The sequence below is a fragment of the Eublepharis macularius genome, chromosome 5 (genome assembly GCF_028583425.1).
Source record: "Eublepharis macularius isolate TG4126 chromosome 5, MPM_Emac_v1.0, whole genome shotgun sequence".
In the NCBI taxonomy this organism is placed as follows: Eukaryota; Metazoa; Chordata; class Lepidosauria; order Squamata; family Eublepharidae; genus Eublepharis; species Eublepharis macularius.
Window position 1 is genome coordinate 21,019,943 of NC_072794.1, and position 144,179 is coordinate 21,164,121.

General features: G+C 45.5%; 4 protein-coding genes across 5 annotated transcripts in view; 1 reads left to right on the forward strand and 3 right to left on the reverse strand.

The window, feature by feature from the left end:
- Positions 1 to 15,370: 15,370 nt before the first annotated feature.
- LOC129330169 (4-trimethylaminobutyraldehyde dehydrogenase-like) lies at positions 15,371 to 40,889 on the reverse strand. 2 transcript variants are annotated; one of them, XM_054980134.1, is made up of 12 exons: positions 40,785 to 40,889; positions 36,309 to 36,515; positions 34,891 to 35,036; positions 26,190 to 26,319; positions 25,238 to 25,372; positions 24,005 to 24,201; positions 22,799 to 22,939; positions 20,629 to 20,817; positions 18,686 to 18,773; positions 17,301 to 17,442; positions 16,665 to 16,777; positions 15,371 to 15,922 (listed from the first exon to the last, which is right to left on the reverse strand). In XM_054980134.1, the coding sequence occupies exons 2-12, from the start codon at positions 36,487 to 36,489 to the stop codon at positions 15,828 to 15,830; spliced, it is 1,557 nt and encodes a 518-aa protein (XP_054836109.1). In that variant the 5' UTR covers positions 36,490 to 36,515; positions 40,785 to 40,889; the 3' UTR covers positions 15,371 to 15,827. The 2 variants fall into 2 exon arrangements, with proteins under 2 accessions (XP_054836109.1, XP_054836110.1); XM_054980135.1 differs by having other exon boundaries at positions 40,820 to 40,874.
- Positions 40,890 to 46,448: 5,559 nt separating this feature from the next.
- On the reverse strand, positions 46,449 to 67,149 carry TMCO1 (transmembrane and coiled-coil domains 1). Its single transcript, XM_054981927.1, has 7 exons — positions 67,027 to 67,149; positions 63,961 to 64,038; positions 61,503 to 61,562; positions 60,538 to 60,584; positions 58,186 to 58,253; positions 51,599 to 51,743; positions 46,449 to 46,606 (listed from the first exon to the last, which is right to left on the reverse strand). The coding sequence occupies exons 1-7, from the start codon at positions 67,094 to 67,096 to the stop codon at positions 46,508 to 46,510; spliced, it is 567 nt and encodes a 188-aa protein (XP_054837902.1). The 5' UTR covers positions 67,097 to 67,149; the 3' UTR covers positions 46,449 to 46,507.
- A 3,975-nt stretch (positions 67,150 to 71,124) lies between these two features.
- Positions 71,125 to 101,092, forward strand: LOC129331396 (uridine-cytidine kinase 2). The gene is made up of 7 exons (XM_054981932.1): positions 71,125 to 71,317; positions 86,462 to 86,621; positions 87,352 to 87,448; positions 91,659 to 91,801; positions 94,641 to 94,738; positions 95,780 to 95,828; positions 99,184 to 101,092. Exons 1-7 carry the CDS (start codon positions 71,213 to 71,215, stop codon positions 99,321 to 99,323), a joined length of 792 nt encoding a protein of 263 aa, XP_054837907.1. The 5' UTR covers positions 71,125 to 71,212; the 3' UTR covers positions 99,324 to 101,092.
- A 27,700-nt stretch (positions 101,093 to 128,792) lies between these two features.
- LOC129331259 (protein FAM78B) overlaps positions 128,793 to 144,179 on the reverse strand; it is a 23,607-nt gene continuing 8,220 nt past the window's right edge. The window contains exon 2 of the mRNA XM_054981706.1: positions 128,793 to 129,315. Within this exon, the coding sequence (XP_054837681.1) occupies positions 128,793 to 129,315 (523 nt within the window). The remainder of the gene's footprint in view (positions 129,316 to 144,179) is intronic.

Consider the following 144,179-nt stretch of genomic DNA (forward strand, 5'->3'; position numbering starts at 1 on the left):
AGCTTATACACCTGTATTCTTTGCATTTAAATGTATGAATGCCTTAGTTTTATACAAGCAAACTATAGATACACTCAATATCATATGGGTGGGAGGTGGGGGGCTACAAACGGCTGTACTCTATACTACTTTGGCACATGCCTTAGTTTTTTGTCATCTGAGAACTGGAAAGAAAGTTTAAGACAGAACACAAATTTTGTAGCAAACAGGAAGTGTTTTATTTGGAGAGAAATGGTTTCATGAGTCAGAAAAGGAGTAACAGCAGATCTGAATGTCAAGTTAAACTTTATAACTGAAAACACTGAATTTTTCAATTGTGTAATATCATATAGGAATTGTAGGCTATTATTTGTGGGGGGAAATAGTCACTAGTCGCACTTAAATAATAAATACATTCTTAAATTATGTTGTATAGGTCTACAGTGCAAACAGAAATGTTCGTTATCTAATGCTGAAGATATATTACATGAAAGGTGTTTGTACTCCAACTCCACACATTTTGAGTGAATAACACTTTGTTTTAAAAAGTATCTCACTCATTCCAGAAGAAAATAAGTATTTTGTATGATTGTTTTTTCAGTGCTCTTGTAAATCTCCAGTTTATCCATTGGGAAATTTTTTTGTGAAGTCCTTGGGAGCAAACAAACAAACAACAATAATTTATTTGTTTTTCCACAGGTCTTCTAGTCTCTAATCAGATATTTATTTATTTACTTACTTTATAAGCACCCTTTCTTAAAGAGGCTTGAGGGAGCTTGCGCAGTGTAAAACAATGTAATCAAATAGCATGAGATATCTAAACAATGCAACAGGACCGGGATTACAAAAATTAGAAACAATACAAAAAAACCCACACCCCACCATATGAATGATATTAATGCATTAAAGCAGGGGTGGGCAAATTGTGGCCCGCGGGCCACATGCGGCCCGCTACAGAGTTTTTTGTGGCCCGCCAAGACAGTCAGAAAAATCCACCTTGAACCGAGATTTCCTTCCCGTGCGCGACCGAAGATTCGTCTCGTATTTTCCACTAGGACGGCTACGTCAATACGCATGCGCAGTGTAGATACGCGCTTTTCTGGTTGATCTGGTTAATTTCAGTTTTGTCTTTGCAACAGTAAAACAGTAAACAAATTGAATAAAACTACCAGTATTTTATTTAATTTATATTTATTGATTTTTATGATACAATTTATACCATTTCTGAAATGCAAAGTTAACTAATGAATGCAGTCATTTTAAAAGGTGTGGCCCTCCGCTAACCTCCACTCCCACAGAGTGGCCCCCGAGCCAAAACAATTGCCCACCCCTGCATTAAAGGATTCGAAAGAACACTCAAATGTGAGCAGGTTTTACTTTCACACTAAGGAAATTATTTGCTACCATTTAAGCCCCCTATATGTGAAAATAACCATAGCCACTACAAAACACCAACGGGTTGGTCTAAAGGAAAGGAAAGGCTTGGCCAAGTCTCCTCCCAGATTCAAGTTCAACCATTGTCTGTGGGTCCCACTTCATTACGGCCACAAGACGAAGTCAGTTGCCCAAGCAAAAGGCCATCACGGAACCCAATAAGGATGGAAGAGAATCTATTCCGGAACTGGAATTAATGCTCTTCCATGGATTAGGTAGGGAGGGTTGACTTTGTTGTTTGTCTGTCCTATGGTTTGCCTCAGAGCACTACTTCCGCAATAGCATCTTCATTTCTTCATCTACTTTTTTTGGATAGTGGTGTTATAAGGGTAGCCACTCAGACTGCATACTGAAAGGAAGTCAAACAGTTTGCTTTATGACAATGCCTATGTAGCCGAGAAAGCAAAAAATTTAGCATTTATGGGAAACTACGCTGTTGCATCAGCACGTACTGGGTCTGTCTACCTTGACTTGACTTGGAAATGGAAGAACAAACCTAGAAAGGAGGGATTTTTTTTTGGTATTGTTTCTTTCTGCTGATAGTTGGAAATTGTCTTAGTACAAGGTCGAAGATTTTTTTGTCTGGAAAGAAAGCATCAGTTTTTACCAAGCTTCTTCTGAGTGGAGACCTTTGTTGTTATTTTATTGCTAAATGATTACCATTGGCTGATATTGGTAGTAAATGAAGCGTGTCCACTCTATTTTTTCCTCACACCTTAGTCAAAATAACTCCTGAAAAGGAAAAACCTTCAGAGTGTTGCTCATCGGCTCCTACTGGCTGCTACACACTTTCCCCAGTGACTATGACCAGTATGTTTCATCTCCAACTACAGACTATCAGAAAGTTACCACCGCAGCCATCTGTTTTAGCTTCCCTTCAGACACTAGCATGAGCAACAGATGTGTTTGAACATGGAAAGTTTTACCCAATCTTCTGAGTCTCACCAAGCTGTGCCAGCAGTTAGCATGACTATAATTTATGTGGAGTGCTCAACCGAAGGAGTGGGAAAAGGTGGAATATGCAGTGGTGTCTCAGTGTTGCCAACCTCCAAGCGGAGCCTAGAGATGTCCAACTCATCACCAGGCTACAGAGATCACTTCCTGTAGAGAAAATGGCTACTTTGGAGGGTGGACTCTATGGCATGATGCTCTGCTGAGGTTTCTTCCATCCTCAAACTCTGCCCTCTCTAGTCTCCACCCCCAAATCTCCAGGAATTTCACAACCCAGAATTGGCAACCATCTCACCAGTCTCAGAAATATCTCTAGGTTGCTTACTGACTAGTTGTGGTACCAGAACTTGCTAATTTTAAAATTCTGTAAATTTAGAATGGAGGGAGCCTACGCTGTTGTAAGGGTCACCTTAACCTAAGTTTTTGTATAGTAATTCTGCATTGGAACAAAATGTTAAACAGCCTTTCTTTGAGGTTTTCAAGAGGAAGTCTTACCAGAGGTGTTTCAAGTTAAACCTGTCTTGAGGCAGATCAGGTAACCTATACGGGTCCCTTCCCAGTTTAGGATTCTGACAGCCCCGTTTTTTAAAAAAGGGCTGACTTCTTCTGTGCTGTCTTTGTCTTATTCGTCTTTCTTTCTTTTGCTAAAACCACTGTTCTGCTTGCCTTGTTTGATTCAAGCAAGCAAAGTATACAGATGGCACCTAAACATTAACATCTGCCCTTATAGAAAAGGGGCCAACAAGGTTGGCTATTTCCTCCAAGACAACCAAGGCAGAGCACATTCCATTAATATCTTGGATATTTTTTTAGCAAGCAGAAGAAAATTAACTGCTGATATTTTTACGCTGACATTGAGAGGCCTGGGAAAACGAGCACATCATCATAAACATGTCACAAAGCTTCAGGAGAAACTGCGGAAACTCGTCGAGACCGTGGCCAATGATACCCAAAGGCCTGTGTTCTGCGTGATCCTCTGCCTCTCAGTTCCTATGGAGTTCTCTCCCAGTCCCTAGTGAATGTCAGAACAGATGTTTGGCTGCTATTGGAAGCACTGGCTCCAGTTCATGTCTGCAGCCTTTTGAGATACTAATGCAGAAAGGCCCTCACAGACCGAAGTGGCCCTCCAATGGTTTCTGTTGCATTGCTAAACTATTCAGCTGCAAGGGAGATGCACGTCTCCCGCTCTTCTGGAAAGTAAGCAGGTAGGGCTCCATGGACTCTGTAGAGCTGGACTTTTCCACTTCCCCCTCTTGTTGCAACTTACTGAGACCCCTGAAATTTTGTTTCTGTGGTCAGGGAAATTCCTGGAGCTTTGGGGGTAGAGCCTGGGTAGAGGGTAGGGTTTGGGGAGAGGAGGGACTTTGACGGGGTATAAGGCCACAGAGTTCACCCTCCAAAGCTGCCATTTTACCCAGGGAACCTGATCTTTTCATCTGAAGATTAATTGTAATTCCAGGGGATCTCTAGTCACCACCTGGAGGTTGGCAAGCCAAATTTCCAGCTGCAGTTTCATCAGAGGAACTATGTGGTTGGAAATCAGGCCAACTGATTGAGCAGGAACAAGATACATATATGTAGTCTAAGCAGTATTTACACAGCAGCACCAAACACTAAAATGCCTGCAGTAGGTGTAAATAGCTCCAACATCCATACACAAACATTTTTGCAATGTGTAACAAGAAAAGGAAAGGAGAGGAAGGAGAACGCTAGGTGGGCACTGGTGCCATGTGGGGCCCCTGATCTATGTAGGGAAATCTTCTGAGAAGGCAAGAGTTCAGGTATCTTACAATCCAAGTGGATCTCAGACCAACACAAATCAGTTATTTGAATTTCAGGACGAAGTACTTGGCAAACATGCCAAATGGCTATCCAGGTGGTAGTTCAGGGCATAATCCAAAGCTGAAGAGGAAGCAAGACTGGGTATAGCAAGTATGCCAGAGATCCAGGGTACACAACAGGCTAAGCATGAGTTTGAATGATGATAGCGGCTCGTGATAACATGGGTTGGTGAAATAATAGTATTTGGTTTTCCAGAGTATGGAGAGAAAGGTGGAAATTCAGTGGCCTGTGGAAGTGTTCCTGGCCCCTGGGACCTTTTGCCATCAAGGGAGAGGGGAAGGCTTTGGGGAAGGGAGGGGGCAGTCTTGGTGGCTTCACCAAAAGCCAGGTAAAGAATACAAATATAGGCCTCTGTCATTAAAAAATATGAACCCACTAAAACTTTGGCACCAGCAACTGATATGACTAGAACCTCTCTTGTTAGGAATCTAGTGAAAAGACAACGGAATACTACTGGACCTAAGAACTTGTTGATGGAACCAAAATATATTGCACAATAGTCCGTGAGTTGTCTATGAGTGCTTGGGTCACTCTCTCTGAGAGTTTGTTATAAGAGCGGGCTTCACCTTTCAGGGTTTTCCCGCCTCTGGTAAGCTAACTATCATGAGTTCAGCAGATGGCCTTGAAGAAGCCACCCCTCTCTGTCTCAGTGTCCCGGCTACATTGTGGGAATAATTATAACACTGACCGTTTTCACCACTCTGAGTGGGGTACTAATCTGTCTAGAAGAGTGGTATGTAAGCACAGTTATAACAACATTTGATTTATATACCACCCTTCAGGACAACTTAACCCCCACTCAGAGCGGTTTACCAAAGTGTGTTATCATTATCCCCACATCAACAATCACTCTGTGAGGTGGGTGGGGCTGAGAGTGTCAGGTTCAGAATGTTTTTCTCTATGTATAACCAAAGAGACTCCATTTTAATTCTGTTAGTATTCTGAGTGCTTCTTTCACAGGTGCCAAGACGCTCCCTCGCAGTTATCTCACAGAAGAAGGTTTTGACTTCAGCTTCTCCAGCCTTGGGAAACTTTCACTTTCTCAGCTTCAAGCGGCTTGTTTTGAGAACTATGGGGGGAGGCTGGGCCTGCTGGGGTTTGATACTCTGTACCTTGTTCTTTGCCTATCATTCGTAACAATACACGTGTACCAGCCCAGATATTGCATTTGGGCCAGTGGACTATAATGGTTGCCTTTTTCAGTAAATCTTTTGAAAACAACGGACTCTTGTCTGATTGCAGAAGGTAGTCTGGATTACAACTATTATTTAGCCACAGATCTGACAGAGAGAGCTCTGAAAGAGCTGTGACTGACCCAAGGTCACCCAGCTGGCTTCAAGAGGAGGGCTGGGGAATCAAACCTGCACCAAACTGGCAGCCCACTTCCACGTATCCCCCTGCCTCACTTGCCTCCTTTCTCCTGTAAGTGGCCCTAGAGGAGCCGCTTACAGAAGAAATAACCTTCCCTATACACAGGCTTCATCTGGTGGTTTCCCCGATCCTACATTTGGCAGAAAAGGTGTGTAGAAACTTATGCCAACAAAATGGAAGCCGAAGGGTCATGGCAATTGGTACCAGTTTGGTGTAGTGGTTAAGAGCGTGGGACTCTGATCTGGAGAACCGGGTTTGATTCCCCACTCCTCCACTTGTAGCCAGCTGAGTGACCTTGGGTCAGTCACAGCTTCTTAGAGCTCTCTCAGCCCCACCCACCTCACAGGGTGATTGTTGTTGTGGGGATAATAATAACATACTTTGTAAACCGCTCGGGATAAGTCATCCTGAAGGGCAGCATATAAATCAAATGTTATTGTTATATTATTATTACCATCACCAGATGGTACCAATGGAGGTGGCGTTTCTCCTCCTGGTTGGCTAAACTGCTGTGTGCAAGGGGAAAAGGAGAGAATGCATGCTCTCTCTCTCTCCCAGAGCCCCAGCTGTTGATCTGTTTAAAAGCTCCGAGCGCAGAATACATAAACAAAATGACTCTGGAGTGGTTCAAGTTCACCGATGTTACTTGACCTTAAGGGGTCTCAGATGTTTATTTTTCCAGCAGAGGAAATCTGGATGGAAAGCATCGTGGTTCATGTACTTCCACACATCAGCGCTCGACATGAAAAATGTTGACTCTTCCTTGAAAGGGCAGAGCCTAGCAATGGCTGCTATATATAGGAGCAGAACTACACATTCCACTTCCACGGCGCACAGTATGATGCCCTCAAGTTGTGTCTGGGCCCACCGCAGGGATTTTCAGTTGAGATGTGGGTCGCAGGTTCCACGCTGGGTTCTCCGTTTCCAGGAGCATTGGGCCTGATTCAGGGTGGGACCGTGGTGGGTCAGGAAAGGGTGCTTAAGTCTACCTCCCACTCCTTTCCCCCCAAGTTGAAAAAGCTCCATAGGGATGCTATTTGAAACCTGTGTGAAACCCATCTATATGGGTGGAACAGGGCAAATAGCAGCATTCTGGGACCATTTCAGGTCAGGGAAACATGGAATAAATGCCTAAAAAACCTCTCTCTGCATGTCAGTCCTGATCCAAACATCCTCTCTATGCATGCCAGTCCTGATTCAAATCAAGCGCCAGTGTGTAGCTGAGACCAGAGTTTCTATTTGCAATGCACATCTGATTGAAAGTCCTCATGGCAGACCCAGAATAAAACTGAGGTCCAGATGTTGTACTGTATAGTTGTGTGTGTAAAGTGCCATCAAGTCAAAGCTGGCTTATAGCGACCCCTGCTGGGGTTTTCAAGGCAAGAGACTATCAGGGACAGTTTGCCACTGCCTGCTTCTGCATAGCGACCTTAGACTTTCTTGAAGGTGTCCCATCCAACATGGGGGCTGGAGTGTGCAAATTCTGATAGAGGTGGAGTTTTATCCTGTTCCTGACTTGTAGAACCCAAGCATAATTTCTCTTGGCCCAGTATACACCATGCAGAGAATGAATGAAATCCTGCTCTCAATCGGAGTGATTCTGCACATGTTGGATAATGCACTTCCAATCCTCTTTATAGATCATTTGGAACGGATTTTTTTTGTGTGCGGAACAAAAAATCCACCTCAAACGATTGATTGAGTGCATTGAAACTGCATTATCCAACGTGTGCGGAATCAGCCTTATGGCAACCCCTGGTGGGGTTTTCATGGCAAGAGACTAATAGAGGTGGTTTGCCATTGCCTGCCTCTGCAGCTCTGGTCTTCATTGGAGGTCTCCCATCCAATTACTAACCCAGGCTGACCTTGCTTAGCTTCTGAGATTAGGCTCTCCTGGGCTATACAGGTCAGAGTACTTTGGATACTGTCCTATCCCATATATACAATCTCATGTGTCATAAAAGAAATATTTATTTCTGAAACAAGATACATTCTATGACAATAATAGGTTTGCAGCTTGCCCCAGCCCTATAGTCTAAGCCCCTGGTAAAATATACCTATTTCTTCCCACACACACACATTTTTGGGACCTGCTCATTGCCCATTTTCCCCTTCCATCTTTCCGCAGATACTTTTCACTCTGCCAAGTTTTATGTGATTTATTTAGTGTTTTATACCTTGTTTTTCTCCATAATGGGATCTCGAAGCAGCTTATAAGATCATTAGCTCTCCTCCATTTCCCAACAACAACCCTGTGAAGAAGGTTAAACCAAGACTGATTCAAGGTCACCCACAAGCTTTTACGGCAGACTGTGGCTTTGAATCTAAAAGTTCCAAATCCCTCTAACCACTACACTACGGTGCCTCTCTCGACCTGTGTTTGCAATGAAGACAAGTCTGAAATCTTCACTGGAGAAACAGCACTGAGTGGGTGGAGGGGGGGGGGAATCAGTGAAGCAGAGAAATAGTTATCACTTCCTTTCACACACCCTTCTGTTCTGGCTACGCCTTGCAAAAGAGACCAGCTTAGAAGCCTTGATGGTGGAATTGTATTTACTTCATTTCCACCCTGCCTTTCTCTCCAGTGGGGACCCAAAGCAGCTTACATTGATTCTCTCCATTTTATCTACACAACCACCTTGAGAGGTAGGTCTGGCAGAGAGGCAGTGACTGACCTGAGGCCACCCAGTGACCTTCTATGACAGAGTGGGGATTCAAACCCAGATCTCCAGGTCACAGTCTGGAACTCTAACCACTACACCACTGGAACGTGCATAAAGAAATTAATTGCCCTGTTGCCTTTCTGGCCAGTGGGACAGTTGGAGGTGTTTGCCCTTGGATTCCCTGCTGTGTTTCAAACCCCACAAACCCCGTTTTGAGAAATTCAGGATGCTTAATCCAATAGATTGTAATTATTATAAAATGGAGGCAAGAACAACTTAAGCCGGAGCATGGTGCGATATAAATGAAATAAATGAACAATATTATTTCTTGAAAACTCTCAGGCTGTGTAGTTCCACAGTGGCAAAAGGCCCTCAAGAAACTTCCTATGTGCATGTTTCTTGCCATTCTTTTGAAGCATTCCGGCTTCAACAGTCAAAAACACTATCTTTTCTTTATTTTGTGGCAACAAAAAGTGTATTGTTGCTGTTGACAGGTTGCCTGGCATGAAACGGCACAGCCTTGGCATGCGTGCAAATCTAAATCTACCCTTTGGGCTTGGCACAATGGTATAGAGCGGGCGGGGGTTTAAAAGCAATTATACTGCTCCAGGTTAAGGCTTCAATTATTGTAAGTGAACCTTACCTCATGCAACAACTATTTTCGGTAATCAGGTGAAAAGAAGTACACAGCAACCTTGAGAACAGCATGATAGTGTGCCTTTTTTAGGCTAAAAAACCACACACAGAGTATCTGCACATATAGACATAGCTGGAGTGCCCAAACTTCTATTTCCTCCCTCAGGTTAATGGCGGTGCTGTGTGAGGTAAGGATGGAAGCAAGGCAAACAGTAAGTAATCGTGTCGTTCCATAAACCGAATAGTTTCGAGTCACTTTTTAAATTCACCTGACCCAGACATGTCGATGCATACTTTTGTAACCTCACTGTTGGACTACTGTAACATGCCGTCTACAGAGCTGCCCTTGAAGATAACCCAGTAACCACCTGAAAATGCAGCAGCATAGAGCCAAACTACAAGTGACGTCTGACACAGGTTGGACACTTGTCAGCTTCCCTCAAGTTTTGATGGGAAATGTAGGCAGCTTGGCGGAATGTTGGACAAGTGACAGTTGAAAAGTCCATTGGACAGCAGTCGGAGAGCCGAGCTGCAAGACCAGGATGCCTACATTTCCCATCAAAACTTGAGGGAAGCTGACAAGTGTCCAACCTGTGTCAGGCGTTACTTGTAGTTTGGCTTTCAGTTATTGTCAGGAGCTTGCCGATGAGAACTTTTCTTGCCAATTTAAAACAGCGACATTGATGGCTGGTTTATTTCTGAATTCAGTTCATGGTGCTGGTTAACATCTTAATGGCCTGGGATGAACCTCTTTGAAGGACTGGCTGCCTCTCTACTGGTTGTTGTCCCCCTCCCCCTCCTGCCCTGGCTTGGCATCTAGTAGAGCCTGTTCCTTTTCAACAATAGCTGTCCACTTAATTGAACTGGCTTCTTGAGATGGTAAGAAGGGAAGCAAGCCTCTTTGGTGTGTTGCAGAAGTGCTGCAAAGCTGTGCTGCTTGTGAGGGACAACTCCCTGTCTGCGCTGTGTGTGCACTACCCCCAGGTGGTTTGTTCCTTTTGGATAGTAGAAAGGTGACCCAGGGCAAAATGCAATCATTTTGCATCAGCCCCCCTGGTGCTGTCCATTGGTAGCATAGCATATTTAAGAACGTAAGAGGGATGGGCCAAATGCAAGCTCTTGAGTGCCACATAATGCTGCCTGTCTTTCAGAGCCACCCTAAGTGCTTATTGTGTCTCCCAATTCACATGAGATCAGCATGCATTATGAGAAAACTGATCCTCCAGGTAGAGCCAGAAGAGCTCCCAAAATTACAACCAATTTCCAGATTACAGAGATCAGTTTACCTAGAGAAAATGGCTGCTTTGGAGGGCAAGCCCCCACCCCCCAGGCTCCACCTCCAAATCTCCAGGAATTTCAAAACTCAACGTTGGCAACCCTATTAATAACCGTGAACGCCAGTTCACTAGGTAGGCAATAGTCTTCTTATCTTAGTGTTAAGTCACAGCCTGGAAGACCAAAGGCTGGATGGACTTGGCCTTGTTTGCCCACTAACCTTTGGCAATATGAACCAATAAGCGGGGCGTGGTGACGGCTCGGTGCAGATTACCTCCCCACCAGTACCTCAGGCTATTTCTAGTTGCTTTTAAACCTGCCTGCTTGACATATTTGGGTTAACTTGTTAGCAATTGTGAACGTCTGTGCTGAGCCTCTGAACAGCCACTCTGCTACTCTTTTCTTTAGACTACTCCGGTAAGGAGCATGCTCAGATTTGATGGGGCATGGGGCTGAAGCAGTCTTACGGCTGCTAAGCTTCTGGTTTCTTCTAGAGGTGCAGGTGAAGCCAGAATAAGGAACAAAGAGTCAACATCCTCCTCTCTAAGCTCAGACCATCTCGAACCATGAGTCCTGCAAAGGAACCCCAGGACCAGCTTTCTCATAATGCATGCAGAGCTCATGTGCGTTGTGAACTGGGAGACCCAGCAAGCACATAGGGTGGCTCTAAAAGACAGCATTACGTGGCACTCAAGAGCCTGCATGTAGCCCATCCCTCTTGAAGGCAGGTTGCATGACAGAACCATCGGTTTGCATAGTTCAGACACTGTGTGCGCAAGTACGCGATGGAGAGCAAACATTGGCATAATACTGTTTGGTAAAATAAAATCACTTTAAGTGTATATGCAAGGCCATGGAGTCACAGATGATCAGAAAACTATTCACATGTGCATGCGCTCAGCAACACAAGAACTGAGGCCTGGATGCTGATCGCCCTTTTTGTTCCCTGTAGGCGCTTGTAGGAGGGAAGAGAGGCAGATCCCCACAGATCCACCCCCCAGTGCAGCCCCTCCCACTTAGTGCTCCTGGAGGGACCCTGCCCCATAAAGACATCATGTGGGTGTATAAAGACTGCATGCGACTGGAAGGGAGAAGCTGAGGGGCGCTGCCTATTTGTGCACATGGAAATAATCAATATGCTATACACTCCTAAAAATAGTTAATAACAGCATATCCTAACAAGAAAAAGCCTCAACTGCTAGATTCAGTCCTCTTTTGCTTTTCTGAATTCTCAGGGACGTCTTATTTAGTTCATTCACACCCTGCTCACATCTTTCTCTCCTCCATTTTATCCTCACAACAAGCTTGTGAGGTAGGTTAAGTTGAGAGGGTGTGACTGGCCCAAGATCACCCAGCAGGCTTCCGTGGCAGAAAAGGGAGTCACAATGGAGTCTCCCAAATCCTCATCTGATACTCTAAGCACTACATCGTGCCAGCTCTGGATCTTAACCTATGTGATTAATTACAGGTTGGTACTGGGCAGGCCCTTGCCAGAAGCCCTTGCAATTCTTCCCTGGCAGCTTCAGCCCCGGCCTAGCTCATCACACGATTGGTTGTGAGGAAACCACCTTTCAGAGGCCAGAGAAAGAACTGGAGAAAAGGATTTGTTCTATTGCCTGGGGCTCCCTCATAATGAGTAAGTCCTCAGCAACCTTGACTGCCGCCTGTTCGAGGCCACCTTTGCTTGCTTGGCAGCCAGCAATGTGGTTCACAGGCATCAAGCACTTTCACATTGTTTGCTCTGCCAGGGCCTATTGTGGGACAAGCACAAAGTGTACCTGACAGCGCATTAGAGCTGCCTTACACATTTGCTTTACTGCATGGCCCATCTCCCCTGTGCCTCAGTTCCCTGCGGATCTGCCAAAGATGTTTTTCTCTATTCCTCTGGGTGGTGGAGGAAAGTGCCAACACAGCCGATCCCACGGGGCTTTCATTTCAAGAGACATTCAGAGGTGGTTTGCTATTGCCTTTGCATGGTGATTCCCTGGTGGTCTTCCATTTAAGTGCCAACACGGTTTAGCTTCTGAGATCCGATGAGATTGGGCTAGCCTGGGCATTTAACTGCTTCTGACCGTGCTAGATCAGGAGCAGAAGACTCTACGTGTAGATGCAACTTCAGAAAATACTGAAGTAGTCACATTACCAACTGTCAGGGCTTGTCGCTGCCACTGCTGGGCGGGGCCCCAGCTGGGCCAGCCCTGACATCAGAGGGGCACCAGGGATGCTGCAGGACCCTGCTCTGTGGAAGGAGGGGCGGTATACATCACCCTGGCTCCCTCTCAAGCCACTCGCTGGCCTGCTCAACCTGGTCCGCTTACCCTCTGCGTCCTCCATCATCTCCTCCTCCCAGAACTCTCCTCCAAGCCTCCACTCTCGCACCGCTCTGCTCTCACTCCACACCATCACTCCTTACTCACACCCACCACCTCAGAGCTCTTCCTAGCCACCTTATATAGGGTTTCCTTTCCCCGCCCCGCCCTCCTTCTAGGCTTGTTCCCTCTCCTGACTTGGCCCAGCTGTGCCTTCCCTCAGGTGTTTCCCTCCTACCACTAATCCCTTCTTGGCTTCCTTGCCTTGCTGGCAGGGTGGGGTTGAATGCGAGCCATCCCCAGCTGAGGTCTCCTTGGCCTTGCTCACGAGGAGCTGCCCTGGCCAGCTTCTGGGCTGCCTGCTCATTAATGCTGGGCGGGGCTACCCATCTCCTCCCCAGAATGCCTGTGGCAGCTCCACCTGGAGTGGCTTGGCTCCTAGCACCTCCTGAACCAGGCTGCTGTCCTCTCGCCGGGGCGTGGCTCTGGGCTGTAGTGGCTGCTTCTCCTCCTTGGCTGGTAAGGGCTCTGTTTGGGCTGTTGCTGGGTCCTTATTCCCCCTGCCTTGGCCCTTTTCCTCTAGCCTGTTTAGCCCCCTCTCTTCCCCCTGGAGGGTAGGACTAGCTGGCCTCTCCCTGCTCCCCCCAGCCTTCTGAGGCTTTGGCCTTTCGCCCCTTCCCCCTGGAGTAGGCAGGTTCTGGCTCTGTTTGCCAGTCAGAATGGTTGAACTGCTGTCTCCCGGCTGCCCCCCACTGCTGCCTGCCAGCAAGTCCGGGGGCTGGGCTGTTGACCCCGGACACCAACCACCCTCACCTCTCCTCTGTTCCAATGAGAACAGGCATCTGTGGAAAATAACAGCTCATTTTGATGAGTCACTCATGTCTGTCATAAAACTTACTAGTAGAAAAGAGCAAGAGTCCAGCAGCATCTATAAGACTAACAAAATTTGTGGGAGAGTATGAGCTTTAGCGAGTCACAACTCACTTCATCAGATACAGCTAGAATGTGAGTTCATTTGTCCTTATATCTTGGAGAGATATAAGATGGACTCACATTCTAGCTGTATCTGAAGGTCATAACCTACCACAAATTGTGTTAGTCTTATCATTGCTACTGGACTCTTGCTCTTTTCTACTGCTACAGACAGACTAACACAGCTACCCAACTTGATCATAAACCTTATTAGAAACTTTCTTAAGAGTTATCCCCACCTTACTTAGCATTCATTTAAGAAAGCATATTTGAAAGGCTTTGCTTCTGAGGCCTCATTATAGTATATTTTGTTACTCTTTTTCCCCTTCCACCATAAAAACAGGAATCAGGGTCTGATGAAGGGAGCTTTGGCCCTCAAAAGCTTATACCCTGGAAATCTTGTTGGTCTTTAAAGCACTGTTAGGCTTGAGTCTTGTTCATCCAGGTGGTTAATGGAATTTTATTTCCTCATCCTGCTCTCTACCCACAATTATGCTGCTTGCTTTTATACTACTAGTTTTACTGGCAGCTATGTTAAAATATTGATGACAGATTTTATTACCGCTATTTTAAGCTTGTTTAGCTAGCAAGGTGTTTTGGTTGTTTTAATTTTAAAGCATATTTTTGTTTCGTGTTGTTTGCTATCTTGGGCAGATGGTAGAAAGTGCAAGATAGACATCTTTGAAATAATGCCATAAATAACCTTTCCAAAGCGGCCTTCCCAGGCTGGTTGAGAATAAGCCACTATCACTACAGATCAGCACAAATCTTATCAATAAGCATAGCGGTAATTGCAACATAGAGGTGAACAGTCCAAACAGTTGATTGGACTGTTTAGGTTCAGCTGTTTTGCAGTTAACATATTGCAGCGTATTAACTGCTCCTGACTAGAATGAGGCTGGCGTTTTTCTACCAGCCTGGCTATCAGTATAACAAGCAGCAGATCTTTTAAAAGGGGTCCAGAGAGGATCCGGGGACTTACAGGACACTTAGCCTAATATCTATCTTAGGTAAGTGAGTAGAAACTATTAAAGAGAGAATTATAAAGCACCTTGAAGAAAAAGCCTGCTGAGGGAGATTCAGCATGGCTTCCGCAAAGGAAAGTCCAACTCACGAACCCTTCTGCAGCTCTTTGAGAAGGCTAAAAAACATGCGGATAAGGGTGATCTGGTAGATATTATTTACTTGGACTTTCAAAAGGCTTTTGTCAAAGTACCTCACCAAAGGCTCCTCAGTAAAGCTTAGCAGTCATGGGATAAGGAGATTGTGGGAATGACAGTTTGTGCAATGGAGGGAAGTGTGCAGGCGGGGTTCAACAAGGATCAGTATTGGGACCAGTGATACTTAACTTATTCATGAATGATTTGGTGAGCAGTATAGTGGCCAAGTCTGCTTCTTGGCAAATTATCTGGGGATGGTAAAAACATGACAGATTGTGAAGAGCTCCAGGAGGATCTATCAAAATGGGTTGGAGTGGGCGATAATGTGGAAAATGAAGTTCAAAATTAAATATGAGGTGGAGAAAACAGAGAGGGTGAAAAAGCTGTTTCCAATAACACTAGAGGTAAGAGCATCCAGTGAAACTGATGGGCAATAGGCTCAGGACAGACGAAGGGAACTATCTCTTTACTTAATATAGCTTTACTTAAAAGGGAAGTTAGATTCAGGGAGGTGAGAACCATCAATAGCTGGTAGACACGGTGAGTAAACAGAGCCTCCATATACAGAGGCAGCAAACCTCTGACGACCACTACTAAAAGGCTGTGGCATCTATGGCCTGTTTGCTGGCCTTCCAGGGTTTGGCTGCCGTACAGAACATGATGACGGACTAGGTGGACCGCTAGTCTGGACCTGCAGGGCTGCTTTTATATTCTTATACAGGGCAATTCCAACGGAGGCTTGGACCCACCCGGGTGACATTATTATCCAAACACCCACTCAAGGCCAGCTCCTTTGTTTGTTCAGAAAACAGTGTACAAAAGTTTTTGCATAGAAAAGGTAGTGGTCCTGCTTCAGGCCTGACATCAATTACTGCAGCAGGAGGAAGGGGTCTGGGGTGGCAGCTGAATAGAGGATCAGCAGGAAGATGGGCAGCCCCAGCTTCAGCGAAGGGGAACAGCTTTGGCCTAGGCTGCCAATACTTTCCCCTTCTGCTCGCCAGACCTGACAATTAGGGGGGGAAGCATAACGGGAGACCTGTGAGATCAAGCTGCTGAAGGCCATACATCTGGTGAGTCGTTTCGTTCTCTGCTACAAAAGAAAAGAGCAGAAGAAAACAAAGGAAACTCAAAGAAGTAGGGGGACAGCAACACAACGACCCTGTCTGGGCCATACTCTGTGGCACTGAGCACTTCCATTGACTGCTAACAGGAAACTGTTGGCTGAACCAGAGACATTAGAACACTGATTCCACATCGCCCATCTCCACGCAGACAGTCTTCAGCTGGGAGTAATAATCAATTGCCGCTTCGCCATTCTCTCGGCCAAACCCTGAAAAAAGAAGAGATCTGTGAGGGTGATGTTGAGTATTTGGATCCTCTCTGGGAGGGGCTCTTGAAAGCTTTTCTTGATGGAATGCGGAATGGGGCATCGAGTTCTGAAGCCAGCCACACAAAAGTCTAAGTTGTTAAGAGGCGGGGCTTCTTTGCATAAGAGTGTCTTACAGATGCACCAAAAAGCAGGAGTCTGCAAGGGATGTTCCCTATGGGCAAGCCTGGCTTCCCATCTTCCAAGTGCAGATGTACTCATTGCTGAATCAAATGCCTATTTTCAGGGATGGCAGGTGAATTTATCATATCACAGGGGTCAACAAAGCAGCTCTGTAACCAGCAAGCTTCTGCTGCCAAGCGTCAGCGTTGCTTTCCCTGGACCTGATCTTTGTACATCTGAATAAAAGTGACTTCACTTCCACCATGATCCCAATCATTCAAACTATGTATATCTGTATGCATTCTAACAAATATCAGTTCTATCTAATTTTCACCAGCCTTTGGACAAGCTGATTTCTGATCACATGTTTTAACCAAGCTGGTAGTATTTTATTTATATATCCCGTTAGTCAGCCAAAAACTGGCTCCAAAACTGGCTTACAGCAATTAATCACCAAAACGAAATATTATGAACAAAGGATGTTCCAAGGGGTAATGAGCGAGAGCTTCCACTCTCTTTGCCAGTCTCTACATTAAGGGGCTGAGATTCAACAAACAAAAAACAGAGTGGCTGAGTGAGTCACCTGACATCTTGTAGCCTCCAAAAGGCAGCTCCACCGGGCTGATGTTGTAGTTGTTGATAAAACACATCCCAGCTTGGAGCCCAGCCACGACTCTGTGAGCCCGCTGGATGTTACTGTGGAGCAAAGTGGGCAGGGTTACGCGCAGCTTTTTGTTCCCCAGCAAAAAAAATCCCACAACATCCCCTAGACTTCATGCCCTGTAAGGGATGGCAGAGTATTATTTACTTACTTCATTCATACCCTATCTTTCTCTCCCCAGTATGGATCCAAAGCGGCTTACAGTGTTCTCCTTGCCTCCATTTTATTCTTACAACCAGAAAGCCTCCATGGAGAGTGGAGATTTGAATGTGGGTCTCCTAGATCCTCATCCGATGCTCTGACTGCTACACCACACTGGGCTTCCTACACCCACTTCTGCAAGGCACATCTGCTGCTTTAAGGAGGTGCCACTAGATCAGGACAGCACTTGATTCTATTCAGCAAAAGCACTGGGGTGCAGCACGCAGCTCACCAGGTCCAAGGTTGACTTGCAGCTCTTATACACTGCAGAACACTCTGTTGCCTGCACAGTCTGGCTCCTTAATTGCCTCCCAGTCCCCCTTCCCCCCAGAAACCAGCTCCTTTTATTCATCGTACCTGGTGAAGACACCCCCTGCTAGGCCAAAACGGGTGCTGTTGGCTCTTTCCAGGACCTCCTTCTCTGTATCAAAGGGCAGGACGGACATGACGGGCCCAAAAATCTCCTCCTTAACACAGGTCATGTTGTCTTCACAGTTCCCTGAGGGCAACATAGGGAAGTAGCTCACCAGCTATGCAATAGTCAAGAAACAGCCAATATTTGTTCCAAAACACAGCTGGGAAAGGGGGCGGGGTTTAAAATCTGCCTGATTAAAAGCCCCACCGCTGCCCAGGGTGAGGAAATCAGCCACTGAACTAGCAGCCCAATCCTATATATGCTTACTGGGAAGTAAGTCCCACTTTGTTAGGACTTATTTGGAAGGGTGCACAGGTTAACAGCCAGTTCTGAAAGAATTCTAAGTACAAGTAAGTAAATTTATCAGCCCTGACAGGAATAGCCCAGGTAAGCCTGATCCTGACAAATCTCAGAAGCTAAGCAGGGTCAGCCTTGGTTATTAATTGGATGGGAGACCTCCACTGAAGACCAGGGTTGCTGCGGCAGGCAATGGCAAACCACCTCTCGTTAGTCTCTTGCCCTGAAAACCCCACCGGGGGCGGGGCGGTCACTATAAGTCAGCTATGACTTGAGCTCCCTTTCTATCACAAGTTAATTCATTATCTACAGCCAAAGGCCATCACAAGTTTACAAAACCTTACATCATGTCAGTTAAAAATAGTTACATCTAGTATCACAGTTAAAATGAATTAAATGAAACAGTACAATGAACCAAGCTATCCCTGAAATCATGAGGCTGCTTCATTCAATACCACAGATCTAATCTTGGCTGCAAGTGCAAACTGCGAGACTCTCTAAGATACATGGTTTGAAGGAATTATGCCGAGTCCCTTTTAAGAGCCAAGCTGCACGGATCAGGAAAACCCGTCCCACTCCAAAGCACCCCTCTCTCACCCACGGTCTAAAGGTTTGCTCAAAGGAGAGGAAAAATTAGCACGCCGCAAGGAGGAATCTGGGACATGGCATACTACTACTCCGTGGAAGTCTTTATTTAGAGGACTATTCAAATATGTGACCTGTTCCCTAAAATCTAAAGTGATTTTCCTGATCATGTAACTCACACTAGAATTGGCCGTTCTGGGAAATATTCCCCTCCCTCTCGTAATCTCAGAAAGGAAGAGGAAGGAAGCAGACTTCTTCCCTTAGAAAACCCGATTCTCGTTTTTCTTTCCAATGCTGAAAAATGACATTGCCTCCTCACTGATATCTACAAGATTTGAGCATGGCCTATACCAGGCAGCCTTCAACCCTGCTCCCAACCCCCCCGCTCCCGCACGATAAGGGCTCTGACAAGTTTGAGAGTTAAGGGTCCGACTGAACAGCTTACCTAAGACGCAGGGAGACATGTAAAAGCCCTCGCTCAGTTTGGGGTCGTCTGGTACATACGGCTCCCCTCCGCACAGCACCTCTGCACCCTGAGAAAGAAACACCAGAAGGAGAAGCACCGCAAAAGTCCTGTTAACATGAGAATCATCAGCCAATAGGCAAACTCTATGGGGATCACCAGGGGGCAAAACGCGAACTGGCCTCACCAGAATATCACACTAGATACAGGCCCAATCACAAGCAAATGGTGATGGAGCAAGCTGTGCGAGGATATTTAGCGGGGTACACCTAAATATACTCAGTGGATATTTAGGAGCACAGTCTTCTCTGACCACGCTCCATTCCACAGCATGGGTCCAACTAGACATCTGGAACCACAAGTGCTTTACTGGATAAGTAGCAGCTATGTGGGAGCCTGATTTAGATCAAAACCATGGTGAAAAGGTGCATGTTAACCCTTCCCAATCTGAAACTGCCTCATGGAGTGGTTTGCTTTATTTGGGGAAACATGTAAGTGCTTAGCACGTAGTTTGCATGCTGGAAGGACAAACAGCAGTTACACAAGACCATTTCAATGGTGTGTGGGAAGGGTTAGACCTGGGCTCCCACACAGACATTTAACCAAAAAAAAAATGTTTGGAAGCTTGGACCATGCAACTCCCAACATCTTATCGGATTTTCTGGTTTTGAATCTTCATTCCCGGGAAAGAAGTTTACAATCTGGAGCCTAGCCTATGCAGTGACGCCCACATGACCGCTAAAGGGAAACAAAAGCAAGAGAGCAGTGAGACCAGGTGTCTACACACACTGGCCCCAGGGGAAGGGTGTGATTTTTCCCCACCAATAAAATGAACATTTGTTGATGTCAGGTTCTGGCATTAAGTACTTCTCCGTCTCACAGAATGGAGTATATAAAACTGTTGTGTGCCCGCTGCAAGAGCTTCTTAATAATCAGCTCAGAGGAAAACTGACTGCTAGACCCTTGCCCAGCCTAGCCTTCCCTTGTAATCCATAGCAGTGCTCGTGGTCAAGAACAGCCAGCCAGAACATGAGGCAAGCAGGCTGCAACCCTTGGCACAGTGCCATGTGAACTTTAACTGAAGCTTGTAATGGATAGTGCAGGCAAAGTGCAGTTAAGGGGCAAAGGCCCTGTATGGGTGGGGCAAACTACCTCTGTATGGGTGGGGCTGGTCTGTCACTTTGTATGCTGCAGGGGGGTGCACTTAGGAGCTCGGGAAAAGCACAGGGCGCAGGATCAGGAGCCGCGTGTTAGATCCTGAAGTGGTCGACTGGCAGCATTCCACCACTTGTACTTTTGAACCTCTGCTTATCTCTACTCCCGTCAAGCCGTCTGGTACCGCATCACACTTTCCTACTCCCTCAGAACGCCAGTCCTTGCTGCTCACTGTCCATGCCTCAGAGAAGGGTGCAAATGGACAAGAGCATCAGCCTTTGCGCCATTTAAACATGCACTCCTTTTTATTTAGTGAAGAAAAAAAAAATCAGATTCGCCCAAGCTGGCACGGCTCAAATGGTAAAGACAGCCAAATCCCATACCAATTCAAACTGCATGAGCGGAATTATGCAGGCGAAGAAACTCCGCACAGGTTTGCGCTTAATTTGCATGACTGGCTACTAACAGCCAGCGTGGTATAGTGGTTAAAGTGTCCAACCAGGATCTGGGCAACCAAGATTCAAATCCCCCCTCTGCTATGGAAGTCTGCTGGGTGACCTTGGGCCAGCCGCACTCCTTTAGCCTAACCTGTCTCACAAGACATTGGGGAGAAAGGTGGGGGAGGCACCTGGTGCCACACCCCTTGACCCCAGGAAATCAACTCAATTCTGATATGATGGTTGGAAAGGAACAGCACGGGCAGAGGGGCACACACAGCCCCTCCCTCCACAGACAAGCCTCTCCTGCCAGACGCAGCCTATTGCTCTCACCTGTTCCTTTGCTTGTCTGACAAAGCTCAGCACCTTCTCCAAGTGGGGGCGGTTGATAAGGGGCCCCATCCTCGTGTCTTCCAGCAGGGGGTCTCCAATTTTGATGTTCTGGGTCTGCCTCACAACTTCCTTGATAAAGGCTGGAAGGATCTCGCGTTGGACGAACACCCGAGTGCCATTGCAGCAAACCTGTGGTGAAGGCAGAGGGTCTAGGAGTGAGCCCATCCATCAGACCTCCCCAGCTCTGGAAGCATCAACATGCTGCCTGCTCGCTGTATCGTCTGCATGGGCTCCAGCTTGAGGGAGTGGGATTTAGCAACCCGTTCCCAACGGTCAGTCTCTCTAACACAAACACATGCGAGTGATTAGAGGGTTCCCACTCAACCGCAGTAGGGCTACTCTTTGGAAGGCTGTCAAATAAGGGCAGTCCTAACAGGTATCCCTCTTTGCATGCTCTCCTAGTGCACGAACACACGGCAAGCTTGGTCTGCTGGAGATAAGGAACACAGTTTGCCATAGAGCAAAACAAACGAGATTCTTAGAGCTCTTGGTGCCACCATCTGGGGAAAATGGGAAACAGTAACCAAGAGTAAAACAGAACAAGAATCCGTTATCACTTTAGAGAGTAAGTAGCAAACTAACTAATGTCATTTGTATCTAATGTGCCACTGGACCTCGGTTTTATTTTGCTCCTACGGACCTATATGGCACCCCATTATATTTATTTACATTATTTATAGGGTGCTTCCTCACTGAGACATAGTATAAGTCAACATGAACATTGGCTGGGACATGCAGTAAACAATGCAATAGGATGGCAGACATTTGAAAACAAGCAGAAATCCAATCCCGAGCTGAAAAACATCAAAAAAGGAATGTCGAAACATAAAGCGGCATGGAACGATCCAGGAGGAGTATATTTACAGCAACAGACAGTACACGGGAATATAGTGACCCAGAGTGCTTCCTACAGCAGACCATGGCACGAGACAAGGTAGAAATGGCTCATGACATTCGGCCATTCAAGGCCAAAATTCCAAGCGGCATCCTCTCCCCGTGGTGATCAAAAATACAACCATAATCTATATAATTAACATTTTGCTTCCCTTCATGGTATCCACAAGATTGCCCATGGTAACTTTACCACAAGATGCCCTGCCTGGCTCTTCAGTGAACACCAGGCACAAGGGCAGGCTGGGTGATGCACACTATGCCATCTTTTTACAGATGGGCAAGCAATTTCAGGAAAGCCTAGAAAGGGCAAGTGAGCCATTAGGTGCAAACTGGCATGGCTGTAATCGCTGCCAGAGCCACGGCAACTTGTTCCACATTGCCGGAAGATATCTGCAACCAGTTCTACCTTTGTGCCACGATCAGCTTCTGGTTTGTTTAAGAAAAAGAGGACCTGCTGCACTTCAATAGGACAGAGGAACACGGGGCACTGTCCACTACAGAGGACAAACAAGTGTGATAAGAACATAAGAGAAGCCATGTTGGATCAGGCCAATGGCCCATCCAGTCCAACACTCTGTGTCACACAGTGGCCAAAAACCAGGTGTCCTCAGGAGGTCTGCCAGTGGGGAAGGGACACTAGAAGCCCTCCCACTGATTGCCCCCCCAAACACCAAGAATACAGAGCATCACTGCCCCAGACAGAGAGTTCCATCTATACCTTGTGGCTAATAGCCACTGAGGGACCTCTGCTCCAGATGTTTATCCAATCCCTTCTTGAAGCTGTCTATGCTTGAAGCTGCCACCATCTCTTGAGGCAGTGAATTCCATGTGTTAATCACCCTTTGGGTGAAGAAGTACTTTCTTTTATCCGTTCTAACCTGACTGCTCAGCAATTTCATTGAGTGACCACGAGTTCTTGTATTGTGAGAAAGGGAGAAAAATACTTCTTTCTCTACCTTCTCTATCCCATGAATAATCTTGTAAACCTCTATCATGTCACCCCTCAGTCGTCGTTTCTCCAAGCTGAAGAGCCCCAAGTGCTTTAACCTTTCTTCATAGGGGAGGTGTTCCATCCCTTTAATAACTCTAGTTGCCCTTTTCTGCACCTTTTCCAGTGCCATAATATCTTTTTTGAGGTGTGGTGTCCTCCTCCAGCCTCAGGGGACGTTGCTGTCAAGTCCTAAAGTGGACTTCCCAGAGCTCCAGCTCTCCATACCTCGCCTTGGGTGAGGAAATTGGCCATGAGGGCTCCTTTCACAGCATTCTCCAGGACACAGTCAGAGAAGATGATGAGAGGGGATTTGCCCCCCAGCTCCAGAGTAACTGGTTTGATGCCTTTGGCTGCCATCTCCATGATCTAGTGAAGAAGAACAAAACCAGGACAAGGGATTAGGAGAAACGTGGGCTAACTTGTCCCAGCCGAAAAAAATCAAAAGCCCACCCCAACTTGAGCGTACAAGTCTACCCTTTGCTTGTGAGTGTCTTTCCGCAGATTGAGCAGAACGCTGCATGGTAGGAAGGTAAGCATTAGACCAACACAGCCCCTCTGCCTTCCATGCATAAAGGTGTTATGTAATATATAAGCAAGATCGGTTGAGAGGACAGAAATGTCATCCTGTTTTCTGTGACACTGCAAATCCAACCCAGGGTAAAAAAATTACCGTTTTTCTTCTCCAGAGAAAGCTAGGCTCAAGAACTGGGTCGGAACAGCAATGGTCCGGGGATGTGAGGATTGCAGATTTTTCCTGCCTTCCCCTGCCTTTAGCAGTCCTTTCTAAACCTGGTGTGGACGACTTGCCACAGGTGAGGAGACTGCAGTGCAGAGTGGGAAAAATCATTCTTTTTCCTCGTTTGTCAGTGAAGTGCTGATGACAGAAGATGCAAATAGGGCAATATCACCCCCATCCCCCTTCCTGCTGCGGCCTCTTGATCCATGTAGCTGTTGGTCAACATGGGGCCCATGACCCTGGGAATAAGCTGTCCTGGGGTCCGAAAGACTGCTAGGGGGAGTGGAACGTGAGAAAGATCCACAATGCCGAGGGATCACCTGCTGGATCCAACCCACTGTGTATTCAGCTGTGTGGACGAAGTGTTCAGGCATTTGGCTCTCCTGTGCTGTAGCTCACTTGAAACCACTTTCCTTTAATATGCCATGAGGTTTCAGTTCCATCAAGATGCTCAAAGAGTAGGTCGCAGTAAGTGAGAAAGGCAAGAACTTTGCAAAGTCTGACCTCTAGAACATTCCTATCCGGGACACAAAAATAGTTTCTGGGCTACTCTCTTGTATTCCTGAAGTGGCCTTATATAGCATGCACATCCCTTTATGGAGGACTGATCACATCGCAGGCAGCATGCTCTGTTACAGACACCTCGGAAGACAGGAGGCTATGTTGGCTGTAATCCTAGCGCTAACGCTTTGTACCTTGATGCCAGTTGGCACACTTCCGGTGAAAGAAATTTTGGCCACATCTGGGTGATGGCACAGGAACTGGCCCGTGGCAGCCCCACCTTGTACCACGTTGAAAAGGCCCTTGGGTACACCAGCTTCACTGTAAATCTCAGCAAGCATCACGACAGATATGGGAGTGAAGGGAGAAGGCTTGAAGATCATGGCATTTCCTAGGTGATCCATATGGACAAGGAAGCGTGGGGGGGAAGTGAGAAAAGGTATGCATTAGCCTCCTGTAGGCAGAAATAAGTACACAAAAGAAATAGAGGGGGCTAGGAAAATACCCTCATGCAGCCAGCTCAAGATGATGGACTTTTGGGACTTTTCATGCAAATGCTTTATTACTTACTCATTAGTTGCTTTGCTTGGATTACCTGTTTCTATAAAAGGCTTGATTTGTCCTCCATTTTTTGCTGGTTTGCTATTAGGCGTGTTGGTTGCAGGTTTATCCCCCCTCCCTTTGCTTGTATTCTACTATGTTTTGATGGCCAAAACCACATTCTCCTACTGTTTCACTGTCCACTCTTAGTTGTTTGGGGTTCTTCAACAGGCATAATAGAGTCTAAATCTGTGGCTGCCTAGTAAAATTTGAGGCTGGAAAATCCAAGCCTCCCTTTATATTTAGGTTTACATACAATGCGAGACTTGAATCTTCCCCCTGCCTCACTGTCACTCATTTATTGATAATTAATTGATACTGACTGAAAGAAATCAAAATAAAATTATCTTGCTTCTGAAATTTTTAGCTGTTATAGTACTATGAAGGCTAAGGGATTTCCCCTGATCTACACTCATCTTCATTTTCATCATTAGTTTCAAACATTTTTTCTTTAGTAGGCCTGCTCGATTGGTTGTGATCTGGTCCAGGAAAAAAGTCATCCAGCTATAAGAGAATCTACTGACAAGAGATTCTCTGGTTTAAATAGGGGACAACCTCTTATTTTAGTCATTTCTACCCCACACTCTTATTGAAGCTTCATAATGTGGCCTTTGTGTTTGTTCACCCCCTCCTCAATCTGGCATGTGATTTCTACCCTCTTGGGCTCCACACTGAGTAGAGGAGAGAGTACAGGATTTTGTTCCCCGTCCCTTCCAGCTCTTTTCCTTCCACCCACCCGTAGCCAGAATGACTGCACGATTGCTTGACTATTTGCTCTTGGGGAAGATACCTGCCCTCTCATCCCTGAAACAGAGCATCTCCTTTACCACAGGCCAAAGCAGGGGCTGATTTCCAACAGGCAATCTGGAAAGGGTAGTTCCAGGCCCCAATCCCAACACACACCCCGAGAGGTTCTCTTCTGGTGTAAGCAAAGGATCCTCCCGGGAGCTGGATGTGCTGACCTGAGCAGGAAAGAGAAGGTGAGAAGAGAACGTGTATTATTTCAAGCAGCCAGAATGGAAGACTTTTTTTTACAGGTGGGACCCCAGGTGAGTACAGGGCTGGGGAGGCATAAGGGGTTAATGTTGACTTGCTCCATACAAGGCTGCCTGCTGATGTGCAGCCCACTTGCTTGTGATGGAGATGTTTTCTACAGTCCTGCAGGCATGGGCGAAAAACACCAGACATACAGTATGGGAAAAGGCTCCACTTCCCAAGGCTACAGTTAAGTTCAGCCAGTCTGCACACTGGGAAATCTTTAAGGGTAATTTACTATGTAACCTGTTTTAATGGGTGTAATATCATAAATGCCTTTTGCAGTGCCCACAACTGTTATCTGAAGTGCGTTAAAAAAAGGTCATATGAACAGCACAGACACATTCAGCGTGGGGGAAAGGACCAGCTCTGGGTTTCTTGCAAGATTCTTCTGCAGCAGATTAAGATTTAAGGAAAAAAGGGACGACGTGTGTATGCATTTCAAATGTCACAAGCCAGTTCTGTAAACAAGTGCCCTACTGTGGTAGAAAGGCAAATGATAACAATAAAAAATAAGTAAGTTGTTACCTGCATTCCCCCAAGTACATAAAAAGGACTGTACAAGAACTACGAAGGAGAGCTATACTATTTAAATAATTTCTCCTGTCTGAGCCTCCTGCCCTTCCTAGATCTTATGATATTCAACCACATATTTGATATCTGGCTCTTCACACAGAAATGAATAAATGTACTGGGGAGAACAGAAGAGTCCAGCAAAGCACAACTGACAGCACAGACACTCACCTGCCAGGGAGCCGCCTAAACCAGCATAATACTGCAGACATTGCCAGGATACATCAATGTCCACCAAGGCTTCAAAGATGGACTTCCCATTATTGATGGTTTCCATTTTAGCAATTTCTTCCCTCCGTTCCTGGAATTCAAACAGACAAACGGTATTTTGCCGACTGCCATAGTTCAGAATGCTCTAGCAGCGAAGAGAACCAACACACAACACTTGAGACAAAAGGAAGTTGTGCCAGATCAATTCAAACCATCAAAGCAGGGGACAGTTGTTTGTGCAACGTGGCCCCTCAGTCACAGAAATGCTCTATCAGAGCTGAATCCTGAAACAGTCAAACAATAAAAAAGAGGTTTCCATGGCATATGCAGAGTGACTCTCCCTGGCCTAGATCTGTTCCCACACATTTGTGAAACGGGACATGTGATGATGCAGTGACAAAACTGCACGAACCCACTGTTGTATACAGGAGTAGCTGCAAATCTGGAGGGGCCTGGTTTCCTGAGCACATGGCATGAAAGAAAGGCTTTTCCCTTTTGCCAAGTTGAGTGCTAGAACTGGAGGAAGCAGGAACAGAAGCTATTGAGAAGAGATCAGCTGATGCCTGCGGGGTATTAAAACCCTAACCCTCCTCTGCTACGCGCCATGCCCACCACTGCCTTTACCTTCCCACATGGCTATGGTCTTTTATTAGACAGGGTGGCATCCCACCCCCTACAGAGGAGGTCCTGAAGGCATTTTTGTCTCTCAATAGCCCTGTGAAAGATTTAGGACAAAATACTGCAGGAGTGTAAATCTCTATATAAGATAAGTATCCTGACTGCCTCATCAATGCCCAGCCTAAATCCCTGGACCTAGAAACATGAAATCTGGGGAGAACATTCCTTTCATGATACAAACACTCACTAAGAAGTGATTTTAATAAATTCACCCCCTAAGGGGGTAAAAAGGGGTAAAATGTGTTTTTCCAAAGGGACACAGCTTCCCTGTGTGGCTGGCAGGCTGCAGCCTGCTTGCGCCTCTGCCCAATGCTAGCTCAGCCTCTCTTCCCTGATTGGGCCAGCCTTTCAAGGTCATTTGCATATGCGGGCTGATTGGGGCTCACAACATTTCACACACAGTCCTCAAGACAGTTGGAACACAGAGGTCATTCGCATATGCGGCCTGACTGGTTCTCACCCCCCACATTCTAAAAAGTATGCAATTGCTATTGGGAGTCATTGATTGTGTCCTGAGGTAAAATGCAGTTCCAGTCTTCCCCTAAAAGTTCACTAGGGTTGCCGACTCAAAAACACACACACACACACACACACAAAACAAAAAATGTTACAGTATTATAACTGGATTTAAAGTACTTAAATACCGTGGTGAAGCACGGGTATCAAGCTAGTCTACTATAAATCCATTACTATAGCACTGTTACCAGAACTCCTTTATATGAAGCTTTCCAGCATGGCTGGGTACAGTAAGCAGACGATGAAGCAGGTTTCAAACGTATGTGGAGGGGAAAAGGCTACATAATTAAATTGAATGATGGTATTTCTTTTGATCATGTACTGTTCAGATGGGTTGCTGTTCTCTTTTTCTTTTTAAAGAATAAACTAGAGGTCACCATGATATGGTTGGAAGGCCCGTGATCTGGCAGTCTTACTGCAGTGGAGCAAATCTGGATATGATCAGTGCCTGGATGAGCTATTTTCTGAGAACCATCAGATAAACCTAATGAAACGGAATTCTGCTTTTGCAAAACAAGCCCCACAAGGCACGGATTAGCATAACACATTGATGCACACCTCCTGACCAAATGTCTTCAGCTTGTAACCCATTTCAAAACTAAGCCTGAGGGACTTCTTGAACAATGGGAGAAGCAGGAGGGTCAGCCAGAGGCCTGTTCTGATAAATGTTTTTGTTCAGACGGAACTCACCAAGAGGCTTTAGAAGTGGGATTAAAAACAAATGTCAGTGAAATTCACAGAGCAAGAATCGCAGGAAACTCAAACACAAGCTCAAAAATTTAAGGCGGCCTAGAAAAGGGATTCTGTTTCAAAAATCTCTTCAGCGGATGCCAACTAATCAATACCCACGCATGCTGCAAAACCAAAAAGACAGGCTTGGGTCTTCAAGTTTCTTTGTGGTGTGAGGTAACTGTCGTTTAACCAACGAAAGCTACCTCATGTTGCTAGGCAGAAGGCAACAATTACTGTTTCCTTTTGTTTTTAGTAAAGGAAAAGAGGGGACGCCGCAGAAACACAGAAAGAAAGAGAGATCAAGAGATCTCCCGTGGTGGAGACGCACTCATTTTGATAACGTTAAAGGGCACCGTGCAAGAACCATATACTATTCAATAATTTATATTTCAATGTAAAGTGCAAGATGCACAATTTCAATAAACAACAATTAAATAGGTACTCTATTAGCCGTGTTAGTCTGTAGTAGCAAAGTAGAAAAGAGTCCAGTAGCACCTTTAAGACTAACCAACTTTACTGTAGCATAAGCTTTCAAGAACCACAGTTCTCTTCGTCAGATGTATGTAAGTGACAAAGAGAACTGTGGTTCTCGAAAGCTTATGCTACAGTAAAGTTGGTTAGTCTTAAAGGTGCTACTGGACTCTCTTCTATAAGTACAAGCGAATAATATACACAGTTCACACAGTTCACATCCAATAATAGGTACATTTAACAATTAATAAGTTACAAAACAGATCACGTAGCCAAGGAGTACTCTTCTACTACCCAACTATAAGTACGAGCAGTATTAATTAGAAGACTTGATGTCGTGAGCTAAGTCCTTTAGTAATATGTAGAGTTCCTGGAATAGTAAATTGTTCTTTCTTCTTCCTTTGCAGATGCTCATTCACCCACCAGGAGAACTCCGATTAACTCCCAGTTGGGAGAGTACAAAAGGACCGTCAAGTCTATGAAAAGACCACCATAATAGGCACCCAGATACAGAGTTTATAGCAGAATGTGGTAACTTTGATCAATTGGTGACGGAGAATATCGCTGTCTTTCAACGCTCTTGAAAAAGCTTGCCGAAACAGGAGAACAGCTAGCCCCCTGTTGAGCAGTCCTCAGCAGCTTTCGGTCCTGTCTTTTAGAACGTAATGGCTTCATAAAGACAAGACTTGAAAAATAGGGTCTTATCGATTCTTTACTTCCTCAAAATCTACTCCTTCCTACAATGGCACAAGACAAGACAGTGTGATGTAGAGGTTAAAGCACCTGAGTAGGATCTGGAAGATCCAAGTTTGAATCATCACTCTGCCTTAGAAACCTAACCTGCCTCATAGGGTTGCTGCGAGATTAAAATGGAGCTTTGTGAGTTTTTTCCAAAAAGTAAGATTCTTGAAAAAGTTGCCTTTAATCAATAAATAATGAATGTAAAATATAACATTTTGTGTAAATCTGTGGATTTATTTAGACATTAACATGTACATGTATTTGTTTACTGTATGGGATTAGCCAGTTGCTTCAAGGGCAAGCAGGAACTTTTTGGGACTGACTAACCGGCCAAGAGCGAGTCTTTTTTTCACCTGCTTCATTTTGGAAGTGGAGGCTTATTTAAATAGGTCTGGTTAGAGCAGATTCGTACCAAAGGTGGCATGTTAAGAATGGGCTGGTTAAGTTAGTTCAGTCAGCAAATATGCCAAGGTATCCCAGGATAAGGAGAGGTAACTAAACTAATACTTCAGGTTATTCAATTCAAGGGCCAGAGAAGGGAATTCTGAACCTTCAAGCTGTCCAGCATAAGGGAATGGCCTTGATGGTCAGCATCTCTCAACTCAACTGTGGTGTCCAAAGAGGAAGAGTTTGGTTATCACCCTGGGATTGGACACAAGGCTGGGTCACCCATAAGCTGCCAAACTTGCTGCATAGCCTCTTAAGGGGCTGCATTAAGTGATATGCTAAAGATTTTATCAGTATAAATAAATTAGCAAAGCGCTAGATGGCTTCTTTTCATTTCCCTACACAACGCCCCCCGCCCCCCTCCCCGGGAGAAAATTTGAGTGAAAAAGCTTTGTGCTATCAATATTAGCAGTGCGTTAACTGTTAAAAGTAAATATTACAAAGACCTAGTTATAAAACAACAGGAGGCAACAAAATGTGTATTTTTAGAATATAACTGAAAATTAACACACGTTCCAAGTTAGCCTTGAGTCACAGCAACCTCTGGACAACAATGCCTCTTTTTCAAGGCCTTTTGCGTTCAGAAGCCTGGACTGTGGTGGCCCAGCACAAATTAGAGCAGCCGGTGCTTACAAATGGATGGGAACTGTTTGGCAGTGTTCTGCCGGAGGTTATGCAGCTCTGTAGCACCCTTTCCCAAGTTTATTTGTGAGAGATTTGGGCCCAGGAACTCTTAACACCCAAGTATGTTTATTCAGTTTGATCAGGCATCATAAGAGAGACTGTCATTGTTGACTGCTTCTTCCTTAATTAGAAATCCAGGGGCACTTTAAAGACTAACAGCATTTATTCCAGTACGAGGTTTTGAGAGTTAGAACTAGTTTGTAATTTACCCTACTTTACTGCACTTTTGTTTTATCTTCACTGAGAGAGGTTAGAAGCTCTGAGGTCTCTCAAAATCTCTCATAAACAACCTAAGTCAGGACATATTGGAATCACCGACAAAAGAATCATATCTGATTTATAATAGCAGGCCGTTCTTTGCCCGGCTCCTTACCTTTCCCCACTTCCCTTCTGTAATTTTCCAGAGAATTATGAGAAAATTATTTTCTCACTTTCCACTGCATATGCAGAAGTGAGGTCTGACTCAAAAAAAATTATGCTGGAATCAACGTTCTTAGTTTTTAAGGCTTCTGCTTTATTGCTCTTTCACAGTCTACATGAATAAATTAAAATGTAATAAATAAAAGACAGTTCTTCTGTTTCTGGATAGTACAGACTGTATGGAGAAGAAACTATTTCTAAGTCCAGACAATAAAACCTTCTTTTGCATGCTGTAAGTTGATGTCTTTTATTTTCAACATTATTTTACTTTTTTCCTATTTTCCTCAACTAGTAAGACCCACACTATAACACAGTGATTCCATTTCTCTCTAAATATGCCAAGTGGTACATTTATGTGCTAGGCTTAACAAAACACATTTCAATATCTCAAATAAAATGTTTAGATCGGATTCGAAAATAAACATTGCACATACTTCAAATTTTCATTTTTTTCCTGGGAGAGAACACCCCCCCCCCCACACACAAATTTCCATCTCTAGCAACTTGTATAAGAAAGGGCCTGAGTACTTGAATCTTTGTTTCTTGTTACTCCCAATAATTAAACACCAAATGAATTTTAGCCCAGTTAAGCCTTTCGTTGGTCAAAAGCACAAGTTAAGAAGTTACTTGAAAAAAAATCCTCTGAACAGGCCAAAATGTATTTCAAATAATGGAGCATTCTTTGGGGACCAGTTTGGGCTGCTGGGGGGGAAAGCTGCGAAAGTTGCGCTGTACAAGTAGAACTCCTTACGCCAGCGCAAATGTGGTGTTGGGTCTACCCCACTGCCTCTCCCTTCTTCTCACTGCCCTCTTCAGCCCCTCACATTTCTATCCCCACCATCACCTTCCTGCCTGGCCTCTTAAAGAAACATTCAGGCAGCCACTGCTCCTATTCCCAAATGGAAGCTGTAGGGCTGGGCAATTTAATCTCTAATCTTAAACTGCTGCCTGGGCAGCTTTACCATCAATGAAATCCATCTCAGTCTTATCTGCATTGAATTTATTGGCCCTCATCTGTCCCATTATCTTCTTTAAATATCTGTTCAGGAAGTCCACAGACCCACCTGACTCAGCTGTCAAGAAGAAACGGAGCCGAATGCCATCCACATACTGATGACACATCAAACCCCCCAGAGGATCTCTCCCAGCGGTTCCATATATGGATGTTAGGCTGCATGGGGTAGAAGACTGATTCTTGCCACGGGGCCGAGTAGTTTAATGTACCCTGCCTTTCCCCATAGTTCAAGGCGACTCAGCAGCGGTCCCTCCTCCTCCAGCACTGCTTTCTGAAAGTGGCCACCCAGATAGGAGTAGGTGCCCCCCCCCCAAACTCAGCTGGCTGCTCCAAAATGATTCTACAGTTGAGGGTATCGAAGCCACTGACAGGTCCAGAATGATCAGGGATGTGCTCCCTCGGTCACTTTTCCAATGAAGATAGCCAGGCAAGGCCTCCAAGGCAGTTTCCACCCCAAACCCAGATCTGAATCTGGACTGAAACGAGTCTGGACAATTTATTTCCTCCAAGTTGTAGCTGCCACATGCTTAAACATGTTGCCCAAGAGAGGAATGTGGGCCACTGGGGAGTACTTACAGAGATCATCCAGGTCCAGGGATGCCTTCTGCAGGAGGGATCTCATGAGCTCCTCCTTCAAAGGGTCTGGCGCCATCCACTCTCTCAAGAATGCATTTAAAATCTTCCAGACCTATCTGAATAGCCTCGTCTGGACCTCAACTATCAGCCAGGAGGCGTAACAGTAGGGGCTACATGTGACGGGCTGCAGCCTGCCCTCCTCATCAGGCCTCACCCACTGACAGCCACCCAACCACCCCGAAATGAAACTGGATTAACTATAGTGTCCAAGTCATGGCAAACACACACTATTTTATCTGCACACTCTTCCCAAAGGAATCACAGTGAGCCTGCACATTTTCTGGGTCTACAGCCTCAGGTGCCCGAGGTGCAAGCCTCCCTCACAATCTGAAAAAGCTCCACTGGGTTGCACCCTGCAAGTGCAATAAGGGCGGAGAAATGAGCCCACCTTGCAGCCACTGCTGCTGCACAGTGGACATGATAACGTGCTCTGAGCTGTCTTTGGTCATATTCACCCCATTGCCCTCTATTCGTAGTCTGTAAGTTTCATTTCTCTGAGTTCTTCAATAAACCAAGAAGCATTCAGAACTGTATGGGAGGACAGAAGGCTCTTAGGATTGACTGTGTCCACCACCCGGCTCATTTCTGCACTCTGTAAGCCAACAAGGGCCTTGCTAACCAGAAAATCCCCTACAGTCATCAGGAAACCCTCTAGATCTATCAGCCTTTCAGTGCAGACCTTCTTAATCAATTACCCACCCTTGTGGAGGTTTCACCTTCAGCAGGCAATGGCCAGTCCATAAACAAGAGCAGGGTAGAAAACTCCCCTGTTATGAATCCATGCACCTCGTCCCCTCCAGAACACCAAGTTGAACATGTGCCCCATTACATGCGTATGGACCAAAAAGTTCTGGGAACACCCTCATAGTTCTCATGGGGGAAAAGAACTCCTGACCCGCTTTGTTAAGGGCAGCCAGATGTTGTAGTCCCCGTGGAACACAAGTCTCAGGGTCCTCAATACCAAGTCTGAAATGGCTTCCAACACATACGTCCCAAGTTGGGACTGTGGCTGACAAAGCACTTTACGAGTACCACGGAGGCTTGATAGCCAAGACCCACTCCCCTCCCTGCCCACCTAGCCCAGGAAAGCCCTCCCGTACCAGGAAGCCTGGCAGGTACAGCTAACAGAGAAGTATTCTTTATTCCCCCAGCCAAGTGTCTGGGATGCACTACAGGCCAGCTCCCTGGCATTTACATTATAATTAGCCGATTGCTGACTTATCATAAGCCAACCTGGTATTCAGCAGCAGAACTTTTAGAACTGACGCGTGGCTGGTAGGTTTATCAGGGTACCTTTGGCTAAAAGAGAAACTGGAAAGAGTGATGGGCATAACCTGTCGATCCTTTTATCCCCCTTACCTGGCCTGTCCCTTCCTCACCACATCTCCCTCAGCCCACCAGTACCTCAGTGAAGGTTCCACTCCTCACTCTATGCACGTTTCAAAAAGCAGAACAATAATGTAAGATAGCTGCCAAACAGGACAAAAATACCACCTGCAACGCCCCCCGTCCCAGAAGAAACAAGGATACACACAACTGCACCCCACCCAGTTTCCAGTTCCCATCCACACAGCTCCTAGGAAACACTAACATTAACGCAGAATGAAGGGTACTAGTCGAGCGTTTTCACTGCAGTCATTTTGGAACTGCAGACAATGAAACAGAAACACTCAAAGCATATTCAGGGCTTCAGAATTATGTTAAGTTATTCACTCAGACAGGGGCCTCTGAGCCCTATGAAACCAGACTGGGAAGGAAAGGACATCTCCAAGGATTTTGGCAGCTTTTGTGAGCAAAGATGGCCCGCTTATCTGGAGATGCCAAGAGGTTAACTATTTGCAGACAGTACTCCTAACAGAGAGTTTACAAACGCTGTTGCTAATGGCAACCATCCCTCCCCTCTTCCACGGACAAAGGTCACCTCTCCTCCCTTGAGTTCTGGGTGGAGGAGAGGTATTTGTGCTGCTTCGTTTTCCAAATCCCCGCTATGAAGCAAGAGTACAAGGGTTTCCTCTGCGTGCCAGAGGACTTATGAGAGAAAGAGGACTCTAATCTCACGTAGCACTGCATGGGGAAAAAGAGTGCCTCTTTATCCTTTCTGCTTCTATTAAGCTCTGTGCAAAGTGACAGGGCAAATCCTCCCTCCTGAGAGCTCTGTATTTACCAGAGCATTTCAGAGAAAGGGAAGGAGTTGCCGACAGCTCTAAGTAGCGGTTAGCTAGTAAACAAAAGCAAAGAATCAAGCAGCTTTAGTTGCATGAACAACACTTTTGACATAAGACTCACGGTGACTGAGCAGGTCTGTGCTCTTGTTCTACATACCCGGATAATCCTGGCAGCCTCCAATAATACCGTGCTCCGTTCCATGCCTGATTTCTGACTCCATATTTTATATGCAGCCCGTGCACTCTGCACAGCCAGATTCACCTCCTTCTCACCAGAGCAGAGAAAGTTGCCAATGATGCGGCCTAAGGAAGAAGAAGAAAAATAAAATTCAGATTCTAAAGCGTGCTCCTCCACAGTTCTGTTACAGAAGCACCCACAGAAGCAGAGCTCACATAAAGTCTCTGGGCTTTCATGGCTCTCTGGCACAAAACGCAACTGTTACAAAGGCATTTATTTCTGTCATCTCTGAATTCTCCTTTAGAAGAATGTGCCGTGGAGTTGTGATTATCTCATGGCGACCCCAAGAGATGAGCGGAGGTGGATTGCCACTATCTTCTTCTGCAAAGCAACTCTATTTTCCCTTGGTGGGCCCCCCCTCCAAGTGCTGACCATGGCTGAATCGCTGAGCTGCCCAGCTGTGACAAGCTCAGTCCTAACTAGACTATTCTGAACTTTCATGTACTTTTCCTAAAACAACACAAAGAGGAAAGAGAGATCTTGATACAGCCACGGGTTATGTGTACTTAAAACAAGAAAAATCCTGTGCCAAGACAATGTAAACACACTGATACAAAAAGCTGATTTCTCTAATCTGTACATATCATGCAAAAAAGTTTCTCTTACTTGAATTATTCTGCATTTTTATTGACTTGCACTAATTAGTCCATTTATGGCCACATCCAATAAAAACTGCTTGGGTTTTTGAGATTTCACCAGGCAGTATCCTACACATGTCTAAGCATATCTCTGAATGTAAAGGGCTAGAAAATTTGGGGGGGGGGGGGATGGACACAGAAGATGCTCTCAGGAATTCCAGTATCACATTCTATGCCTTTCCTGCACTTCTGTGAAATTTCAGTGCGTGCACAGCCCTGGATATAACTTTTCCTGATTAATCTATTATGTAGCATAACTAATGGGGTTAAAAAAAAATCAACAGCCTTGCTTTTTTATTACACAAGAGTGCCTAAACAAGTGTCAGTGTTATACACTTATCACTACTCTCTTGCCTATCAGGTTTGGAGGGAGACCAAGTTTTTCTTATAACCACAGAGAACGTACAACGTCCTATGATAAAGAAAAGATAAGAAATCATACCTAGTACTGATAAGCTGCTCCGAAGGCCAGAGAATTACTTAGGAATTCTTTCAAATTTAAATAATCCTAACCGCCAGCAATGATTTCTGAGCAATTTAAGTATTGCCTAATCACCAAATGGATGCGATACGGCGTCTTGCAGTGGATTCCGAAACGTTAACTCTGCCAAAGGAGGTCAGCTATCACATACCTGTAACCTCTGACCACCCTCTCCTGGGACTTTACATCCCCAGCGTGCCACACTAGGAAATAATTACCAGTTGCTGGTTCATACACTTCTTCACTGTGGTTCCCATCCACGGGCTGAACGCGGGCCCCGTCCCTGTAGTTGAGGGGTGCCTGCAACTCAAATACGCCAGTGACGGTGCTCATTGCAGCAGAACGGAATAGACGAGGTAAGCCAGGAATCAGGAAGAGCAATTTGGAACTGGGGAGCATCCGAGGGCTGGTAGAAGGGAACAAAGCTGTGGCAGAAAGGAAGGCCTATCAGTATCCTCCCGGACGCTAGCACATTTCTGACCTTTATGTTTACAACTCTATGATTACCAAGTTGTCTTACTCTGGTCCAAATGTACGTACACCTTTCAAATGGGGACTCAAATGAAAGACTTGCATGTATATTTTAACAATCCACTAGAAAACGCACAGTATGGCGTTTAAGGCACTTTAAGCCCTCCCGATTCTTCACTTAACAGGTCAGTGATTGCCCCATACAACTATGCTACACAAACCCCTTTCATGGGTTTCCCTCCACAACATACAATCCTCTTGGAGGCAAGAAACTTAATTTTTTGCTAAATGTAGCACCTAAGACCCAAACCGCAAACTCCCACAACCTCCAGCATTTTCCTGAATCACTGTCAATGATGTCGTCTTTCCCTCCTCCTGTTATGTTTCTAACATGCTCCAGTAATAGGAGGCCAGTTATTGGCTGCTTCCACACACGTTGGATCATCCACTTTCAATACTCTTTAGTGAACATTTGGAAGTGCTTTTCCATGTGTGGAACAAAAAATCCACTTCCAAAGGATTGTTAAAGTGCATTGAAAGTGCATTATTCAATGTGTGTGGAAATGGCCATAATCTCCCTGTTTTATGGAATGGAGAGAGAGTCAAGGAACACCACAGTGGTTCCAAAACTCGTCCAGAAGGCTGGACATCTTGCAAATAAATCCTGGAAGCTAGCAGGAGAAAGACATTGCGAGACTGGAGAGAAGAAAATAAGAGGAGTTCCGCTGCATCAGATCAGCGGTTCAGCTAGTTCAGCAGTCTGCTTCTCACAGTGAACAACCTGGGAAGGCTACAAGCAGGAGCACAGAGGCCTCCCCCGTTGCTCCGCAGTAGCTAGCATTCAGAGGCACATTGCCTCTGAACATGGTGTCCCGTTCAGCCATCATAGTGACTGGTAAATTCATGGAGAAGAAGAGGTCTGTCTCATTTCCTTTTAAAGTCCCCGTAACTCCCAGTAATCACAACCGACCAAGGGAGTCAGTACCACGATACTGATGCCTGTATATATACAGGAGCAGGAAAAGCCACCCCTGCTGTGGAAGCAGCAGCAAGCAAAGTCTGCATGCCCCATCTCCGCAGAGGTTGCTGCTATCCCTGTCACAGAACACAAGACACAAGACCTTCGTGGCCTGGGAACCCCACCCCCCTTCTCAAATGAGCCATGGCTCAACTGTGAACTTTTTTTTAAAAAAAAGCTCTAAGTCCTTAAAGGGATGAAAGAGGGGAGAAAAACAGAGCTTACCTCTCCCCCACCTCCAGGATTTCCCTTCAAATCAGCAATAAGGAGGGTTTTCCTTTGTTCTGGTTTAAAGGGAAAAGGTCAAGGAGTCTCGTGCCTTGTGCTTGGAAAGAGCAGAGTGTGGTGTGGAAGCTCTCCCCGAAAGCAAGGGGCACGCTGTGCTCGGGGGGGGGGGTCCCTACATGGAAGCAACTTATGGGAAACACATGGTCTGTCCTGCATGCCCCATAAGTTTTACTTCAGGGCTCTAAGTAGAGAGATGAAACTCTGCCTCTTCCCACTTTTTTTATAAAACATGAATGATACATAACAAAGCAATAGTGCTGAACAAGCTGTCTTGTTTAGCAGCATTTCTTTGCCATATGCTCCATAAACTGCCTGGATGAGAGTTCCTTGACATGGGGCCCAAGTATAATAAAACAGGCATAGCTTTTGAAGAGCTCTTGCACAACCCATAGTATCTCATTAAAAATCTAATGTGCTTTTCAATTTTTTTTGGTTAGAAATAATGTAATTTCCAGCCACTCACTCTACTCCTACCCTATGGAGCAAGAATGAAGAAGTCTCTTCCATCTTCTACATGAAAGCCTTTCAAATATTTGAAGATAGCAATCATGTTTCACCTTAGGGCCAATCTAAAGACATGGAACATAATTTTAAAACTCTGCAGGGGCCCAGTAGAAAAGAGCAAGAGTCCAGTAGCACCTATAAGACAAACAAAATTGGTGGTAGCGTATGAGCTTTCGTGAGCCACAGCTCACTTCTTCAGATACCAAAGAGAAGTTCTGTTGCATTAGATCAGCAGTTCAGCTAGCCCAGCAGTCTGCGTCCCCCAGTGACCAACCAGATGCCTGAACTGCAGGAGCCCAATTCAGCTTGGGACTGCAATGTGTGATGAAAAGAGGCTACTGCCTCCCCCCAGTGGTTTTTCTGACTTGAAATAGACCCTGGGTGGAGTAAGAGCAAATAACTACCCCAGGGCCATTTTGGCTCAAGAAAATGGAACTGAGAGGGAGGCAGGAGATATTCCTCCTCCATCACGATCCCAAACCAAATCAGGTCTCTGCACACTTTTAAAATTATATTCCCTGCAGCTGCTGTATAGCTGCAGGGAGCCAACTTCTTAAGAATATCTGGTGTAGTTTAGCCCTTTGACCTCTTCTCATACAAGACACTGCCATATACCGTGGTCAGACTCTTGCTCTATCAAGGTTAGCACTGTCTACTCAGGCTGGTAGCAGCTCCATTTTAGGTCTTTTATGATCTGTTCTTTTTTAAGCTGGAGCGACTAGGGACTGAGCATAGAATCTTCTACTTTCAAAGTAGATGTTCTACCGCTGAAACACAGCTTCAGGCAGCCTTATACAGAGTCGAATCAGTAATATATGAAGGGCCATATTTTCTACTCCAACTGGAAGCTGCTCTCCAAGGTCTTGGGCAGAGGTCTTTTCACATCACCTATTACCTGATCCAGAGATGCCAGGAATTAAGTTGGGCACCTTGTGCACCCAAAGTAGGTGCCACTGAGCCCTGGCTAACCATGCCCAGCTCTTTCACCCTGGACTTGGTTTGGATCCCTACACTGTCTCAGTCATCATCCCCCGCCAGATTTCTAGTCTGTCAACATTCTTCTTAAAACACAGTTCCCCAAACCAGCCCCAGAGGAGACCTGACCAGTGCAGAACAGAATGGAAATTTTTGGACAGTGTGCTGGAGATGGAGGCCACTCTCTCTGTTGGTGAGGGAGGATTCCTGCACAATGATATTACATTAAATGGAAAGAATTGCTCCCCTATCCTGTTTGCCAGCATACCACAAAAGAACTTTCTCAGATATACAAGTGTACAGGGCTGCCAACACCCTGTAGAAAAACAAATTCTGTCCCTTTAACAGAGGTTTACTGGAATATTATTTACCAGGTAATCTTATTTACTGCCATGCCATTAAATGCTTCAGTGGCCCATTTCCACATTTAAAGCCTTTATTAATGGGACAGGACATTTTTTCCTCTCCAGGATGTTGGCAACATTAGGGCAGGTTTGCAAAAGCAATGGCTATCGAGTAACTTTTGTGGACGTCTTTGCAAAGTATCATGCAATGCGAGACTCTATCCTCTGCTGTTCCAACAGAGAACCGGAACACACCTGCATCTCTTATCAGATATAAGAAATAAAGATATTCTCAAGGACGTTAGAAGATCAAGGGCCCCACCACACCCCAATGAAGGGAAGAAAAGTCCCCCAAATAAGAAAGCAAAGGAGCCCCAAAGGACAGCAGGGGAAGAAAGGCAAACGCCTCCCCCACCTGCCTTCCATCACATGCCTTGGCAAAGCAGCACAGTAACCCTCCAGGGTGACAGAAAGAGATTCTCCTCTCCACTAGTGTTACCAACTCTAGCTGGAGAAATTCCAGGAGATTTGGAGGCAGCACTAAAGAGTTTGGGAAAGGGGAGGGAGTTCCACAGGGATGCGGCCTCTCCGGTACGCCACAAGACTTGCCCTCCAGGGGAACAGATCTCAGTGGTGTGAAGATCAGTGGGGTCTCCAGGAAAACTCCAGCTCCCCTAGGGAGGTTGGCAACCACATCCCACCACAGCCAAACTGAAGGCATTTGAAGCTGGGATGCCCTACACAGGGCTGCCATCCTCCTGGCGAGGCCTGGAGATCTCCCATAGTTACAGCTACATTGATTGGACTCTATGGCGGTACACCTTGCTTAGGTGTTTCCTCTCCTCAAATCCCTGCCCCCTCCAGGCTTCCCACCCAATCTCCAGGAATGTCTCGACCTGGAGATAGCAACCCCAGGGAGCACCTTCTAGACGTGGACAGCGCCTCACTCCCCCATCCCTCCCAGGAAGGGGCTTGGGCGACCAGCAGGTCTGGAGGCTATGGGGCTGGGGGCCTGCCTCAGTTTCCCCACAGGGCAAGTGGAAGGGGAAGCCCACACACCCAAGCCCACACACCCACCCCCTTCCCTCACTCACGGGCTGGGGGCGACTAAGTGGGCCTCTCGCTTCACCTCCGCACAGCAGCAGCCTCGACGCCACGTCTGTCAGGCGCCAGTTATGGGGGGGGGTCAGTCAGGGAACGCCCCCCTGGCCCGGCCACCTGTTGCGCATGCGTCCAGCCGGCAAGGGGCCTCCGCGAATGCTCGCCGGAGAGGGAGAAGATGGCTCCGCCCACGTCTGCCTGAAAGGAGGGCGGAAAGGCTGCCTCTTTCCCAATTGGCTATCGGAGGGGAGGGGATCGTTGCAAGCGCTTTCTAAAGAGTGGGGCTGGGGCGCCCCCTTTCGGCAAGTCTCTTTATCTGGAGCAAAATTCAAGAGGCGGCTTAAAACTTTCTTCCAGCGTCAACTTTTTGGCGAGTCCGAGTCCACGCCAGCCAGATGGACAGAGGCACCTACTGCCTCTGGCCGTGGAGGTTCCCTTCAGTCGCCACCACTGATGAATCTCTCTTCCATGAAGATAGTTTCAGATGGGCTGGTCTGCAATAGAACAGCAGGATTGGAGTCCCGTGGTACGGTAGAGACCAACAAGATTTTTCAGGGTATAAGCCTTCGAGAATCACAGCCCCCTTCTTCAGATTGGACTCTCACAAGCTCATACCCTGGGAATCTAGTTGGTCTTTCAGGTGCTAATGGACCAGAATCTTGCTTTTCTGCTGCAGACCAACACAGTTTCCCATCTGAAATTATTTTGGTTGCTCTCTCCTACACTCTTGCTAGTTCTGCAATACCCTTTCCCAGGGGTCATTTAGTAGAAAAAGAGCTGCAGGAACTCATTAGCATAACTCATTATCATGACTAATTTGCATATGCCACGCCCCTTGACAATCACCAGAAGTGTGTCATTAGCATAACTGATTTGCACATGCCCCTCCCCCTGACATCACCTATCCTGGCTGTTTTGGATCCAATCCTGGCCATTCAGGGCCGAAATTGGGCCCAAAATGGCAAAAAGGGGCCCAAAATGGTCAGGATTGGGCTGCTGCTGAGCAGGAGAGTGATCCACCACCCATCAGAGGCCCGATCCTGGCCATTTCGGGACCAATCCTGGCTGTTTTGGGTTTGATCCTGGCCATTTGGGGCCCAAATTGGGCCATTTTGGCCCCGATCCAGGCCAAAACAGGTCCAAAACCAGGTGGGCGAGGCCACCTGACATGTGACCTTTTTGGAGAACTACTGGAACTGCGTTCCTAGGCATTCCCCCTCAAAATGAGCCCTGCCCTTTTCAAGGTAAATTGACCAGTACTATCCACTGCATTCCAAATGAGACTACATCATAGATTTATATAGGGGAATTTCACTATTGGCTGTTTTATTTTCAACCACTTTTCTAATTATCTCCAGCATGAAGTTTGCCTGGATTGCAGCTTCTGCATGCCTAATTGACATTTTCACAGAGCTATCTACCAAGCTCTCGGCCTGTTCAGATGCCAACGGCATGTGTTTAAAGTTAAGATTTTTTGATCCAATGTGCATCACTTTTCACTTACCTATAATGAACTTCATTCATAGTTGTTGCCATTCACCAATTTGGAAAGGTCCTCCTGTACTCTTCAGAAACCATTTTGGTTTTCATCGCCATTGAATAATTTGGTATCATTCACATACCTGGCCAGTATGCTGCTCACCCTCAATTCTACATAATTTATTAAATAGCACCAATCCCAAAACCAGTGTTTGTGAGACCCCACTGATCACTTTCCTTCATTGCAAAAACTGTCTATTGAGACCCCAGTATCTGAGAACAGACTTAGAACTGTATTTGATGACCTTTTCAATTCTATATTTTGGACATGGATTGTTTTAGAATATGTAACTTTGATATGGTTTTTAACCATTTGGAATTTACTTTAGCCCTAACCAGGATAGCCCAGGTGAGCCTGATTTTGTCAGATCTCAGAAACTAAGCAGGGTCGGCCTTGGTTAGAAATTGGATGGGAGACCTCCAATGAAGACCAGGGTTGCAGAGGCAGGCAATGGCAAACCACCTCTGTTAGTCTCTTGCTATGAAAACCCCACCAGGGGTCACCCTAAGTCAACTCTGACTTGAGGGCTCTCACCACCACCAATCTACTTTGAGTCTTGTCTGGGAGAAAAGTGGAATAAAAAGCTACAACTGAATGGGGGGGGGGGAAGAGTTGATACAAAGGTATGCCTCTTGTAAATCCTGTAGTAAATCTTTCAGACCCAAGTCCCGGAACAAGGGAGCCGAACAAATGCAGGTGCTAAGAGACACCAGAAAGCCCAGTTTCTCCAGGCATTGGCACGCAGCGTTACACCTTGCACATAGCAGCTGGAGGAAACTGAATGGAGGAAGCAAGACTGACCTCCCCATCCAAGTTTGGCCTTCTGAGCTGCCAAATCGGTACCTGAGCTGTACCAATTAGGGGCACAGCTGGGGCTTTCTCATGAACAGACTTTCCTATTAGTGTAACAGGGAAACAGCTCACTTACATCCGTCTACAAAGTCCTTGTGCCTAAACCCATTGATCAGATATGCTTGGAGCTTAATGAGCTGGTGTCCGAGGCCCAAAGTGAATCAGGACCATACCATGCAGAGGAAGTTCAAGATGTCACTTCCTTAGTTTGCTTTCTCCATATGAAACAGGAGAAACGCCATCTGCAGAAACTTACATGCGGCTCACCAGTTCCTGTAAGTTTCCCCAAGCAGGCAAACAGCAGCTTCCCAGGGCTGTTTCCTATTGGGAAACCAGCGCAGCGGAAAGGCTTAGAGCCCCCTCTGTCCACATGCTTTGGTTCCAATACAAGCTAGGACCCCCATCTGCCTGGGAATTAGGCTCTGAGCGCAGAACTCCCAGAGTGCATCTGATTATCAAGTCCTGGAACACACATATGGACCTCAAGAACCGGCCCCGAAATCCAGGTTTCCCAGCGAGAACGAGAATATTAGGAACAGCTTCAAAACACACTCCGAACAAAGGCAATTTGGTCATCCCTCGTCCCCATTTCCCATTCAGCTTCGCTTCTTACAGATCCCAAACAAAAGGCAGGTAGGTCACCTTTTCCTTAGGTTGGGATCAGACTTGCAGTGCTTTACTTTTGGGGCTCATTTGGTATTTTTAGGACCTGATTCTACTCAGCACAACCTTCCTTAACAGATAGCAAGGACTTCTCTTCCACTGAAGGAACAAGAAACTTTACACAGAGGCCACTTGTCTATGCATCTCTCAGGTGGACTCACTTCAGTGATTGTAGAAAGGTGAGCATATTTCTTTAAGGTTCCACTGGATGGGACTAACATTTATTTCAGTGTGTGCTCCAACCCATGAAAGCTCATGCTGAAATATTACTTTAGGGAGCCCTTCCCCTCCCCTGTGCTCCTGTTATCCCTCTGTGCAGTAAATGCCAGGTCAAGATTCCGGTGGAACCCTTAGCAAGATATTCTTTCTCTTTCCTGAATAAGAGAGCAGGCTGTGGCGGCTGCTCCTCCTCCTTATTGCTCTTCACCAGGGCCGAGGTAGGCAAGCAGAAGCTATGGTCATTGCCACCTGCTCTCCTCCCTCTGAGAACAACAGCTTCCCTGAAGGCCTTCCAGATGGGTCTTGAGACCTGTCTTATCTGGAGGACTGCATTTATACCCTACCTTTCCACCCAATGGGAATCCAAAGCTGCTTACGTTACTCTCCTCTCCATCTTCACAACCACCCTGCAAGGTAGGCTAGGCTGAGAGCATGAGACTGGCTTTAGGTTGCCCAGCAAGCTTCTGTGGCAGTGCAGAGGATTCAAACCTGGGTCTCCCAGATCCTAGCCCAATGCTCTATTCACTATACCACAATGGTTGTGAAAAAAATATCTTGTGCTTGATTGAATGATGGTGCTGCTAGGTGGGTGTGGAAACTGAATTGGCTGCAACTGGATGTTTTTGAAATGCCTTTTAATGACTTTATGATGTTTATTTTCTATATTTGCTGTAAACAACCTGTCGGGGCCTTTTTAGTTGAAAGATGGTCTGTAAGCAATAAAATAGATTTTTTTTACTGTAGGAAGTGAATGGGGAGAGGCAAAGAGATGCATATCCCGTTTCTATGAACACTGGGAGCTGGAACACCCAAACTCCCCATTTACAGGAAAGGAAGGAGAGCTGTAGTGCAAAGGGACGAGCAGGAACCTCAAGTTGCTAAGCCAGCAGGAAAGCTGCCCAGCCAGTCACCAGAAGGCTTGAGGAAAGCACCGAGAAGTCTTGTCGAAGGCTTTCACGGCCGGAGAAATCCGAAGAGCAATCAAACCCAGGATGAATCAAACAACCAAGGAAAAACAGTCTCCTACAGGAAAAGTGTTTTTGCCATATATCAAAGGAATCACTGATCAGATGGGAAAGCTTATGAAAATGCATAACCTTCAAGCAGTATTCAGACCCACCCGAAAAATACAACAGATGCTACGATCAGCAAAAGACAGTAGAGACCCCCTCACCTCTGCAGGAGTATACCGTATACCCTGCAGCTGTGGACAAGTTTACATCGGGACCACAAAACGTAGCATCCAGACAAGAATAAAAGAACATGAAAGACACTGCAGACTTGGACAACCGGAAAAATCAGCAGTGGCTGAACATAGCCTAACTCAAACAGGGCACAGTATCTTATTCCAGGACACCAAAATACTGGACAACACTTCCAACTACTTTGTCAGACTGCACAGGGAAGCCATTGAAATTCACAAGCATAAGCAAAACTTCAACAGGAAAGAAGAAACCTTAAGAATGAACAGAGCATGGTTTCCAGTTCTGAAAAACACCAGGCTAACAAAACATTCTATCCTCGACAATAGCCCTGCAGAGAAGATTAGCACATCAAGTACCAATCCATATGCAAAAGAACCTCCTCGGGATACAGTGAAGCCTCCCGCCATTAGCATTCCACACCCTGGGAAACTCTTACAGGATGACTCAGCTCAACCCCACCCCTCCTGAGTAGATACAAATGACCTACATCTTTTCCACACTGTGACACTGAGAGATCTCTGTCTTTTGGTGCTACACCTCTGAAGATGCCAGCCACAGCTGCTGGTGAAACGTCAGGAACTACAATGCCAAGACCACGGCAATACAGCCCGGAAAACCCACAACAGCCACCGAGAAGTCGGCTGGAAAATAAATGGTCATCAGCAAATTTCAAGCAGCAACCAAGTTTTAGATCCAGCTTTTCATCCTCCTGCCCCTGCCTCCCTTCCGGGGGCACCAGGGAACACCGCTCTTGAAAATTCAGAATTAGGGATTCTCTCTCATTATAGGGAGGACATAGCCACGTCCTCAAGAGGCCCGTCTGCAAGCTTGAATAAAGACGCAAAGTTCTGCTGATGCTTCAGTGGGTGAGGAGGTGAAGACTGGATTTCTTACAGGGGAGGGACTTAATTAGTCAATGAAGACAGAGACTACATGCATCTCTTTTTTTTTTTTTTTCACCCTGGGAAGGGTATTAAAATCAGATTCTTCTAACAGGAAACTTCACTGCTGCGAAATCTCTGCCAACATTTTCCAAACACGCTCCAGCAGGAAGTGCCAAGATCAGGCCAAAGAATGAGTCTGTAAAACACACATCGTGATCATCTGAAACCATCCAGGCACCGGGTCCAGAAAATCTTCTGCACAAACAGAGCTTCACGCAAAGCCACTGTGATGTGTTTCTTTTTTTTTTTGTCCAACTGATGAGATGATGCGATAGGAATTATTTCTCTGGTCCTCAGGAGAACTTCCCAGCTTGTGGTGGTGGCCCGAGGAATCCTCCTGCCTGCTTGGTGGCCGCTCGGGAAGGAGCCAAGCCCAGCAGTTTCTGGATATTCTGACAAAGAAGCAGACATATGAGACGTAAGCACCGCATTCAAACTAGAGCCAAATTGGATTTGGAAACAAATGCCACTCTAATGTACAATTGCCACATCAAGAATTCTATGCCATGAAAGTCAGCCTGGAAAGCAATCCACTTTGCATTATCTGCTTGAGAGGAAATACAAATAATTTAACGGACAGGTGCCTGTATGAAAGCTGGGACCGGGCTCACTAGGGTCTCTGTTTCTAGCCATGATGCACAACTATAGCAGTTGAGCTCTCAACTCTCCCTCCACCACCCGCACTCCTCCTTATAGGATCAAAGCCATGGTGAAGAGGGAAGCGGCAAGAACAGTCTGTCACTTTGCAATGATTATCATCCGCAGTGACTCAGCAAGAGGCCACCTGCACGGCTGCCCCAGCCAGAAGGGGCGCTTGTCAGCAGTGGCCGCTTCACATTCAGTCCTAGATTGAACCCCGGCCCAGGTACTAAAGGGGCCCGATCCACCCTGCTCCTTCTCCTCTCCCAGAGATATGAAGCACCCGCTTTAAACTCTGGCCCTGTAAAAGTCTTCAGCCAGCAATACAACTTGACAATGAGTACCAACACATTGCCAACATGAGATGCGGTTCATCCTTTTTTTCTTTTATTCAGCACAGCCAGAAAAAGATTAAAAGCTTGGTAAGGAATTTACAGGAGCGGGGAATGGGGCTGTGAACCAGTCTCCCCAAGGGAAGGTGTTTGCTCAAGGTCATCCAAAACACCACCCGTGGGCTTTGAGACTGTCAGGGCTGGTAAACAACTTCTTTCAAGACCATCCAGTCCCATCAGTTAAGAGATCACCATGAGACCAAGCATTTTTAATCAAGCAGGTTGGTCCACGTAGAAAGAGAGAAAAATGGGAGCGGATATGCATCTTCACACCCAGCACAGATGTTAAGTCAACTTTCCCAGCCACTTCAGGGCTTCCGTGCAGTACTTCACACCCTCGACAGGAAGGCAGGAAGAGCTCTGAGATGGGACTGACGTGCGAGGGGGAGATGGAAACGGCACAGAGGAAGTTGCGTGGTTGTAGGGGAGATTATTTCAGGCAACATCAGCCTTGGGTCAGAAGCGAGTGGAATCCCAGCCAAAGCTCTGTGCACTTCCTCCACATCAGGATATCCAAGGCCAAATCAATGGAGAGGGGAGGAAAAGATCATTTGTCAAAGGTCACCAAGGGCCATGGCTTCAAACACCCTTCGCCTAAGTATCCTCCTTGCAATCACTCTCAAGGACAAGCACCTTGTTTTGCTACCTTTGCCCTCCTAGGTGCTCTCGCTGATGGAAAGAGCTTGGGTGGAAGACAAAGTATTCACTCCAAAGACTCCCATCTGTTTCCCAGCCACATCCACTGATTGCTTCTCATAAGCTAACTGCACCTTGCTGTCCTCTTCCTTGAAGAAAGAGACATGTGACATACTGTTAACTTGCCAGCTACTTTCCAGCTTTGGGAGACAACAAATCCCTTCTAGCAACGGCATGGAAGCAAGTGCCAAGTCAAGTCTTATGCAGAACACTGTTGGATCTCTCCAATCTGAAAAAAGCACACGATAAATGGACCAATAGCCAAGAACCGTACACCCGAGCTTATGTCATTTTAGCTGGATGCAGATCCAGCCCTCTTCTATAGGGCAGAGGAAAGGGAATTCTTAAATGTCATAAAGCTGCCTTCAGGATATAGGATAGGTGTTTCATGACGCTCAGTCATGGAAGAGTTAAATCGTTGTTCTGTTTGTTTAGTAAGATAGCTCGTTAGCACAGGACTGCTTAGGCTTCGAGAGAAGTTCCCGCCAGAGAAAGTGGGAGTCTTTAATCTTAATGAGAGAATCTAGGATTGTCTATTGGATGAGCTAGTTTATTGGGGGGCAATTAGCTAGCAACATGTACTAAGGTTTTATTGCTCTTTGTTCAGCCGTCTGCTACTACAGTCCACTACTACTACTTCACTAGACCATGCAGTCTAAGTTTTTCTCTCTAGTACCTAGTAGACTATCAAGATGTAGTCAGAAACTGTTTGTTGTTTTTAAATGTACCCTTTTTACCCTATTATGTAGTAAAGTATTTTATAGAGTTAGAATCACAGAAGTCTACTTATTTCCATTGCGCTATTATCAAACTGCAACTCTGCAAACTTCTATCTAATTGCTGTGCAACCGCCAACAATAGGGCAGCCTACCAATTTAAATCAGAGCTTCATGGAGTTCCATCAATCTTTGCTTCTGATAATAAAGGTATTGCTTTCCCAAAGAAAGGAACTACTGTGGGCATAGTTGTTCCTAAAGCCAGGCTGGCTACTTCTCAGATGAGTTATGAATCCCATATATCCCATATCACCCTACTTCCCGATCTGCTTGCCGTCCTTTTACATAGGACTACGTAGTTTACAAAACTGTAAAAAAAGTCATATGCTGGGCTCAAACTTGCTGAGCTTCATACCCACGAAAGAGGGAGCTCCGTGCATGACCAAGCGCCCACCCTCCAGAGACTCTGGGGCCCTCTTAATACCGTCAAGCTCACCTCTTCCACTTAGCTACCTGCCAAGCAAAAAGTCTGCCACATCGCAACAGCCAGCATTTTGACCCATGCTCTGCACGCGTCAGTGGCCGAGGCACAGGGATCACTTCAGGGACCGCCACGTAACAAAGAGTCCACTGAGCTGCTTTACAGCAGGAAGAACAAGCTGGGCAAGTTTGCAAGTGCCAGCCAATAAAGGAACACGAGCATGCTGGAGGCCCTTTGATCCACCTGCCTGGCCCAACTGCTAACTGTCCATCAGGAGCTAGATCTTTGGCAGCAGAGGAAGCAAGGTACCATGACCAACTCATTTAAAGGTATTTTATTTGCCTTGTTAAGTAACAAGTTGGGATTACAAATACCCTAATTACATACAGTAAAGTCTTGGTTAACCAGCACCAGGGCAACTGACATAACCAAATATGTTAACGAACAAATCTTTTAACTGTCTACCGCAATCCCTGTGGATGCCAGTTAAGAAAGTTCTACTGTAACGTATAACCTACAAGCAAAGAAACAAGGCAGAAAGAGGCTCCTAAATTTGCTCCGCATTTGGAATTCTTTTATTACACTTGCATGTGATTCAAATTTTATTTAAAGCCAGACTATTTTTTGAAAGGAAAAGCTGACTATTTAAAGAACAAACTTTGAAAAAATCCATCCTGAAAAGGACTCTCCTAACCTATCCTGGCCCTGTGCCAGAAGTTTGATTCATGCGTGTCTTCCTTCCTCTGGCGATCTGTTTGAAATCCCTGGGCACCTCGGTAAGAAGAATCTCAGAGGTATGCAATAATCAGAGCTGAACAGGGAATTAACCCTTTGCAAGTAGTTCAAGCAGCGCTCGACATCACACAACACCAAAACCTCTTATGCAGGAATCTGATAGAACGTGCTGTACAGCCCATTGGAAGACCTATATGGGGCAGGAAGATAGCAGCAAAGAAACGTTATTTTTCTGCAACTGTTGTATCAGCTAGCCAATGAGGCTAGGCTGCAGAGCTATAAGAAGTCTATTTAACTATTTAAGCCAGTCCGAGGAACGACTGAAACCAGTTCAGGCCCATCCCGATACCTACTTCTGCCTCCAAACGCCTCGAAAGGATAGCATGATCTACTGTGCCAAAGACTGCTGACAGATACAGGAGGAGCAACAAGAAGCATGGCCTTCGTCTACATCCAGGAGGAGGATATCAATTAAAGTCACCAGAGCTGTCTCTGCCCATAGCACAGATTGAAAAGGGTCCAGAGCACAAGAATTTTCCAAGGCCAATCAGATTTAGTCTTTCCATCACTTTGCCCAGAAAGGGCATTATCAGCAAATGGGCACTAATTGGCCACATCATTTTTGGGTAGGGATGGCTTTTAAAGTAGTGGGTGGATAACTGCTTCTTTGAGAGGCTGAGGGAAGGTGCCTTAAAGCAGGGGAGTGATTTATGACATACATCAAGGGTGCATTTAGGCAGTCTTTACATGATTTTAGTAGCTAAGATGAGCACAGATACGGTGCGCAAGTAGTGACCGTCACAGATTCCAGGATCCTGTCAACAGCTTCACTGTAATTGGGTCAAAATGGTCCATGAGTGGACCAGTTCATCTGCCTCATCTATATTGCAGCTAACATCCAGATGAGAGTGCATTGTACTATTTTATCAGTAAAAATCTCCCCAAAGGCGTCTCAGCTAATTGCTGTTCCTGATACTGTAAAGGTTTAGATTTAGGAGTCAGAAGATGTTGAGATACCTTAACAGTTGGGATGGAAGTGAACTAGCTGATACAACAGCTGCAGAAAAATAACGTTTCTTTGCTGCTATCTCCCCACCCCGTATAGGTCTTCCAATGGGCTGTGCAGCACGTTCTATCAGATTCAGAACAAGTTTTCCATCAGTGTCTTTTTAGATACCTTCTTTAGGTCACCCAGTTCCATGGTAAAGGATGGGACTGGCTTCTGCCCCAAGGGCAGGAGAAGTCAACGGGGAGCAATCTGGTCAACGGCTTCAACACAGCATGTGTTTGGAATTTTAAAATTTCCCAGAGCATTTTGGAATCCAGAAGGATCCATAAGCCTCTTTGAGCAGACCATTTTAACGGGGCGCTAGGCAGTTGGTAAACAAGCAGAATACCTAATCTATCCTTTGTTCCCAACATAAGGAGCATATAGTCAATGCCAGCTATAGTTTATAACAGAGAAGCTGAAGGACTCACAGAGGATAATAGCAACCCCCTCCTACCTGGCCATTTGTGCAGTGTTGGTGCAAGACTGCATAACCAAGTGGAGTTATTTGGGACAGACAGTCTACATTGTTTTCTTCCAACCATGTCTCTGTTATGCAAGCCAGGTCAATTCCCCATTCTTGTAACATCCCAGTGAGATATGCAGTTGTGCCTCACCAATCTGCTATTGCGTACTATCAGAGAGGAGATGGGGGGTGCTCATGCCTCTGTACTTACCTGCCGAATAGACATGGTGCACAGAATGTAGAGGAAGATAAAGGAGCAATCTGTGTAATCCTCTCCCAGAAGATTACGATGGGACAAGCCCTGGATATAGGACAGGGGTACAAAGGGGAGTTTGGCAACCACACGACCATCAAATCTGGGAAAGGGAAAGAGAAACACTGGATTATTTGTGCAACTCAAGCTAACGGCCCAGCTCTCACCAGACAGGGGCAGCAGTAAAACATCTGACCTCAGATTACCCAGAGGGGATCTGATTAAAGGCACAGTATGAAATCAAGAGAACACATCTTGTCTTCTTCCCCTTGGGGCACCATAGCAACATGCCACAGTTTGGACCCCACGGCAGTCATCTTTCCTGTTGAACTGGGCAGGAGTTTAGAGTTGTTGCTGCTGAATTACAAATCAGTCCTCAGGAAGTAAGCAAATACCAAGAGGGCAAAAATTTAATGAAAAAGGTTGTGAAAGTACCCAGTGGAAGCCAGAGGAAAGTCAGCAACAAGCATTTTGAGAACTGCAGAATGGCCATGGCAAATTAACACAGTTCACGTAAAACAAAAAAATTCCCTTACCCATTCAATGCACTGATGGATTCCATTAAGTTTAAAGGACATTCTTAGTTTATAGATCAGGACAGGGCAGAGATATTTCATTCATTGCTGGAGCTACCATCTACGGCGCATCATGGGATGAGCCCTGCTGGATCAGACCAGGGGGTCCATTTAGTCCAGCATCAGGTTTCTCACAGCAGCCAACCAGTTTGTCCTGGTTGCCTGACGAGATGCCTGACGTGTGGAGGATGTGTTGGTTTCCCACAAGGTTCCACGGGAAGTACAGTGAGATAAAACAACTGCCAGGGAGAAGAGGGAGAGAATCCCTCTTCTCCCTGGCAGAGATTCTTTCTCTAGGCATCTCATCTGGTCCGCTTGGCTCCCTCTTGCCGCCGCCAGCTCCCCTTGCTCGCCTAAAAGCACTCCACAGCCAGAGGGAGCCAAGCATGCTGGCGGTGGCGAGAGGGAGCTGGCAGTGGCGATCAGCTCCTTGTCCCTCTCGCTGCTGCCAGTGCGATCTGCTCCATCTGACTACCGCTGGTGCACTTGGCTCCTTCTCACTGCTGCCAGCACGCCCCCCTTGCTCCTCTAGATGCACTCAGCAGCAAGGGAGCCAAGTGCACTGGTGGTGGCGAGAGGGACACGGAGCCAATCGCTGCCGCCAGCTCCCTCTGACCACCACCGACACAATCAACTCCCTCTCGCTGCTGCCAGTGCACTCGGCTCTCTCTGGCTGCGGAGTGCTTTTAGGGGAGTAAGGGGAGCATGCTGGCGGCGGTGAGAGGGAGCTGAGTGGACTAGATGAGACACCTAGAAAAAGAACCTCTGCCAGGGAGAAGAGGGATTCTCACCCTCTTCTCCCTGGCAGAGGTTCTGTCTCACTACACTTCCCGTGGACCCTTGCAGGAAACCGATGCGTGTCCTGCACCTGTCAGGCGTCTCATCTGCTTTGGCTCTAACACTCTTTTAAAGCCATCTATGACAGTCCATCTAGGCCATCATTACAATGAATTACACAGGCAGCCAATTCCATAAATATTCAGTGAGTAAAGACCTTCCTTTTTATTGCCTAATCACAGGGGGCCTCCCGACACAGTTTTAGAGGGAGAAAAAGTTCTCCCTATCCACCTCCTGCATAACTTTATATACTTCAACAATGTCCTCCCTCGGCTGTCTGTTCTAAATGGAAAAGATCCAGACTTTTTCCCTCATAGGAAACATGCTCCAAGGCATGGCTATCCTTGACTGATTGAAGTCTGAAAATGGGGGCTTTGATCTGAAATAGGGTTAAGAGGAATTCTCTTAATTCCTCTTTGCCGGATTTCTCTGTGAAATCCACCAATCTGTTTCTATTCCTCTTTTTAAGAATCTGAGTCAGTTTCAAATGAATTCCTTTCATGAAGAGGAAGACTGGATTTAGATCTCTTAGAATTTATTTATTTATATACTACAAGGATTATTGAAAAATCAAGAACAAGGAGAGCTACTGAAGAAACAATTAAACACAAACCGGGATATGTCTGAACATAAATCTACACTATCACATGGTTAAAAAACCCTCCAAGATAAATTAATGAGGAATCAAAGAGAATTCCTCTTTTGAAAGAAATAGAGAATAAGAGGAATATATCTAAGAGGATATATCTAAAAAAGGAAATTTCAAATATCCCCTATAACTACCCTAACCTGAACACAGGTAAATTCAGGTCCTAGTATCAGCCCTCAAAATTTAGATAAGCTAATTGTAATTTTATTTATTTATTTAAAACCATCTCTCCATCCAACTTAGGGTCCTCTTGACAATGAATAAAAACAAGTAAAACAACATTAAAAAGACAAATATTTAAAAACAATTCAAACAAAACACAAGCATGCAACACATCAACGGGAGGAAGGGTCGAACAGAATCATTGAGGGAACACCACACAAAACAGAAAAGTCTTCACCTGATGGTGGAATACAATGTTAGAAGGGGACAGATTAATCTGCCAGGGGAGGAAATTTCACAAATTTGGTGCCATGACTGAAAAGGCCCTCTCTCAGGCTGCCACCTTTCTAGTCTCAGCAAGAGAATCCTAAAAAGAGTCCCTGAAGATGACTGTAGTAAAGTAGGTTCTTAAGGTATACTGGACCCAAACAATATAGGGCTTTAAGGTCAATGCCAGCACTCTGAATTGGGCCCAGGAACAAAGTGGGAACCAAAGAAGGTGGAATAAGTGTGACGCGGTCCTTACAACTCACTCCAGTCAGAATGCTGGCCATAGCATTCTGTATTCATTGTAGTTTCTGGACTCTCTTCAAGGACAACCCCGTGCAGAGTGCATTGCAGTAGTTTAATCCAGATGTTACCAGGCCATGCAATAGGGACAAACACAGGAGCAGAGGGAAGAAATGGAGCTTTAAATATGTTTTGCCAGTTGCCAAAGGAAGCAAGCACTTGAGAGCTTCCAGATGGGTACCAGTGCAAACGAGAAGGATCCTGTACATTTCTGGCTCATGGCGGATGCAGAAGTGTGTAATGGCTCTTACCAAAGTTACACTGGTAACAGACATGGACGGCTGAATCCAGGGCCTGCGGTAACCAAAGTTTCCAAAACTGTCTGTTCCATCACACGGCTATGCAAAGCTCAAGCGTGCGCTCTCTCTTATCCTACTCAGTCCTAGCAGGTGTTTTCAATACTGTAAACTTCAGACAAGCACTCCTTCCTGAAGACGCAAACACACGGAGCTGAACTTCCAACAAGTGCCAACAGTAAAGGTATTTTGGCAGACTGGCTAGGAACGGATGTTTGTCTCTCTTTGATTTCCCCTCCCCCATGGCCCCCCTCCTGGGTACTGCAATATTCGACACGGTTCCTGCCTCCACTTCTGGACATAACCAAAAGGCCAAAAGTTAGCAGGAAGTGTTACAAGGCACAGCGCTGACATAGTTGACATTGTTAGGGACTCAAACTGGCCTAGGGAATCAGCGAGGCATCCGCGTTTGCTGGTGTGCAGGGAGAAAAGGAGACATCAGATCAACGAAAGGGCAGCTCGAGAAGATTCTTAAGAAAGCCCACTTCTGCAGTGCTGCAAACAAGTTCTTTGGGGCAGACTTACGGTTAGCTTGGAGGGAAACAGAGCCAGTGACTTCCCCAGCAAGGGCTGCCAAAGCTGCCCAGTCCAGCGGCTGCTGGATGTGGCCTACAGGCAATAATTCATTACAGGAGGCTCGCTTCTTTCAGGTATGGCTGCGGATGCTGAGGGGCTGACGTGCATGTCAACTGCACATGCAGAGGTCCTTATTCTGCTACACTGGCAGGTCCCACAGCCACCACCCACAGGAACCACAATTGTAACATACAGTTTATGCGCACAGGGTGTCGTTCTGGCCTTCCCAAGGGTTTCCAAATAGGGGCCAGAATTCTCCAAAACACAGCGCTGGCAGCCAGTCAGAGAGGAGGATGCAATTCCCCCTTTCATACCCCCAACCCACGTACCTGATTCGTTACCTCCCTCATAATAATTCACACTTTATGGTGACCAAAACTCCCAGTAACGCTTGCTTATTTGAATAGTTGATTCCATGAAGAAATTCTTTGTCCATGCAAGATTGGGAAGCAGTGACGCACACACACACCTCGCCCAAATACTTGTACATACAAGGAAATCTCTCCTAAGAGTCATTCAGCAGGGCTGTTCTTTCACCCAATGAAAGGTGACATTTTACCACCATTCCTCCCTATGAGTTGCTGTGTTGCCAACCACCCCCTGCAGAACCATGGACTATGTTGCCTGTGCCTGCCTCCTGCATTGTGGACTGTGTTACCAGCGCCTGTCTCCCGCCTTCTGAATTATAGACTATGTTATCCATGCCTGTTCTCTGCCTCCCTGGATTATGGACTCTCTCTCTAACTTGCCCTGAGACCCGCTGCATGCCTTATGCTGGGCATGAAGTGTACCTTGGGACAAGAACCTGGCAGCTAGCAATGACATGCAAGAAGGAAGGACTCTCTGTGAAACGGACTGGGCGCCCCCTGGCCCGCTCCCACAGGGAAGCCCCCGCAGGACAGTCCTGGGTCCACCACAGTACCCAGAGCAGCATGCCAGCAAGCCCACAGAAGCAAACCAGAGGGCAGCCATGTTCTCAGGCAACAGGCAGTTACTACAGACAGTTCTCCCTGAGTCCACCATTTCACCGCAAGGCTCCTGTCACGTCCGAAGCTATGCCTCGCCCTGATATGCAGATCGCTTGCAACAGCCCAGGGACGGGAGCGACGTGCCGACTGTACAGGGCGGACAATGGACACTTATCAATACGCCCATCGAACATCGACATTCCAAGCCGATCCCATCAAGTGCAACCCGGCTTCCTGTCAAATCTAATCAACCCGCCCTGCACTCCTTCCCTTCCTTTTGTCCCGCCCCCAAGGGTGTCACTATCACACAACTAGATTCTAAAGTGGCCCATCAAATTCCTAACACTGGCCCATTATATCTTTGGTTGAAAACGTCCTGAGAGCCATCATGAGGCACCCCCAAAGAGCCCCCGCCTCAGGGCACATTTCGGCCATTTAAGCAGGCTCTGCCGGACACTAGGTGCTCAGCACCGTAGCCGGTGCCATGCTCAGCCGGGCGCTGAGCGCCATCCCTGACCCAGATCGACCCTCTGCGTGTATGGTGCTGGCATTATACACTGCAGACCCCTCCATCCCCACTGCTGAAATCTCTGCTTCTCGCCATGATCAGGTAACGTAGTGCTTCTCTCTGCCATCGATCTCAAGTGGGAACCCGCTAATGCAAATGTCTCTGTAACTCTTTCCAACCTTTCTTTCTGAGTTCTTGTATGTCTGCTGTATGTAAGTGCTATGTCAGGCATATGCCACACTTTTAGTAAACATTATTTATTTGAATATTAGCCTCCTCTTTCTTGTCTGAGTAATCTGAAAGACTGACTCTGGTATACATTGGTTAAAGATCCATGCTAGCTCAAGCCAAACTGCTTGCTATAAAAATAGCAGTTCTGGTAACACAAATGCACAAATGCAAGAGGGAAGGGTCCCCATTTACAGCTGCTGAGCAACACTGACCCCCAGCAATGACCACCTCAGCATCCATCAGTGGATCCATGGCTCAGAATTCTTCAGTATGAATAAAATACTTTTAAGCCTATCCAGAGTGCTTCCCCACCACCACAAGACAACTGCAGCCTTCCTCCGCACACAGGGAGCACTGATGTGCAGGGTTCCAATGTGATGGAACGCCCAGCACCTCCCTTTAGAAATTAAGCACACTGATCCTTTCCCTCCAGCTTTCTTTTCCCTCCATGTTCCTTTTTCTTCTCCTGTTATTCCAGGCAAACTCTACTTGCCTGGGGGGGGGGGGGTCTTCCCATCTGACTTATTTTGTGCCAAAACCTCATCAGGGGATTAGCCCAAGAGACAGTTCTCAACAGCTGGGCTGAGAGAAGAAACACAGGTTACTTTCTGGAGTAACGCCTACCAGTGCCTGAAGACAGACTTGTGGTCTGAGGTCAGTGCAGATGTTACCACAGCCAACTCTGAGTGAGCACGTAATGCAGAGGTTCACAAAAGATGACGGTGGCCACTTCCTTGATTAGAAAGAATGCACCTGCGCCATGCAATCTGTTGTGAAGGAATGGTTCGCTGTGGTCTCCCATGGTCCCATGCATCACATGCTACCTTATGTGACAATGCAGACCACCTGTGTGAAGAGTTACTCGCAGAGATATACCAGCCGCAATAATGGGTTGGACTGAGCCAGCTTTTTCATGCAGTCCCACTTAATTCCCCTCTTTGCTTTGGCCCCTGTCTGATACGGCTTTTGTTTATGGAGGTCTCGTGTTCTCCAGCACGGCCTTTTCGGCAGCCTAAGGGCCACTTCTTCCTTTTTCTCCAGTGGAAAAGCTGACTGGATCTAGCCCAGTGCCTGGCACGGCACCAACATAATTTCCTTTTACAGGGTTTCAGCAACAGGCACGGTTTTTAAAAAATGCAAACCAAAAAAAAAGGTGGAGTGAGGGCCACTTACATGGAATTGAACATTCCCATCAGGGCAGTGAAACAAAAGCCAATTGCGAACATGGATTTCATCCGAACCTGTAATGAAGAAGATAAGGCCCTTATTAGCATTTGACAAATGGGAACTTATGGCAACTGATTGCAGAGAGGAGACTCTCTAGCTTGTTGCCCCTTCTGCTATCACTACTAAATCCGCTGGGGTTTATCTTTAGACATGGGCACGATCTGAATTACGATTTCAAAACCCCCCCGATTTTGGCGTTTGGACCATCATGACTCAGCTAATTGGTTCCGTCCACGGCAACCGATCCAGCAGTTGGGGGTTTGCTTGTTCGGGACCTGATTGGATGTATCGGTTTCTGTTCGGAACTGCAGACACTCTGGCGCCAGTAATTTATTCCCAGGGCAATGGAGCCAGGGGAATGAGCTGTGTTTGCCCTCCTTCTGTCGCCCTCGAAACACGAATGGAAGCCCAGCTTTCCTTGATTAGCAGGCTTCCTTCCAACCACGGAGCAGCAACCCAGGGAAGGGAGGGGGAAGGGGGTGTTCTGAAGCCATGGGCACAAAGGAAAGGCAAAAGGCAGCGCGGGAGGCTGGGAGGCCGCCCGCGCCGTTCGTCTTTCCCCAGGACAAGGGATATGTGGGCAAGCCAGCCGCCCCTTGTCCTGGGGAAAGGCAAAAGGCAGCGCGGGTGGCTGGGAGGCCGCCCGCGCCATTCGTCTTTCCCCAGGACAAGGGGCGCATGGGCAAGCCAGCCGCCCCTTGTCCTGGGGAAAGGCAAAAGGCAGTGCGGGTGGCTGGGAGGCCGCCCGTGCCATTCGTCTTTCCCCAGGACAAGGGGTGCGTGGGCAAGCCAGCCGCCCCTTGCCCTGGGGAAAGGCAAAAGGCAGTGCGGGTGGCTGGGAGGCCGCCCGCGCCATTCGTCTTTCCCCAGGACAAGGGGCGTGCGGGCAAGCCTGCTGCCCCTTGTCCTGGGGAAAGGCAAAAGGCAGCGCAGGAGGCTGGGAGGCCGCCCACGCTGTTCGTCTTTCCCCAGGACAAGGGGAAACCACTGTTCCTATATCGCTGGAAACAGCAGGGCGCCCTCCTGCTTTGGCCTTCCCGATTCCGGATCAGAAATGGGACTTGATCGGTTAGAATCGGTGGCCTGGGTTCGGCAGCGGCCTGGATCCACGAACGGCTTAATCGGTATTTTTTTTTGGATCGTGCCCATCTCTATTTATATTCACTGCATGGCTTTGGAAAACAGCTAATCTTTTCGGGGGGGGGGGGCACTGTGTTTTAGTTAGGTTATACTGTTGTTTTAATGTTGTCACTTCTATGGCTCTTGTTCCACATGGTTTTATATTATGCGTGGTACACATTCTACGTGTAAATTGGGGGATTTTCCTGGCTGGTGACGTAAATGAGATCTTTAGTCATTTAGGAACAACACAGCCACAGCAGTCTGCTGGTCCCAGGAGAATGGGCCAGGGAATGCTCTCCCAACGACTTCTGTACCCACCACATTTTAATCCCACCTTTTCACCAAGAGGTGGATGTACGTGGCTCTTCCTTCCTCCATTTCAGCACCTGCCTGCATTCCCCATACACTTGTGTGTGGGACCCCTCTGCTGTACAGCAGAGGTGGAAGAAACTGGTGAAAGACGGCTCACTTCTCCCAGAGCCAACCTACCTGACACCCTGAGCCTCCACACTCAAACCATCCCACATTCAGGCATGGCAGGACTGGGATAAGCTTGGAGAGTTCAGTCCCTCTAGGCTTTTTCTGGGAAGTCAAACTGGCCCTCTAAACAGTCTGCACAGAGAATGGGTAAAAGCAACAAAAACCACACCATCGGGAGCTGCACGCTGTCTCTTAGTAACGCTCTCCCCCAACAGCAGCATCCGCAACAGCAGAGAAGAAAGCTTCCCCTGAAGTGACCTTTCTGTACATTAGCACCAGGGTGGAGAACAGGCCGGGTAAGAATACAGACCCTGACAAAGGCCTTTGTGTAAAGGGCAGGACAGGGAGACAGAACACAGGCTGTTTTACTGCTACAGAGAAGACTAAGAGTGTGGACATCGCTTAAAGGACACACTCAGCTGGCACAAACAATGAAAAGTGCAATGCAGCAAGTCCGCAGCTTTAGTCACCCACCAGCCAGACAGCAGCCGCTATTGGAGGAATGAGGCTCTATGTAAACTGGGCACCCACTTCATTCCAGTTCGATAGGCCTGTTGTCAGCAGTGCCACGCCCCGTGGGGATGCTGGAAAACGAGCGCTTCCTGCCTGCTCGCAAGTTCCAGGCGTTGCATTTCAAATCAAGCCACCTTCATGATCCTTATGTGGAAACCACCCAAGTTTGCCCTCCCTCCTCACCATTGACAGATCCCGGTTGTTGTTCTTCAGTTTTTCTTCTTGCCTCTCTGAAAAGTAGTGAGAAACACGTTACCAAGCATCTCAAAGGCAGGCGCTCAATTTCATGGCAGCTGTTCTTTATGGAAGGAGGCTTCCACTGGAAAGACAGCCGCTGGAGCGCTACCCAGACATAACAGAAAGGCATCTGGGAGGGCAGCATTCAGCCCAAACATGCCAAGGTCAAAAGGTGGTGAGTTCACAGGAAGAATTAAGACACCCTCTCCTTTGCTTCAAATATTCAGCATATGTAGCTCTACCCCAAGGAGCCAGTTCTCAGACTACCTCCTGCAAATAGCACAACCTGCAAAGGCAGACAAAGTTCTGAATGTTATGTTCTTGCATTCAGAAGCCAACTTCGGTAAAAACAAATTACGATGTTATCAGAGCCAAACGTAGCCTCTGATGCCTCGCATGCTACTTTAAAGCAGGAACTAAGTCTCGCAACAGGTTGAGATAAACAGTTTATTTCCATTGATTTTTCAGGATGGAATTCCTTTTAACTGGGTCCAGGATACTTTATGGGCCAGATGTTAAAAGCCACCAGCAGCTGGAAGGTAGAGGTGAGAACAGAGAGGACTCATACACCCCCACCCCTACCAACAGTCAGTCCCATCTTCTCTGGATTCCGTGAGGCCGCAACACTTGTAATATTTAACAAAGCCCCTTCCATTTCCCCCCCCCCTACTCACCACAGCAAAGCAGCTTCAATTAAGAATGTAACACATGCTACGTGCAAGTCCTTTAAAGCCAATCTGGCTGAAAAGCCGAGTAAAATTGCTTTTTAAAAATAAAGACCACCCACCACCTGAAATGCAGCCCCCCCAACCACCCTTATACAACTCTGTCTACATATTAAAATGAGAAGCACCTCCAACAAAGTTGTGCATGTGCGCACACAAAGACACATTTTAGCCCCACCACGTTACCTATTTTCTTTTTCTGTTGTCGGCCAGCTGATTCTGTTATGGTTTCCTTCTTTTTTTCCACTGTAAAGATCAGACACCACAGTGAGTTCTTTTCAAACAGCAAACTTATGCTTCCTCCTCTTTCCTCCCAGAGCTCAAGTGTTTGTATAAATATGGCAATAGGAAAATAGGAGAGCTGCAATTACTCGCAAGGGGTAAGAGGAAGAAAATATTTATTTCTTGCTAGGTTAGAACAGCACAACTATCAAGAAAGGAAAGCCTATAGGGTAACACCAGTTTCATTACAGACCATAATCTTTGGTTAAAAAACGCAACACAAACTTTGTTGAGCTGTTATTCCAACCAGGACAGCTCCTGCCCTGTGCTTAGAAATCCTCAAATTCTATAGAGCAATAAGAATGAATACATACACTTAGCACATCAGACTGGCTGTATTGTAAAAATCTAATTTTGTCACGGAGTGATATGTTGGGGTTTTAGAAATCGAACACTGAGCAGACATTTTTAACAACTAAGAATGTCTCCAAATGTTTTGCTTAAAAAGACCTGTTTTGTATGAGCCCAACAAAATGACACAACCTGGATGCCTGCTGGAATCCAGATAAACTCGAACAACTTGCAAAATTTTGCATCGTGAAAACAGTTCAGTGGAGACGCTTTTAACATTCCATTTAGAATATGCTACAAGGAATAAACAGACTAGCCAGCGGCTTCACAGCAAGTTGGCTGGGTCACAATATGTAGGCCTATGCAGCCTGGCACTTCAGTTTTGCAATGCAACACTGATTAGTTAGAACCGCCAGAGGAAAGAAGCCTGACTGTATATCACTTTTGACGGCAGAATCTGTGTAATAGAGGTCAAAGTGTGAAAAACAGCTACTTTGTTCTGTAGCAGAACCTCCAGTACAATTGTTCCTGTAACTTAAAAACAAGCTTGCCTCTTCTTCAGTCATTGCCCCTATAGGTTTGCACTCACACTTTCAACGACGTCAGCAAGGATTAGGCAAGGCTGGTATGAACTGAGCAACTTTTCTTCAAGAGGTCAAAGAACAGGCATGGCTTGACACAAGAACACTTTGGCTACAGCAGTACTTTCTTCAGATATGTTTAAGTCGCATTTCCCCCCACGATGACAGTTGATAACACCATAAAGACTATACCAAGCAGCTCGCAAAAAAGCCATACCAAAACAGCTGCCTGCATTCTGCATTCACAGGGACGGGTGGGGAGAACTTGCAATACTAGGGCAAAAGAAAAGCTATCGAGGAAGTGATTGAATATATTAAACACACAACTTTCCTGATACGTAGGAAACCGTTATGGCAAAAATGACAGATCTCCTCTACAAGACATTCACTAAGGACAACTCTCAAGTTGTTTTGTTTCAACACTAGTAAAAGCAGATGTGCACAATGTTGACATTTGAAAGGGGGTACATTGTAGTTGCAATAGACTTTTACCAAGAGGAAAAAGGTCAACTATCAGAAGCAGTACAATTTGTTTTCACGCTACTCCTTAAAAAGCATCTGATAAGCCTGCAAATACTTTTTAAAAATGATTTGTTATGTGTAACAGGCTTCTCATTTATACATATGGCAGTGACTGAAGATACTCGGCTATCTTAACTTTGTATGCCTGAACTGTTGTGCTAGAGTTACAGCTGAAAGAAAGAAGAAATATCTGCTTCCTGTATAACTTATTTATGTCATCTTTCTCCCAATGGGACCAGATTAATTCCTTGCTTATGAAAACACACTCTCATGGCCTCAGCCATCACGTAATAGTTAAGATTCGCCCTGTGACTATTCTTAGTTAGAGGAGAACTCTCCTGTCCTGCCTCACAAAAGCCTACAAGGGATGACTCAAGGGGAGGTCACCAGTCACCACAGAGTGGGTTCCTTCTACCTCAATATACATAGCCCTTGGTGCTGTTGTTCCAAGCCAAGCCAGTGATGATCAGATGAATGAGATTATAAATACCAGCCAAAAATGCACGCGGTTTAGACTGAGAGTGCCTCTGGGACAAGGCAAGCTTCATTTTATTTATTTTTATTGTTCTTACTTATACGTTATTTATTGTCGGCCTATTTCACTTAGACTCAAGGCAGATCACACAGTGTTAAGTCAATGTGGTCAACGACTGGAACGTTCAATGAACAATACAGTAGGGTACAGATTGCAGAAACTGGAAAACAAGCATAATTCAAAATACAGAGATGAAACAATGCTGAAACAAAACAGAAGTAATTTGATATGACATATTAAACAACACAGAAACTATCTAGTAGGAGCAAATCTACATCAACAGTGCCCAGTAGTATAGTCTATAGTCCCTGTCCCTTTCGAACACATCATTTCTTACAGCACAGCCCTATTACTTGAGTGAAAAAACCCTCCTGAATAACTTAATTTTGCACAGTTCATGGAAAGACATTTGGGATTCAGAAGCAGCACTTACGTTTTTTACTCTGCTTCTCCACCTCAGCTTTCAGCCTCTTGTACTTGTCTGTTCTATACACCAGCACCCATGTTATGCCTGAAATAAACAACACACGTCATTATGAGAGAGAACTTCACCATGTACCACCAAATTCACTAACAAAGTGGACAGCGTGACCCAGCCGAGGTCCTCCAGAGCCAATGAGTGCCCTAAACATTAATCAACAAATCAGTCTGCCAGGGGGCAAAGTACTCCTGGCCCTCTGGCAAGATGAATGACAGCGCACACTTCATTGCATTAAGGCTGCACTGGTGCTTCCCCTTGGAGACCTCTGCATTGTCCAAAGGGCTCAGTGAAAAACTAGGGCCTTAGTGTGTGTTGTTCCATAAGGAATAGTGGAAGAGACTCCTGCTCCTTAATTTCTCCAAATAAGAAACAGTAGTTTTTTCACTGTTCCTAATCTCTAGAACACAGCACAAGGAAGAGATGAGTACAAACAAGCAGCACCAATTTCTCTTACTTTGTTCCATCCACCCAATGTTACTAGGCACTGACTTGCATTCAAAAAAACACGAGACAGGTGCTCATTCTTACAAGGAGATGCAACCTCCCCTCCATTCATCCTGTATATATTGTCATGCCCATTCAATCAAAATTTTCTGTTCAGTTCAACGACGTACGTACATTAAAATAATGATACACCACAAAAGAAGCCCTAGAGCAGCCGCCTAGAGCAGTGTGTCACCATGGCACTTACTGATGTGCCATGGTACCTGCTTGTTTCTTTTGGGGAATAACATTCAAAGGGTCTTCAGTGGAACAAAAAACTCAGGAAGCTTCAAGTTACCGCCTACCAGCTGACTGACTAGCAAAGTGCAGAACCACCACAGTCACGCACCCTCGGCTTGGATGTAGACACAGGAGATGCTCTTACTTCTCTGAAACTTCTCCATATGCTGCGCAGGAAGCAAACCCTCTCCTTCCTTTGTTTAAGCTTTTAAGAGTCAAAACTCCCTTCTTCAGATACAGAAGGGAGCTTTGATTTTTGAAAGCTTATACACTAAAAATCTTGTTAGTCTCTAAGGTGACACTGGATTCAAGTCCTACTGTTCTACTGCAGATCAACATGGCCACCTAACTGAAACCCTCTCCTTTCTCTGGAAGCTGAAATCAAAGAGTGTTGCTTCTCCAAAGCAAGAAGCCAGCCCTGCCTTTCCTTAATGCAGGAGGTGCTTTCAAATGAATCCAGGAAGCTTCACTTTTTACATCTTCAGGGAACACCCTTTTGGTAGCAACTGACTCTAGCACAGGAGGCTGTTCAGCTTAGAACATCCCAGAATTTTTGTCTGACATCACCATGTACCACCAAATTCCTGCTCATGGCAGTCATATTGCTTAGTATCCACTACTCTTCTTCAAAATTCCAGACAGCCAGCAGGCTCAACAAGGTTAGGGACCCCTGTCTTACAAGAATTTGACCAGGAGTGAGAACAGGCAAGTATGTTCCTTCTTTACAAGAACAGGTAATTTAGCTGAAAATATAGCTTTCTGAGCTCCTGTTTCAGAACAGACAGATATCAACACGGGAAAAGAACAAGCTGCCATTTAGCTTAGAGCTCTGGACACCAAAATTATCCCATATCTCAATTATGGATGTTTACATTAAGTTCTGAAATCACATCACCAGCTGACTCAGGGGGAAAAGAGACCACAGGAAACTGTGCATAGATAGCAGGAATAAGGCATGTGCTTCTAACACAATCAAAGCAATTGTGCATCATAAAAATATATTGCCGTAGGAAATGTTCTACAGAATCAGAAAAAAGGCCAAATTAGTTTAGAACCTTGTTTGCAAAGGATGCAACCAGTGCACCCATCTAAGGAAAGGGGGATATGGATTAGTGGCAAGGAACCTGCTTTGCATGTTAAAGGTCCCAAGTTCAAACCCTGGCATCACCAACAAAAAGGATCAGGTACCAGGTAATATGAAAGACTTCTGTCTAAGCCCCAGAAAGCCACTACCAATCAGAGTAGACAAGACTGACCTTGAAAGACCAGGGCCTGACTCAGTATAAGCCACATTATTCGTGTGTCTCAGAAGGACAAAAAGGCAAAAGTCCTCCTCAGCTGCTTACCCCCTTCTTAGTAACTGGAATTCAGAGAGGTGCACTGCCTCAGAACATATAAGCTCCACCATCATAGAAACACAGAGCTGGAAACGATTCAGAGGGTCATCTAGTCTAACCACTGCACAGCATAGGAAATTCACCCTCCCCCACTGACCCATCTCTATGCCCCCAAATCCTCCAGGATCCCTGGGTGATCTGATCTGGAGGAAAAATTCCTTCCTGATCGCAAAGTGACAATTGGCACATATAAGAAAGGGCTACCAGAGCCAAACACCACCAGCTCGTCTCTTCTTGCCCTCCCTCTCACAATCTGCTTAAGTTCATAGGGAGTCACACAATCAGTATTGCTGTCAGATGGTCATCTAGCCGGATTAAAAACTACCAAAGAGGCAGGACCCACTATAGTAACAACTTGTATGGCGATCCCGACTTGCAATGAGAACTTTTGGTTCCTGAAGGAATTTCAAACAGGGTTGCCAACTCAAGGTTGGGAAATTCCTGAAGGTTTAGGGGGTCGCACCTGGAGAGGGCGGTTGAGGAGAGGAGGGACCTCGGCAAGGGATAATGCCATGGAATCTACCGTCCAAAGCTGCCATTTTCTCCAGAGGAACTGACCTCTGTAGTCTGGAGACCAGTTGTAATTCCGGGAGATCTCCAGGCCCCGCCTGGAGGAGAGCAACAGTAATTTCAAAGCAACCTAAGGATGTAGGCCTGTATGGTTATGATGACTTTTCGGTCGAAGGGAAGAAGAAGATGCCCCAACCAGGGCTTGCTTCGCTTGCACCACCCGTCACGCGAAGCCCCTGCAAGCTGCCCCAGTGGAGAAGTCCGAGCTTGGGGAGGTTGCCCGCCTACCCATTCACCTGGGCCTCGCTTGGCTCGCTGACCGTTCAAACCGGCACCTACCCCAGCAAGCAGGCCCCGGCGCTTCCCAGCCCTCCCCCGCTCGGCTCACCCTCGGCCAGCAGCGCGGTGCACACCGAGATGAAGACGATCAAGACGGTGTCCGCGAACATGGTGCTCATCTTAGGGCCCGACGGCGGAGACACCTGAGGAAAGGGTAGGCCAGGCCGGAAATGACGCCACACGCTGGTCAGCGGATTCCGGAAGCGGCTTTTTCAAGAAGAATTGGCGCGTGGGAAAAGGCGCCTATAGAAAGCGCGGAGACAAGACGGGACACCGCTCTCGGCCAATCAGCAGCCGCTCCTGAAAGTAGGCGGGCCAAGTAGTGGTTTGTGGGGTCCAGGCGCAAGGGGTTGTGTTGGCTTTCGCCGCGCTTCCCTTGTGATGGAAGTAGGAGTGCCAACTCCGGGCGGCAAAATTCCTGGAGATTTGGGGGTGGAGTCTGGAGAGAGTGAGTTTGGGGGCAAGGATGGAACTTCGGGAGGCACAGTGCCTCAGAGTCCACCCTCTAAAGCTGCCACAAACTGATCTCTGTAGTCTGGAGATCAGTTGTAATTCAGGGAGATTTCCAGGCCCTACCGGGAGGTTGGCAAAACTGATTAGGAGCATCCACAAACACGCAAACCAACTGACTCAATTATGCAAGCTTTGGGGTTCTCCAGAATTCATCATGCTGGATGTTCCAGTGCATTGGGCATAGGAAGTCACTTTCTGGGCGTTAGCTAAATTAAGTACCTCCTTTGCGGGCAAACTGACAGTTAGCCCTGCACCTGTGGCTGTATTCTGCTCCCACCAAGAGCAGCTGGAGGCCTGACTCTTGAGGACTTTTACTTCCTTACACAATTTCCACACAGTGAGGAGCATCAGCCAAAAGATATCTTCATAACAGGAAACAACAACGACCCAGCATGAGCTTCTGGCCTCAAACACCCAACATGGAAAAAACAACAACAGCAATACCTCATGGATTCACACGCTTTTTTGCTTAGAACCCTCCAAAGCATCAAATTACAAACCAACACCACGGATCACAGTGTGAAAATTACAGCTCCGTCACTCTATGGTGCTGCTGTGATCCCAAAACTTTTATTTGTACAGCCTTCTAAAATCTACCATCAAAACATATTCCTGTCCATGCACCACAGTACCTAGAGACGTGATGTGTGATTTGATGCTGGATTTGGGAGAGTCCATGTAAAAACCATGAGGATCCGTGCTTCAGATCCGTGTTTTTGCACCATGGTGGCATCATAAGACAACAGATCCATGATTTTTATAATCTAGTGGCCAAGGATATCAGCAATAATGGTTTGTGTTGCTTAAGAATTAAAACTCATGAATGAATGAGGAGCTATTTACAATACTCCAGTCAAACCTGCCCAGGCAGATTACAGAGTAAGAGAAAAGAGGTGTAATATTGCAGTACAGGACACTGAATGAACAATACAATAAGACGGAGTACAAAATGGAACAACAATGCGAGGAAATACCTTCCTAAGAACATTGTCCTGGGAGTAAGCCCCACCAAACAGGATTTTCTGCTTAGGATGTCATTGTTCATCAGATAGCTGATAATGTTTTAAAAGTGATGACTATGAGGTTCAATCTGTGGTGACTCAGACATACATTATGACTTGATGTTGGAATCATCAAGATGAAAGGAGAGAAAAGTAGTGTTAGACCACAGAGTATAGGCCAGAAATTTATTTTTTTCTAGGATAGGGAAAGTGGTGGTTTATGGAAGCTTCTCCGTGTGACTGGTGAGAAGAAACTTTTGTTAAGCTTAACATCAATAAAGTATCATAAAATGCACTTTACTGTTTCATGTCCAGGAAGTATTATTTTCCTGCCTTGACCATAAAAAGATCCCCTTTGGGAAGCTGTTTCACCTGGCTAGCACACAGGCTAACAGTAGGAAGCAGGAAGCTGTAAGACCGTGCCTATAACCAAGGACTTCCTCAGTAGAGGCAGACAATACAACAGCTTAATGGCAAGTATGGCCAAATCATTTTACTTTTGGCTGCCAACAGGTATAAGGCAGTTTGCAAGTCACATGAGAGATTTAGACAACCTAGGCAGAGTCTCGCTAAAGTTATCAGAACTACTTACAAGTATAGTTGCATTTTTATGGTGAAAGCCTCATCAGATTTGGAATAATCATCAAAAATATATTTCCAAATAATCTTTGCCGCATAAGTTCTCATCACAGAAATTATGTTAGATATTGGTATGGCATTGGAAACATCCCCATAAATGTGAGCACAGCCTCTCTGCCAGCTTTATCCTCACAAAAACTTGGGGTGAACGTGGGACGTTCTTTGAGGGGGGTGCTTGATGTTGGTGTCTCTCATTCCAAGTTCTTAAGAGATGATCAATGACAAGTTTGACAAGGTCTGACAATCTGAAGACTGGAAATATGAGAGTGTACATGTCTTGTGTGTATTTATTTGGAATATATTTTTATCCTGCCTATCCTCCAAAGAGCTCTGGGCATCATACATAACTCTCCCCTCTTTCATCCCTACAACAAACTAGTGAGATAGGCTAGGTGGAGAGCAGAATTTGGGTCCCATAGCACCTTAAAGACCAACTAGATTTCCAGGATATGAACTTTTGATTCTTGAAAGTTCATACCCTGGAAATCTAGTTGGTCTTTAAGGTGCTACAGGACTCAAATCTTGCTCTTCTGCCGAAGACCAACATGGCTACCCACCTAAAATTAGGTGAAGAAAGTGACTGGTTCAGGATCACCCAGCAAAGTTCATGAAATGTGGGGATTTGAACCTGGCTCTAGCTGGACCAGGCTGGCTACTCCAACCACTTTATACGCTTATAACCACTACACTTTATAGACATGTTGAAAAGAATTGGACTGTAGGAAGAAGCCTTAACCATGCAGTTCTGTGTGGAATGACTCTGATACAAATCTACTGACTTCAATGGATTTAGACTGGAGTAACACTTCATAGGATGGCAGTGCAATAATCCCCTCCCCTACAATGGAAAGCACCCCAATATGACTCCTGGAGAGCACGGCCAGTCACAAATATCAAGCGCAATCTTTATGGAAGCCACTTGCAAAACTCCTATTTTATCTGGAGCAAGCAGCAAAGCTACCCTTTTCCTATACTGCATATTGAGCTCCTCCGGCACCTATCCAGCTTAGGACTGCCAACCTCCATGTGGGATCTGGAGATCTCCTGGAATCACAACTGATCTCCAGACTACTGAGATCCATTCCCCAGAGCCGTATTAACCCATGGCTGGGCCCCTAGGCTTTCAGGTATTTTGGGGCCCCTCCGGCACTTCAGTCTTTCACCCCACTACAGCTGACAGCCTGACCCTGGTAAGGCAGGTACTAGACCGCAGTACACAGCCCTATATCCATTTTGAGGGTCTCCTGAAGAATTCTATTCACAATAATAAAAAAAATTTATTGCGCAAATAGAACTCTTTAGGAAAGCACATTTTGGGGGTATAATTGTTCAATACTGTAATATTTTGAAGTGAATAATTTATTATTTATTAAAATACACAATGTATGGATAATTGTTTTAATATAAGAGACAATTTGTTTCACTTTAATAAGGAAGCAGTTAATTATCTTATTAATAGAGGTTATAATATAAGAGAATCAATTAATTGTAATTGTGTTGTATGCCAGTAAAGGTATTTGAATTGAATTGTAATTTATGTGGGGATGTGCCTCAGCAAAAGAAATTGACTGGCGCCTAGTCCCTGCCAGGCCCCTGGGCTTCAGCCTAGTCACCCTTATGGATAATACCATTCCGCTGGATGAAATGGCTGCTCTGGAGGGGGGCTCTATGGCATTATACCCCACTGAGGTCCCTCCCCTCCCCAAATCCTGTCCCCCCCAGGATCCACCCGCAAATCCCCAGGAATTCCCACCCCAGAATTGGCAACCATGTCCTGCTCCAGTGGCCAGCTGGAGCCGAGGAGCTTCTGGGGCGTTTGGTTCTCCGGCAAGTAAGTGCGAAGAGCGTCCGGGGCAGGCCCGGGCGCGCAGCCAGGGGCGGCTCCATCCCAGCGCCGGTGCCCGCGCCCGGGTCTTTGGCGCAAGGGCGGCCGCAGTCCCTGCAGCGCCGGGGACCACGCGGCTCGGCAAGCAGGAGGCGGGCGGAGGGGCGGGCCTCCGGCGAGGAAGCGCCGCCGCTGGGCGCCAGCCACGCCAGGGCTGGCAGAGGCGCAGCAGACGGTCCCCGCAGCAGCTGCTGGCCATGGCCGGGGACAGCGAGCAGAGCCTGCCGGGCCAAGGGCACTCCGGCGGCGGCGGCGGGCCGCCCTTCCTCATCGGGGTCAGCGGGGGGACCGCCAGCGGCAAGGTGAGCGGGGCGCGGGACCCGCCGGGCGGCGTGCCTGCCTTGGGCAGCCTCGCCGGCGAGGCTCCCTTTGTGCCCAGCCCCAGCGGCTGTCGGCGCTGGCAAAAGCCGGAGCGGCGAGCCGTGCTTGGAAACCGCCCACCGCGCGCAGCCCTTTCTTCAGTGCCTCCCGGGGAGGGCGGGGGAAGGCGGGACTGCCCGGCGAGCGAGGCCACATGGCAGCCGCCGCCGCCGCCGATCGCCCTGGGCGCACCCCGGCTAGCCGGCTGGCCGGAGGCGGTCCGGAGGGCGAGGCTCCTTTCGGGCAGAGCAGCTTTGGCCGGCTGCCCTGGCTGCTCGTGGGCACAGACGGCCGCCCGCCTCCTCCTTCGCCAGGCCCGCGTGCTCGCCCGGCAGCAAGAATGCCCACGGCTGGCATGGCCGGCTTCCGGTTACGAGAGCCGCCCGTGCCCCGCGTGCTCGCAGCGCAACTCAGCAGTGACTTTTTAAAATAAGGAGCTTTAGTTGGCTTTTTTCCCAGGGAGGGGTGCGCGTACCAAGCGCCCCCCAAGACAGCCCCCCTCCAAGAAAGTGCCCTATCCTCTGCAATTTCCACCGCAGCGTTTCAAAATCTCATTTAACAGCTCCATGCATAAAATCACACTGAAATGGGAGTTTCATTATTAGATCTTGCTCGCTTGGGGTGGTGTTGCCAACCTCCAGGCGGTGGCTAGAGATCTCCTGAAATTACAGGTCACGGAGATCAGTTCCCCTTGAAAGAATGGCTACTTTGAATGGTGGACTCTATAGCATTATACTCCGCTGAGGTCCTTTCCCTCCCCAACCCCACTCTCTCCAGGCACCCCCCCCCCCAAATCTCCAGGAATTTCTGCTTCCAGAGTTGGTAACCCTAAGCCCTAGGCGCTCCTTATCCACAAGTCTCAAGGGGGAAGGTTATTATGGCATGAGACCCAAGCTCAGATGTCTGCTCTGCCATGGTAGTTCACTGATTGACCTTGTGCCAGTCATTCTTGCTCAGCCTAAACCCCCTCATGGGTTGTTGGAAGAAAATGGAGGCAGGGACATATGGAGCACCTTAGAAGAGGAATGGCATAACAAGAGCGCTGCTGGGTCAAACCAGTAGTCCATCTAGGTCTGCAACCAATTGCCCCTGGAAAGCCAACAAACTGGGTGTAAAGATCTTGCCCTCTAGCACTGGAAGTCAGAGGCTTAACGGCTCTGGACGTAAAGGTTTAGTCACCATGGCTAGGAGCGGTCAATGGATTTCTCCTCCATGATGAGAACTCCCTTTTAAAGTCATCATTGCTCGTGGCCATCACTACATGACTACATCCACTGGCAGGGAATCCCGCAATTTACTTACTAAGTAAAGAAGTATTTCCTTTTGTCTGTCTTGAATCTATTGCCCATCAGCTTTATTGTGTGCTCCTGAGTTTTAGTGTTATGGGAGAAGGGGGGAAAGCTCCATTTTCTCTACCCAGTGTATCGTGCCCCCCCTACCCCGTAGTCATCTTTTTTTCTAAACTGAAAAGTGATCTAACTGCTTAATAATTTTACTTGCCCTCTTGTGTACTTTTTCTAGGTGTGCAATATCTAATTTTAAGGTTTAGCGACCAGAACTGCACACAGTATTCCAAATGAGGTCAGACATGGACATTACAATATTGGCTAGTTTATTCTCAGTTCCCCTTCTAATAATCCCCAACATGGTCTGTCTTTTTCTCTGCTGCTGCATGTTGAGTCAACATTTTAATTGAGCTAACCCTTACAACGCCAAGATCTCTTTCAATCTGCATCTCCACTAGCTCAGACCCCATCAGCATATATTGCGGGGGCGGGGGGGTTCTAATGAGCATCATCTAGCAGCTACCTACATTAAACTTCATTTGCCACTTTGCTGCTCACTGTGATCAGGGCTGGGAAAGGGGGAAATTGTGTACCTGGGTTGCTTGGGAGGGGAGCAATCAGGCATGGTATACGTTCCTGTCTCTCCCCTCTATAGTGCTTAAATGCACCCCTGGGGAGGCCATGTTCAACCAGGAAAACAGTGTGTGTGTGTGTACGTACGGGGGAAGGGTTAGAAATCCCCCCCACAGCAGTCCTACTGTGGGGGACCCCCCCCCCACAGCACCCCACGTGCCCTACTGTGGTTGTGCTTCGGGACCCAAAAATCCATAGGAAGATCCGGTCCACAGCTTCAACATAACGTGCATTTTGACCCTGAGCATCAACCCCCAAATATCCTTGGGAGAGCTGTACCTTCTAAAAAGAAGTGAAATGCCAATTGGGAGTGTATGGCTCATGTCATGTAAAATGGAGCACAAATTTGGGTAAGTCTTATCCTAGGCAGCAGGTCAAGAGTGGATAGTACATGTTAATTTGAATGGTTTACTTTTAAAATTTTATATATATAAAAAGAGAGAATATACTTATTTGTATGACGACAGAAGAAATAGGGGCATACCTTCTACATCCAAAGTGATGTAAGCAGCTTTGATAAATGCCCTGCCCTCTTTAGGGACTTAAGTTTAAGGGGCCTAAAAGTGCTAGCCATGTGATAAAAAAAATTATGATGGCATAAAAAATGAAAGAAAATAAGAAAAAAACAATACATAGGCATAGCATGACATATGCAACATACATCATTCCTATAGCAGACTTTTTACAGATGTGTTCAGATTAGAGGAGAGGGGGAAAAACTCACGAAGGAGCAATCAGGTGACTACTAGGTTTTCATTGGCCAGCCATCCCTGCAGTGTAGTAGTTAATGTTTTCCCTTTACACTTTTCCTAAAATCTTTAATCAGCATCTCCTCCTCTTCAGTGTCTCTGGTCTGACAGCATGTAGCTAACTCCTCAAGGCTTCAAAGGATGAAACAATTTTGCCCTGAATTTGTTTGAATTTTTATGATCCATTTCCCCCAAGCACTCAAGGATTTTCCCATTTTATTTATTAATAATTAATATTCAGCCTTTCCTTTTGGCTCAAGGCATGCCTTCCGAAACACATAAGTGACAACAAACTACATAGAGGCACATGCAGAGAAATGCAGAAAATACACAAGCACACATAACTTAAATCCAGATTGGAATACTGAGTTCCAGAAAGCAAATAAAAAGGTGCCCAGATTCAACTTAAAAACTGCAGCCATTTATTTAGATATGTGTAACCTGCTTTTCTCCCTAACGGGGACCCATAGCAGCTTCTAACATAGGTCACCTCTCCTCCATTTTACCCTCAAAACAGCCACCCTGTAAGGTATGTGAGGCTCAAATTCACCGGGTGGGCTTCCTTTTCTACACAATTTGTTATGAGGTACATACCAAATCTATCTTTTGTACAAAATTTACAAAGTCTCTCCCATACTTCAAGGCATAGACTCCAAGATAAACATGAAGTTCCCATGGAGAGATGCCTGTTGATAATAATTATGAGAAGGTTTAAACCACAGGGTGGAGTTTAGCCAGAGATTCACTTCCCCCACTGACCAGTGGGGAAAAGGCGCTAGAATGTTCTCAGCCCTAAAATCCCCAGAGGTGTCATTGCCTTCCACCTTTCTCTTGTACAAATTGAAATAAATGGGCTTAGACTGGAGTAACTCTGTTTAGGATTTCACTGTTAAGGTCATTTGAACATGGATGCATGCAATTAGCATTTCTCAGAGTATTTTGTGTGTTGCTTTCTTGAGTGGGGGGCGAGAGAATGTCTTAGTTTTGCTAGTGTACTTTTATTTGGGTACCTCATACCCCGCACAGACACCCTTTCATTCCCTTTGGATGTGTGGGTCACATAATAGATTTTTTTTTGTACAAATGAAGGCTTTATTTTAGAATAGTGTGAGATTTTATGGTAAGACGCTTGCTCTGTTCCTACTGTACTCCCCGGCACGATTCCGCACACCCCTTTGCCCCCCTGGCAGTTAGTTTCTCCAGGTCACACACCGAAAGGCAGCCCCTACAAGGAGCACATCGTCTGTTTTACTCTTGCTCTTATCACTGCCACCAGGAGGCCATTCCCCCACGCCCCCGAAACGATTTATCAGACCAATGTGTGTCTTTTTGGCAATATGCTGAATGAGATGCCTAGGAAAGAGGGTGTGTGTAGCCCCGGAGTCAGGGGCCCCATCTTCATTGGGTTTGTGTCCCATCTTCTTTCACTGTCCCAAAGACCAGCCAACATACCAGAAATGTACAGGTTGTCCTTTCATTGCGTAGCTCTTTTACAGGGCTAGTTCCAGAGGTTAACCACCATCTTGGAGCCTGGCTGGTTCTCCTCTCATCATCTTCACCTGCTCACATCTCAGAGCTGGGCAACGGTCCCAGATTGAGTCCTCCTCTCAGCTCCTGTCTTTGCTGCTGCACCCTTTCTGCAGGGCAGGAGCCAATCTGCGTGGGTGAGGTAGGAAACATTCCTTCTGGCTTACTTCTTGGCCTGGAATGGTGCTGGTTGAGCCACCAAGAAGCCGGAAATTCCCCTAGCCTGCAAAGGCTTCACGTAGGGTTGCTAGCTCCAGGTTGGGGAATCCCTGGAGATTTTGGGAGTTGGGAAATTCCTGGAAAGGGAGGGACCTTAGTAGGGTACAATGCCATAGAGTCCCCTCTCCAAGGCAGCCATTTTCTCCAGGGGAACTGATCTCTGTGGCTTGGAGATCAGTTGTAGCTCTCATAGCTTCTTCCCAGCTTCCCGCACTTTCAGATGGGATCTTTTATCCCTCTTCCAATGATCACTCCTATTTCCTACTTCCCTGCTCTTACTCCGTCCTGAATAAGCCCTTCCTCTCATAGAGGCCTTTACCCCAAAGGAATCCTATAGAAAGCTGGTACCCGTTGGCCTTTCTCCTGTATTCCTCCGCCTTGCTGTTGTCATCTCACCTTGCTCTCTCCTCAGCTCTGCAACTGCGCTGCTGCCTTCCCTTGGGCCATGCTCCTGCTCCACCCCTTTTTCTTTATGGGTAGGATGCCCTGAGCTCTGACAGGATGTTTCCTGAATTTTGAATGTTTTCACTATAAATCCAATTGGCCGTATATCCCATTCACAAGCACACTAAATCACACAGACACACTCACAGTGTACTGGCAAAGAGATTCCCCTCCACCCATGCAGATGCAAACAGGCCAAACAAAGTTTCAGCCCTTCAGCACATACACACACCACCCACTCCTCAACTTACAACCACTGTGTGCAGTCGCAACACACACGAGTGCACATTTCTCCATGGCACAGTTCAACATTCCTCGATTGCACAACTTAAATTCAGATATGGAAACCCACTTGAATAAAACAGAACAGTGTCAAAAAGTTGCCTTGTCTTTCCTTAAAGGGAAGAATGTAGAACTATATCCCTTTATTCATCTTTTTATTTAGATATTTAAACCTTGCTTTTCTCCTCAATATGGACCCCAGACAGCTTACAACATCATTCCCTCATCCTGCATTTATCCTCACAACAACAACCCTATGAGGTAGGTTAGGCTAAGCTGCAAGGTCACCTAGCAAGCTCCCATGAACTTGCCACTCCCCTTTCTATACATTTTTCTATAAAGTGCACATCAAGTTTAACTTTTGGCTAACTTCCTTCTCATTTCACATCATTTTTTTTTGTTAAGGCTGCACTTGTCTTGAAGTGGAGAAAATGGAGAAAAAATTCTCGCTGTCTCTTTCTCTCTCTCTCAAACACACACACACACACACACACAAACAACACACCCAGCTTTTTGAGACCATGCTCTTAGCACCTCTGTTATGACAGATAACATTTCCAGAAGGGGGAGAGGGTTTTTTTAAAAAACATTTTCAAGCCCTCTTTTTGTTCAGGACAGAGCAAGCCAATTCTACAAATTATCCACTGTGCAAGCATAATTCTAGAAATAATTCTTATTTAAAACATTCTTCTTATTTAAACCTCATGGGGTGATGCTGTTGGGGCTCAGAACCTTTCGGCACAATTCTGTGCAAGAAACAAATGAACAAAACGCATAAAATGTTCTTGCCATTTTAATTTATTATTGTTGTTGTTTCAGATCATATGTGATTATTCCTCAGGAGTGTCCTTATTTTGAGCGAACTGACTGTTCCTAAACAAGGGCTACCATTTATAAAGGGGGGAAAAGACTTCTTTTGCCATATGCTTTTGTAGATAATAGCCTACTTCAGCAGCTAGAGAGAAATTATCTCCATGCTTAGGAGAAGAAGTGACTGTAGAAAGAGGCAACCGAGCAAGCAAACAAGAATTTTTGGCTGTCCGATGAAGGGACAAGTACTTGGAGTTGTGTGGTCTGGAGAGAATATTCCAAGACTAGTGCTGTTAATTAGATACAACCCACCCCTCTTAAAATTAAATGTTGTAGACAGGCAAGACTGAACAATACTCTTAAATATAGAGTTTAAATAAGAAGTATTCCTAGAATACTGTTGTAAACTATCCTCTGCCCACTACAGTGCTCCCTAGGTTCCATAACAGGGATAACATCTATGGGTTGTATTTCCTTTTCCATTAAAAATAAGTATTTTGAAATAAGACTTGAATTAGAGCATGAATTCTTGCATTCTTCACTCCTGTCTTTTTTCAGGGGGCGGGCGGAGGGAGAGAAGAAAATTTACCCATTCACAGTTATTACAAAATCCCGAATTTTCCCATTGTAACCTAAAGGTGGCTGCCTCTTTTGGGAAAAGAGTGTCAAAAGTGATGTGTATCTGGATGGAATGATCAGGTTCAGGTGTTGGGTTTTTAAAAAACTGTTCTTAAGCGTAGGGTCTTCGCTTTTTCTGTCTGCATGGGATTTTCAGTTTTGTTTGTAAGGCTTAGTGCTAGGATGTGGGAAAATGATGCTGATGGATATGCAGAGATTCTTTCTCTTGCACCTGGAACACTGCAGCTCACCTCTCAAAAACCTGGAATTTATGGCAGGAGGCTCCAGCCCTATTATCTGTCACCGGAGCAATTAAATCATAGAATCATGGAGCTGAAAGGGATCTCCAGGGTCATCTAGTCCAACCCCCTGCACAGTGCAGGAAATTCACAACTACCTCCCGTCTACACCCCCAGTGCCTTGTTCTTCGTGCCCAGAAGATGGCAAAAAACATCCAGGATCCTTGGCCAAACTGGCCTGGAGAAAATTGCTTCCTGATCCCAAAGTGGCAATCAGCATTACCCTGGGCGTGTAAGAAGGGCCCACGAGAACTAAGCACTGATGTAACCCTTCCTGCCCTCCCTCTCATGATCTGCCGAGATTCACAGAATCAGCAGGTCTTGGTTTTGGAACATGTACAGTCATAATGGGGAGTGTCTCCAAACATACAAATCTGTTCTGCAACCCGCTCCTGCATTTTTGGCTTTGGGAGTGGCAAGTTGCTAGGTTAGTGGGTGTGGCGTTCACGCAGGTCGGGCGCCCTGTGGTGCTGTTTTCAGCGCTGGTCTGGTAGATGGAAAAAGGCGCATGGGCGCAGCGTGCTGTAGACAGGTTCCTTAGGGAGCTGAGCAACTCCATCTTCCTGCCAGAAGGAAGCTTGATTATGACCTTTCTATTAACAGAGCACAGGAAAGGCTCGGCTGCATTGCAGTGGGGCTGGCTGGAAAACTGCCACCGTGGGTGCGGGACTGAAAAACTGCATTTAGAAAGGATTTGCTGTCCCACCTAGGCCGGGGCTCAGTGGAAGAGCATCTCTTGTTCAGAGAAGGTCCCAGGAACATCCCCAGCATCTCCAGTTAAAAAGATCTAGTAGTAGGTAATGTGAGATCCTGGAGAGCCACTGCCAATCAGAGTAGACAATATTAACCTTGATGGACCAGGGTTCTGACTAAGGCAGTGCATGCGCGCGCGCTCACACGCACGCACACACACACACACAAAGTTGCCTTATACTGAATCAGACCATCACTCCATCAGGTCAGTATTGAACCTGGGACCTTTTGCATACAAAGCAAGGGCTCTTCCAATGAGCCACAGCCCCTCTTTTTCTGTCCTGGTAATTGCTGGGCAGATAACTTGCTTGGTTTGTTGTTCCTCCAAGATGTCCTATATCTGCTTGGGATCCTGTGTGCCTGTGACTGCGCTTACAAGTTTATATTTGTTCTCAAAAAGTTGCTAGGAATGCTTGCCGGTCTCCTCTATCTTGCAGGAAGGTATTTGCTGTGGATTATATTGTTTGTGCTCTGCAAAAAGGCTTGTTTGTGGACATGTGGGCTAATACAATGCAGATCTATTGCTAAATGCATAGGCTGCAAGTCACCATCTCTTAATTTTCTGAAAAAAACCCAAGTGCGGTGTCATTCATTTTTCTTTCAATGGTTACATCTGTGCCGATAGTTTTAGGTGGGTAGCCATATATGAAGAAAAGAGCTCCAAGGTGCCACTGGACTCAAATCCTGCAATATTTATTCAGGTCTTTAGCTGGCATTGTACTAATTTTCTACAAATACAGTGCTGAAAAGACATGCCCTAGCCATTTTTATATGGTTTAGGGGCTGCTTCTCAGTGGTTAGAGCAGTTAGAGTGCGAGATTGTGTAGATTCCCCCTCTCCCCAACAAGTGCTCCAGTATGGACACCAAAGTGGAGAAAAACTTCCATGGAAGCAGCCTAATTGGCCTTAGGCAATCCATGCTTAAGGCCAATTAGCTCCAGTTAATAGGGGAATAATAATGACCTATGTTATACGGTTGTTGTTAATGGATAATTTTATGTGAAGGCTGTGGTTCAGTTGTAGACCCTCTGCTTTGTGTGCAGAAGGCCCTAAGTCTAATCCTGGCCATCTCCAATTTAAAGGACCAGATACTAGGTGATATGAAAGGCCTCTGCGACCCCGGAGAGTCACTTTCAGAGTATACGAGACTGATTTTATTAGACCAAGCGTCTGACTCAGGATATGGAAGCAGCTTGTGCTCAGTTATTTATAGCTGAATCGAGGACTGGCTGCTTCTCGTTGATATGCCATGTTGAGAAACCTGCCCCACCTATTCCTATACCTTTGTTTTCCAAGGCAGCCTGAAGAAAGGAAAGCCAGAAATCAATAGATGCAGAGAAGTTAGCCGTGTTAGTCTGTGGTAGCAAAATCAAAAAGAGTCCAGTAGCACCTTTAAGACTAACCAATTTTATGTTAGCATAAGCTTTCGAGAATCACAGTTCTCTTCGTCAGGCATCTGACGAAGAGAACTTGATTCTCGAAAGCTTATGCTAACATAAAATTGGTTAGTCTTAAAGGTGCTACTGGACTCTTTTTGATTTTGCTACCAGAAATCAATTTCACTGCAATAATCTCAGCAGTCCAGTCAAGGAAATAGCCTTAAATTTAAATTGAGCAGGGAGCAGACCTTTTCGGAATGCACTCACCACTGGCTCCAGGTGTAAAGTGGCGCAGAGCACATTAGCTGGTGGCAAAGAGGTGAACTGACTTGCAAGAGATGGGCTGGATGGATTTGCTTTGCCTGTCTTGATTGCTGGCAGTCTTCTGCCAAGGGATCCATTAAATTGACATGGCTCTTGCTCCTTCTCCGCCAGCAAAGAGAATCTGATTCTCTTGGTCTTATTGGTCCTTAACACCTCATACCCACCTTCCAAGCAGCAACTCTTTATGAAGGCCCCAGAAGTGGGTGGTGGAAGGGCACAGCCGAACAGGCGGCACTCATGATGGTCTTTTCCTCCCATGGCAGGCAGCAGAGTTGCTCCCTGAGTATGTGGCTGAGACAAGGTCTGAACCAGGGACTTCGCAATCCATGCTTCTAGTCATTTTGTGTTTACTGCTGATGTTTTGCTTCATTTGTGCATAGTTCCATATGTGCATGTGCTTGCAGAGAATTTGTTTGGCTTCCAAAATCTCACTTTTTAAACACTACCATGCTGCTGTCCTAAACCGAATCACCCCCTTCTCAGCCTATTGAAGTCAATGGGCTTAGAAGATTGTATCTCTGGTTAGGATTGCACTCCTGTGCTCCAGTCCTTATAACTTATTCTTATGCCACCGCTGGGCTGACTTCAGCAATTTTGAATGCTGAAGCAGTGTCTAAGAAAGCCTTCAGATGCTGGCTTGCCTGCATTCCTAGAAATTTGCTGATGTCTACTAATAATGAAAACCTTGTATGGCTTTCTGAGGCTCTGGCATCTTCCATTCTGATGCTGTCTCCCTTCATCCCACCACACCTTTATCCGGTTGAATTTGGCAAGTAGAATTTCTAGCCTGCTTCTCAGTTCAGTTCAGTTCTAGCCTGGTTCTCAAGGATTGGCTTGCTGAGCTACCAGGCAGTCCATTGAGGCTGTTTCCCTGGAGTTTAAAGATGATCCCTTGCAGCACTGCAAACTATCACCTGCCTTACCATTTTGTTATGGTCAAGCAATGTGCACACCTGTCCCTTGCCCTGAATTCCTGCCACTTTACCTGTAAAATAATCCAGAATGTGATTCCAGGTAGGAGCTGCAAACCTTTAACCCTCTGTTACTTCTATTCCAGTGATCGCCAGTGTGCTACTCATCGGGTGCCACAATTCCAGTTAATGTGTTTCTTGGTGCCCACTTTCTTCCTCAAAGCAGTTCTTCCTCAAAGCGATGAGCCAGTCCTGGTCTTCCTCTATTTCCTCCAAACCCAGGAGGGATTAGCTTTAAGTCTACAAGGAGAAACCATTTGGAAATCATTGCCTTCCTCACAAGAGAATTCTTGGTTTGGAACCTCCTAATATTTTGTGATTGGGCCCTGCAGCAGCCATTTTGTTTTACTAGGTCCCTCACAATAGCCGTTTGCTGAGGAACCCAATACATGTTGTCAAAATTCCAAAAACGCGCAAAGGTTCAACAAAGTTGTGGACTTCAGCTTTATAGCTACAAATCTGTACCTTCTATACAACCCCACTGGTGTGCAGATTCAGCACATTTGTGCCAAGATTAGACATGAGCACAAATGTATCTACATAGCATAGAACATGTTTCTTCAGTTCAGAATCTTAGCTGTTGTGGCACACAGATAATAAAGTATTTGGTCTCATGAACAGTCAAGGCTATAGATGTCTGAACGCCTACCTGGGATCTCGTTCTGGATTATTTTCCAGACATTTCTAATAACGTGAGTGCTTGGACCTCGTGTGAAGCCATTTTTGTGGGCCAGCGAAGTTTTGTGTAGCTTTTCTTGGCAACGTTCTATCTGACTGCCAAAGTGTTGTGTCTGGGAAGCAGAGTTTTGGAGGCAGCCACATACCACAAACCACAGCTTCCTTGTCATTGGAGGCAGCTGGCAACCCCTGCGATGGGAAACGGTTGCTTCAGTAACAGCAGCTGCACGGGGGGAGTTCTGTGAAAATGGGGAACAAACCCCTATTGTCAAAAGGACAAGGGGAGGGGGCTTTTCCTATCACATGATTCTAAGGCAGTTCTGATGGGAATTTTGCACAACTGGAGAGAAGAAAAAGTGTAAAGAGAAAATAAATGTCCTTATTCAACAAATAAAGGGCTGTGGCTCAGTGGAAAAACACCTCCTTGGCATGTCGAGGATCTCAGGCTCAGTCCTTGGCATCTCCAGTTAAGAATCAGTTAATAGATGATAAGACCTTGGAGAGCCACTGCCTGTCTGAGCAGATGTCCTTGATGGACCACTGGTCTGATTCAGTGTAACGCAGCTTAATGTGTTCATGTTTTCAAATGTGTTAACCCCCCCCCCCCTGCCCATTGCTATCATAAGCCCTCTAAAGGCCTTTCGTTTGGGGCTTGGAGTTCCTCCTGGCTTCATTCTCAGAAGTACAGCTCTTAAACTTGTGAAACAGCCTTTCAGAATTCACCTGAGGAAAGACCCCGTGGCAATATGGCTGCCCTGTGGCCTGGCAGTCAAGTAATGAGGAGAATTATCTGGAGGCTGTGGAGCAGGGAGTGGGAAGCCCTGATAGGCATCATCAAGACGCTCAACAGGAAGTCCTGAAGGGATGGGCCATGGATAGAGAAAGGTAGACATCCCCCTGCCCCAGCCAGACAGGCCAAGCCTGCCCTCAGCAACCGAGGTCTTATACCGAAATAGAGACTTCAAGGAGAGCCAGTTATGAGGTTGGCCTCTGAAGGGACTCTGTCAGGGCTTACAGTGCCCTGGGGTTGTGTCTTCTGAGACCCCTTAACAGGGGACATTCATAGACATTAATGCAGACTTACTCCCCTGTATTAATGGGGTGTCCAGATCTTGCAAGATTTTCTGGGGCCAGTCAGAACCAGTATTAGTGGCCTCAGAACACACAACATTCCACATTCTTCCATAATCTTGGTATCTGAATAAGGGAGCTCTGACTTTTGAAAGCTTACACTCTGAAAATCTTGTTGGTCTCTAAGGTGCCACTGCACTCAGGCCCTGCTGTTCTACTGCAAACCAACATGGCTACCCACCTAAAACTATATTCTCCAAAGGAATCCCTGTTTATCCAGAGGAGTCCGTTTTCTGCTGCCTGTCCTTAATGAATTACCATCTCAGTTTTGTCCATATTTTGGGATTTTGATTGAAATGATGTTATCTGGAGGTGACCAACAACTCTCCTCCTCAGGGTCTATAGAAATTTACAGTGCAATCCTATGCAAAGTTACTCCAGTCTAAGCTTGAGGGCTGTCCTGTTGAGCGTGGAAAATGCATCTAGTGCAAATGTACATACAAAAGTTGAAATGTGTGACACACAGCCTGCAATTCCACACTGTGATGAAATGCATTTTGAGCCTACAGGATTAATAGTGCAGTCCTAAGCAAAGTTTTACGCTCATTGACTTTAATAGAAGTGTGTAACTGCTTAGGATTGCTTGATAGAAGAGTTCTAGGTTCCTTTCTGTACAAGTATATCTATACAAGTGTATCTCTATTTTCCTTTGTGAAAGATGGGAACTGGAAGAGTATGACGTTCTGAACACCATGAACTGGTCCAGGCCCTCTTCCTAAAGAGAGACCTCATTCTGCCTGGCCCTCCAGTTTCTTTTTTCCTAACTAAGTCAGAAGAGCCCCCACTCTCCTGGCTTTCCGTAAATGATGCAAAACCGAACTATTCAAAAAGGCTTTTTACTCAAATGGGAGGGCTGCATTGTAGGGATGGGGTCTCAGGTGCTTCACTAACAAGTTGGGGATCATAGACTTCTTCACCATTTTTGCCTCATATATTATCTGCTGCTTTAAATATGTACTCCTGTGTACAACCATCGCTCCATGCTGTCTAATGTTAGTCCTAGAATTTATTGTGTTTTGCTCCGGTATTTTTTCTACTCTGTCTCGGATCCTTGCTAATGCTACGTCTTTTAAACTTGTATCTGTTTACCTTATGGTATTGTATTGAAATGTACTTAATCCTGATTGTATTAACCTCATACTGTGTAATCCGCCTTGAGTCTCAGTGAGAAAGGCGGACTATAAATGACGTAAATCAAATAGAATATCTAGGAATGATCTTGGAATTCTCTCTCTCTCAGTCCCCCTCCTCTCTTCTGGGGATGCCAGAGCTCCGTAATTTTACTACATTAGATGTGAACCACAAGGGTGAATGTCTCCTCTTCTGTATCTCCACGGTGCACGTTAGTTTGTTCTTTGGTTCCTGTTAGTGAACTCGGGCAGGGGCTGTGACTCAGTGGTAGATCATCTGCTGGGCGAGCAGGTGACCGGTTCCAAAGGATCAGATAGCAGGTGATGTGAAGGCTCTCCACCTGAGACCTTGGAGAAACCGTAGACAATCCTGACCTTGATAGACTAAAGTCCTGATTCAGTATAAGGCTGCTGCATGTGAGGTTCTGTGATGCCAGGCGTTAAGAGACTGAAAAACTCAACCCTGATTCCAATGAGCCACCTTGTGACTGAATCTCAAGTTTGACATAGCAGAGAGGATCAAACCACATTAAGAAAATTTTCTTAAGCCAGAGGGTGGTGATTTTTGCTTATTCCCCCCTCCCACTGCATACCCTGCTATGTTGTTCCTGAAAGTCTGCTAATCCCCATGGAATAAAATTTTAGGGGGCTAAAATGCAAGCGGGAGGGAGGACACAGTCAAATTTGCTACCCATTAAGAAAATTTAAGGGCATCTTAAGTTTTCTTAACTGCATAGTTGGATCCACCCCAGTGGTTTGTCCCGATGGAATTATTTTTTTAAAGAAATCACTAATATTTGCCAGGCAGTGACTGACACAACCTCATCTAAACAGCAACCAGCATATGTTTCTTCCTTGAACTTTGTGTGGCCATATCAATAGACTAGATGAGTCCCTTTTGTGTAAGTTGCTCTTGGACTCTGCTGATTGTTAGGGACAAAAGAATGAAAGCTGAATGGGGTAGAGGACCCCAAGGAGGAGCCCAGGAAGAGCCAAGAAGGGATGGACAGACAGACAATTGTTCCTGGCAGAGAAGCTTTTTTGGGATTGCTTCTCATAGCAGGAATGTCAATACTGATTGGTGGCCAAGGACCTATCTCGGGTTGATAGGAGCAGAAGGATAACAAGAGGAGAGAGGCGAAAACATTTCATTCCAGCATGTGTAAGATTCTTGCAGGTTTACATGGTTTCGACTTGTCTGAGAAGCATGAGAGATTAACAGCTTAAAGAATGGGAAAGCAGATGAGTCAACTGGTCAAGTGGATTAAGATTGTGTGTGTGTTCTAGAGTCCCCAGAGACCAGCTCTTTCCAGAGGCTGTGGGGGCCATAATATGTGGAAGGGGATAAGAGGGAAACTGAGCCAAGATTAATTACTCTAGATCAGGGAGGCCAATTAACAGCTTGTGAAGCAAACTGAACCCATGTACCATTTTATGTAGCCCCCCTGGGAGTCCTGCCAGACTTCCAGAAACAACAACAACAAAAAAACTTGCCCATGAGTATGGAAAAAAGGGCAATGTTTCCAAATAGCAAGGAACAGAGAGGACCCTCTATAATGTTTGCATTTGGTTTCTGGATGCGCATAAGATGATAATAGCAGGGGCAAAGACACCTGTAAATGTGGTTTAGCACTGAACTGGTGTGAGGCTAGAAGGAGGAAAGGCCTTCTGAAATACACTAATCTATGAAGCACAACCACATGACTTTCCCCCCACTCCACTAAGCAAGGGGGAGGAGGTGGGTCTCCTATAGCCTGGGGACCCCTTTCCACCTTGCCCGTCCTCCTTTGCAGTTCAGATTTCTCTTTCTTGTGCCAGCATCACTGCTCACTGCTTCTTTGCCTCTCCTGCAGTCATCCGTCTGTGCCAAAATCGTCGAACTGCTGGGACAGAATGAAGTAGACCACCGCCAGAAACAGGTGGTGATTCTAAGCCAGGACAGCTTCTACCGGGTCCTCACCACGGAGCAGAAAGCCAAAGCCCTCAAGGGTCAATTCAACTTTGATCACCCAGGTGACGTGCCACGGCAGCTGGGGAAGGGAGAAGCAGAGGGCAGCCGGGACCCATTCTTTAACCTCCTTTGCCAAAGGAGAGATTGCCATAGCTCAGCGCCCCGAGAACCTGCCCTATTCGAGATGAAAAATGTTGGGTTGTAGGTGGTGGACGTAGCAGGATGCAAGATGAAACTGCTGGCAGGGTCAGTTTTTTAAATTTTGATCACATAACATTCATTGTAAACGAAGCTGAGGCACTGTAACTACCCAAATATGTGTGCTGCTGAGGACAATAGAAAAGGAGACAGCCAAATCTGATCCAGGGAACGCAGGGCCAAGCTACAAGTGACAAATGACACAGGTTGGACACTTGTCAGCTTCCCTCAAGTTTTGATGGGAAATGTAGGCGTCCTCGTCTTGCAGCTTGGCTCTCCGACTGCTGTCCAATGGACTTTTCAACTGTCACTTGTCCAACATTCCGCCAAGCTGCCTACATTTCCCATCAAAACTTGAGGGAAGCTGACAAGTGTCCAACCTGTGTAATTTGTCACGTAGTTTGGCCCTCAGGCCAAGGTAAGCCTCATTGAAACATGTAGGATCCAGTCAAGAGAACAGCACTGTGCGTCACCTTAAACCTTGTGCTAAAAAGCATTAGAGGCCTGTCAGTCTCTCTAGTAGCTGTCCATAGGGAAGTCTGCCCCACATTCTGAGAGCTGTTTTAACCCTTTTACCTCTTATTCTCCCTACAGATGCCTTTGACAACGAGCTGATTGTCCAGACGCTCAGCCAGATCACAGAAGGGAAGACAGTCCAGATACCCGTCTATGACTTTGTCTCCCACTCCCGGTAAATCTGCCTCTCCTCTCCCCTGTGCTTGGGACGTTGTGTTCTTTCCGCCTGCTCCTCCTAAGTACGAGCTGCTGATGGGCCTTCGGTGCAGGGTCTCCATGCAAATGTTAACTCTGCATCTAAGCCCAAGTGTTTTGAAAAGCCACACTGAAAAAAATGGGAGGGAAAGCATTAAGAACCGTACTGAAATAAAACCTATAAGTAGAATAGGTTGGCTTTAGCAAAACTAAAAATTTTAATACCCTCACCCTGGTGATTTCTTGCTTTTGCTTTTTTAAGGGATAGCAGAGAAGAACTCAAGAGCTCCATTTTATTCTGAAGACCTTTTCTATCCCTTCCACTCTATAACCAGTGGTTGTTAGAGAGGAGGGTGTCCTATTTACTGCTGAGCTGTCACTCATTCCAGTGGTCCTCTCTCTCTCTCTCTCTCTCTCTCTCTCTCTCTCTCTCTCTCTCTCTCTCTCTCTCTCTCTCTCTCATCTCCATCCTTCCAGTTTCCTCCTGTGGTTCTCAATTCTGATTTACATATGTTAGAACATAAAACTTTGAAATCTTCAGCATCCTTCACATCCCACTCTTCTATTTTTGGCACAGTTAGAAGTTTAGATTGGAAGCTTCTTGGGGGCAGAGACCCTGATTTTTTTTCATTGTGAAACCTATAAAAAGTATACTTATACAGCTCTACGTATAACAATAAACGATGGCAGTGAGAAATACACAATGCAAATAGATCCAGCATTGCTCCATGTGAATATTAGAAAGTCAATTCAGTTATCCCAGGCTGTGGGTATGTGTGTGTGTATGTGTATGTGTATATATATATAAAAAAACATTTTTATTTTTTAGATAGAAAATAGGGAATATAAAGTAAAAGGAGGGGGGTAGAAAGAGAAGAAAGAACAAAAAAAAAGAAATTACTGGAGAACATGCCAAGAGTGATAGATAAGATCAAGGAGTTTGGAGACTTGGCAGGTTTCTTCATTAACAAAAAGAAGTCAAAGATATTATGCAAAAATATGACTAAGCAGAAACAACAATTGTTAATGGAAACAACGGATTGTGAAGTAACAAGTAAAGTGAAATATTTGGGAGTCGAATTAACTGCAAAGAACATAGATCTATTCAAAAACAATTATGAAAAACTATGGACTCAGATAGAGAGAGACTTGATTAAATGGAATAGATTGAATTTGTCATGGTTGGGTAGGATTGCAGCAGTTAAGATGAATGTGTTACCAAGAGTAATGTTTTTGCTACAGACAATACCAATCATCAGAGACTCCAAACAATTTGAAAAATGGCAGAGGAAAATATCAGATTTTGTTTGGGCAGGCAAGAAGCCTCGAGTGAAAGTGAAAGTTTTACAAGATGCAAAGGAAAGAGGCGGAATGCAACTGCCCAATCTGAGACTTTATCATGATGCAATCTGCCTAGTTTGGTTGAAAGAATGGATGACATTAAAGAACAAGAAACTATTAGCCCTAGAGGGATATAAAAAAATATTTGGATGGCACGCATATTTATGGCATGACAAAGTAAAGGTCAACTCGATGTTCCTGCATCACTTTGTTCGGAGAAGTCTATACATAATCTGGAAGAAGTACAGAATTTATCTACAAGAAGGAACCCCTTTGTGGGTGGTTCCATATGAGGTGATAGACCCGAGAGCTGTTGATAATGAACAACAATGTTTAACGTATAAAGAAATAACTAAAACTGAAGCATCCAAACTTAGAATAAAGACACAAGAGGAACTATCACCTAACTACGATTGGTTCCAGTATAGACAGATCAGAGACTTATATAATTCGGACTCTGTAAAGGGAGGTATACGAATAGAGAATTCGGAACTAGAGCAGACCCTTCTTAAAGAAGATAAGAAAAGAATATCCAAGGTATACCAAGTACTGTTGAAGTGGTATACCGAGGATGAGATAGTTAAAACACAAATGGTGAAATGGGCTATAAACTTTAATAAAGAAATAACAATGGAGGCATGGGAATACTTGTGGAAAACTACAATGAAGACAACGACATGTATTAATATCAAAGAGAACATTCATAAAATGATCTATCGTTGGTACATGACACCAAAGAAGATTGCGCTAGGGAATTTGAATACTTCTAATAAATGCTGGAAATGTAAGAAGCATGAGGGCTCCCTCTATCATATGTGGTGGTCGTGTGAGGTAGCCAGGCAGTACTGGGGGGAAATAATAAGAGAAATGAGTGAAATTTTACAATTTCAAACTAATAAGAACCCAGAACTCCTGCTACTGAACTTGGGAATGGAGGGAATTCCAGCCCAACACAGGACGTTGATATTTTATATGACAGCAGCAGCTAGACTTTTGTATGCGCAAAAATGGAAAGTACAAGAAGTGCCAACTATTGAAGATTGGACTTACAAATTGCTGTATATGGCTGAAATGGACAAGATGACAAGAAAATTGAGAGATCTGGACTCAGGGCAGTTCAACACAGACTGGGAGAAGCTGAAACAATACCTGGAGAAGAAATGGGAGGTGGGAGGAAAACTGTGGCAGTTTGAGAACTACTGAAGTATTGAAGTAGAGGGGGGAGACTTTACCGGGGGGAGAAGAGATAAATGTGAATTAATAAGCAGTCAGATTAATAGATTGACATATATATAGATATATATAGGTTAACAAACAGAACATAGAGAAAATAATTAATTATAAGGACTAAATATAAGGAGCGATTAACTAACAATATTTTCTTTTTTTTCTGACAAGTTTTGTACCAAACTGAATGTCTGAAGATATAGATGGGTCAAATTGATTGACTATGTGAGGAGAGATATATAGAACTATTATAAAAAGATAGAATGAGTAATATATATAGAGAATAAGTCAAATTGTTTGATATAAACGAATGTATGATCTATATGGTTTATGATATATAGAAATACCTGAAATTGAAAAATTGGGATAAATTGTTTATCTAAGATAGAAACAAAGGCTTACAGTTTGGGCATATAATGTTAAAAATAGTTAAGGATGTACTGCTTAGAATAATGGAGAATATATATTTGTTTTAGATAGAGGAAGCTAATAAAAGTAAGGGAAAGGGGACAAAGGGTTGGAAAGCTGTTGGAAGTCAACAAAAAGGGGGGGGAAAGGGAGGGGGTTAGAGATGAAAAAATTGGGGAAAATTGAATGTAAATGTGGAAATAATGGATTCTAACCCAATAAAAATTTTTCAAAAAAAAAAAAAAAGAAATTACATATATTATATATATATATATATATATATATATATATATATATATATATATATATATATATACACACATATATATACATATATACACATATATATACATATATACACATATATACATATACACACACACACACACACACACAAATTACATATATAGAGAGAGAGGAACCTGGAGGTGCAGTGGAAAAAAGGAGAGTTGAGCGTGGTTTGTGTTTTCCTTGCCTTTACAACTAGACTAGTCACACCTCAGAGACTCTCTCACTATTTGCCAGGATGGTGTTGTAATTAGGGCAGGGGGGGGTTCCCCCACTTTTCTGAGGCTGTGGGCACTTGAGGGGAGGACGGTGAGTGACACTCTAAAATGGCTTCTGCTGGAGGCAGAGCCAAAACCAAAATGGCTGCCTCAGGAGGCAGAGACAAACACAATACCCTCCACTTTGGGTCCCCACTGGGAAGAAAGGTCAGGTATAAATGAGGTACATAGGTAAATAAACAATTTGATTTGATGGGTAGTGCCATCCTCTGGCGGTTGCTTACAACCTTAAGCATACTTATGAGGGAGCAAGTCCAATTAACCTCACTAGGGCTTACTTCTGAGCAGGGCTTTTTTTTTTCAGGGGGAATGCGGGGGAACGGAGTTCCGGCACCTCTTTAAAATACTCAGCAATAGTGCTTGAAAATAATATGATTTCAAAGAATCCCGTGTGTTTCTTCCTCATTTCCCTCTTGAAAGTTCCGCTGCCTCTTTTCCCAGAAAAAAAACCCCTTCTTCTGAGTATACCTGCCTGGGAATGCAGTATTAGTTGCCCTCTTGAGCCTCTCCAGCAGGCACAAGGAGTCTCCAGCCTTTGTTACTTGATTAGACTGCGAATGGTATACCCAGGAAACCAGATAAGAGGGAGAGGGTTCTTTTTTTCTGATTTGCCCTCTACCTCATCTTGTTTTTCACATATGTTAACAGCAAGGAAGAGGCTGTGACAGTCTACCCTGCGGACGTGGTGCTATTTGAAGGCATCCTGGCTTTTTACAGCCAGGAGGTCCGAGACCTGTTCCAGATGAAACTCTTTGTGGACACAGATGCAGACACCCGGCTTTCCCGCAGGGGTAAGTTGGGAGATGCGACCTTCCTCCTGCATGTATCTCTCTGGGGCATTTTTATCCTGTCCTTCTTCCAAAGAGCTCATGGCAGTGTACATGATTCTCATTTCCCCAAGTTTATCCTCAAAGCGACCTTGTGATGTAGGCTAGGCTGAGAGAATGTGACTGGCCCAGGGCCATCCAGCAAGCTTCCATAGCAGAGTGGCTATTTGAACCCGGGTCTCCCAGGGCTGTGCTGATGGGAGAAGGCTTGATTTTCAGTTGGTAGAATTGTCAGCAGCTTTGGCCTGGGCTTCTATGGGTGTATCCTTTCCCATCTTACGCCTCTGGGATAAGTTCTTCAAAGAATGTTGGGAAGCAGCTTGAGATTTTAACAGTATTTTATATAATTTCAGAACCATGGGTAGTTTGCCAAGTGCCTGGAGAAAAAGAAAAACGTCCTTTCCCTTGAATAGAGGCTTAATGGGATATTATTTACCAGGAATATTTATTACCTCCATGTCATGAAAAGCTTCACCTGACTATTTCCACACATTAAGCTTATATTAAAGGGACAGGACATTTTTCTCCAGGCCTGTTGGCAGCCTTGGTCTTAGTGAAATGAATTGTAAGCTGTCTTGAGCCACAAAAGGAAAAGGTGGGATATGCACATAAAATGAATGAAGTTAGAGGCTTTGTCAGTGTAAATAAAACAAATCTTGTCTCCACTTTGTGTATCTTCTCCATTTCACTACCAACTTAGCACTCCTCTACAACTTGTTAGCAAGTTAAAGAGCCCAACTACATCCAAATTCAGAGCAAAAGCGCAAAGAGCCAGTATATGAATACTCATTGGCATTACTGAAAACATACCACTTAACATTGCTAATAACTGGTGTGTTGGTTAGTAATCCGTAAAGTTTCTGCAGTTCAAACGCTGGTTGTGACAAGTCCTGTATTAGGAAAGGGCATACAGTGCCGTCATCGCACGGGCTTCTATTTAGCGCTAAAATGGCGCAATTTCCCAGCAAACACCCACCTTATTCCAACACTGATGCGATTTTCTCTCTTCTGCTTTGTGCTTGATAGTCGCAATATTTTGCGCCTCAGTGTGAATTCCTCACATCGATGTTTTTCGCCTCGCCACGCCATAGGCCCACCCTTTTTTTCTCTCCTCAATCCCAGAATCCATTTCTCCCGCGACTCCTCTTTTTTTTGTAATAATGTCCTTATATCGCTATAACGACATCACACAATGAAAATTTTCTGCTGAAGAAAACAAGTAAAAATGACTGAATTGCCATTAGAGAAAGTTTTATTTTAACCCCAAACCACACCTCGCTAAAAATGGCCGTGTTCAGTCATTTTCCGGTTGTTTTTTTTAACATTACGATGTTATAGCGATATAATGCCTTTTTTTTGCGCAGGAAAATTTTAAACTCTGCAACCGTTCTGTCCGACTTCTGCTTTCAGTTTTGCGTTACCGAGAGGATCTTAGGCGCAGAAGACTGCAGCCTCATCCAGCTGACAACAACTTCAGTTGTGCACACGGATTTCAGATTATTCAGGAAACAGCAGTGATTAGGTAGCTTAATGTTATTCCGTTATAGCGGAATTAAACGGCAAAAATTTTTTTAAAAAAAGGGGGGGGGAGCTGCTTCTGCGCCCATTAGAGAGAACGGAACAGAGCGCTTAGGTGTGGACAGCTGGGAGCGCGAAGAAACGCGAGGTGACCCAAAGAAACGTTACTGTGCCGATATCAGCGATGACGCTATATGCTGTAAATTTAACGGAACAGATGCCCGTGTGACGACGGCCCAGGAGGTCTCACAGTAAGCAATAAATACACACAGGAGCACCCTGTGCAGTGGTTTTAGCACACTGATGTGAATCTGTGCATGGTTCACACTTGGTTTGCTGGCAGCACTTCACCTCTATCATTTCTCTTTCTGTAAATCATCTCTAAGAAGCCCTTTATTCCCATAGCAATATTTGCCTGTCATTCCCTTTGTATACTGGTTATTTTAGCATCCCATCTACCCCTCAAATATACCTTAAAGATTTGAATTTTTGTTAACAGCCATATTTTGTCCCATTTGAACTTAGATCCATAGGTTGCAGACTAGGATAAGGACTGCAGAAGGAGAATCTGAGACTTGCAAAACAAGGTGAGGGTATGTGGGTGCAGTGGTGGGAGACAGGTCGTAGGGAGAGCAGACAAGTTCTGCAGAGAGCCCTGAAATTAGCCCCTAGAAGCCACTTTCTAGCTTCTGATTTCTGTATCTTCAGAAGAAACTGCGCTGTATTTGTAGGGATTGGGGAGGGAGGGTTGGAGTGGGGAAATGAGAGGGGTGTGTGCAACGTCAGCTACGTCACTACATCGCTTCTGGGGAAAACCCAGAGATGACATAGGTAGCTCTAGGAGTTGCTGGAAACGTTATGGTTTTACAATAGTTTCCAGCAATTCCTAGAGCTGCCATAACTCAAGTTAATGTTTGCCCTGGAAGTGACACAGTGTGGCCTAGCAGCCCTTGTAGGGACCCAGTGTGTTGGTGTCATGGATTGAGTAGGCAGACCGAGATTTTAACTCCCACTGTGCCATGAAACTCATTTGGATGACCTCAAGCCAGTCACAATCCCTCAGCCTAACCTACCTCACAGGGTTATTGTAAGGATAAAGTATGTGAGGGGGTAATGCTACCCTGATCTCCTTGGAGGAAGGCCTAGGTAAAAGAGAAGTTGGTGGAGCCTGGTTCTTTCCAAGAAGACAAAAAACCCAAGCTGCTCACTTCGCCACCTTCTGGAGCCGTGTGGTACCACCGCTGACTCGTTGCTTACCTGCTTTTGGTTCTTTGCCGCCCTGCAGTTCTCCGAGACATCAGCGAGCGGGGCAGGAACCTTGAGCAGATCTTAACTCAGTATATTTCCTTCGTCAAGCCAGCCTTTGAAGAGTTCTGCTTGCCCGTGAGTAAAGGGAAGGCGCGCTTGGTGCATCCGTCAGTCCTGGCTTGCAAGTTTGCAGGCTGTCAGGCTCAAAAGGGGAGGGTCATTTGGTCTGTATTCTTTGGTTCCAGCTAGGGATGTATGAGACTAACGGGGGTGGTGGTGAGGTAAAAGCTGAATGGGGGGAAGAGCTGTTGGAGAAGATATCGCAGCTTTGAGCCGCACTGGATTGGCATAGAATGGGGAAGCATTCGCTGGACGAAAGATCCTTGATTGCCTTAAGTGTGGGGTTTTTTTGGAAATCCAGATTTGGGCAGTATCGTCCCACTCACTTTGCAGAAGGTGTAGCTTTTATTGCATTTTTTCCTGACTCCTGGAGAGATCAGTTCTGGGGTCACAGAACCTGCATGAAGCCACAGCTATGTGGTTTGGGGGGCTTTCATGAAGGGGACAAGAAGTTAAAATACTTCCTCCTTTACCCCTCCTAACTCGAGCCTGCCAAACCTCACAGCTGCTCCTCTGAGCAGATCCTGCACCTTGGTAATAATTTTTATTGGGGGGTCAGAAAGAGCTGCAGCAATTCAGATGGACAGGGAGTGGAAAACTCCCAATTTTGCACACACATGTAGGATGCTGCCCTCTGTGCTAGAGAGATTAGAAAGCCATTAGAACAGATTGTACTGTTTGGCTTGCTTTGCACAGACTTTTTTCAGTTGAACCTGAAAACTGGAGACCTTATTAGAAACATTCTCCAGGCTTTCAGCAGCAGTTGTGTTTCCTCAAGCTTTTATCTCAGGAGTGGGGGTAAGAATTGATAGAAATGCTTTGGAAATCCCGGGGGGGGGGCGTATTTCTGCAGATTCCTTATAAGTGTTCCTGTATTAGATATAGGTGGCTGCTTAGGGTAGACTCTTTACTCCAATCCTGCCAGGGGACCAACAGACAAGTAAAGGTGTTTTCAGTTGTCATTCGACTAATAATGCTACATGAAAAAACATTTTCCGTCAATTCATGACCCACCCATGCAGGACTCTCTAACACAGATTTCTTTCTTTCTTGTAGACCAAGAAGTATGCTGACGTCATTATCCCACGAGGGGTGGACAATCTTGGTGAGTAACGGTCAAGATGCGTGGGGAATTGGTTGCCCTCGATGAACCTGCACCATGACTGGTGGGATAGGTTTCCATGCACCTAGCATTCTGAGAAAGAGATGCTTCTAGATCCTTTAAAGGGAAGGAGGGTCAAGGAAGTGAAGTGTGCTACTTGGACACTCCAATGTGTTTAGTTACAACCTTTACAGAGGAAGCCTATGGCATCTTACACTAGTGTCCCTACAACATAGTGTAGTTGGTATCCTGTGTGCTCCTGGTGGCAAAACGGCAAGAAAAACTGATACCACTTTAAACAAAGAACTACTCATTGAGAAAAGATAGATAATATACACACATAGGTCCAGAGGAGTTAGCCGTGTTAGTCTGTAGTAGCAAAATAGTAAAGAGTCCAGTAGCACCTTTAAGACTAACCAACTTTACTGTAGCATAAGCTTTCGAGAACCACAGCTCTCTTCGTCAGATGCATAAGCAGATGCATCTGAAGATGCATCTGATGAAGAGAGCTGTGGTTCTTGAAAGCTTATGCTACAGTAAAGTTGGTTAGTCTTAAAGGTGCTACTGGACTCTTTACTGTTTTAATATACAGACAGTATCTGACAAAGGGAGCTTTGACTCTCGAAAGCTCATACCTTGGAAATCTAGTTTGTCTCTAAATCTAGTTTGTCTCTAAGGTGCAGCTGGACTCGAATGTTGCTCTTCTACTGGAGACGACGTGGCTGCCCACCTGAGACATACGGTACAATCCTAAGCAGAGTTACACCCTTCTAAGCCCATTTACTTCAGTGGACTTAGAAAGGTGTAACTGTTTAGGATTGTAGTGTTGGCCAATGTGAATGATCTTTCTCGCATGCACAGCCTCCCTTTCCCTCTTGAACATATGTATTATTTATTTATTTATTGGGCTTCTAGCCCGTCCTCCCTGCGAGCGGGCTCAGAGCGGATTACAACAATTATCAATACATTTTAAAAAACGTAATAAAACAGCATCATAATTTATATAAAAAACACAGTTCCCAGATGATAACTCACAGAGACCGGCCTCACTCATATGCCTGCTGGAACATCTCTGTCTTACAGGTCCACTGAAAGGATAAAAGATCTTGGCGGGCCCGTGTATCTACAGATAGAGAGTTCCACAAGGTTGGAGCCAGAACCAAAAAGGCCCTGGCTCTGGTTGAGGCCAGTCTAGCCTCCCTGGGGCCAGGGACCACCAAAACATATTTTTCTTGTTCTCCTGCCCACAAAGGACACTGCACTCTTCTCCCCGCTTACTGGCTTCCAATGCCACACCTGCTTAGTCCATGATGGCTATTTTCCTATAGGGAAGCAAGCTTCGCCCACCTGGCCATGAGATGCACTTCACTTGTCCCAGCCTCACAGCTCATTTAAAATGAGACATATAAACCATACATTTACAGTGAACTCCTAAGGAGAGTTACTCCAGTCTAAGCCCATTGATTTCAGTGGGCTTATACTGGAGTAACTCTGCTTAGGATTTCACTGTTAGTTACTAAACAGAAGTCTTCTATAATATGCTTGACTTTTTGGACATTTTGTAAACTTCCCAAAAGACAAATAGAAGTGGATGGCAGGCTGGCGAAATATATATATAAGGTTGCAAACATCAGAATGTGACATCTCCGTGCAAAGTTTTAAAATAGCTATAACCCAGCTGTTCCTCATTTGATTCTTCTAAGTCTGGGCTAAATTCTACCTTTCATGCAATCGATCCTCACAACAACTGGAAAAATAGTCTTGATTTTATTATTGTTATTTATTCACTACCTTTGGAGTCAATAGACTAAAAGAATGGGATATATTTTAAAATAAAGTGTTTATAATGATTACCGCCCCCGCAACATCCACAACAACCCTTTGAAGCGGCGCCCATCAATTGGTGTGTGTGGCTTCAAGAAAGGTTGAGTCTTGAGTACCTTTTGTTCTAGAATGGGGTTAGCAACCTCTCACAGTTCCAGAGCCAAAGAATGTCAAAATTCAGAGCAAGAGAATGAACAGAGAGCCCATAGAAACTCCATTAGCGTAACTGAAAATGGACCACTTAATATTGCTAATAACTAACATGATGCTTAATAATCCTCAAAGTTTCTGCAGCCTAAACACTGATGGTTGCAATTCTTCTATAAAGAAATGGTGCACACAGGGGCCGTTTCCACACGGCTTACCTTATTCTGCAAAATAGCAAAATCTCGCGAGAAGACACTGTTATCGCACGAGAAGACGCGATAACAGTGTCTTCTCTTGAGATTTCGCGTGAGATTTCGCTATTTTGCAGAATAAGGTAAGCCGTGTGGAAACGGCCAGGATCTCGCAAATAAGTCATAAATATACACAGGAGCACTCTGTGTGATTGTTTTGGTGCACTTGGATTACTAGCAATGATTCACCTTTCTGCAAAACATCTAAAAAGCCCTTTAGTCCCCCATGAATAGTTGCCTGCTATTTCCTTCATGTACTGGGTATTCTAGAATCCCTCCTGCTCCCCCAATATATCTTACCTTTAACATTTAATTTTTAGAACCATATTGGGCCGTTTCCACACGGCTTACCTTGTTCCAGAATACAGCGAAATTTCGCGTGAAATCTCGTGAAAAGATGCTGTTATCACGTCTTCTCGCGCGATAACAGCATCTTCTCACATGATTTCATGCGATAACAGCGTCTTCTCGCGAGATTTCTTGCGAGATTTCCAGAACAAGGTAAGCCGTGTGGAAACGGCCTTGGTTCGGTTCTGAGCCCTCGGTAGCAGACCTCTGTTCTAAAGGTGAATTAGACCATATCAGAAACAGTGGTTTCCTTAAAGTCTCAGAGATCTGAGCAGTTTCAAAGACGGGGAGACCCAACAGGATTAATGGGAGGGGAAACCTAGGAAAGGATTTCAGCTGAATGGGATATAACCTGGGAGATCTATGATTATGAAATCCTAGTTTTTTAAAAAGAGGCTAAAAGTAGGTTGGAGGGGGATAGAGTGTTTGAGACTGGGATGTAATGTTGAGGGAAGGGGGATATTAAGACTTTGCACCTCCGGCTGTTTTTCCCAATGCGTATAATACCCCCTGCCCCATCCTGGACCTGGTTGCCCTACAAGCACGCTTATGGGTGTTTTTAGCCTTTTTGAAGGCTAATGTGGATCTCACTGATCTCCTCTGCTTTTGCCCTTAGACTTTGAGGAGCAGAGAACGGCTGAGCTATCTGGTGTGTGTGAAAGATGATGTGTTTGAAGGGAAATGTATGTGCCACTGAAAGGCACTTAGGAGGCACACTCTGCCTAGGACGGCATTCGGGTTCTGTGCAGGTGACTCTAACCTTCCCCACCCTCTTTTCCTCTACCCAGTGGCCATCAACCTGATTGTACAGCATATCCAAGATATCCTGAATGGTGGCCTAGGCAAACGCCAGCTCAATGGGCACGTGAACGGCTGCACCCCTCCACGCAAGCGACAGCTCTCGGAGTCGAGCAGCCGCCCGCACTGATGTCAGGCCTCTGCAGGGAGGCTGCACGAAGCCGTCCTTCTTAGGAACTGTCTCTTCTTGGCTCAAGCCGTGCACTTAAGACCCCCTTTGCAGGACTCAATGGCTTTGATGTGTGGGTATTTACCGAGGGCCAAAGAGTACCTGCTTTCGACGGCTCTGCTGCAAGCGCCGTGACAAAGGATTCAGTACATTTAGAAAGAACACAGGTGATTTCTAAGTTTTTGTGGCAGCGGCACAGTGTCGTCACAGCCCGGGGCAAAGCCATGCTGTTGCCAAGGGTCTGGAGGACAGAGGCAAAGGACGAGGGAGGGGGACAACTGAACTGACACTGGGTATCTAAAGGGCTGGGTCATTAGCTTCCAATGAACATAGCAGCTGGGGAGGAGTGGGGTGGGGTGGGATGGCATTTTGCTTCCAGTTATCAAAAATGTGGATCCACTTTTGCCTTTGAGTTCTAGAGAAGGATGGTTTGGGGGTGGGACGGGACAGGGAGACCATCAGGTGTAACCTGCTGAAATCTCAGCTTTGGGCCTTCAAAGAACCCTGCTTTCCCCTTGCTGCCCCTGCAATATTGCTGCCTGAATCTATGCAGTGGATTTGCAACCTGTCCATCCTGACAAGGCTGAGATGTTCCAGAGTTGCTCCCTGAGCTTGAACTTCGACAGTGTGTGCACACCACATACCCCAGGCCTTCGGAAGGGTTGCTGAGCCAGCCTCAAGGGCTGATACTCCGTGGGAGCTCTTGGATCGGGGCTCCTGCGCATCCATTCAAGCGATGCAGAGTGCAGATGGGTACCGTTGCCATCATGACACGGTAATTGGGCCCATGCCACGGGGGATGGAAAGGGGGACCAAGAGAGCAACAGCATCTTATGCCTTGGCTTCCTTGCCCCATTGCTGAACTTGCCCAGTTACCCAGTCCTGCTTGCCTCTTGCTCTTCGTCAGGCATTTTCTCTCGGTGATGCTTTCGGGCCTGTTTAATACCTAGCCCAGAAATGAAGCCCTCGAAGCTTTGCGTACACCTTGATCTAGCTCTGCCTTTGGATTTGATGTCACTTGTATCTAGCTATACGCAGAGCTGAGAGGATTGCAAGATGGCAGCCGTTCCAGGATGTCCTCCTCATCCCTCCGTTTTGCGTTGCGCTTGGTTTTAGCTTAAACTCTATGACAATAGAATGAAATAGAAAGCAACCTCTCCTCCTGGCAAAGTTCCTTCATTTGCTTGCCTCCTTCCCATGATCAGACGTTTTCCTCACTGGCAGCTCGCTCTAAATGTATCTCTGGCAACTCTTTCACTTCCAGTTGCAGCCAGTCACAGGAACTGGGGCCCAAGCGAATACAAGCCAGCGTGTGAGCCAGCTACTGTGCTGCTCAGTCGAGGGCTAGTGAATAAAGGGGAGGGGGGGGATCATGGGAGCAGAGATCTGTTCTACCTTGAAACCTTTACAGGTTTGTCCAGAAGGCAAATTGCAGGCGTACATTTTGGAGGTTTGGATTGTGGTTGGAGGAGGAGGGGAGAGGGAGTTGAACAGGAGTTGAACCCCCGTCGGCATCAGGTGCCTGCACGCCTGTAATATGCCTTTGGAAGGGAAACGGAGGTCCAAGCAAGGGTGAACCATGTAACTTGTCCCTTCAGGCAGGACAGGCTGGGACGGGACTCTGCATGGGGAGAGGGGTTGGTACTCTCCTGGGCTTTGTGCTCTTTCAGTGTTGATTGTTTTTGTGATGCGATGTACCTCCCTGCACCCTCAATAAAGATGGAATGACGGATCTTTTGTCGGGGGGCACGTGACAGCAGCGGGGGAGATGGCGAGCTGAACCTTCAGCTCCATCCCGCCCCATTTTGCCTCGTCCAAGAGCATCAGCTCATGGGCAGCCTTTGAAAGCAGAGAGCAAGTAGCAGCAAGCTGAAGAATGAATTTACTTACTTACTTACTTGATATCCTGCCTTTCTCCCCAATGGGGACACAAAGCAGCTTACATCATTCTCTTCTCCACAACAACCCTGTGAGTTTGGTTAGGCTGAGAGAATGTGACTGGCCCAAGGCTACCCAGTGAGCTTCCGTGGAAGAGTGGGGATTCGAATCTGGGTCTCCCAAGTCCTAGTCTGACCCCCGAAACATTATACCACACTGGTTCTTAAGAAGAATGACTGATCTACTCAAGGCCGTCCTGATTCAGAATGGAGGATGAGGCTGATTCCGCACACGTTGGATAATGCACTTTCAATGCACTTTATCAATCGTTTGAGGTGGATTTTTTGTTCCGCACACAAACAAATCCTTTCCAAATGATCTATAAAGAGGATTGGAAGTGCATTATCCAACGTGTGCAGAATCACTCTGAGTCTCCAGTGTCAGCTTGGTGGTTCTAAAGTAAACAGATTTACTTGTCAGTCATCTCCAGGAAGGTTCATACCTGACTTGAAAGCGGAAAAGGTGACTTTGGTCTCTCCCATTGAAGAGGCAAGGGAGCATTGGAATGGCCCAGGGAGTCATTCAAGAAGGCCCACCAAGCAAATTTTGGACTTGATGTCACCGTAGCACTTAAATTGCAAAAAGTCTTATTAGGTTTGATAAGCTGGATGATGCTTAAAGCCATATTAGAAGTAATTTGCATTGCAGAGACTTTAAAGAAGGGCTGGGAAAAGATACCATCTTCCCTCTTTTGCCACTGGAGTCTCTTGCACTGGCAGAAGCCCTGCAGGTAGAAAAGGGAGGCACAGCCATTTGATGCAGTTCCCCTTCCTTAATGTAGTTCCCAGTGGTGGGTGGCTTGTTAATCTAGAGGTGCTCTGAATCTCCTGAAATTTTTCAGGGGGGGGGGTGCACACAGAGGATTACTGTGAGATCGAGAGAATCCGCTTTGGGTTGTATTTGATACAGTTTTGTTGTAGATGCAAATATTAGCAGGAATTTACCATTTTGGATGTCACCTCTGGCTGATACATTCTCAAACTGCATATTTATTTCATTTATAACCCATTCCCCCGCCCCCACAGTATGGACCCAAAATGGTTTGCACTATTGTCCCCTTCTCTGGTTTCTTGAGACAACAACCTTGTGAGGTAGGTTAGTGTGTGTGACTGGTCCAAGGTCACCCAGTAAGCTGTGGGAATTTGAACCTGGATCTACAGATTTTACTCATACACTCTAACACACCTGACCGTCTGAAGAAAGAACAGCATCAAAACACCAATGGGTAGCAGAATTACTAAACTATTTGGAAGTTCAAATCACAACATAATGGCAACCTGTAGCTATCTAAATGGAACCATGGTCACCTGTCCAAAAACTTAGTGGGGGGTAGAGAAACATCTTTCATGATTTGGTGAAGGGGGTACAATAAAAATGATGGTGGTACTTTGATTCCTTTTCTATATTCGGTTCTGAATGGTGTTTGCATAAATGATAAAACAAGAAATGTCAACTCTATCAAATTCGAGCTAAAACACTACAGCAAACCATTACATTTGTGGGTGGGTGGGGATTACATTGCTAAATTTAACACGCATCACAACTAGCTCAAATATAAACGGGAGGAACTGGTCTAGTAGGACACCAGTAGGATAGTATCATGTATCTTACGTTCTGTTAGAAGATCTACAGAAAGCCAAATCACAAACCCTCTGCTGTAGTGCCTGGTAGCAATTGCAACACTTCTGTTTCATCTGGCATATATGGGAGGAAATCATCAGTCCAGGGACGTCTCCAATGGCTTGGTCTTCAGAGCATTATAATGTTCCAGCAAATTAGAACCATAGAGCTGGAAGAGACCCCAAAGGATCATCTAGTCCAAACTTCTGCACAATGCAGGAAATTCACAGTCCCCCCCCCCCAGTGACCCCTGCTCAGTGCCCAGAGGAAGGCAAAAAACTTCAAAGATCTCTGGCCAAATTATCCCAGGATCAACGTGCAACAGTGGTAAGAGCTGATGTTAAGAATCTCCATCAATAGAAAAGGCTAATTGCTTTTCATAAACTGCAGCAATTGCAAAGGGGGCGGGGTTGCTGTCTCTGTCCTGTCTAGAATACCAGTGTGGACACAGGAAAATGGGGGGGGGGGGATATCACAGTTGCAGATTACTAAATTGTTCATGGATTTTGACAAGATGTGCATTATCAATATGGATAAGGGAAACAGCATCACAATTGGATACTCTTATTAAAGTATAAATATGAAAAAATTGGTTTTTCTAAATCTGGAACTTGTAGAGAAGATTCATAGGCAATTGAGTTATATTTCTTCAATAAATCCATTCATTTTTTTTTCAATGTCCTCTGATGTTTAGCCAAAGTAAGATTAGATAGATAAATTGATGAGGAAATGCACCCTTATTGGAAAGGATGTACTGAAGAAAGTGTGTTTGCTAAAAGTCATCTAATTTTGAAAGTGGCCTCAGAGTGCAGCTCCTACCCCTGCTAAAAAAATCAACATAACAGGGTCAGGCTTGCCGAAAAATCTCAAAAGCAAAAAATAAAAGGTGGTGGAGTCTATCACTGTCCCAAATGCAGAAGTGATAGGTGCATCTCTTTGAACATCGCTGGAGATCAGTCCAGTAGCACTTTAAAGACCGAAAAGATTTTCAGGGTGTAAGCTTTGGAGAGTCGAAACTCCCTTCTTCAGATAGCGGATATTTGAAGAAGGGAGCTCTGCCTCGAAAACTTACACCCTGAAAATCTTGTTGGTTTCTAAGGTGCCCCTGGAGTCGAATCCTACTGCAGATCAACACAGCTATGTACCTGATACTATCTTAGAGCATTTGCTACTGGGGAAAAAAAGGGACTGCAAACACAGCTCTTGCGCAACTACAGCTGGTGTTATGGGGATGCCTAGCAGCGGAGATGGAGATCAGGTGTTTATTGGGGCGGGTGGCAGACAAGAGTTGGGAGCTCAGAGGAGAGGCAGGAAGGTCAGCAAGGGAGGGTGGGATTTCCCTGCCTCACCAGTCACCTTCTTGTATCAACATGTCGCAGAATGTTTCGTGCAAATGTTACCTAAATAAATAATTGAAAACTGATCCACACTAGGATGTCAGATAACTCGTTTCCTGGTACCTTTCTGCTTCCTTCTGGCTTGAAAAAGATCTAGACAGCGGTCATTTCCATTGGGAGAGCAGGATCTCCTTTATTTGGAAAAAAATGGCTTAGATTAGGAGGTGCATCTGGCTTCTTCCCAGAGACATTTGCTACTAGAAAGAAAAGTTCCCATTGCCCCAACCCCTGTCCCTTGGAGTATGGTAGCCTATGGCATGGGCAAACGGAAGGATTCATTGGGGGCCTTAATTGCTTGAGTTCAGGGCTTGGGCAAGAAGCTTCCATTTTGCAGCCCTTACAGCAGACAATGCTAGAAGAAGAGCAACATTCCGGTCCAGTAGCACCTGCAAGACCAACTAGATTGCCAGGGTATGAACTTTCGAGAGCCAGAGCTCCCTTCTTCAGATACTTCAGATTCTTCAGCTTGGACTCTCGAAAGCTCACACCCTGGAAATCTTGTTTGCTACTGGACCCGAATCTTGCTCTTCTACTACAGACCAATACGGCTGCCCACCTGAAACATGCCAATACAGCCCCTCTTGGGAATTCCAAAACAGTAAAGAGTTCAGTAGCACCTTTCAGACTAACCAACTTTATTGTAGCATAAGCTTTCAAGAACCACAGCTCTCTTCGTCAGTATCTGACGAAGAGAGCTGTAATTCTCGAAAGCTTACGTTACAATAAAGTTGGTTAGTCTGAAAGGTGCTACTGGACTCTACTATTTTGCAGCTACAGACTAACACGGCTAACTCTTCTGGATCTCAAAAGCATAAGCTTCCATGAACCACAGCTCTCTTCGTCAGTATCTGACCAAGAGAGCTGTGGTCCTCGAAAGCTTATGCTACAATAAAGTTGGTTAGTCTTAAAGGTGCTACTGGACTCTTAACTATTTTGCAACTGCAGACTAACACGTCCAACTCCTCTGGATCTCGGGAATTCCAGGAACTGTCCCTCTCCCCCACCGGTCTGTCCGAGTGTGGCTCCCGACCGGTTTGAACTCCATTGAGTAGCCAAAGAAACCTGTAAAAGCCTCCCTTGAGTGGGGAGTGTAGAGTTAGGCTTGTGCAAATGGGTAACGTTCCTAGTTCTTTCCCATTCTGAACAGGGCGGGAAGAACGCTGTTTTCGCATCCCGAATGCCTGGGCTGCATTCCCTAAAGCAGCCAAGAGGAGGCGCCTGCTGGCTGCTTTTCCCAAATTTCCTGGGAGCGGAGCAGAAACATGGCAAAATGTGCTTGCTGCCACCAGTGTCTCATTACCGTGTTGACCAAAGAATCTTCAGTCTGAATGTCAGATTCCCGCCCCTGCAAGGGTTATACACAATTTGCTCTACATAGTTTCACCGTATACACAGATTCAAGATGACCCCCCTCACACACACACACCATTTCTTGATCAGGGGAAAAAAAACTAGTCTTCCTTTCATGTGGCAGAGTTGCCAGCTCCAGGCTGGGAAATTCCTGGAGATTTGGGAGGCAGAGCCTGGAGAGTGTATGGTTAAGGAAGGGGAGAGAGGGACCTCAGTGGGGTATATAGCGCCGTAGGGTCTACTCTCTAAAGCAGCCATTTTCTCCAAGGGACTGACCTACAAAAAACCTAATTCCCATAATTAACACAATAATACACACTATACAATTACTAACAACTCTAATTAAAGTGCTAGTGCAAATATACTCAGTGCAAATTCATAACCAGCATATCATTTACAAAAATAGTGCAATTCATCATGTTGGCAAATACTCAATATCCCCAATAAATACTTATACAATCAATTGCAATAAATAATTAGAACAATAATTTAGGGAATACAAAATTCTTCAATAAATACACAATGATACATAGAAAAGTGGAAAAATCAGCTGTATATATACAATTAACAAAAGGGGGTGGTGGAGGTGAATACTGCTCCTCCCCTGTGGGCCATTTAAATATCCAAATGATGTGATGTTATTTCATTCCAAACGTTCTATTTTATTTCCACAGGTCCATCGAGATGTAGCACTCCAGTAAAGATCACCTCCGGGGTGTATGCAAATCCACCTGCATAGAAGCTGTACTGGAGAACCCCACTGCACCGGATCAGCGTGGGTGTTCCCAAAAATCCCGACAGGACGCTAGCTACTCTCCGGTTTCGTTACCACTTTCTCAGGGGAAATTTCTCACTTTTCTTTTTCCGCCAGCAAGGCGGAAAGGACCCAACCGAGTCCTTTCCTCAGTCAATAAGCTGGTCTCCAGGGAAGCTGATCTCTGTGGCCTGGAGATCAGTGGTAATTCCAGGAGATCTCCAGTCACCACCAAGGAAGTGGCAAGCAACTCTAGGTAAAGGGAAAAGCGGGGAGGGGGAGGGAGAGAGAGTTGCCTGTCCCCTAGGAAGCAAAGGTACAGCCAGCTAAAAATATGATGAGAAAGACAGCTTAAGGGAAATTGTAAAGAATTGCAGGGGTACACCATCTAAAGCGGTCAGGATAAACTAAAATAACTAAATGTGGTGTCACACTCACAGTCCATTACGATAAGAGGGGTGGTGATATGACAATTTACCTCACATGGAACTAAAGTAAAAGTGATGCTCCATACTATAATGATGGGTAGTTGACAGAACTAAAAAGTCCCCCCACACACCTCAAGCTGGGACTGTAGCAGCAGTAAAGGACTCCTAGAAATCTCCTCCACCACCTCCCCACAATGCTCTCGGTCTGGATGATTCATGCCATTGCAGCAGCTTCCCTATTGTCACCGTGTGTCTCTGGATGTTAATTACTTCATTTATACCCCAGTGGGGACCCAAAGTGGCTTGCATCATTCTAGCCTCACAACAACCCTGTGAGGCAGGTTCGGCCAAGAGTGTGTGACCGGCCCAAGGTCACCCAGTCAGCTTCTGAGGCAGTGCCAGGATTCGAACCCGAGCCTCCTCAATCTCATCTCCCTTGTTTCTTCTCAGTGGAGGCTGCTGGGGTGGGGATGGGCGAATCTGAGTCCCTGACCACAGGAATGGGCTACTTGCTGTCTAACCTGACTAGCACAGCTGGACCAGTCTCCTGGTAGGGAGATGGAGAGGTGTGTGTAGGATGGGCCAAAGGCCATTACTTCCCTTCCTGTCATTCCCTAGCAAAAGGGGCTTTTTCCGTCTTTGCCCTACCAAGGGATTCAAAAAGGCACAATTTGATTTCCAGCTGCATTTCTGAGCAATTGGCAAAGACAGCAAGACACTGTGAAGTTTTTAGTCTGCAGGCTTATAGTAGGGGAGGGAAGTGAGAAATGGGGTTTATGACATGGCCACAACATTGCTGCTTCCCAATCAGCGACTTCCATATAGGGGCAGTGGGTAAGCTTTGCCAGGAGCACGCTTGTGACTGGTAGTTTCTCCTTCCCTTTTGTTCACTGGGACCCTCCCTTCTTCCTGCTCCTGGTGTTTGCAAGATCCTGACCTCACACCACTCCCGGCGCTTAAAATGGTTGGAATAGTTTTTCTGGAGGAACAGCCGCCCAAGCGTCTGTTTTATTGGCACCCCGCCCCCGGTGATCAAGACCAGCTTTTCACCACCATTCGCATGAGATCCAGTAAGAGTTTGGGGCCAAGACAAAGGTTTAGCAGGATAGGAACAGGATAGGGTGTAATGTTTTCATTCTAACATGAGCATCTTAGTATTTGGGTCCTGTTATGATTGCTTGAGTCTGCTAATCTTTTCCCTCAATAAACGATCTCAGATCTCACCATATGTAAGGTCTCGGGGCTTCTTGCAAACTTGAAAAAAGAGCTTTGCTGTTCTGTCAACAATCTCCTATCATTGTCTAGATCTTGTGTGCATTTCTCATAAGATGGAAGTAAAATCTAAGCCAGCATTTCCAAGGACTGAGAGGACTAAGCCAGCAAAGACTAAGCCAGCATTTTCAAGGTGGTGGAAGAAACATTTCCTCTGAATGCTCAGTCTACAGTAGTACAACCCAAGGGAGCTCCATTCACATGGACCACACGTCAAGGGCACATATGTTCCTCTGGCCACATGCTAACAATGGAGATCTTTGAGAACTGCAGGAAACTGAGAATGGAAAAATGTCGTGCAGACCAAAATGTTGGGCCATGAGCAGAAGCAAAGACAATCCAGAAAGAATAGTGAATACCTGCTTCAAATGCTTTTAGTTCCATTAGTATGTTAGAGCCAGAGTGCTGCAGTGGTTAGAGTATTGGAGTGGTATTTGGGAGCCCCAAACTGCCATGGAAACTTGGGCCAACCCCACACATGCAGCCCAACATACCTCATAGGAAAGAGCAAGAGTCCAATAGCACTTATAAGACTAACAAAATTTGTGGTAGGGTATGAGCTTCTGTGAGAAGTGAGCTGTGACTCACCAAAGCTCATACCCTACCACACATTTTGTTAGTCTTATAGGTGCTACTGGACTCTTGCTCTTTTCTACTGCTACAGACAGAGTAACATGGCTACCCATCTTGATATACCTCGTAAGGTTTTTGTGAAGATAGAATGGTAGAGAGCAGAACAACGTAAGCCGCACTGGGGGAAAAGGTGGGATGGAAATGAAATTAGTAAGCCCTGCACTGAACAAGAACTGATGAAGTCCCTGCCCAAAGGAGTTCTGGTATACCTTAGGGTGACATGTCAGGGGTGAGAGGGAAGGTGAGCAATTGCCACTTGAGAGTTAAGGGTCAGCTGGAAATGGGGCGTGTCAAGTGGTGGTGGGAAACATGCAGCCATGATGAGGTTCATATGTAAATTTGACTCAGTCAGGCTGGGATTGAATAGTGACTATGAATGGTTATCTCATTATCAGAAGTAACTGACTTCCTTAACAGAAGCAAACTGATCTCCATATCAGAAGCTACTGTTTGCGTCTACTCCTCCCTCCCTCCCCTCTCCACCTATATATCTGACCAGTTTCTTCTTGCCCTCCATGCATCTGATGAAGAGAACTGTGATTCTTGAAAGCTTATGCTACAATAAAGTTGATTAGTCTTAAAGGTGCTACTGGACACTTTTTGATTTTGCTACTACAGACTAACACGGCTAACTCCTCTGCATCTATGATGAAGTTTGTTTCTTCAAGAAAAATGAAGACATTGGGCCAAGCTACAAGTGACAAATGACACTTGAACAGCAAGTGGATCGAGTGGAGAGCAAGTGGAGGGCAAGTGAACAGGGAGGAATACACTTGCCATTCAATGTCATTTGTCACTTGTAGTTTGGCCCATTGAGCCTGAGCCAGAAGGCAGGTGACAAAATCTAATCCAGTAGGGAACTGTCCTAAGTACTGTAGTATTGAAAGTGGTCATGGGCGGCAAGGGAGCTGTCCAAAATGCTGAAACAGCCACACAGACCAATTGGTCCAAATCAGCTGCCAAACCCAAGGAATTATCGGCATGACAGATCTGAGCTGGGTCTCCAGGTGGTCCATCAAACAGTTTGCAAAAGCCTAAGCTATAAAACTTGGCACAAACATTTCTAATATGACTAAAGCAATATTGATAGGGATGTGCGTGCTCCTTAAAGAAGCAAACAATAAAAGTATCGTGAAACATTCGAAGTGTCATGGGGCTTCTAGAAATCAAAACTTTAAATAACTGTGCTTTAGCCAAAATAAATGCAGACAGAGCAAAAAGAATTCTTTCAGCTGACAGCATTCCAAAACAAATTCCTCTTACAATTTTGAAAATAACAAAAATAAGTGAGTGAAGCACGTGAAAAGAAGCTTATCCATGAGGGTGCCCTTGGTGTATCATAGATCCAAGGGAGTCAGCCGTGTTAATCTGTAGTAGAAAAATAGTAAAGAGTCCAATAGCACCTTTAAGACTAACCGACTTTATTGTAGCATAAACTTTTGAGAGCCACAGCTTTCTTCATCAGACGACGAAGAGAGCTGTGGTTCTCGAAAGCTTATGCTACAATAAAGTTCATTAGTCTTAAAGGTGCTACTGAACTCTTTACTATCTTGGTGTATCAGGAAATGTGCACCCTGAGGGGCTGTGTAACAAGAATGTACAGCCATTGGAGCATCTGATATTCATACAATAGAGGGTCATATTTCTAGTTAACAAACCAAAACTCACATTTCAACCCATGCAGATGTGCATGACTAGATTTGGATATGGGCCAAAGGTGTGTAGAACACTTTATTCTAGCCTGCAACAGCCGCCGCTTAGTTGAGCGAATTTACAGTGGAGGAACTAGTCAGCAATCTGTGCTTCCCTGGCAGCAAAGCCGAGAGAATAATTATAGTAGAAGAGACAAGAGTGCACATATAGCAACAGCAACTGTCACTCCCACGAAATCCCTTGCAATTCCGTCACCACCCACCAATCACCACATCATTCCTGGTGACGCCCACACAAGAGAGGCTTATCTGGACATGACGGTTCCCTGAGGATGTCAGGCAGCCCGTGCCTCAACTTCACATCCCACCGCACTCCACAATTTGCTGCCTGGAGGACAATCATGCTGCAACTCACAAGGCTCGGTTTGTGTCTGCAGCCAGAAGTGATTGAACCCCCTGCTAACCCCGGCGGAGCCAACAGCTCTTTACCAGGGAGACGTAGCAAGGAACTGACTAACTCCAAAGAGCCGTTGGGAGGAGGTGCAGATGGAGACCCCCTCTGCCCTGCAGAAGGGGCTAATGCCTGCTGTGGCACAGTAACTCCCACAAAATCAATACATTAATATACAAAATAAATTTATACGTTGTCAAAATGGCTTAAAGCCTATGTGTAAAGTGGCAAAATGCACACATAAATTACAGTAATAATCCCTCGGGCTCATCAGTATCTGATATCATTCCAATCTGTAACCTCATAATAAATATCATAAACACAATAAATATATGTTCTGTTAACAAAGTTCATCGGCCGTCTGGCAATATAATCAAGTTCATAGAGACCAGAAGGTCAATTTCCTTTCCTCCTTTACTGGTGAATTTCCTTTCCTTTAAGGTGCACTGTAAATAGTCCTAGGCAAGAAAACTCCAAACGAAGGTAAGTTCCAGGTAAGTAACAACGCAAACTGTAGGTATTTCACAGTGAAATCTATAAATAATCAAATTTCTATTGTCTTACAGGCAGGCCAGAGTATGAAGGACACAGGAATGAATCCACATGTCCTGTGCCCAACATCGGGCCGGCTAGTAAAACTGCATGATTCACGTACACTTCCTCAGGGGCTTTGAATTGGTCCATTAGCCTGGACCACTCCATTCTTTGTTTTTTCCATTGCCACTGGAGACGCTTCTTCTTGTTTACACCCTGTTGTGGCACAGTGGCATGTGAAGCGAACAAGATTTTTGCAAGGAAAGGAGTTGCTCAGACAAGAAGGGAAGTCGCAATAGCTTGAGGCACCTGTTAGGTTTGGGGCCACACCAACCCTCTTGTTTATTGAGGCTGGGCAGACTCTCATTAGGCAAGAAGTGGTGGTGGCAGTTAGCATGGACAGTATTCCTCTCCACCCTTGTGTTTATTTACTGTCGGCCTGTATGTCCTACTGCCTTTAATCTGCAGGGTGCCTGGTGTGTGTGTGTCTTTGTGTGAGGAATGGAGCAGACTAGTTCCTGACTCTTTGGGTGCGTCCCCCGCCCCAGTGGACTGGTGGTCTGTCCCACCTTACAGAGAATCAAGCAGTACTGAATTTATTTAAACATTTATGCCACGCTTTTCTGCTCTGGGGGACCCAGAACAGCCTACGACATTCTTTCCTTCTCTATTTTATCTTTACAACAGTCCTGTGAGGTAGGTCAGGCTGAGTGTGTGTTACTGGTCCAAGGTCACCCAACAAGCTTCCGAGGCAGAGTGGGATTTGAACCCAGATCTTAGTCTGACACTCTATCACTTATACAATGCAAGCTCTCTGAAAGCACTTGGCATATGAATGGCAGGGTGGGGTGATAGGCTTAACTAAAAAAAAAAATCTAAATACCCCTCTGTCTGGAGACCAGGGGGTGGGGGCACTAGCCATGTGACTATTTTCAAGAGGTGCTGGAACTCCGTTCCACTGCGTTCCCACTGAAAAAAAGCCCTGCGGCTACCCACCTGAAACTACGTGATCCTTTTAGTGGGAGATGCCGGGAATTGAACCTGGGACCTTCTGCATCTCTAGCAGAGGAGCTACCACTGATCCACATCTCTTCCTTTATGGTGACAAGTTGAATGAAGGTAGGGACTGTGGAGTTAACTCCTTTGGAGAAAACTGGGTCTTTTTAACAACAACGACAACAACAACAACAACAACAACAACAACAACAACAACAACAACAACAACAACAACAGAGCTTATACACCACTCTTCTAGACAGATTAGTGCTCCACCCAGAGAGGTGAACAAGTTAGTGTTATTAATCCCCACCACAATACAGCTGGGGCTGAGAGGAGTGGCTGTCCCAAGGCCACCTACTGCGCTCATGGCAGTTGTGGGATTTGAACCAGTAGAGTGCCGATTCACAGCCGAACCACTTAACCACTGTGCTACAGCAGCTCTTGCAGAAGCTCTTTTGTGCTCTTGTAGAAGCTATCCATGCTCTGTACTTCGGTACACCCCGGTCCATTTACACCACCTTCAGATGAGATTCTGGAAATTTGACATGCTGCTCTTTTGCAGTTCCGGGGGACAGAATGTTTCCAGCCAGGGCTAAAGAAGACTGGCTGCTCTGCACTTGAGGCTTTGTAAGAACTTATGCCTCTTGCTGCTGCTTCCAGGGAAAAGAGTGTTCCAGACAGGGCTTCTCAGGTCTGCTTTCCCCTTTGGGAAAAGTACTCAGCTTAATCTTGCCTGAACCTTGACATATTTGATTTTTTTTAAAAAAAAATCATACTGCATTACTTAATTGTCTATGACTTATTTTAAACTGCCATGGGTACTGCATGGTGGGAGGAAGGCTGGGAAGAAGCATTTAAAAATAAGTGAAACTGGTTCAGGACTAGACCATGTTTTCACAAAATGAGTCCATTGTGGCAGTCAAATTAAGGCATTGCTTTAGCTTGTATCACCTAAGACAAGGCAGAAAGCCCTGGGGTGTTATTAGGGACTGTGGTAGCTGCTTTGTTGCCACATTTAATGAGAAAGGGAAGACGTGTGGTTCATGAACCATGCGTGCAAGGAGAAAACGGGTCACTAGAAGCTTACCCGAAGGAGTGAGCTTTTCTGCGCTCTGTAATTATCAGCCCACGGAGGCTTGTGTTCTAGCTCATTTTTTCTAGCAATCTGTAAAGTTGAATTAGCCCCCGCTTGGGGATTCTCAGAGAGCCAGGACCAGGCTATCAAAAAGCATTGAATACCGGGGGAGAAGCACTGGATGGGATCCTGGAATCATCCAGGCAAAACCTTGGGCACCTGTTGCTGCATGGCCCGCAATGAAAAAGCAAGACAACAGCTATTGGCACAGTCCTGGCTATGTGGGGTAGTGGCTAGAGAATCCCTGCTCTGCAATGAAAGCTTGCTGGATGCCCCTGGGCCAATTGCACATATATAGCCTAATCTGCCTCACAGGGTCGTTGTGTGGCTCAACGGAAGAAAGGAGAAAGATGTACGCTGCTTTGGGTCCCCATTGGGGAAGAAAGGTAGAGTATAAAGGAAATAAATAAATAGACGAATACAAGCAGGCTCTGGCCAGGCAGGGGATGCTGGCAAGGACGGAACATCCAAACTGGCTCCCACCTCTTGCTCCATGGGAGGGAAAAGGCTGTGAGTTCTAAATAGGCTGTCTCCTCCAGGTTCTCTTGCTCATTTCTGAACCTATTTGGTGCATTAACCTCAGCCATGTGATATAATTTTGTAGGGCCTGGTTACTCAAACTTTGACCCATGGAGAAGGGCATGAGGTGAAAAGAAACATCTACTAAGGAAGATGAGAAGTATCAGGATGGATGCACTGAGGTACAACCAGCATGGTGGAATGATTTGCTTGGGAATGGGAGAGGTCCAGTTCAAATCCTCACTTGGAATTCCTCCCTAGTTGGACCTTGGGCTCACCCTTCTCTCATAACCAACCTACCTCACAGGGTTGTTGTAAGGATAAACAGAAGAGGGGAGAAATATGTATACAGCCCTGAGCTCCTTACAGGAAGTGAGAACAAAAGTACAGATTCACACAACCTGTTAACAACTCATTCGCATGTTGATAATCTCACAACTTTCTTCTCAGTGTAACAAAATTGATATCCCGCTTTTCTCCCCTCATGGGGACACAGAGGCTCACAATTGTTGTCCCTTCCTCTATTTTATTCTCACTTCAACCACTTTGTGAGGAAGGTTAGGCTGAGAGTGCCCCCAAGTTCTCCACCAGGCTTCCATGTGGAAATTCGAACCTGGGTCTCCCAGATCCTAGTCCAGCGCTCTAACCACTGCATCATGTTCCCTTTTTGCAAAGCAAGGTTTGAGTCATGCTTCCAAGATAATATGTGAACAGGGACAGATCTCCCCATATTTGGAGACTACCGATGTCACACCCAGAAAGGTGGGTGGATTTCCCTCATGTGTGCTGTCCAGAAGTGGCTCCTGCAAAGCCACCCTGAGCCTCCCTTAAGAGAGGGAGGGCAATGGACGTGGAACAGTTGTCAAGCAGAAGGCAACTGAGGACAGCTTCCGTGCGCAGCACTTGACACACTTTGAGCTGATTTCCCTGGCAGACTCGGAAGCTGTCTGTCTGAGCCAGATTATCGACTTTTCCTTGCATTTTCAGCCACTGTCTAGGCTGGGAGAGCTCTGATATTCATTAGTCACCCAGCTAAGAGACAAAAACAACCAGTGGCTTCAACGTGGACACGCCTGTTGATGGATGATCTTTAGCTGAGAAGTTATTCTTGTTGACCAGGCTCCCCCCCTCCCCTGAATTCCCACAAGAAATTCGTCGGTCTTTTCTACCTCTTACAGCCTGAAAATTCTGTCCCTCATTACATTAATAAACTTTGTCCCAACAGTATGAAATTTGGCAGGAAGAACCTATCGGGCTTCTTTTCAGAAACAAACAGCATTAGCAGCTTTAATTCTTTGGATTGGATCCTGCCCCTTGCCTCTGCTCGCACTGCGCCATCCTCCGTTTCAGACCACGGTCCTCTGCGACAGAGCGCCTTCTCCCTGCACAAGGCGCTTTTGCTCCTGGAAGATCAGTGGTTTGCAATGAGCAGAGATCACCTAATTCCAGTGGAACAAGATCTGCAGGGATGGTATGGGATGCCTCTGCAGAGGCTGAAGAGGGTGGTGAGCAAGGAGCAGAGCATGGGATCCCAGACACGGCTTTGACATCAATAGTTTCACGTTAGCAACAATTTTTTTAAAATAATATTTTTTAAATTAAAAAGACACTTAAAGTTTGCCTTTCCCCCCTTTGCTGATTCAGATTCTATCAAAAAGTCAAGAATGTTCTAGGAGTCTTGTACTCATGTGTTTGGTGGAAATCTCTACAGTTTTCTTAAAGTCAGGGTCTTTCGAAGTTCTTTTTGATTCAAGGAATTGCAAGTAACTCAGCATAAATAACCCAAAGCAGACAGATGGCAGCTGCTTGAGCAGTGACAGGTTGGTGGAAGAGCTGAGCATGCCTGGCCCCTTCTTCTTCCACTGATGTTGATGATGATTTGTTTCCTTACAACATTTATACCACATCTTTCCCCCAAAGAGCTCAAGATAGCATCCATTGTACTTCCCTCCTCCATTTGATCATCACATCAAGAGAGCCAGTTTGGTGCAGTGGTTAAGAGCGTGGGACTCTAATCTGGAGAACCGGGTTTGATTCCCCACTCCTCCACTTGAAGCTAGCTGGGTGACCTTGGGTCAGTCACAGCTTCTAGGAGCTCTCTCAGCCCCACCGAGCTCGCAGGGTGTTTTGTTGTAAGGATAATAACAACGTACTTTGTAAACCGGTGTTAAGTTGTCCTGAAGGGCGGTATATAAATCGAATGTTGTTTATCATGATCATGATCATTATCAATCATTCAAATTGCACGCAACACAATCAATAATAAATAAAGATCACATGTTATCATTGATTGGCCTTGCTGAACTGATACAAGTTTCTACCAGAGACTTAAGTATCAGCCAGGTATCAGTGTAATATGTATGCTGTTCCAAGTAAGGCCGTCTTTTGCAATTCTGTAGGTGTTATGTCAGAAAGCTGCAGTTTTTCCATATAAGTTGCAACATTTTTTGAAATAGTTCCCAGTGCCCCGATGACAATGGGGACTACTGTTGCATATGATGATGATGATGATGATGATGATGATGGAGTAGGAGTAGGAGTAGGCTAGGCTGAGAGTATGTGACTGGCCCAAGGTCACCCAGCAAGATTCCACGGTAGAATGACAATTCCAACCTTGGTCTCCCAATACTCTTCCCAACATACCACACTGGCTCACTGGGGTATCTACAATGTTACTACTCAAAAACTGGACAGGATTGGCAATGCCTTTGTTTTTCTCACTCCAGAAGAGGTATTCAGAAGAGGTGAGAATACCAGAAGAGGTATTCTGGGGCAGCCTTCCTGTGAAAACCTACCAGTGGTATCTACTTGCTCTTGTCCACATTAACAGAGCTCCTCCGTTATTTTGTGGCAAAAAGGATGCCAGTTCAGCCCCAGGAGCCGCTTAACAAAAATAAATCCACAACAACAACAGAAGTGCAGCTTTCACTGGGGCTCTACTTATTAGTTACATTTCTTGCAACTTTAGTTGGATCTCAGCACTACAGAACGAGAAGAGACCCAGAAAATAAGCTCTATGCAATTCTAGGAGATTCTTTAATTCCCCCTCATTAAGAGAGACATGATTTAAAAAAAAATTCAGTCTCTAGTAGGGTTCGATGATCATTTAGACCAATATGACTGGATCAGGGCAGGACGCAACTGCATCTTAGAGCAGATGGCCAGGGGCATGTTGCCTTGGCAACAAATAAGAGCAGGATGCCAACTCTGGACCAAAAAGCACACTGCCGATTGGTGGGCAATTTCCAATCTATGCTTCAGGGAGCAGTTTTTTGCATCTGAAACCGGAATCCTCCTCAAAGTCATACCGCCCTAGCATGGCCCCCAACCCCCTTCAGATTTTCTGAACACAAACACCCTCTGCTTGCAATGCAAGGGAGCTTTCCCATACAAACAGCCTTTCCTGCACAGCTTTCAACGTGCGGCTGTTATTTATTTGTTACAGACGTATTCCCTAAAGGCAGCACGGCATGATGTAGAGAAGCTGTATTTGTACTGCTCCAGCACAGCGGCATTGCTTTTAAAAGCCTGTTTTTTTAAAAAAAACACACACACACCAGAATGTTAAAAGCCGCATCAATTTACTGCTTTATTCCACAGCAAAGCTCTGCCATTTTGCAAACATATCTTGGCCTTTTTTTAATGGCTGAGTGTTGCCTGCACTCAGCAAGTCCTCCCTCCCTCCCTCCCTCTCTCTTTAAAAATAACTTCTAGAGTAAGACAGCAGTGCAGCTCCTGCCATTATGTCTAGTTTGGATATCATGCTATTTTGGAATTAGAAAGACTGAACGCAAAAGGGATCAAAGGCGGAACTTACCAACCAAGCTCATCAAAGGTTATTCTGAGACAAACAGGAGGTCAACAACGAGAGCTTCTCTTCTCCCGACATACTCTCCGACTGGGCCACGTTCACCAAGCACTTGTGTGGCAAATAATTCTTCTCCTGGACCAGATGTGGATTGCCAAAGACTTGGAATTTCAGCATATCCCCCATAAACAAAGGAAACAACCGTCTGTTTGCAATACAGTGTGTATTTAATAATTTCTTAAAATCCCAGAGAAGTGAAATGCAACATCAATCGAGCTTCTGTCATATGCAGAGAAAGAGGACAACTCTTCCCACCCCCACCCCCATTAAAGACAGGTTTTTAAGGCACTCTGCAAACCAGCTTTTTTTCCCCTTCCAATCTTCTCAAAATGGCAGAAGACACAATTTCTCCCCAGCTCTATCATTATCTCTGGAAAGGGGGAACACCATATATGGCAGGAGTCAAAAGGTGGGGGGGAGAATGCAAAGGGAGGAGAGAGAAACAAAGATGTGAGAGACATCTGAGGATAGCAGAGCTGGGAAGAAGGCGACACCTGTACTGAGAACAGCTCTGATGCCCCCTACGGCTTCTGTCTAGAGCTCCTAATCTTCAGGCAAAGGGAGAGAGAGAAACAAAATGGAAGCTGAAGAGAACAGATGTTACACCAGGGGTCGCCAATCTTGTTCAGCCTCTGGGTATGCACTTTAGTAATTTTAGAATGGGATGTGGGCACCATCAGAAAATGGCTGCCATGAGGTGGGGGGGATCAATCGCAAAACACTGGTTCCGCAAAATATCTGGAGGTTCCTCCCTATGTGACTGTCTGCAATGGAGACAAGCATTTTCCTGAATAGGTGTTCCCTGCAGAGTGATGGGCTGTTCTGAAGCACCTGCTGCTTTGGAGAAGAAATGGGCACCAGAAAGCCCGTTGACAGGTGCCACGGCATCCGTGACACCACACTGGGGATCATACGAATGAGAAAGCCATCTTTGTGGGTGGCCATCTGCACAAACACCCACATATTCCTTGTGAAGGGGTCGCTGATGCTTTTCAGACTACCTGCATGGCAAGTGGAGGAAATTCACTGAAAATAAATAGCCTCAGATAAATAAAAAAGGAATAAATAAATGTAGCTTACAGTCAAAAATTGTCCCTGTTACAATCCAGAGCGCAATAAGCACTTGTTTCCCCAGCACAGGACATAAGCAAGCACAACATTTGGTATTGACAGACACAGAATAGAGTTTTGTGAGGGCAATTCCTCTAGGCAGTGCAGAGCCTAACAGGGACAGCTCTTCCTGCCAGACATGCGAAAGGCTCTTCTGCTGAGATGCCACCACACAATTCCTCGGTCGGGGAAAGCCAAAGGATATGCTGCTTCTACAGCTGAGGGTTACAAGGCCTGCTTATTGAGTGAGGCTCTGAAGGCCAAAGGTCCATGAGAGTCTGCCAGTAGGTCCCAGTTAAGATGTCTGAGCAGGAGTCTTTTCCTTCCTGCCGTGAGAGTAGTATGGGCATTCCACACAGCCAGCTCTATCGGAGGTTAGAACTCAATGGCACAGAGGCATGGATGAGAAAATGAGACACCCACAAAAGACGCTGAAGGAGTTTTAAGTCCAGTTCCGAGGGTGGCAGGGAGAAACAAAACTGGTGGATTCCCATTTCTGTGACCTGGTCCCCTGTTCTTCCCTGAGAGAAAAGATGCTTTAGGGGACACACAGGAATGATTTCCAACAGAATATGGTTGAACTGATAAGATCACACATGCTTGGTCCAGGATGACAAAGGCCAGAAGGCCCCAGAAAGTCGACATCCTGCCTGAAGGCGTGGCATACCTCGCAACAGACCCACACAGGCCAACACACTGAATGTAACCCACAGCAGGGCTACCAACTGATAGCGGGAGGCAAAAAGTTGTGCCAAGACAAAACCAGGCTAGTAGAATAGTGTCGATGGGCTAGGAGCCCCTTTAACTGTCCCAGAGACTTAACTGAGGAAGCATCTTCAATTGGGCCAGTTTCTGTTACTGTACCAAAATCAGTCAGAATGGAACAAGGAAGCACAGCCATATATTAAGGTTGATGGTGGAGAGTGGCCTAGTCAGGGAACTCAAAATGGCACTCATTATATCTAAACTTAAGTGCATATTAATTATTTTTATGTCTGTATAGGATTTCTGAGACAGATAAATGGAAGCATGAACAATCACACAGCAACTCCTTCTTCCCCTTCTGCCCTAGCTCACAACCACCTACAGCAAAAGAAATCGACAATGTGTCCAAAAGTGTAAACAGAGATTCTTATCTGGTGAGTTTCTGTTCCTCTCACAGACTGAGGAGATTCAGAGATCTGCCACCACAGATGGGAAGACAGGACCTCCTCTTATCTCTCAGATGGATAAAGGCCTAAAACGCAGCCATAATGCTAACAGTGAAAAAGAATTCTAGCCAAGACTACAGGGCGAAAGGAAACCAACCTGTTCAAATGCAGAATCACAAAATTAGGAATGAAGAACAACGGCAGAATTTGTATAACTTGCAGAGTAGGTAAAAGTATACATTTATGACAAAAAAATATCACCAGATAAGAATTTCCATTTCTCTTTTTATAGTTCATTCAGAGACTGGGATGTTCATCACAGGAGGGGTTTGAATCCTCCTTGCCCAAATACCTCTATAGCTACTGAGTTCTTCGTTCTTAAAAGATTCTCTCAAGAGCCTTTGGTCCAAAGTTGGCCACAGGTATCCATTTTGTAATTCCTTCTAAAGGTGTGGACTGGGCCCTAATGCTATCTGTTATCCTACAGATTTCCTCAAGGGGACTTTCTCACAGAATGTTGCTGAGGGAGTTATTCTCCTAACAGGAAGGGCTAGGACACTATCAGGGGTGAGTACGACTGAACAGATATAGGCTAACACCATGTTCTTCCCCAGTCATAGAGACAAAACGGACACAGACTCCTTTCTTGTGGACAAAGGCTTACACATTGCCTGTGTGGCACTGTGTACTAGTCAATGTAGAATTTGAGTGCTCTACAAGAAATTTAATGTTGCTCTCTGGGCACTGAGGGGAGAGCACACCAAGGAAGAAAGGAAGAGTGTCTATAGAACAGGCTCTTGGAAGGAGGAAGTCTGGGCAAACAATCACTTTATCCTGCTGGAAAATGCAGAGCTCGATTCACCATTGCCGTTCTAGTTTAGAAACAACCTTCACTGACATGATCGCTATAAGGAAGAATGTCTTGAGATTAAGTGCCTTCAGGAGGAAGCCCAAAGTGTTTGGGGCAGGGCTGAAGCAGTGTTTGGAAGACCACATTAAGATCTAAGATCTCATGGAGGAATTCGTTATACTGGGGGTGGGGAAGATTAACAGGGTCGGGAACTTTTGATCTAGATTTCAGCAAAGCGAAGCTTGCTTCCTGCCCTCCTTTGGCTGGCTGAGATTTATCTTCTCAGTGTTGGGATGCAGGCCAGAGTGCAAACCATCATGCAAGAAAAGACAATGAATACTGAGACCTCCAGGGTTAGCACGAGAGTCCTGCAACGTACTAAAAAAGGCCTTTCATGAATACTAACAGCCAAAACCTTTTGAGAGGCCATGAGGGTGAAAGCTACCTGAAGAGGACAACTCATGGGCCTGAACACCTACCTTTTGTCTTCCAAGCAGCTGGACAGGTCAGATGTGGCTAGAAATGAAGAAGGCCCTGTAGGAGGAGGTACAGAATCTCTGGTACATATCTAAGCAGGCTGGGAGGTCAAAGAACCAAGGGCACCTGAGCAGGATGAGGGGCATATTTGGTGTAGTGGTTAAAAGCGACAGGACTGTAATCTGGAGAACCAGGTTTGATTCCCCACTCCTCCACTTGAAGCCAGCTGGGTGGCCTTGGGTCAGTCACAGCTCTCCCAGAGCTCTCTCAGCCCCACCCACCTCAAAGGATGATTGTTGTGAGGATAGTAATAACACACTTTGTAAACCGCTGAGAGGGCATTAAGTTGTCCTGAAGGTGGTATATACATTGAATGTTGTTGTTGTTGTTATTCCTGATTCTCCTGTTTTTCTTGGTGAGAAACAGTAGCCTCAGGAAGAAAGATTGCCTGATACTGTATGGTCAAAATGTCTGCAAAGTACCCTAAGTCTGCTTCTGAACTTTGTCACCTATCTGCTTGAGCAGTGAAAGGATTTATTGAAATACACACCTGGCCTTTCTTGCTCTGAACAGATTTCGTAGTGGCTCCCCAGGCCCAGATAGCATACCTCTGTACATGCAGGGGCTCCTGCCATGGCAGATTCCTGTTGTGATTCTACCCACTGAAGAAGGTTGAGGGACTCCTTGAGAAGTCCCTCAAGGAGCAAGTGCCTCCTTGAGGGTTCAGGTAGGCCTTTGTGGACATGAGTCCACATTGGCGAATGCTGCTGAGCACTCAAAGCTTGGGAATGCAGGAGGTACCGGTGGCCAGATGGATTGCTTGAGGAAGTTGATGCTATGAGGTGCCCCATTCTGGGACTTTGTTCCTTGGGCAGGCTTCTTCACAGCAGGCCCTGCCAGAGGGCAGCAGGCCTGTCTATGGCCATTATGGTGTTGATCAGTTCTATGAGCCTTAAATATGTCACTCAGTAGGTCCACCAGGCCAATGGGTCACTGGACCCTCTTTCATAAGGTATTATTATCAGGATCAGATTCGAGGGGTCCTGTCCCAGAAAGTAGCACTGAGAAGGGCAACAGGACCCCATCTGCCCTTCCTTGGTCACGCAGGGGGCTGTTTCAGCAACTCCTGCAGCCCAGAGGATGCTGGATGGCAACACTGGGGGAGCTTCTTGTCAAAACGCTTGTTTGCCCACTGGTCTTGGGGGCACGGAGTGATTCTCCATGGCCTCTGGATGGAAGGAGAAGAATCCTTCCACTCTGTGCAGATTAGCGGTTTGTGCCAAACACAACTCAGTCCTTCCCCAGCTGACTTATTTAAGAGTGTGTGAATGCAGCTGAGGAATTGGAAGGCTGAGCCTCTTGTCCCTCTGAGGCGTTTGGTGGCACTGCTTTAAAATGGAAATTACAAATTCCTCAGCAAACCTGCCTCCCTATGCTAGGTGAAGAGATGAGTGGGAAAAGGAAGCTCCACTTCTCAGGAGACAGCTTTATCCCTCCCACGTAGTGGGATCTTGCCTGAATAACTTCCTCCCTGTGAGAGAACATCCCTTTTTCTTGTGTCGACCTCAGGCCAGAATGAGGTAACGATGAGAGAAACTTCAACACCTCTCTCTGAGGTAACGGAATGCTTGGCCTTATGAAGAAATCACTTCATTTGTTTTTATCTTGCTGTGGGAATAATTTTCACAACGGAATGATAGAAACAACCTTTCTCTCTACATAGCTGAAAGCTCGGAAGCTGCACCGAGTTTCCTCTCACAAACTCGCATGCATTCTACGCCACTAGAGATTTCTCCAGAGAGCCAGCATGGTCAGACTAGGTTTGGGAGCCCAGGATGCTCAAATGCTGCTGTGGAAACTCACTAGGGGTCCTTGGGCCAGCCATTCCCTCCCACTCTAACCTGCCTCACAGGGTTGTTGTGAAGATAAACCAGTTTATGCCACCCTGAACTCCTTGGAGGAACGCTGTGAGGGAAAACAACAATAAACAAATGAGTAAATAAAGAAATGGAACACAAGGCTTGCAGTCCAAGATCTGACTAATGACCTTCAAATAAGTATGTAAATTTCAGTCTTCTTTTTCTCTGCAGGTTTTAGCCATGTGCATTTCTCTTTCCTTTTCCTGTTTTCCTTCCTGCTACCTGCTCATTTGTTTGGCGTTCTCTTCCTGCTTTTGTTTTTCCTCCCAGAATAGTGTAGTCAGTAACAATCAGAGTCCCTTCATATTGTCCAGCCTCTGAGAAGCAGGCGAACAAGTCACCTGCTGACATAAGCAGGCTGCCCCACAGATTGATTCCATATCTCTAATATCAACAAGAAAACAACCTAGGTCAATGAGGATTTAAAACACTGGTCAGGGCTTTTTTTCAGCTGGAACGTGGTGGGACGGAGTTCCAGAACCTCTTGAAAATGGTCACATGGCCAGTGGCCCCGCCCCCTGATCTCCAGACAGAGGGGAGTTTAGATTGCCCTCCGCGCAGCGTGCAGAGGGCAATCTAAACTCCCCTCTGTCTGGAGATCAGGGGAAGGGGCCACCGGCCATGTGACCATCTTCGCCAAGGGCGATTTAAACTTTTTAAAACTCCCTCCTTGTTCCAGCTGACCCAAAGTGACGTCATTATGTGGTCCTGAGTTCCACCACCTCTTTTCCCAGAAAAAAAGCCCGGCTGGTCTCAATGGCTGCCCTGGAATCTCTGCCAGCCATTCCTCAAAGCCCGAGATTTCCTCCCAATGTTATTCCAGGTCACTGAGTCACATGGTCTTCAATTATGATTGCACTGGTTTTATTTCCTTTTTAAGTGGATTGCCTGAAACGTTATTTACAAAACAGAGGAGCAAGGAGATAACTATTTAAAATAATTTAATGAAGCGGAGTCTCTCACAAATGGTTTTTTTCACACCTGTTAAAGATTTACTTACTTCACTGGTACCCTGTCTTTCTCCCCAATGGGGATCCAAAGGGGCTTTTGTGGTTCTTCTCTGCTCCATTTCATCTTCACAACAACTCTGCGAGGTAGGTTAGTCTGAGTGTGAATGACTGCAAAGTCACCCAGCAAGTTTCCACAGCGGCGTGAAGATTTGAACACTTTGGTCTCCCAGATCTCAGCCTGACGTTCTAACCACTAAACCACACTGTGCAGTGGGGTCCGTTAAGCAGTTTACAGGCGTACAGATGAACCCTGGGCATGCAAAACAGGCTATGGGAATTAGCTGGAGACTGCGAGGCTAAGGTGACAGAACAAACAGGAATTCATTGCATTAAACATGTCAGACTTTTTACAGTATAAAATTGGTGATGGGGGATTAGTTTGGCCAGGTTGTAGACTAACTCATAAGGGCAAACATACTTGTATACAGAGGCACAGCATGCTCAGATACAGCCTATCCTACTCTGCTTGTATTTCAACAGGTACTGCGTATATCCATAAATTCAGTCCATACAGTGTATTTTGAGCTCATTCTCCTTAGGCAGGGAGCTCTTCTCTTGCATCAAGTCTGGGCTCTATCAACCTGTGAGGCCGTGAGAGGCACACAAAATTAATGCTCTTGATCACTGCCACTGATTTTACTCCACTTTAAGTGAGTCTTTAAAAAATAAACCTGATACAACTCTAAGTGAAACAGAAAAACAGCTCTGAATGAAATCAAAGCAGCAAGATAAATTGGTACCAATTACGTCTGATGCAAGCTCTGTTTTGCCATGGGGTTAACATTTTTTATATAAAGACTAACCACTTTCTAAGAAAAGGGACATGGCATTATCAGACCTCAAACTAGGTTGGCACTCTGCTGTTAGCTGGCAGTCCTGGACTGCAGATCAAAGGGAGAGTCAGACAGGCACCCTATTATATCTAGAAACTGGATGTCTGTACATATCCTGCCAGCTCAGTTTCTCCACAATGCATCAAAAATGCCTGTCAACTTTCAGTCAAGCTGTTTAAGCACCAGCATTAAGAGCTGGTTGAAAAAGAAAGTTCCATACTACAAAGTTCAAAATAAGAGTCATCCCCCCACTTTCCATATAGATTTTATCCAACTATTTTTCTCCTCACACATTTGATCATTCACTCGGTTTCGATGAGCCACTGAAATATTTCATCAACAACTATTCTACTGTTTGGTAAACCTTACCCAACTTTTCTTGCCTTTGAAAGAAATTGCAAAAAGAAAAAGAAAAAGTTTCCCTCTGGTCTGTTGAAGCCATTTTATTGTTTGTACAGAATGTTCCCAATAAGAACTGTGCTAGTCTAGAGTATTATGGCTCCTAAATTGGCCCAGCTAAGAGATAGGTCTTTGGAATCTGGACAAACCCAGAAGACTTTGGTTTAAATCCCAACGTTAAACTTTCTTGATGTGTAAACAGTGGAAGAAATCCATTAATAAATCAAGAGAAGCACTAAATGGGTCTGGACTAGAGACAGTCTAAGTGACATTTACAAGGCACGGGACTGTGGCATAACTCACTTAAAAATCCTGATGATGGGGTATGTGGGTGTTAATGTATTGCTAGAGCAAAATCCACCTCATTGCCCGTGGGACAGGATTTGCCAAGGCAATTCACAGTTATAAGCAGCAGCTTATCTCAACCCTTCAGGGGAAAATTAGCACTGCTGTGTGAATTTCTGAAGAGGCAGCCAGAAAAAGATAAGGCTTGCCTGATATGTGGGCATGGCCCATGCTACTGGAGGTACTGTAGGAAGCATACTGACTCCATATAGCCGTTGCCTTCACCCCAAATCTTGCCGCAATAGGGATGTCACACAGAGCTTCTACTCCGCTAGATTCCATTCCATTCATTTTGCATGGCAGATGGAAGCATTTATGAGGGAGCTGGTAGGGAAGTTTGCTGTAGATATGTTCCTACAGTCCCTCCAACACACTAAGGCATGCATATGAGCTTCAGTGCTTCAGATTATTCAGTAATCTTTCCACAAGTACTGTATATGTCTACTCAAAGCGATGCTCAGTAGTTCTCATGCAGTGCCGGACATTCCCAAGAACCCCAACAGTTTATGGCATCTGAGATAGCAGGATAAAACAAAAGCTCTACAGGGAAACACAACGGGATGATGGAAAGAACAGGATGTGGTACAAGGACAGCATGTTATGTGGCCAATTTTAAAACAGGGAAGCTTGGGATCAAGCTGAACCAGTAGCATGACAGCTGAGATTAAGTCTTGCTGCTTAGACTTTCTACCACAACAACCAGGAAGCAACCCCAAAAGCAGGCGGGGAATTTGGGGAAAGACTGCAAAGACTCCTCCTGTCAGAAGACTAAATTCATGCAACAGAAGAAAGTTGCCATTACCAAGGGAAGAACTAATGCCAGAAAACAATAATCTGAAAAGATGTCATCAGTGAGGAATGATGAAGACAACTCCCTGGGAAAATGCATCAGCAGCAGCACGGCCCTTCACTCTCTTTGGGAGTGCCAATCTTTACATGCTCCGAGAAAGGCAAAGATCAACAAGAATCCCATTAATATAACAGGGAGTCTGGAACGATCACCTCCTGAAAATACCAACGGCCCACCCTGCCTCCTGCCCACTGTACATCTTTCACTTCAATGTTCATTCAGCTGCTTCTTCTCCAAAGCGCTATACACCCAGCATCTTGGCTTCAAATACATAATGTCAACCTGCCTTTGTACCCGCTACATGTGTTTATAGAGCACTCTCTTTTCTCACATGGTACTTAAAACTCCATTCACATGGCCAGAAGATCACAAAGCAAAAACCGTCACACTATAGTCCCCTGAACAACTTTCTTCCTCCAAGTATGCCATTAAGGAATTTTTCATGGGAGTCAATATCCTTCTAGAATGAGAGGGAAAGCCGAATCTGTATTTCTAGTGGAGATCTCCTGAGCTAAAATGAAAAATGTTGGGTCCTGCTTCCCATTATGTCATTATCAACTCCACAAACAGAGAGGCTACTGATAGCTCTAACGGAAGTCACTAAAAAAGTATGGAAGGGGTAAAAAAGTTCCCATTATCCACCCATTTTCATTACCAGAATCAAATTATCCCTCCTCAAAGATGGGGCAAATTGGAGGAAAAAATCCTTTTGGCTCCATGCACGATAGGGGAAAAAAAAGAAAGAAAACTTTTCCTCTTCAGCAAGATGTTAAAAGGCAGCCCGGGGGCAGCATATGACCTGTGAGATTCTTTTGTCTAGCTCTGACTGTCCATGCAACACTGCCTCCTTTTCTGCTCAGTGGTTACTGCAGTCCTAAGTCCCCTCTCTAAAAGTCCTTCTTTCCCTGTTTGAGCAATGATTTCACAGCCGTGGAAGAATAGGAGAAGTACTGGGATTCTGAGCTCTGCATTCCCGTAGCTAATGCTGGTCTAGATCTTCTAGTCCCCTGGTAAGGAGCAACACAAGTAGAATAATTCTGCTTCTAAACATCTTCTAGCAGTCTTCTTCCTATGCAGAATATAACCCACCCCACACTGTCTTTTGGCCTATAGATTATTTGGGGATAAAAAAAGCAGAGTTAGGGATGGCGTGTGTGTTTGTGTGTGCAGAACAATGTCTCAAACATTCAGGTACAGCTGGCTGATTAACCATGGATTTAACCCAGAAATTATGGCAGAGCTCCTACTTTTACAACTACTTGAGACACACTGATTAAGCATGCAAAAAAGTCTTAACTCTGTTAGATGGCATAAATTATCCCCGGGAAGAGGGAAGGGTGGAGAAGATTACTGGTAGTTCCAAGTTGTGCTTTAGTTCAGCACCATGGACAGTTCCCTGTAGAAAGAGCTGCTCTTTCTGCCAGAGCGAAGCGGAATAGGTGGCATGAACGTTTCCCTCCCCTTTGTAAACATTTGCTCAGCGCCAACAAGCAAGATGAAAATTCTGATTATCAATTTTTTAAAAATGCATAGGTATAATGTTGTGGTAGTATGCCATCCCGTCCCGCCCTATCCCTCCAGATCTGAGAGCAGGCAACATTCTGGAAGCCTCCGAAATTGCGAGTTGGCTGGGAAGCAGCATGAGCCACAGGCACTGGTAACCATTCTCTTGATCGCTGTGATTCACGAAGACTGATTCTTTCTTCCCTCCCGCAAGAACCCTCTTGAAATTCGGAACCACCAAAGGGTCTTCCTTCCAGAGGCCCAGCTGTTTTCCTGTAGCACGGAGCGGACATTGCTGAGTGATGCTTTCTTGAAGAAGCTCTCTTCCCACACACAGTTGCAAAAGGCAGGTGAATTTGAGAGGTCTTCTTTGGCTCAGATATCCACACCAGTGGCAGCAAAAGTCCTCATTTCACACAGTCAACGATGCCCTCTACTTGGGTGGTATTACTACCAAAGGCGGGCCTCGCTTGGGCCTCCACATAAGGACCTGGGCATCATTGGCATTAGGTTTCACTAGTGCGTTGGGCGGGATGGGTTCCATTCTGCTCAGAATTTTGGGCTGTTCCTGCTGAGTTCTTCCCACTAGTCGGGCGCGCTTGCCCAAGAGCTGCAAAGGGTCTACTTCAATGTCTACTCGCATCCTCCATTTTATGGTCTGCAAGATAATTTTTTCCTTGGTGGTCATATTCATGGCTACGAGCCATGTTGTAAAGCTTTGGTCCCGTTTGATTCTGGTGAGCAGTGGCACATTGCTGTCACTCACAGGGACAGCCCAAGTCACGCTGGGGTAGAAGTTGTCATTCATACTGACTGAGAACCGGGAGATCTTGTTGGTGGGGCCAATTAAAGTCACCGTTTCTGTGGTGTTCCCATACCAAGGATAGCTGACGCCGTCAGAGTCACTGATAGCTTTTACTCGTCCTTCTCTCAAATCTGGAAGTTCCCAGCTTGACCTATGGAGGGGGAAAAGGAGAAAGCAGATTAGGAAAATAGTACTAGCTACCAAATAATTCTTCTACATCAGGCGGTTCAGTTTCACCACTGAGTTTTAACTTTATGATGTATTTTTAAGACAAAGAAAGGAGAGAATAAAAAAAAGAAGCTCCTGACCAGGATCTGGGAGATCCAGGTTTGAATTGTCACTCCACTATGGAACCCCACTGGGTGACCCTTGGCTAATCATTCTCTTGCTCTTACTCTAATCTACTTCCCAGGGTTATTGCTGTGAGGATAAAATGACGTCCACTGCTAGGGATAAAATCAGGAGATAAATATCTAAAATAAAATATAAGGCAGACGAAGGTTTCAGGTTAGGATTGACAACCTATCCCAGACCTGGACAAGTTGAATATGGCTCCTGCAGATGCCAAGAGGAACTGAAGTTGGCCATTTTGCAACACTCCAACAGCAGATACATTTTGGGGAGCTTGCATTCATTACTGAACAGCCAACTAGCATCTCCCCAATGAGGGCTTTTGAAACTGTCCCAGGCAAGCAGCACTGAACTGAAGGCTGCACTTTCTAGAGAGAAAGCATATTAAACTCGCTTCCTGCGTAAAGATGCGAAGGGGCGGGAGGCGATAGGAACAAACAAACTATCTGGAAATACCTCTGATGAAATATTTTCTTCTTTAGAACGATGCATAAAATGCTTTTTTTAAAGGCAAGCGTTTAAAACATCAATGAAGCCATGCTTTACCCCCTCTGAATACTTTCTAGTAGCTCTATAAAAGAGGTTATTATGCCCTAAACCATTGTTGAGTCTGCTCAACGCTATCAAGAGAGCTTTTCTGAGTGGAGAAGAGAACAGTTTCAATGTAACATGGGGAACAGAAAATGTCTCGGTTACCCTCGTGATGCATGAGCACTGGAACACTGCTTACCGACTACCGTAGGAAACCAAATGAGAGACTCGTCCTTGCCACAATGACTCACGATATAACAACACCCAGCCTTGACTACTACAATGGAGTTGTACAAGGGGCCACCTTTGAAAAGTCTTTGGAAACTTCCGTGGGTTGGAAAATACAGCTGGCGAGTTGTGGTTTAATAAGCACCCCTCTCCAATGCTCAAACATCTTCACTGGCGTCCAGTATGTTTCCTGGCACAATCTGAACTGCTGGTACTGGACTTTAAAGCTCTAAACAGGAATAGGACCACCTTCTTTTTATGAACTTGCCAGACAACAGAGACCATCACTGGAGGGTCATCTATAGGTCTGAAATCGAGAAGAGCTTCCCCAGGAAAGAAGACCTTTTCTGTGATTGCCCCAACTTGTGAGATGTTCACCTGGCATGACTTTAACCATCTTTTAGGCATCAGGCAAAGTATGTTTGCTCATGTTTTTTGGGAGCTCCCCTGCCTCCTATTTTGTATTTGCTTTCCTCCTCATCTTTTATCCAGGCTATGTCTTTGTTGATTGTCTGCCATTCACCATTTTCCTGCAGGTTTTTAACCTGCACATCTGCCGCCGCCACCTTTTTGAGATACACCTTTGAATATCTATTAAGTAGAAAAGTGATGCATGCATTTTAAAAAGAATTCAATATATAATATTGCCAGGTGACAGTGGAACAACAAAAAAATAACAGGCACGCCATAGCATAGAAAGCCATTCCTCTCTTCAAGCACTTTCAACTCTCTTAAAAACGACTGTCAGCTTTCAGCCTTTGTGAGAGGGATCCTTTTCTTAGCTCCTTTCACCTGGTAAGAGGTGCTTTGGTATTCTTTTGCTGTAACGATTTGCTATTCCATCTCCCTCACAGGGAGTATTTGTAAGTGTTGGTTTGGATCCAACAAGCTTGTCTACTGGCAAAAAGGGAAGGAGAGGTCACCTTTGGCCACTGAAAAAGACTATGGTGGAGATGACGGGATCTGCATGGGATGGAAACTATAGCAAACAGGGGGGATGAGACTGAGCGAAAAAGCTGGCTGGATCCCACCTGCTGTCTTAATAAAATTAAGGCATTTATACTTTTAAATGTGATAAATATACTAAAGGATAATCTGAATACAGAATGCCTTTTATGATTTTAAAGAAAGAAAATAGTTATCATTTTTTGCTGAGAGGGGAAAAAAACTTTTGACCCTTCTGACCTAAAAAATTTCAGAAGTTTTACAAGCCTGGCCTCAGAGATGCAACACATTAGGATGGGGATCTAGATTTAGTTTTTTCCACTTCTGAACATCCCGTTACCCTTGAGAGTGGGCAAGAAACCCTACTTGGGGGTGGTATGCTTTTGCCTTTGCACAGATACAAAGGTAGTTAGGTGGGAAAGGGAGTGCATTTAATCCCCACCATTGAGGCATTCTGGAGTGCACCTCTTAAGCGTTTTCCCCGTTTAAGTGAATTGCTGCCAGTCACTCCCTCTGGGGAAGAGTAAAATAGATCTGTCACCATCCAAAACCTACTCTCCCACCATGACACTACTGCTCCACTGGCTATCTTCTTACATGGAGCAGCAATGCGTCCCAGGCCCTTAAAGGCCTTGTATGCCTGCAGTTTTTGCAATGAGTTATCCTGGAAACATGCATCTCTCAAGGCCTCTAACTTGAGACCTAGCGATAAGAATGGGTTTTGGGGACCAGAACAGCTTAAGAGAAAAGGGGCATTCATGCATCCTCATGTCCCAGACAATTTGCATTGTTTCAGAGAATGCTGGCGGCATCATAAATGAAACTTATTGGAACTGAAGTGATCATTTAAAAGACCTGCCTTAGTAGGGGTTCACATCCCCTCTAAGGATTTGAGGAGCCTGCCCCCCCTTTTACTGGACTCTACCACTCAATCAATAACTATATCTTAAGTTCTGATGGCTTGCTTTTTCATTCCATAAAATAATTTTCATTTATTTGAAATATTTTCAGTGCCTTACAATTTAACATGAAGTGCCTGCACACAAACACGATTTAAATATGTAAGGGGGAAATTCTGTTTGTTAGACTAGACGAGTCTCTAGAAGAGGTGTGTGTGTGTCCAGATCTTGGGAGATGCACTGGAGTCAAACAGAAGCAGCACACTCAACAAGCAGCATTGTGAGTACATTTGCTCCTGACCCCATTGCTGCCCTCCTCCAGAACAGAGATTCTTGGCCGGGAAGCTGGGTTTTTGGTCTGGAAACCTGCTCCCATACTCCTGATAGGAACAGTATTAAAAGATCTCTTCCTAGGTTCCCTGCTGACTAGCAGGGTGCTAAAACTCTATAATTTTCCATTCATCAAGTAAAACATTTCAGTAAATTCAAAGATTCTTGAACACTCATGTACTCAGCCCCCTGGGCCTATGCGGCATATACTTCCTAAAGAGCTTTAGACATTGTATGAGGCATTGGCCAGTTTTTCCACAGAAACGCAGACATTAAAACCTCCTCTTTCATATTCTCCAAGCTGTTTTACCTTTCCCACTCAGTTTTTTTCTCCCCCCTGAAGCGCTGCATCCTCCATACATATACCTGAGCCCCTTCTCTCCTCCCACCCCTACCTCCATCCTCCAAACTGAGCAACTGCTCCTTGAAGTTTCCCCTTGGACTGCCCCTGTGGTGCCCAAGAACCCAAGGGAGGCCAAGTCTTACAGAGCAAGAGGTTAGCCAGGTCTCTAGTAGTTCCATGCCAAGTGAAGAACCTTCCTACCTACAGCTTAAAAGCTGCTTTTCCTGCCTACATTGCTGAAATCACATTGCTGCGGGCAATACACACGCACCCTCCAGTAACCAGAATCACTTGCATTTTGCTTAACCAACGGAACATCTTGCATCATCACCTTAAAGACTGAGACATTTATTGCAGCATGGACGATCACACCCAAGGTCCTACTTCTTCGCCAGTTGCCTTGAAGCTCTAAATAGTCCTACCGTGCTCTAATTCATATAGAACACCAAAGGACAAAGAAACCCCTCCTGTATCCAAGCCACACCTAAGCCTTAGTAATAACATTCGATTTATATACTGCCCTTCAGATCAACTTAACACACAGTCAGAGTGGTTTACAAAGTGTGTTATTTTTATCCTCACAACAATCACCCTGTGAGGTGGGTGGGGCTGAGAGAGCTCCGAGAGAGCTGCGACTCACCCAAGGTCATCCAGCTGGCTTCAAGCAGAGGCGTGGGGAATCAAACCCGGTTCTCCAGATTAGAGTCCTGCCACTCTTAACCACTACACCAAACTGGCTCTCGCAACAACTCACAACACCAAGTTGTCAAAAGCACATCTCTACAAGAAAACCCAAATATTTTCTCGAGAGATCCATAAAAGAAACAGGTCACCTAGAACAGCTGGAGGAAGAGAAATATATGGACAGAATAGTTTTGGGAAATGAGTTGAAGTAGAGAGTTTTATACTCCTACAACACATTTATTTAACACATTCAGTGCTGACTTTCATCGGGTGCCAGTCCTCAATATTGGTGGAAAGTGCCATCAAGTCACAGGCATTTTATGGCGACCCATAGGGTTTTCAAGGTAAGAGATGTTCAGAGGTGGTTTTCCATTGTGTACCTCTGTGTAACAACACTGGAGTTCCTTGGTGGCATCCCATCCAAGTACGAATCAGGGCCGACCCTGCGTAGCTTCTGAGATCTGACAAGGTTGGGTTAGCCTCTCGCAAAACCCACTTAATTCAATTTAAGTATCCAGATCCAGAGCCCAATGGAACATGCTAATGTGATTCTCTACCGAGGGAATGGTTGGAAACAGTAAATTAATAACCTACATGCCATTTGATCACGAGAAAGTACAGGCCGAACTTGCATGGCCCTCTTACAACCATTAACTGCCCATCTCAAGATAGCTTACGATTCCTTCCAGGCCAGTTCCTCTCGGTTTAATCTTCTCTGGCCAAGGTGACAAAACTAATTTGCGCAGACATTCCCCAGCGCTCTGAAATTGGTTCAAAAATAATCCAATCTGCTAACTGAATACAAGGAACTGGGTCAGGCTTCCCTCTCCGAGACAGCCCCAAGCACCAGCTAGTGTTTCCCAGGCAAAACACATACGTAGCTGCATTGGAATAATAGTGATTTCTTTTTATCACACTACAAGAGCTCAGTGGCATAAAAACAGAACTACGGAAGGGCTGCAGAGTATGTCTCAAGGAAAGCTCACCAAAATTTCTAGCAAGATTAGCTACCCCCACAGGTCACACAAAGACCATCTGGCCAACATTACGGTAAGCTTTAAAAATGCTTGCCGCTCAGTTAAATACATTAATGGTATGCTCCTCCTCCTCTCTTCTCACGACAGCGATCCAGACTGAAGCTACAATTCTAAATATTTGCATTAAAGCCCCTGAAGAAAACGAGACTGACTTCTGAGTAGACATGCACAGGATTGCTCTGTGAGCTTGAAAAGAAGTATTTTTTTAATTACCGAAAACATTTCTGTATCGCTTTCCCACCCAATTCAGGGTCTCCAAGGTGGCAAATATTAAAAAGCAAATAAATTGGGCTTAGTTGTGTATCCATCTTTCAATGCCTGCAAAGTCTGGTCAGAATCATATTGCTCCGTGCTTCCCTACATTGTATAGTCTCCATAAAGTATGCCTAGAAATAAGATTTTTTGCAAATATCTCCAAATGTTTAGTTTCAGGTGGCTAGCAGTGTTGTTGTGCAGTAGAACTCTGTCCCCATATTCACTCCAACAACACATTCGCCAGACCTAACTACACCAGTTATACCATCTCAGGTTCATTCTCTCTCTCTTTCTTTATTTTATTAATAGAATTAAAAGCCCAGTAAAAAGGACAAAGAAATAAAGAAACAAAGAGCATACAAAAAAGAAAAAAAGGCAGACATTAGAAATAAAAGAAAATAATACGTTTCATTTTCCCTACAACGCCTATCATATTTTAACAAACATCATACTTTAAATTTTAATCTCTCCCAAATTTCCTTTTCCAATACTGTCCCCCTTCTATTTATTTTTTCCCAAATTTGTCTTCTTAAAAATCAGAACCACAAATCATCAAATCATTTTTCCTTGTTTCACGCAGAAAGTCAATAAGGGGTTTCCAGTTAGCCATAAAAACAGACAATATTTTATCTCTGGTCAAGCCATCAGTTTAGCCATCTCCTCTAACCCCGTCATTTTCATAATCCAGTCCTCAATTGAAGGCAATTCTGTACTTTTCCATTTTTGCACATATAAAAGCCTATCTGCCGTAGTCGTATATAAAAATAAACTACCATGCTGATTTTCCAACTGTTTGCCCATTAATCCCCGACAAAAAGGCTTCCGGTTTAAACTGTATAGTAATCTTCAACTTTTTTTGTATTATCATATGAATTTGAGACCAATTTTTTTTAGCTTTACGGCAAGTCCACCAAAGATGATAAAATGTTCCTTCTTGTTGCTCACATTTCCATCTTTTATTTGACATACCTTACTCATTTTTGCTAATTTGTTAGGAGACATATATCACCAATACATCATTTTATAAAAAAATTTCTTTAAATGTGGAACTCAAAGTAGATTTGAGCTCCTTTACCCACATGTTTTCCCACTGATCCACCTGTATGTTATACCCAAAATTTTTAGCCCACTTTACCATACCATCTTTCACAGATCCTTCTTCCGTTTCCAATTTCATTAACAGCGTATACAATTTGGAAATGTATAACCCTGCAACAGACCCAGATGCCAGCTCTGCCCCTATATCTACCCAGGGAATACAATTACAGGACCCAATGGCATCAACTACACTGTCTCTGGCTCTTACAGCTGCTCATCCTACAACGTGATATATGCCCTCATGTGCCAACAATGTCCTTCTGCTCTGTACATTGGACAAACCAGCCAACCTCTACGCAAAACAATAAATGGACACAAATCTGACATTAGAAATGGCAACGTCCAGAAGCCAGTGGGAGAACACTTCAATCTACCAGGACATTCCACCAAAGACTTAAAGGTCACTGTAGTTCAACAGAAACCTTTCAAAAACAGAATCCAACGGGAAGCTGCTGAATTGGAATTCATATGTAAATTTGACTCTGTCAAGCTGGGACTGAATAGGGACTATGAATGGTTATCTCATTATCAGAGGTAACTGATTTCCTTAACAGAAGCAAACTGATCTCCATATCAGAAGGAGCTGTTTGCATCTCCATATCAGAAGGAACTGTTTGCATCTACTCCGCCCTCCCCTCTCCTCCTCCATATCTGACCAGTTTCTTTTTGCCCTCCATGCATCTGACGAAGAGAACTGTGATTCTCGAAAGCTTATGCTACAATAAAATTGGTTAGTCTTAAAGGTGCTACCGGACGCTTTTTGATTTTACATTTTGGAAATAACATCATCATTTGAACAAAGCTCTTTTTCAAACTCAGTCTTTTCATAATCAAAGCCCCATAGGTTTTTTATCTAATTTGAACCTTTCTAGTTGAGCATAAAAAAGTCGTTGACATTTTTAACTTTTAGCTATTAAATCCTCCCTTGTCTTCAGTTTACAATCTCCTTGTGAAAATAGTAAGTCTCCGTAAGTCAACCATCCCTGTTTGGACATTCATTCCTTGTTCATCTTCTAACATTATATATGCTATCAAGTGTCAGCAATGCTCTTCCACTCTTTACATTGGGCAAACAGGTCAGCCCCTACACAAAGGAATAAATCAACATAAATCTGACATTAACAATCACAACTCTCAAAAACCAGTGGGAGGACATTTTAACCTTCTAGGACATTCCATTGTTGACCTAAAAGTTGCAGCCTTCAAGCAGAGAAGCTTCAAGGGGATTTGAGTTCATTCACAATTCAGAACAATAGAACATCCCCCCCCCCCCCGGGCTGGCTGAATAAAGATATAGGATTCTTATCCCACTGCACTTGCTAATTTCTATTCTAATCAAGCTGCATTGTACCACTGTACCTCTGCATCCTGACTCCCTTCTTTACAACCCCACTCCCACATCCTGAGTGGGATATAAAGGATCTCCGTTCCGACTTGTATCTGAAGAAGGGAGCTTCGACTCTCAAAAGCATGTACCTTGAAAGTCTTGTTGGTCTCTAAGGTGTCACTGGACTTAAGTCTTGCTTAACGTTTTTTGAAAAGTTATTACTTTTCCATAAAAGATGGAAATAGAATTAAGAGATCTGGACAGGAGACTGAAGTCAAAGATGTAGCCCCAAATATCAGATTCCCTTTTGGGACCTTTTCAGTCTGGTTTCAAGCTGGGCTATGGGACAGAGACAGCCCTGGTGGCCTTAGCTGATTACTTTCATCTGACTGTATGCAAAGATAATGATTCTTCGTTACTTCTAATGGATCTATCTGCAGCCTCTGTTACACCAGAAGAACGTGCTATCCATTTAGCTGGCACTACTATGGGATCTAGCATTTACTTGAAACGAAGACATCCCTGATTGTAAGATGATCCTGTAAAAATGTTACACACACACACAAAATATATTACTGGACATAACTGTAACATGTATGCAAATGTGAGAAGTCTCCCCATTTTTGATAGCATACCTGGAAAAAAAATCCTAGCCTTGCATTTGAATTAATACTGTAATACTGTAATAACACCATCCGCATACCAGGGGCTCATTTATTTATTCCGATTCAATGCTTTCAATCTGAAATCTCTCCTTCGAGGTTTTGACTACAAACAGTACTTCCCCCCCTTACCTGCTACAGAAATGAAATTAGCTTAGCAAAATTAGAGAGAATACGTTATCCCATTATGATGGTTGTTGTGGGTTTTCCGGGCTGTATTGCCGCGGTCTTGGCATTGTACAATGCCAAGACCACGGCAATACAGCCCGGAAAACCCACAACAACCATCGTTCTCCGGCCGTGAAAGCCTTCGACAATATATCCCATTATGGTCACTGTACTAAACTGGTGCATGTTTGAGATTTACACCAAAGTGACACAGACTGTACTGCTTGCATTTGAACCATTGACCTCACTGTGCAAAATTTCTCACTATTTTGAGCTCAGGAGCCAGCAATTAGATTCTTAGTCATTCCAGCTGGTTGGAATTAATGGCTGACGATGAGGCACGACTTGCTCATAGCCAATAGACATGCAAAGCATACACATAGCCAAAATCATGCAAAGCATACACAGAGTTTTGCTTGAGACAGATATTCTTTTAACGTGGCTCTGAAAGCCCTGCTCTCAACACCTGACAAACCCCACCTTTCTTGAAACCCTATGACTCCTTGGCAACACAAGACATGTGCAAGGATGAGGCGCGAGCCACAAAGTCTTGCCAAAAGTCCTTTGGACCAGATGCGCTCTGAGAGTTCCATGCTTGGAAATTAACTCCCAGCTGCATGAGGGCCTGATTCGGATCAGAACTGTGGGGACAGGGGACTTGCACCTCCCCCACGCCAGAGTTTCCCATGCAGGAGTTGGCAACTCTGGTTCAACCTTGTCTTAAAAAGTATTTCACTCATTTCAAAAAAGAAACTATTTCACAGGAATAGTTTTTAGAGTCCCCTCCACAAACTCTGGGAAGTGATGTCACTGGGCAAGGTGGAGGAGCGCGTGTGCGCGCTTCACAGTGGGCTGATTTCAGACCCAAATGGGCACAATGCAGCCCATTTGGGACCCCAATTAACCCACTGCGAAGCACGGGAGCCCTCTTGGGGTGGCACGATGACATCAGTGACATTGTCACACCGACCCTGGGGGAGCGCCCAGGAGGCCCCTTCCTTGCCTTCCCGCGCGCTGGCCAGGTAAGTGGTGGCGGGGGGGGGGGAAGTGGGCATAGAGGATCTCCCACCCCTATCCTCATTTTCCCTTGAGCCTTTATACCTCTACATATTATACCAAGGGATACACACATATGTCTTTCCCAGCAGGGAAGTGTAAGCACATCCACTGAAATCTAATCCCTTCCCCAAACCCACATAAATGATGCTTTGTGTCAGGCTTTAAAAGCTGTCACATGAAGTACGTAGTGATGCTCTGCCATTAATGGCCAATTCTTCATGTTAGCAAATCATTCCCCAGGGCTTTCCCACCATTCATTCCTTGCAGCTTTCTGAAAATTGTGAAATATTGCCAGAATTACTTTAAAGAGGGCAAGATGAGAATGCGCATACATGATGTTTCCATTCTTCAGTGACGTCAGTTCCAAGACTTGCTTTGATCACAAAGCGGCTTGTGTGTTGCTAAAGATGAAAAAAATTCCTATGAACACACAAAGCTGTGAGGTCTATCAAGGTCAGCTATGTCTACTTGGACTAGCAGTGGGCCTTTAACCTCTTTTACTACTTGATACTAGAGATCAGCCGAATCAACCCTGGCGATCAATGGGGTGACAGATGTCGCAGCCAGCTCACCCTCACATCCTACTACTTGATACTAGAGACACCCAGATCCCCCCCCCCCCACTAGACTGGACCAGCACACTGGTCTTATAAAGCGTGGCCAAACAAATAGCTGTGTTAGACTTAACTAGTTTTTATGCTAGTTGTAAGATTTTATTGCATTGTCTTTACTTGATGAACCACCTTGAGCAGAGTGTTGGTTCGTCAATTTAGGCAATGTTAGCCAGGAAGCGTAGTTTTAGAAGACAGAGCCAGCGGAGATCACTCCTTAGAGGGTTTGCCCTGCTGCTGGCTCTGTCTTTTTAAACTAACCTTCCTGGCTAACACTGCATCTCCCGCCATATGTTCTTCATGTGTCAAATGTCTCACGTAGAGAGATTCTGAGGCAGGGGCATTGTTACAGTTCCTTTCCCCTGCATATCTCCAAGTCACAGAAACCAGATTCTGTCAGCACCACAACAAGGATAAGTTTAAAAAAACAAACAAACCTTTTTTATAATACCAAGCAAGTTCTTAAACTTTTAACAAAAGCTTTGATGTATCTGGAAAATCTAAAATATTTCAAAGTATCAACTTTGATTCCATTCATGGAAAAAACCCTTTTTCTTTCATGGTAACAATAATTTTAAGGTGTGCCCAACAAGTTTGCTCTCCTATTGCACTGGGACTACATTTTCAGAACTATATACCAAAATATCTATATACATTGACAGCCCCAATTTACGATGAGCCTTTATGATGGCCTGAATGGATGCTTTACCATCAGCAGTGTTAACTGGCTATTACTCAAGGATTTCCTACTCTGAATTTGTTTATGCTCTGTGGAAAGAATAGAGACTATAACACATGTTTTGATTGTCCATTGAGTGACCATAGAGTTTCAGGTGAATGCTAGAGCATTGCCAAATGCTGAGACCAGGGTCACTTCTGCAACACCATCCTGAGCAAGCAGAACAGCACCTATATCTCATTGTATTCACTTTCAGTTATGTCCGTGAAAAGCTTGACTGGCATCAGGTGATCAGATTATTCCTCAAGGCCGCTCAACAATCAATCAGGGTTCTTTTGACCTGCACAAAGAATCTGTAGCATTAGCATTACCATACAGTTTCTGCTGAATTTTAGAAGTGTGGTCACTTCTGGGTTCACTCTGGATATGACATCACACCGTCATTGCAACAGCATTTTTTACTTCACCCTCCCCCACCAGCCTACCAAGAGATGATGAGGGTCAAGGTATTCCAAACAGACCCTCTACCCACCAGAAGACCAGAACTCCTCTTTGGTCCCGTACTTGGAAATATTCCCAGAATATAGAACCACCACCACCACCCCTCACCTAGTCAGGTAAATCACCTGACCAACCCCTAAACTTGGCCTTCTTTCCAAGCCTGGAAAGAGAAGAATCTTTTTGTTGTTGACTCCACCTGCTTCTCCCATAACTGGAGCCAGAAACTACTCCAAACATGAGCTCATTGCTAGCTTCACTCTCTGAATTGCTACAGAAGCTTTCTCTTTCAACCCCCATCACGTGACTTTGCCTCTCTACCTGTTTTTCGATTACAGCATTTAGTCCTTGCTATTCTTTCAGATCCATAATTTGGGACCCACTATTTGAACCTGTACAGATACGTAATTACCACTTCTATTTTGTTCTACTTTTTTGGCCTCCTGCCTCCTCTTTCCAGTGAAGTACACTGCACAGACTGTGGGTGAGTGGAATATTTAGCTCCTTCTAGCAGGCTATTGCTTAATGTTTGGTATTATTTTGACTGCCTGAGTTTTCTCATTCTCCAGCCAAGATCTTTGCATCATTCCCAGATCTTTGTATTTTATTTCTGTTTTCATTCCATTCAGATTCTCAGGATACTTTCCAAACTTGTGGAGGCACCATACCTCTTGATATCAATAGATTTCTTACAGATGTTGGTATGGGTCACAGATTTTTGGGGGGGCGGGCTTAATATGGATGTAAAAAACCTAAGCCAGCTCAAGTGGCAAAAGGCAGATTTTCTTCACTAGTCTTCAGTTTCTTCTTGTATGGATTTCTGCTGAATTGTGAGAATTATGAAGTGGCCACATTCACATTGGTTAATATATCCGTGAGCATATATAATCTCTTTTCTGTATGGGTTCTATGAGGCTAATTTAGGAACCAAACTTGCAACATAAACGTAAATTGTGTTTCCAATTACCTTACTCAAGGTGATAAGAGCACACAAAATTTTATCTAACTCCCCAGCACCAGTCTCTTCCTCGGCTACCTGGCTCCAGATACTGACTCCACCCTAGCGGGTTAAGCCAACTAGCTTGGGGGGGGTGTTTATACATACACCATAACGATCGCCCTTCGGAAGCCCAAAATATTTGGGGCAACTGAAAATCAGTTAATAGGGGGGAGGAGAGGAAAATAGCCAGGTAAGGTAGGTGAAATTGTCCTGGTCAAGCCTTTAACAACGCATAGAATCAACAAGTATTTTTATTTTTCTCTCCTGTATGGCAGTGTTTGGGGAAACTGGGACTGAGGGATGAACACTTGACAGCACAATCCTAGTATAATGGAAGCTTTGAAAGTTCTGCCATCGTGGCAGTTTTAAGGAGAAGAATTAGAATCAGAAGAAGCACCTTTTCTCCAATCCTAATTCATCCTCACCCACCCCCAAGACTCTTTTGCTTTCAAAGGTTCAAGGCAGGATGCACAACTTCCCACTTACCTCACCGCAAATTTCAGTGGTCAGGGCAGTCACCACGTACCACTAAACTGCTAAAGTTCACAGCTGGGTGAGAAGTTGCTCACTTAGAGCTCAACAGTGTCAGGGGAGGTGGGGGGAGGGCTTCTCAAGGGATTCTTCAGGCTTCCCAACTTGTTGGAATAGAGATTCCTACAAAAATCCCTCGCTGTTCCCGGCAGGAGGTTGGAGGCCTGACCTGCACAATGATCATTGCACAGGCCATGTACCGCCCTGAGAGTGCTCCTAAGCGCCACAGGGAACCAAATTGGGGCAGATTCAGGCTTGATTTGGGCCACTGGAGAGTGCGGGAATGTTCCTGAGCTCTGCAGTGCTGATTTCAGCCCAAATCTGGCTCAATTCGGCCCAATTCAGGCCCAAATTGGGCCACTGTGGCGCGCAGGAGGGCACCAAATTGCCCAGGAGTGTTCCTGGGGAGGCATGTTTCCCCCCACACTGGCCAGGTAAGTGGTGGTGGGGGGCAGGGGATCCCCCACCCCTGGTGGGGGACTGGTAACCCTACCTGCAGACCACACCACTGTCCCAAAATGGCCTCTTTGTAAGCCTGATTGGCAACAATGGTTCTAAAAGATCAAATTCTAGCACTGAATTGATCTTAAGATCTTCAACTCCAAAGACTTGTGGGCCACTGAGCTGTGCCAAAAACTCAACTTCTTCACAGCAATATATACCTTGAGAAGGAAGTCTCCTAAGGAAGAAAGATCTTTCAAAGGGAAAAAGTGGTCTGCAAAACATATCAGAATGCAATGTCTCATTTAAAATCTTGCACTTTATATTTAAACCTGCTTTTGGCAAGGGCATAAACAAACAATTAAAATGTATAACCTTCTATATCCTAATTTTCTATCAGTGCAGTCCTAAGCAGAGTTACTCCAGTGTAAGTTTGCCCTGGCATAGTCTGGCAACTGGTGAGAGTCTAGGAAAGGGGAGTGGGGACATGGGAGGTGCCGTTGAGAGATGGCATGATATCACTACCAGGGAAAACCCGGAAGTGACATTAGAGCTCATGTGATTCCTAGAGTGGACTGATGTCACTTCCAGGTCTTTATCAGCACCACTGGTGCCAGGGTTTCTGGTGTCTGCGGCCACCCTCCTATGCGCGTCCGCACACCGCGCGCGCCCCCAGACTGCATGATGACATCATCACACGATGACATCATCACGCAGCAAAGCTGGGCCCATTGGCTGGTGGGTGGCTGGGGTAGTGTGAGGAGGCTGCCCGCGCTCCGCACGCCACCCCAGCTGCCTGCCGTGCCTGACCCATGGCTGCTGCACCCGGCTGGGGGCGTGTGGTGGTGGCAGCAGTGCGGGGCTGGCTGGCTGGAGCAGCAGCTGCAGGCCAGGTGTGCCAGCTCCGTGGCGCGCACTTCCACCCCCGGCACCCCCTCCGGCGCCCCCTCTGGCCCTGCGGCACCTGCCTCACTGCCTCAATGGTGGCGCTGGCCCTGTTTATCGGAAAAGGGACACTGAATGGGCTTGCCCTCTCTCCCCACTCAAAATCATGATTTACGTTCATATATTCTCGAAGTGCAAATTATTGCAGAATTAAAGCAACTCTATACAACAAAAGAGACAACCTAGGAGGCAACTGCCGTCGATCAACAAAAATTTCTTTCAATCATAGTAAGACATTTGTTCTTCAAGCTAATGATAGACTCTTTTTGAAAGAGAGAAAAGATCTTCCAGAACAACAACAACAAACAAACAAAATCATTCATCAAACGAGAGACAATGTTCAGTGATCGCTGAAGAAACTATTTCTCCCAAAGCAAGCAAAGGATGTCTCAA

Bases quoted from the DNA above. Each gene is read 5' to 3' on its own strand.
- LOC129330169 (XM_054980134.1), bottom strand. From the start codon at position 36,489: ATGCTCCCCAGTTCCAAATTGCTCTTCCTGATTCCTGGCTTACCTCGT. The intron at 25,373-26,189 runs GTGAGTGTCTGT...TTTCCTGCTCAG, and splicing joins TTTAGGCGGCTCCCTGGCAG to GTCAGCACATCCAGCTCCCG. The intron at 22,940-24,004 runs GTACAAAGCGTT...CTTCTTCACTAG, and splicing joins GTGTGCCAACTGGCATCAAG to ATCATGGAGATGGCAGCCAA.
- TMCO1 (XM_054981927.1), bottom strand. From the start codon at position 67,096: ATGAGCACCATGTTCGCGGACACCGTCTTGATCGTCTTCATCTCGGTG. The intron at 64,039-67,026 runs GTGAGCCGAGCG...TGTTTATTTCAG, and splicing joins CACCGCGCTGCTGGCCGAGG to GCATAACATGGGTGCTGGTG. The intron at 60,585-61,502 runs GTAACGTGGTGG...ACTACTTTTCAG, and splicing joins ACAACAGAAAAAGAAAATAG to AGAGGCAAGAAGAAAAACTG.
- LOC129331396 (XM_054981932.1), top strand. From the start codon at position 71,213: ATGGCCGGGGACAGCGAGCAGAGCCTGCCGGGCCAAGGGCACTCCGGC. The intron at 71,318-86,461 runs GTGAGCGGGGCG...CCTCTCCTGCAG, and splicing joins GGGGGACCGCCAGCGGCAAG to TCATCCGTCTGTGCCAAAAT. The intron at 94,739-95,779 runs GTGAGTAAAGGG...TCTTTCTTGTAG, and splicing joins TTGAAGAGTTCTGCTTGCCC to ACCAAGAAGTATGCTGACGT.